We start from the raw sequence: 143,302 nt of genomic DNA, 5'->3' as shown, positions 1-143,302 counted from the left end.
ATAAGACTTAGTAAGTCAATTTGGGGGAGTTGCCTGAGACTCTGAGAAGCTGAAGGAGAGATTTGACCAGAATCACACAGCTAGTACAGGCCAAAGGTAGATTTTTGAACAGAGAGGCTGTCTTGATTCCATATACGGAACGTTCCCCAGGTCAAACTCCCTCTCCAATGATCTCATATGGTACAAAATCAGAAATCTACTCTCTTATAATAAACAAGATTGAGAATGAAATAGAGTTCCAAATAATTTAGAAATAGGATTGTGTTCTCCAATCCAATTGTCTTTGCCTGAAGAAAACTATTTCCCCAATTTTTATTGTTTTGTTGTTTATACAATGAACCCTATAAGACTTCAGTAGTATCTGTATTAAAGGACTAATAAAGAACTGAGGGATGTAATACATATAAAATGGGTATTTGGGAAAGTAATGTATACCAAACTCTTCCCAAGACAAGATAAACTATAGCTCCAGAGTCGCTGTATCCAAAATCAAAGTAAAATAAATTGCTACTTTTACTGATGTCATCTTAACAATCTCTTAGCCAAAGGTAAACCTGTCTCTAGGCCTGGCTCTCAATCCACTGAGCCACCTAGCTGCCCCTAAAAGGAGGTTTGTAAGGAGACATTTTTGCCAACTCAATTTGCCATTCAATTATCATTTTTCTCTCCAAAATGGAAGAACTAAAATTTTTTTGTCAGACTATTATGCAAAGAGCAACCTTTTTATCCACAAGATGTGTGAATGGCTTTATACTTAAGAAAAGGGGTAGGGGAAGAGGGAGAAAAACTATTAACATCAGCCAAGGCAGGGCAATATTCTCAAACGTACCTTAACATTATCAGATTTCATCTCAGAATCTGAGTAGAGTCCCTTCATGAAACCAGTCATTCTAATTACCTTCAAAACATAAAGAAAAGGTCAATTATTATCACATCAGAATATATCATCATTCTGTATCTAGTAAGAGGCTTAAATTAAATCCCCAAAAGCTTTAGGTCTTTCCTTTATCTATTTGCAATTGGATATATAACCAATACTTCAAACAGTCTCATCACTACTACAAGAATTCAGCTTGACTGAAGAAAAAGATGCTGGGTCAGATTCATGAATGCAAAATATCGATGATTTGCACGAACAGATGCAACCTGAAGTAAACTGAACCAGGAAAATAATATAAACAATGACTACACTATAAACTAAAAGAACTAAGGAAAAAAGAGATAGTAAGAGGGAAGGAAGGAGAGAAGGGGGAAAGAGGGAAGGAGAAACTAAACACTATGTAACTAAGCTTGACCCCATAGAAAGGTTAAACAAAATGCTATGTCCTTTCACTGCAGAGGTGGGAACAATGGGAACTGAATGCTACAAGATATAGTTAATATGTTAGCTTGTTAATTTGTTACCCTTTCTTTTTAGTCTTTATCACAAAGAATAAATAGCTCAATAGACAGAAAAAGGATAAAACAACAACAAAATTTGCTGTAAAAAACAAAATGGATGGGATAGAATCAAACTGGACCAGTGATGTCATTGGTATAAGAAACTCTTGATTAAGGACATGCCCCTAATCAATGCAAGTCTGTGCCTTCTCTGCAACTTAAGAGTTGCCCTGAGTACTGAGGAGCACATAGACGGCAAGGCTCCTCCTGGTTTCAGGCCAGCTCTCTATCTGTCATACCATACTGCCTCTGAGGACAAAAACAGAGAACACTGATAAAAATAAGATAAAAACACGTTAACCTTTTTTTAGCAGTCTTAAGTAACTGTCTTCTGATAATTTACATCGATTTTATCAAAAAGTTTTTTCAGTACCTAAATGGTTCTAGCATATTAAAGAAAATGATGGACAACTCACCTGGCCCCTGTCAGATGCAACAATGATCAAAATGTCTCCAGGGCCAGGGGTAAAGCCTCTCTAGAAAAGTCATGAATACAAACCACTGAGGACAAAATTCCTTAGAGATTGAAATCCAAATTAGTGGAGATTACCCACCCTGGCAGATAAGGTCCTAGATTCTGCCCATATTCAAAGATGTTTTCTTCATTTGGGATGCTAGAAGGGTTAAGATCTGAGTTTCCTGGCCACAGGGAATTTCTTTTGTGGAGACTCCCTCCACTAAGGAAGTTGATATTTTTATCTTGAATTTATATATTTATACAATCTCAAAGTTGAGATGGGGGGGGGGGTGAAACTTGCCCAGAGTCACAGAGTTCATATGTTAGAGGCAAGACTTGAACTCAGGTCTTCCCAATTCCATGGCTTGAACTGTAGTTAGCAAGTCATGGCAAATATATCATTCCACAGGTAGATACAATGACTAGGAATGAGACTGACAGAAGATGAGAATGGAAGAAAGACCAGGGTCAACAGTTCTTTCCTCTGATTCCCCCATCTTCCATCACACCACAGAGCTGTCTTGCTTCCCCATGAACACTCAAATCCTTTTGCTCATTTCCATGACTTCAACCAATGAGCCCACGAAGGTCAGACCAGAAGCAGGAGCCCTCAGAGGATCTTAGAGGTCAGCTAATCACCTCCTAAGCAAGACTGTCTCCACTATGTAATATATCCCCATACCAACACCTAACTCTTGCTTGAAGATACTCCCCCTTCTCGTCCGGAGGCAACCTGGAGAAAGCTCCAGTTGTTAGCAACTTTGTCCTCACACCCAATCCCAAATCTCCTCAGGGTCCCGCTCTTACGCGGGTCCCTGTGCTACCCTCTGGGAGAATCAGGACAAGGCTAAGCCTTTCGATAGGCCAGAGTCCTCCTCCTCCCCAGCCAGTTTTACAGAGGGGCACTCCAGGCTCAGGGAGTTCGGCTCAATAGCATAAAGACTGAATAGCCCAGGCAGAGCTCTCGATCAATAAGCGATGAAGAAGGGCTGAATGCAGGAGCCACTGACAATACACTCACAGCATTCAGAGCTGGCTGAAGGGTGGAGGACGCCAGACTATGACTGTAAGGGCCCAGAGGAAGAATCAAAGGGGACTCAAACAGGAGGGACTGGGTGGATAACGGTAGCATTAGTGGAAATTAGGAAGTCGGAAAGGGACGTTATATTCAAATACATGTGAGTGGTCTTATGAAGTAGTGAATTAGGTGGACTTTGTCGTGCATTTTTTCCGCCGAGAGTAACAATATGACCCGTCTGGATGCTTTTTCTCTTCAAAGGGGTCCACGCTGGAAAAGGTTGGGCATCCTCAGGCTATACCACAGTGCAGTGAACTGGGGTTCATTCACGGACTGAAGGAACCAAACTAGAATCAATGAATGGACAGACCCCTGCAGGCTTTCGGGAGGCCTCTAGGTGGAGCTGAAGGGCTCCGCACGTGACTCTGGGCCATTGGCCCTTCTGATGACTTCCATGAATCACAACTAACTGGAGAGAACATGAAGCCGGGCCATGCTGCCGGGCAGTGCCAGGCGCTCCTAAACCTCCATCACAGCCAAAGCTGCCATCCCGAACCGAATGCTTTTACATAACCAAACCAACCAATCCAGAGTGTGCAGCACTATTTGAATGCATCTTATCCCTCCCACTGCATGAAACAGATCCACAAAACCTGCTCCTCTTCCCAGGTTCTCTGCGGGTTGCTGATGGCCAAGGTGTGAATTCGGTTTCTTTCAGGCAAACACAAAGGCTCTCTTTACTTTCTAGACTGCCTCTTCCACAGTAGCGGAATACTTGGGACAGAAATACTATCTATAGCCAGTAACAGCTGATGGACAAAATGTCGCGTTCTCCTCTAATGTGCCCAAAGTATATAGTCAAGTGGCACTTCTACAGGATACAGGATTTTTCAGAATACGAGTCCCCCCCTTGGGTCGGTTTTTCAAAAACCTACAAAGAAAGTTCGCACTGAAGCATGAGGATATTCGTATTAGCCAAGGAATATGAGAGCAAAGAGAACAGCCTGAACTCTGGCAGTTAAGGGCACTCCTGCTTGCTGGGAAGAGCTCATCCTGCCTCCCACCAGAGGGAAGCCCGGCAGGCCTCCATGGCAACCCCCACAAACCAAAGGGCTTGAGCTGCCATTGCCTGCAGCTGGAAATCCAGAGGAATCTCAGATTCTTTGAAGCAGGAGGCTAGCAAGAGCTCCCAGGTCAGCACTCAGTAATAAAACGGGCCCCTGCTGGGCATGTGAGAAAGGAAACCTGGTGGAAGAGGCTTGGCCAGCCCTGGCCACCACCCGTCACCCAGAAGCCCTGTGTGGCTCCACTGGGGCAGCAGGAAGGCCTGAAGGGAAGTCACTGACACGAGGGGGTGTGGAGCCAGAGAAGGGCCTCCAAAGTGGCCTGCCCTGGGCTCAGCTGAGGGGAAGCTCCTCCCCCCTTCCCCACCCAGCTGTGCCCCTGAGCGCTGGCAGCTGTAGCTCATCCAGGCTGTCCCCCGTAGCCAGTGCAGATGTCAGGGCGGGTTCGGGGGGCACCGGGGACAGTTAGGGGGAGTCGGCCACAATCTGCTTCGCTCTGCAGCGGCCCTAGGCTTGTCCTTCCTTCTCCAGCGAGTCTGGGACGCTGGGCTGGTAGCTGAGCACTCACAGCAGGTGCCCCCCACCTGCCACCCTCGGCCGGGGGGACCACGCTTTCCAATTGAGGTGCCCGGCACTTAGGGGTGGGGGGGGGTCCGGAGCGCCGGAGGCCTCAAGTGTAACCCTCGCACCGACCCTCACTCCCCACCCCCCTAGCAGCATTCAGGAGGCTCCTCCTGGAGGCTCCGCGAGGGCAGCCGGTCCCCGACCCGCCCCCAGGGGCGGCCGCGGAGGCTGCGAACTGCATGGCAGAGGAAGCTCCCCGGCCCAGGAGGTCCTAGTAGCCCCGAACCCCGCCCCCGAGCCTTCTCAGCCAGGGCCCGCACCTCCGTGATGATATCGTGCAGGTAGCGGAACGGGGGCTTGCTCAGCAGCTTCTCCGTCAGTGGTGGCTTCTTGATCACCTTCCCCAGAGCGTCCTGCGTGCGCTTCACCACCGAGGCGTTCATGGCGGCTCCGGCCCCGGCCCGGCCCCCTCAGGCCGCCGCCGCCCGGCCCCGCCGCTCCCGCCGCCCCCGCCGCCGCGGCCACCGAGCTCGCCGGCCCATCCCACAATGCACTGCGCTCTGCAACGACGCCTGCGCGTACTCGCGGCGTTCCGTCGCCAGGCGCGCGCCGCCCTAGCAACGGGCAACAAGTCGCCGCCGCCTCTGGCGTCACGTCCCCGCCCCCTCGCCGTCCAATCCAGATTGTGGTCTCGGATGTCCCCGCCCCCAGAGGCTGCCTGCGGCCCCAGCCGCCCGCCTTCCCCACCCGCGCTTTAGACCCGCCCCCACCCTCTAGCCTAATCCCCGCCCCTCATGGCAACCCGCCCCGTATGGACTGGCCCCACCCACTACATTTTCCCGCCCAACCACCCGGGCTCTAGCCCCACCCCTGGACGGTGTTCCGGAGCGCTCCGGGCCTGCTTGGTTCCGCCCATCCTCAGGCTCCGCAGCTTCCTCAACCTGCGACACAGATGCCTCATCCCCGTCCGCTCCCTAGTTAGCCCAGGCCTGTCTGTCTCCAGCAGCCAGGATCCACCTCCTTCCCCACCCACTGCCCGTCTCGCCTCCACAACCAGGGCCTGGGCCCCGCCCCTAGGGCGGTGCTGTCACGGAGTTAGGCTTCTCTCTAGTCCCGCCCCCTCTTCTTTTCCCAGTCTTGTTCCTCAGCCCCTCCTCCCTCTAAACTCTCTCCTCTCCTTCCTCCCTCTTTCTCTCCCTCCTCATTTCTCCTCTCTCTCTTCCAGTGTCATTCTCGCGTCCTTCCTTTTGTCTCCCTTCTCCACCTTTCCTGCCCCTTGCCTCCCCTATCTCCCATCTTCTGGCGTAATAGAGAGGAACTACAGAGGAAGACCTGAGGCTAATGTTCCATCTCAGGCTTGCTCCCTGTGTGCCGCTGGGTATGCCACTGAGCATCCCTGGACTTCAGTGTCCTTCTTTGTAAAATAAGAGGAAAGGACAAGATGGTCCCTGAGTCCTCTTCTTTCAAGGGATCCTCTAGGATATTTTGCTCTGCTATCCTTTTCCCTTCTTCGCCCTCTTCCTGCCCTCTTCTTTGTCCATTTCCCTGAATTCTCCCACATCCTTCTGCCCTTATTCTCTCCACTCCTCCCTCCTTCATGCTTTCTTTTACTAAATCATCTCTATTTTCCTCCTCCCTTTTCCCCTCTTTCCTTCTGTTCTCCTTCCCTCTTTTTTTCAAACTGTTCATTTCTGTCTTAGAATCAATACTGTGTATTGGCTTCAAGGCAGAAGAGTGGTAAGGGTAGACAATGGGGGTCAAGTGACTCACTCAAGGTCGCACAACCAGGCAGTAACTGAGGCCAGATTCAAACCCAGAACTTCCCAACTCCAGGCCTGGCTCTCTATTCCCTGAACCCCCCAGCTGACCCTTTTTGTCCCCTCTGTGTCGTCTTTCCCTTTTCTGCTTTCTTCCTCCTTCCCTCTCTTATTCTTCTCCCTCTGTCCTGCTCTTCTCTTCTCTATTCTCTTCCCCTTCTTCTCTCTCTAATTTTTTCTCAAATTTCTCTTTATTCATCCCTTCTTCTTACTACTCTGTCCTCACTTCTCTCCTAAGACTAGGACTTTACCACTCCCTTACTTGACATATTTGAAGCAGGTGAGGGTGAGGGTCAGATTAGAAAATTGCTTCACCACCCTTTAAAGTAAATAATGAAATGTTTTGCCCTAACACACATCTCAATTTTCCCTCTGTGTGGAAAAAGGACAGGTCCAAACAAATCAAAAGAGAAATAAGGGGCAGCTACATGGCACAGTGGATGGAATGCCAGGCCTGGAGTCAAGAGGACTTGTGCTGAGATACACCCTAGCTCTGTGACCCTGGACAAGTCATTTATCCCTGATTGCCTAGCCCTTTTCATTCTTCCGTCTTAGTACTGATACCAAGACAGAAGGTAAAGGTTGAGAGAAAGACACAGAGAGAGAGGGAGATAGAGAAAAAGAGAAAGAGGGAGGGAATGAGATGGAGGGAGGGAGAGAGAGAGAAAGAGAGAGAGGGGGGGAGAGAGAGAGGAGAGAGAGAGAGAGAGAGAGAGAGAGAGAGAGAGAGAGAGAGAGAGAGAGAGAGAGAGAGAGAGAGAGAGAGAGAGAGAGAGAGAGAGAGAGAGAAGGAGGGAGAAAGAATTAAAGTTTTAAAAATTTTGTTAAAAAGCAAATGAAGGCAGCTAAGTGGCTTAGTAGATTGAGAGCCAAGCCTAGACACAGAAAGTCCTAATTTCAAATATAGCCTGAGATACTTCCTAGCTGTTGTAAGAATTGGAATAATATTTTTACCCAGATATATATTTTATGAAGTTTATTAGGAAGGGTAGACAATCCTTGCTCTAAGTAACCTGACCACATGGTCCCTAGCCTGACTGTCTTTCCTCCTTCCCTCTCACCTGCCTGCTCTGTTCCTGACTTCTTCCTTCTCTTCTCTATTCTCTCTCTCTCAAGCCCCAAAGCCTTGACTTTTCTTGATGTATAGCACGTAGAGGGACGCAAACCTGGTGCAACTGTGTTAGGTCAGGAATGCTTGATGGACAGGTCAAGCTACTCAGGAGGGGGAGGGAATGATCTTCCTTAACACAATGATTCTGATTGCTTGGCCAGAAAAAAGGCCTTCAAGTGTCCTACACCCCTAACTTCTGCACCCCTCGACATCCCTTTTTCTGGGCTACCCTGATTGGACACATGACCTCAGTCCACATCAAAGGCTAGGCTACAGGGCACCAGGAGGCACATGGGACAAGAGGGGAGCATCTTCTGGGATGCCAGGGAGATATGAGGCTTCTGTCATTCTCCCATAGTGTATATGCTCCTCTCTTATCCAGATAAGCCACAGGCCTTGTTTTTAATCCAATCAAAGGGTGGGGGCTGAATAGAACCCCATGTCACCAGAGAAACACCCAAAGACTGATCTTTGAATACTAAGAAAAGGGGTGCCAACTGGTTTTCAATTCTTATAACCCCTCCTCTCATTCTCTAGAAGACATGCTAGTCTCTCCAATGAATATCTAAATATATCAGGATTGTCTCACCACGGCACATAAGGGTCCAAAGATATTATACGTTTTGTGGAGGGTCTAACTACAATCTGTGTTTCTTAACATATTGAAAATGTTTTATAGACACATTGACAAGGAGCCTTTAGGGGAAATAGTGAATTGCCCTTTTTTGGCACAAGAGTTTTATGATTAAGATAAAATATTGGTGCATGGGAAGGGCAAGAGTGGGGTCCAACCCCACACAGTTCAGTTGATTATATCCAAAAGGCTTACTCAGAGTCTCATGAAGTGGTATCTCATTTGGGGGGGACATCCTCTATTTTTGTCATCTGTTTAGCGCAATTATAATCATGATGGTCCTCACAGCATCTTCTTCAGAAGATCTACTTTCCTGGTCCAGATTACTGACAATATCTTTCCCTGGAATTGCTTTTAAAAAAAATCTTAAACCTATGGACCATTAGGAGAACTTAAAAATCTTCCCAGAACTTCTGAGCAAAGTGTTTATCAAAAGAAATTATAGATCACCTCCAGGAGAATAAAATAAACTAAAACCTCCTATGCTGTGTGAAGACGGGATTTGGCTATATCCTGATTGTAACAATGAAGGTATTTAGCTCTTCCTTGATAGTGAAGATTAAATTGTAATCCCCTATCTATTTTTAGATCTTAATCCCCAAAGTGATAACTCAGTATTTAAAATAGATCTACCCATTTTAACTACAAAAAGGTGTTAACCAACCAAAAAAGGTGTTAACTAACTACAGAGGTATTAACTAACCACAAAAAGTATAACTAACTACAAAAGGTGTGAACACCCATTTCACACATTGAGTGGACAGTCCTGGAGAGGAACATCTGCTGTGATTGGTAGATGTAAAATTTAGGGGAGATGACACAAGAGAAAAAGATCTTTAAATAGAGGAAACAGAGGCACACAAGGATCAATCAATAGATCAAGATTCAGTCACTCAGAGGAGAGACTGGAATTAGTCACTTGGAGTTGGAGTGAAGAGAGACACTTGAGGAGAGACTGGAAGACAGACACTCAGACTTGGAGTGAAGACACTTGGCTGTGGAACTGGACCCCTGGGGGAGCTCATGCAGGACACCTCAGACTTCTTTCCTTTTAGACAGTCACTGTGGTGAGTGTAAAGGCTGACTTAGTTTCCTTGCCCTTTCTGGAGGTGTGAACCTCCGAGAAAGGGCCATCATTTGAGACTCCTTTTTCCTTAACTGGTGCCTTAGAATTTCCACCTGGCTCTGAGGAAGCCGGAGCTCTCTCTCCCTCTCTCTCTCCCCTCTTATCTCTTCCTTAATATCTTCTCTCTATTATAAAATAAACTACCATAAATTCCATTCTTCTTATTAATTCATTTTGAGATTTAGAAATTAAATCCCTGGCAATCACCAATTAAATATTCAGTCAACCAATAATAAATTTAACAGCTGGAAACTCCAGGACATACATTGATTCCAATTTAGCAATTCCACTGACAACAGATTTTCCAAACAGCAAGGGGAAAGACCTGAAAACATAAAGGCAGGGAAAGTTGAATAAAACAAGACTATCCACACTCATGAGAAACTGAAGGAGGAAAGGGAATAATGTATTCCAACAAAAAAAAAGACCCAATTATATAGTGTCTGGCCTGGATTGAAGAAGACATCTTAGTAGCTGTATGACCCTAGGCAAGTCACTTTACCTTCTTTGGCTTAGTCTCCTCATCTGTCAAATGAGTTAGCAAAGGAAACATCAAACCACTTCAATATCTGCCAAGAAAACCCCAAATGGCATCAAATAACTAGACAACGAGCAAAGAGGCAGCCCAATGTGACCTAATCTGTAAACCTGACACTGATCATTAGTGAAAAAAGATGGATGTTAAAAAAAAAAAAGCCATGCAAAATGTTCCTGGAAAGAAAACCACACCAGAGGAAATAATTGACCTTTTGGGCATTTGAAACAAAAAATACAAGAATGGTCAACAGATATAAAAAACAAGGACAACCACCAGCATAAAATGATAGAAAACAGATCATTATGAGACGTCTTTCTAAATATACATGAGTAGAAATAGGTAGAAGTTAAATAGAAATGACGGTAAAAAAACAAGTCCCAAACTTCATGGGCTAAACGTCAAAACACCTTAACTATGGATGAATCAGTGCCTATTGTTGGGTTAAATTACAAAATGAGAGGACTCATCAAGGGGATAGAGGAGGAAGAAGACAGAGGAGAATGTGTGATATATCCTAATCAAGTCAAAGTCTAGCCAGAAGACAGAATGATTCTTGTAGCTTCTCAAGAAGAAAAGAGTCTATAGGAGAGTGTGTGAGGAGTCAGAAAGAACTTCATATGCAATAGAGATACACTAGAAATCCTGGAGTAAAAAAAGGATGCCTGTTGTTTTCATTATTATTAATATAGTTCTGAAAATGCAATAGCAACTAGCAATAAGACAGAAGAAGAAAACTCAAGGTATAAATACGGGATAAAGAGAAGATAAAACTATCACTATTTGCTGATAGTATGCTGATTTACCTAAAAAATCCTAGGGAACTGGGAGAGATACTAATCAAGATAATAACTTCCATAAAGATGTGGGCCACAAAACCACACAAAAACCAACATTTCTCTAGAATAATAGCAAAAACCAAAAGGCAAAAATAGAAAGGGTAATCCCCTTCAAATAACAACAAAATACATAAGGCATTTGGAGAGCAATCTACTGAATCACACAACTGCTTGTACAAATTCAATGACAAAATACTCCTTACAGACATGAAGAAATAAATCTTAAATCTCTAAAGAAATATTCAGTGATCATGTCTCAACAATACTAATATATTTTAAGTGTCAGTATTACCAAAATTAGTTTAAGCTTTTAATGCCATACAAATGAAATTTATGAAAGGAATACTTATAGAACTCAAATAGCATTTATAGGTAAATAAATATATACTATATGAAAGACATTATTATCTAAAATTCAATATCTATTGGGGAGTGACTTTTGGTTACATATATGTATACATTCATTTACATATTATCTGCTTATAGATTACACAAACATCATCTATAACTATATAACTTATACTCTGTGTAATATGTAACACATTAATATTGGCTATATTTAATAATCCATCTGTAATAGTTAACATTATATATAAACACATATATACAATGTATAAAGCCAAAAGTAATTCCTTCATAGATTAGTGCCAAGGGAGATGAATAAGTCCTTGGAAGAACAACCATATCAGAGAATGTTTCAAATCAGTAAGAGCAAGGGAAATGCTCATAAAAAACAAGCAACTCTTGGAAGTTCCATCTCGTTATCTGAATTTGGTAAAGATGATAAAAGCTGGGAGAAAATGTTGAAGGGGTTATGGGAGGATAAGGAGCCATGCAGCATTGGTGGAGCTATGCTTTAATATAATAGTTTTAGAAAGAAATTTGAAGTTATGCAAACAACGATATCAAAGCGCTCATATTCTTGGACCCAGGATTCTATTACTAATATCTAATATCTTCTAAAGGAGGTCATTAAAAGACAATCTCCACAAACAACAAAACATTGTAGCAGAACTTTGTGTGTGTGTGATAGCAAAATGGAATTAGAAAAATAAAAACGGAAGGCTAGGCACCCATCAGTTGTGGAATAGTTAAACAAATTATGGTGCATGGAAATCTTGGAAGATTACTGTACTGCAATGAATGATAAATGGGATGAATGCAGAGAAACATGGTAAGACCTTTGGGAACTGAGGCAGAGTGAAGTCTGTGGAGCCAAGAAGACAGTGTGCACAATCACTCACAGCATCAATGGAAAGAACAACAACCGGCCAGAAAACCAAAATATTCATGCTGTGAAAGCATAACAATGGGAATGTATCTTAGGAAGCTTGAAAGAAGAAATAAGAGCAGACCACCTACCCCATCCCTTTTCAGAGGTGAATTGTGCCCATAAGTGGGTTTACCTCCGTGCCTCATCTATAAAATGAGCTGGAGAAGGAAATGGCAAACCACTCTGGTATCTGCCAAGAAAACCCCCAAATGGGGTCACAAAGAGTCTGACATGACTGAAATGACTCAACAACAAGACAACCTGAAGGAATCATGTTGGAGATTCTTTTGGCAAATGAGCCCTTTAGCTTCCCCTCTGAAGAGAAGTGACCCTGAGGTGACATAACTTTTCAAGGTCTCAGTTTCTTCTTCTGTACAATGAGGAGGTTGTATTGAGGATCTCTAAGAAACTTTCCAAGTATCTAGACTCCACCATGTTCCCTGGGAGAGTATATTAGATTGGAATTGAGGCCTCCTGAGATCAGATCTACAATAGGACTTTGGGCAAATCACTTTCCTCATTTTACTAATGAGAAAACAAATGACTTCTTATTGAAATTTCCTTTTTCATATGAACTTTATCTCATGGATCTTCACTTTGGGTTTGCTTATATCAACTGCTCTCAAAATGCAGCCCTTGGACCCCATGGGGTCTTCAGGACCTTTTCGGAGGATCTGTGAGGACAAAACGATTTTCCCATAACATTGAGATGTCATTTGCCACTTAAAGCAGTCAGGTCTTTTCCAAATACATATGTGTGAGCTACAAATGTCTTCATATACTTCATCCAGGTAAGTTGAATTCAGAAGCAGATGTGATTGTGGTGATGTAAGAGAAAACCTCAAACTTCTACTGAGTCAGGTATCAAAGAGATTTGCCCAATTTGGCAAAGGAAAGCAATCATCTCACTTGTTTTATTTGTAAAAAAGACATTTTTTCATAAAAGTGTTCTTTATATAAATAGCTAATGGGTTGACTATTATTTTAAATAGTTTAATACATATTCCAAAATGCCTCAGTTACAGCTTTAATATAGTTAAGTGTCCGGGACTATAGCCTCTGGGGTCGTTAATGCTTTTTAAGAGTAAAGGGGGGGGGGCAGCTGGGTAGCTCAGTGGATTGAGAACCATACCTAGAGACGGGAGGTCCTAGGTTCAAATCTGGCCTCAGCCACTTCCTAGCTGTGTGACCCTGGGCAAGTCACTTGACCCCCATTGCCTAGCCCTGACCACTCTTTTGCCTTGGAGCCAATACACAGTATTGACTCCAAGACGGAAGGTAAGGGTTTAAAAAAAAAAAAAAGTAAAGGGGTCCTGGGTCCCAAACAGTGGAGAAGCTCCAGCTCCCAGGAAGCAAGTTCTCAGCAGTTCACAGCCGACTGGAGTTGAGCGAACATCACAGGAAGACCACCAGAGGGCAGTGGTTCCCCAGAAAAGCCCTTTGCTTCTCCAGCTCAGAAGGGCAGCTCAATGGAGGTTCCATGGAGCCATCTCTTTGCCCATTTCCCCCTTGCTCGATCCAAGGCAGCGGTCCCTGCGGCAGGATTCCCAGATGAGCTGCAAACCGTGGGCAGCGCCCTTTCCTCCGGCTGTGCAAGAATGATGGCAGCATGATATTAGCTGTACTCTTCTGCTTCTGCATTTCCAGGCAGTCCTGGTGGGATGGCCGCTCCCCCGCAGACCTCCAAATTCAGTTAGAGCCAGAGCGTCCTGATGGCTTAGGTAGTCCTCTTACACGCTGCTTTGGCCAGACACAGCATTTAGGACCAGGGACTGTCTGGTGCCTCTTTCTGTCTCTAGCTCAGGGCTTAGCCCTGTGCCTGGTGCCTAGTAGGGGCTTAATCAGTGTTTACAGATTGATTGATTGACTGGAGAGCTGAAGCAGAAGAGAAACTTCAGAGGCCAGACACCAGCCTTGGATTACACAAATAAAGGAACTGAGGCCCAGGGAGGCTGTGAGTGTCCCCAGGTCTCACATCTCTAGAAGTGGGGTTAGAACCTTGGTTCTCTGACTACAACTACTAATGTTTCCACCAGCATTGATTAAATGCCTGCTGTGTATTAGCTAGGCACTAGGAGCACAAAGGCAAACATGAGACAAGCTGGAGGGAGCCTATATTTAGGGGGTCTGGGGTTCTGGCCAGAGCCTCACTAAGGACCTCTAGACAGGGTCTGGGAGTCTTGCCAGAAGTGAGCTGGCAAAGTATGGAATTTGCTTGGAGTGGGGCTTGGTTATTTGGGGATACTATTTTTTTAAGCAAACAAAATTAATCCATTGAATAAATAGCATTTATCCACATCCATTAGCTCTTTCGCTTATGGCCAAGTAGATTTATACATCTCCCAATCTGGGCTTTCTGGCCTAAATTCATGGGTACCAGAACCTTAGAGCTGGAAGAAGCCTTGGAGGATGTCTATCTAGTCCTGTGATACAGCATCATCTCCATTCCATGACCAGGAAATGCTCCTGCATTTGGTCAAAATCTTCTAACTGGCCCAAAATCCCCTCTTGTGTCTATATTGTGGGGAAGGCAGGGAGAAGAAATCAGTCCTGCTCGTCTGGTCTTCTCTTGGCTTATTCATTAGCAGATGTTGGGAAAAGACTCGTAGCTCCCACTTGGGGAAAAGGTTCCAAAACAGGCCTAGTTCCAATATCAAAAGCATGTCTTAGAGTAGGAGGAGGGCCCAGGGTCTCTGGACGGTCTGTATTAGAGGAGAGTGTCTGCTAGAAGTATGGATCATTGGGCATGTGAACGTAAGTAAAGCATGAATCTCATATCACTTCCATTAACTGTATTTGGGAAAGAAAGAAAAAGAAAGAAAGAAGGGGGGGGGGTAGGGAGGGAAGTGAAGGAATAGGAAATTAGTGAAAAGGGAAAGGGAAGGGAGAGAGGGTAAAAGAAAGGGGGGGGGAGTGAAGAAATAAAAGTATTATATTAAACATTTATTATAACCCAGAGGCAGCTAGATGATGTAGTGGATAGAGTGCCAGGCCAAGAGTTAGGAAGACTCATCTTCCTGAGTTAAAATCTGGCCTCAGACACTTATTAGCTGTGTGAAACTGAGCAAGTCACTAAACCTGTTGACCTGAGTTTCCTTATCTGCAAAATGAGCCAGAGAAGGAAATGGTAAAGCCCTCCAGTCTCTTTGCCAAGAAAACCCCAAATAAGGTCATGAAGACATGACTCAAACAATCCATCAACAACAAAATAAGCCATAAATACTGTTAAGTACTAGCAATACCAATGCAATTAATTTGAGGAAATTCCTGAGGAAAGAAAAGTGTGGCTAAACAGCAGTTCATTTACTTTTCTTTAAACTGTTCTTCAGATTTGGTAAGAACCAGAAGGGGGTCATGGCAGACAAGAAATGTCATGGATATATCAGGTGCATTTAGAGAGGGATAGAGTCCAGAGTGAGGGAGAAGACCATCTCTGGCCTTTCAGTAGGCATGCCTAGTCTGTACACCTCTGGGGAGACTTGACTCAGTACTTCAAACCACAGTTTGATGGAGTCACAGATAGCTGGAGAGGCCAAGAGAGGGTGGCCAGGACAGTGAATGATTCTGAGTTTAGGCCACATGTAGATTATTTGAAGAAATTGAAAATGTAAGTATTTCACAGTAGTAGATTTGTGTTCTGCCTTTTTTCAATACCCATACATGAGGATTCCCAAAACATATTTGCATTTACCTGGAAAGGTTCTATTTACACATGGTGTCATCTGAATCAAAATTATGTAGAAAGTCCAACTTTATTTTCCTAAATTTTGACACAAGATTTGGCAAATATCAAGTTTAAGGAGAGCCATTAAACATACTTTGTGGATGATTTGCTCTTGGCCGCACCAAATGCTGCAACATGCCAAGAAGATAGCAAAAATCTCCTGTTTGAATTATATAAGAGAGGACACATGATCTCAAAGTCAAAGATTCAGTGGTGTCTCCCAAAAATGTAGTATTTAGGATTTGTTTTAACTGATGGTGCCTGCTTCATTTCCCCTAAGTGTATTGAAGATATCAAAAAAAAAAAAATTGAGTGCCCCATCCACTAAGAGACAGTTGAGAGCAATTTTGGGAATAACAGGATTATGTAGGCAATGGATTCCTTATTATGGGGAAATCACTAAGCCCCTTATTAGCATTGACAAAAGATGCAGTCACTGAACCACTTAGGTTAGAGGCTAAACACCTAGCAGAACTTACTAAATTAAAACAGACTATCCTATCTGCCCTTGTTCTAGGCATCCCAGATTAAAACAAGCCATTTACTATACATGTACATGAACAGAGAGGGGTAGCTTCAGATGTTTTAACACAAGTTTTAGGACTTGTTCACTGTCCAACTGCATATTATTTGATTTAACTAGAACCAATATCTTCAGGAGCACCACCAAGTCTTAGAGGCATGACTACAGCAGCTTTGGTAGTAACAAAATCTGTGGATTTAGTATTGGGATGCCCACTAAAGATAATGTGCCCTCATGAAGTTGAAGCATTGTTGCTAAGGCATAGAACACAGGCATTCTCTGACCAACAACTTTAAAGATATGAATTAGGAAATGAAAATATCACTGTAAAATGCTGCACAACACTCAATCCTGACACCTTGCTTCCAGATTTACCAGTCACAGGAGAACCATTGCATAATTGTGAATCATTAGTATCCATGGCAGAAAAGCTTTGTGATAATCTCTTGGACGCCACTTTGGAAAATTCAGATCTAATTCTGTTTACAGATGATTCATACTTTATAAGGGATGGTATATGTTACATTGGAGCAGCTACCATCACTCTGTGGGCAGCTTCACTGCCACTCTGTGGGCAGCTTCACTGCCATCAAATATAAGTGCTCAAGGTGCAGAATTAATAACTTTTAAACATGCTTGTGTAATTGCAAGAGACAAGAAAGCAACAATCTACACTGACTCAATATTTGCTTTAGAAATATGTCACACTGTTGATATGCTTTGACTTAAAAGGAGATTTTTAACATCAGCTGTAAAAAATATCACAATTTCTAAAATCATGAATGAGGTTCTCTCTGCTCTCCAACTATCTGAAACCCTGGCTGTTGTACATTGCTCTGCCCATACAGGTGGAACTGACCCTATCTCTAGAGGAAACCACAAGACAGATGCTGCCACAAAACTCACTGCTATAGAAGGCCCTGAATTAATTTTAAATTTGGCAACTATCAATGACTTGGATTTATCCCTTTTCTATAATGAAAAAGAAATTAAAAGATGGAAACAAAACTTCAAGGCAAGAAGGATTAATGGAGTATGGGTGACATCTGAAGGAAAACCCCTATTCCCTAGAAGTTTTTATAATCAAATATGTCAATCCATCCATAAAAATGGTCATTTTGGAACCCAAGGCATTGTAGACTTAAGCTGCATTTGCAGATAGTTAGCAAAATTTAATTGCTTATTGTAAAGCTGATGCTGAAATTATGTTTAATGGAAATATATATAGATAAGATAGTCTGAAAATTATATATATATATATGTATATATATGTATATATATATATATAATAGGGAAACTGTTTTAGTTAACTTAGCAAGAGTAAATAGTATTAGCACTAAGATTCAAATTTCTTGTAGTGGTTTTGTTTAAACATTTATTGTACTGAATTTATTGTAAAACCTTAAAACTACCCTTACCCTGTGATAAAGGATGGAAAGGTTTGCAATTTGCAAAACTGTGCAAAAACTGAAAAGGGCAAACCTAGGTATGATTCACAGTGGCATGTGACCAAGGGTCACATGAGAGCCTGAGCTGGAGGATCTGGGAAGACTTTATCTTGCCCCAGTGGAATTTTCTTCTGGGCTCCTGAGGAAGTCAACAGGAAGGTCTTAAGAGGATTTTTCCTGTGTTGAACTGAGGAAGGGTTCCTGTATCTAGCTTATGGCAGAATTCAGTCTCACTTGAACATCAGGACTTGCTTGGGCATCTAACAACAACAGATCCTGACTCTAACTGTTTTTTGGACCCCTGCCGAGTAAGATTTGGGAACTTGGTTAAGTTTTAGTTTAGTAACTTAGTTAGCATAGTTAGTTAGTTTTTTAAAATAAGAATAAGCATAAGTAAATCTCTAAGCCCTTACTCCTTTCCCTTCTGAAACAATAAAATAGTTTTTTATATGTTTTTTCCTCTTGTGTTTCCCTTATCCAAAATCCTATCCTAACAACCCAAACTTTCCTGCATAGAATTCCTTAGAGTAGATTTAGTAAATTGGTAACTATAATAAAAATAAGTGACCTTGGGAAGGTCACAACAACAACCAAAAAAGGGGGGGGGGACAATTGTGGAAAAGAAACTAGAACAAATTCTGAACTTTCTGCCACTGTGTTGGAACAAGCAACAGTGGGAATATTAGAGAGAGAAGAAATTGTCAAGACTGACAGTTGGTGGGGGAAGGGGCAATTGGGAGTGGCAGTGGGTCTTGTGATTAGCACTTCCTTCCTGGCATTGGAAGGGTGAGGAGCGCTTCTTCCCAGTCTCTGGATTTAAGTGCCTCTATTTTCTCAGCCCAAAGAGACAGGACCAACCAGTACTTAAAGTCAGAACTTTTCTTGTTGTTTGCTGTCTACTGCTAAGATTTTGAAATTAAGAAAACTAGCACAGATATAGCATAGACAGGAATAAGAGAAACTCTCCACCAGCCTGTGAGGCCTGGCCTCAGCTCCAAAGCTAAGACTCCAATCTTATTTAGGAACATCCCTCTTCCCTTTTCCCTGATACCTCTCCAATCCGAACTGGTTATTAAAATTTATCTTATTTGAATATCACAGTCAGATAAGTGGACTATCTTTTCTGGGGCATTGAGGGAGATGAACCTTAGTTTAATCATTCAACTACACACAGTTCTTATTGGACCCCTGCTGGGCAACCAAAGTCTGGGGAAAGACTTGTCCCTCAGGAGGATCCATGTTTACCTGTTTTAGGGCATCTTCAACATCAATCCATAGAGAAGATATCCCCACAGGCTATCATAAGTGGCCCATTTCTTGGACACCCCCATTTTGTTCAAAAATAGCCTCTTGGAAGGGGGCATCTCTCTCCTTTTGCCTCACCGGAAGCCATATTCCCTCTCTCCCTTCAGCTCCTCCATTCCCTGCTACAAACCTTCCATATCCCCTGTTCTTTATATCCACTCATCTTTCCCTATAAATATTATACCCATAGCTCCCACTTGGAGAACAGGTTCCAAAACAGGCCTAGTTCCAAGATCAAAAGCTTGTCTCAGAGTAGGAGGAGGGCCCAGGGTCTCTGGAGGGTCTGTATTAGAGGAGAGAGTCTGCTAGAAGTATGGATCATTGGGCATGTGAACAAAAGGAAAGGGAGAGAGGAAAGAAGAAAGGGAGGGGGAGTGAAAAAATAAAAGTATGGTATTAAACATTTATTATAATACAGGGGCAGCTAGATTGTGCAGTGGATAGAGCACCAGACTGAGAGTTAGGAAGACTCATATTTCTGAGTTCAAATCTGGCCTCAGACATTTATTAGCTGTGTGAACCTGAGCAAGTCACTAAACCTGTTGACCTAAGTTTCCTTATCTGCAAAATGAGCTGGAGAAAGAAATGGCAAAGCCCTCCAGTCTCTTTTTCAAAAGAAAACCCTGAATAAGGCCATGAAGACATGACTCAAACAACCCATCAACAACAAAATAAGCCAGAAACAGTGTTAAGTGCTAGCAATACCAATGCAACTAATTTGAGGAAATTCCTGCTACCCTGAGCCAAGAAGTAGAGTGAAAAGACAAGTCCTCCTGCCTTCTTCTGGCTTCCCAATGTGTCCCTCTTCCTCTCTAAGTGGTCCATCCCCAGGCACTCAGTTGCTTCTAGGGGAGGGGAGAGAGGACCATTAATTAGCTTTCACCAGGTCCAGATGGGCTTGTCAGCTGGGCCCTCTGAGTGCCCTCAGGCTTGGGATCCTCAGAGCTCTTGGGAAACATTTTTAAATCAGCTGATTAGAATAAACACAACCTACTTGCCTTCTATGTACTGAATTAATGATATGTTTTACTTTTCTTCTTTTAAAAATTAGTTTCATTGATGTTTTTTGCTTCATAACCAGTTTCCCATGTATTCTGCCTTCCACTCTCAGACAAGATTGTCCCATAAATCAAATAATACTTTTTACAGAAATAAAAAGGCAACACAACTGATGGATACATTGAAAAAGTCTGAAAACATGTAGAATGTAGAAAACCTGGGGTCTAGGTTGGAGGTGTCTTCTCTTATCTCTTCATTCAATTCTGGCTTGATCTTCATAATTTTGTTACATTTACTTGTGATGTTTTGGTATATCATCATTCTTTCCATTTACATTGTTGTAGTTACTGAGCTTATTTTTTCCTTGCACTTCTGACTTCACTCTACATCATTTCCTATACATCTCTCCATGCTTCCCTGTTTTCATCAGAAACATCCTTTCTTTCAGCCCAGTAACATGCCTTTACATTCATGTATCACAATTTGATGAACATCTACTTTGTTTTCAAATCTTTGCTATCACAAAAATTGATGCTACAAAAGTTTTGGAGTGTATGGGGGCTTTTTTCCTTATCAATGACTTCCTTGGGTATAAGCCTAGTAATGGAATCTATGGTTCAAAGAGTATGAACATTTCCAACACTATTTGTATAATTCTAAATGCTTTCCAAAATAGCTGTACCATTTCACAACAATCCACCAACAATGTATTAGTGTACCTAACCTTAACTCTACAACCATTGCAACATTAACTATTTCCATTGTTTTTCTCATTTTTTTCAATCTGCAGTGTGTTAAATGAAACTTTAAAATTGTTTTGATTTGCAGACAGAAATAAAAACAGATTATTTAAATGTTTTCAATACCAACCCCTCATCACAGACATCTGGTGCAAAAAAATCCCATTCAATTGCTTTTCTTATCCTCTATGCATTAATGTTATCTGTGCAGAAGCTTTGTAATTTTAGGAAATCAAAATTATCCACATGACTTTTTTCAGGTGATTATAGATGCTATGGTTGACAATACCCAGAGTTTGAAAAAATTCTTGATGAGAGTCTAAAATACTGGGCTGGATCAAATAAGATGACAGCATGAACCAATAAACAAAGGGTAGAATTGCTGGTAAATATGGAACCTGGTATAGTACAACATTTAGAAAAAAATGGGGGAGAAAACTGAAATGAACCAGCAGGCAAAGGAGTTTTTCTTCTGTTTTAAGACCAAAAATGAAGAGATGAGGTATGGGGGTCTAGCTATAGGGAATCCTATAGGAAAATAGCATCTGGAGGTGTAAGGGCATATGCCAGTGAAGTGGTGCACTTCATAAGCGAGTCCAGATACCCAGAAGTTCAAATTAATGGAACCAATATTTATTACTAGCCAGGGCAAACCTTCATAACGAAAGCTGCACCGGACTGCATTTACATGGCAGTTTTTATAGGGTGAGAGATACAAAGCAAATAGTGTTCATTATGAAACGTAGCCTTGATGGAGTGAGAAGCCTTATCATCTAGAAGCTGTACTGGTCAGTGGTGTGGGGTACAGGACCTCCCATTGTATATCGTATCCTAGCCTGGAAGTTACTTTCTCACAGAGCCTGATTGTATGTTGTTTTGGTTCTGAGCTGACTAACCTTCACAGGAAAGCACAGTTCTGATTTCTACTTTCCCAGGGAAAAACAGGTTTTCTGGTCAATGACTTAGTTTGCCTCACTTCAATCCCTCCTTTTCTTGTGTGGGTGAGTGGGCCAGGGAGGGTAGTGAGACCACAAGACCAAAAGTCTGACTGCCGTTAGACACCAGTGGACATAGGACATGGGGCAATTTATTAAGCAGGGGCCATACCAGGCTTCTGGGGGATCATCAGGAGATTGTGAAAATAGGGGGAGGGGTAGAAACTCAGAGGTGGAGTGTGGGAAGCCATCAAGCTTTGGGAGCTGTCCAGCACTCTCCTTGAGGGTGAGGGCTTGCTCTGTCTAGATGTGACAATTCAGTCGAGTAATGGAGATGAGAAGCACTGTGTACTCAGGCCCATGTGCATAGGCATCACACAAAGTTCCACCATAGCACAGAGTTCGTTTATTATATAGGGTTTCAAGTACATACTGCTTTGGTACACAATCAATTTTCTACATATGTTTCCATGGAACTTAACAACAAGGCGCATAGCCTAAGGAGATAGTCAACAAAACATTGTTGCTATAGATGGATGACATAGACAGGGTGATCTAGAGGTTAGTTCTCCCTGACCTAGAGAATCATTGTTACTTTTGGTCAGCTTTCACAATCAATCACAATTACTTAGCAGATGGCAACAAAACATTTCATTGCTAGGTACAAGGTTAAATGACAATTTAATGAAGACCAAATTGGGGTCTTCTTCAATTTACAAGTTCTGTTTTTCTCGCGTTACTTTAAAGCACCTGGCCATGTTGCCTGGTTTCTGTCCATAAACAGAATTCAGTGAGTGTATCTTGAAGGTGATTGATGTTCTTGGCTTGCCTGGCTTATAAAGGGAGTGAATGTAACTTCTGTGGAGAAGAGAGGGAGGGGGGCAATAGGTAGTGATCTCTAGGTTTTAATTCTGTGAATGTAATCTTTTAGGGTAATAGTCTGGGGGGATTAAGATGCCATATATGTTTATTGCTCCTATAAGTATTTGCTCTCATATTAGTTTTCCTGTATTGGGGAGGGAATAATAATCATAACAAGTCCATTAGTTAGGAAAGTTGGAGAGAGAGGTCACAGAGGGGGATCAGTGGGACCTCATTCTCTGGGGGCTGCCTTGCAGACCCCATTTCCCCAGACTGTGACCTTGTCAGCCAGTGAGGGGTATGATGGCCTCCAGCAATCAAGCCCACAGTTTCTGACATGGTCACACATGAGTTCCAGAGTTACAAAGTGACTTTCTGGAAAAATAAGGCACCCATGGACCCGACTTCTCTCTCTAATGGAATTGTTATGATTATTGTTACTTAGAACTAAGTAAAATTCTAATTAAATATTCTATGACAAAACACCAAAATGATATTAGAATGACTGCATGACAATTTCAGCTTCAAAATAATTTTAAAAATCAAATGCAAAATCTCAACATTGAAATTAAATTTTAAAAATTCCCTCAAACTACATTGCTTCTAACTGCCCCTAATTTTAAAATCTGTCATATTCTCGCCCCCTTTGGGGAGGTCGAGATGCTAGGTATTTAAAAACCTTTTTTCATTCACTTTGAATTACTTAGTTAACATCTATAACTATGCTTAAATGGCTTAGACATTTTACTCCTAGTTACCATTACTTTTATCCCTTAACTCTTATATGAAAAAAAAAATAATGTTGCTACTGAGTCACAGCCAAAGCAAAAAGCCTGTAGATAAAAATATTGTGGAAATAATTCTTTTGTTGTGAGTTAACTCCTGAGTTAACCTAGTTCTAACCTTACTAAATTCGTTTTGGGCACAATTTCCATTTCCTGCATATCTATTCATTGTCAACAAGGACTGCATTTACCATTCCACTTGGGCCTAGTCTATAGGAGATTTCATTAGTATTCCTAGGCACAACAGTCTTCCTTCTAAGCTCATTGTTTCCTGCCTTGAAGCTCCAAAATGTGTACACTTTGCTGGTACTGAGAAGCAATTTGATGTTCCATCTGAACCTTGTTCATCAAAAATGTTGCTTAGAATTTTCTTTATATATATATATATATATATATATATATATATATATATATATATATATATATATATATATATATATATATATATATATATATATATATATATATATATATATATTGCTTCCCCCCTTTCTGGCACTGATGTTTAACACGTTTTCCTAATGACCTGAATTCTTCCTCTGTTTAAAGCCTTAGGGAAAAGGGACCTCTTTAAATCTGCTTAGTTAGTTGAAATCGCTAAAAATGTCTGTCTATCTGCCTTCACAATTCCTGTATTTTTCAGGCTTTGCCTCTCTAAGGCTTCCTACATTATAGGGAATCCAGCTGGGCATCCTCTCAGTTCTCTCATCATCTGAAACCATACCTGCAGGTATGCATATTTGTTCCTGTGACTGCATCAATAACCAATTTTTCTCCAAAACATTTCTTTTCTCAATTATCTTCCCATACAATTCAGACTACAATGGCAATTCTCTCTAGCCATGTTCAGGGTTAAGCCTAACCCTAAACCCTAACCCTTGTGTACAAGGGAATGACCAGAAGCAAAGAAAATTTGAATTTTGAAGAAATGCATCAGAAGATGAGTAGATGGAACCCCACAAGACCTGGGGGGATGGGATGGAATTGGAGACAGGCTCAAAAGCAGTTGGAAGTAAAGACCAAAGTTCTTATCTTGGTCTCTTTGGAGATGGGAGGGAGAACTACTTGGCTGTTAAAAAACCCAAATCTCTCTATCCTTTTATCTGAGTAGAAGAAAGAAGATCTTATTTCTCAAATGGTGGCAATCTTTGTAATAAGGACTCTCTTGTTCCCTTAGGGGAACCCAGAGCTTATTTCTGAAAAAGATTCCCCAATCAAACCCTCAAGAGCTATATAGGGAAGATACTTTAGAGATTTTCCTCTTCCCCTTGTCCTTTCATTACCCCTTCAGCCCTTTATATCCAAATAAATTAGACATCTTGATTTATAATAGAACTTGAATCAGAGTCCATGTGTTAGGAGGGGAACTTCAAAATCCATCATTTCAAGAAGGAGGCTGAGAGAAAATCTGATTTACCCTTCAGTTTAGTCAGACTGACTCTATTGGTAAACAGCTCAGCTTGGGGAAAGGGGAAGGAGGGAGGGAAGGAGGGAGGGAGGAAGGAAGGAAGGAAGGAAGGAAGGAAGGAAGGAAGGAAGGAAGGAAGGAAGGAAGGAAGGAAGGAAGGAAGGAAGGAAGGAAGGAAGGAAGGAAGGAAGCAGAAAGAAAGAAAGAAAGAAAGAAGGAAGGAAGGAAGGAAGGAAGCAAGGAAGCAAAGAAGCAAGGAAGCAAGGAAGGAAGGAAGCAAGGAAGGAAGGAAGGAAGTGTCATGTATTCAATTCCCAAATATCTGAATATTGGTTCCTCTCCTTTAAAGTTCCCCTTGCTAATACAATTTTGGCACCCCAGGAAAAAGCCAGAATCCATCTCAGGCAACTGAAAGGAGGGTTGTCAGTTGGAACTTCTAAACAAGGGTAGCCATTTTAAAGGGTCAAGGACAGAGGATTTTTTAAGAGAACAACACAATGATGCAAATACTTTTATATGTCATTTACAACACCATAACATCTGTAATGATGGATACATTGGAACTGATTGCAAACATCACATTGTTTATAACAATGACACCATTCTCCAACTCAGTAGTTTGGCAGGTGGTGACCCAAATATATGTAATCCTTATGGCTACCATTCAAACCCTATCTCATCTGAAATCTGTTTTGAGGATGCTGTCACCAAGAAAGTCTGCATAAATACTAGTTTTAGATAGCAAAATAGAATACCTTGTAAAGAAAATGTGTAATGACTACTTGGCAAACAAAGATAAGGACAATGTTAGAGAGATGGGGACTACTGAAACAAATACAGATAAAGTTGAGGACAAAGCTAATCCAGGAAATGACAAAGACAAAAACAATGACACCATGGTTATGGAAAATGTTTCTGGCAATACTAAGGATGGTAGCAAGCTGGACAACTCAACAACAAATGTCACAGGGGCTCACAAAATCATGGCTCTCCATGATGTGGCATGAATCACCGATGGATCTGGTGTTTTGCACACAAAGGTGCACAAGTCTTTTACCACCCAAGACTTGGAGTCACTGAAAAAATGGTTTCCAAAATTCATCTCTGAGCCTTACAAATGTTTAAAAGAGCTGAAAAGGGTGTTCAAAATTCATGAGCCCAATTTTGATGATATTGACTTAATTATAGGAGACATTTTTAGCCCCCATGACCAGCAACAATTTGTGGAAAATACCAGGCAGGATGAGAACTTGACTGACTGGCCTAGGGCACACAAATGTAAGGATTTCAATTTTGCCAGACCAGCTAATTTCACATATCTCAAAAGATGCAGGGAAGACCTCCTGCAAGCAATTAGATCATTTTGCTCTAGACCAAATGCTTGGAGCAAGTTTAACAGGATGGGCCAGGGAAAAAAAATGAACACCCCGCTAGTTACATTAATAGACTAACTGAAAATATAGAATCGATAATGGAAATTAGCCAGTACTCACAAGAATCAGTGGCCCATGTCTGTAGGCAGTTTCTGAAGGGATGTAATTTGTAATTGAGAAATTTCTTTAGGAATTTCTTTCCTAAGTATGACTCCATCTCAATCTCTGAACCTAGGGATATAGCCACATACCTCCATGAAAATCAGGAAAAGCAGGAAAGAGAGAAAAATGAACTAAAACAGAAACTGCAAGATACCAAAGACACATTGAGACAAAAAGAAATTGAAGAGGTGAAAAAATTAAACACCATTAAAACACACTCTAGACCTACTTACCAAAATTAAGGGGGTCAGAGAGAAATGGGGAAATGTTTTCTGTGCAATAAGATTGGACACATAGTTAGAGATTGTTATATGAAACAGAAATATGAACAGGGTCACAACAAAAACACAAGACATCAGGCAAATACCCAGAGCAATCCTTATTATAACAATACCAAAAGTTGTTATGAACATTGTTCACTAAAGGAATCACCCACAGCAGATTTGAAATCTATGCAAGAGACTATATAAAAAGGTGAAAAACCATAGAGATGAAAGGTCCTAGGTTCAAATCTGGCCTCAGACACTTCCTAGCAATGTGACTCTGGGCAAGTCACTTAACCCTCATTGCCTACTGTGAATTTCAAAACTACTCCACCCTATTCAGACCATTCTTTAGAAGATCAGATTTAGCTCTTTCCTGATCAATAACAATAGAGATACTTGGAATAACAGAATCAGGTCTTGGAAACTACAATCTCCACCCTACTCAGTGTAACAATATTAGGAAGGGCTGCAGCAAACTCAAGATTTAATTATTTGAGAATATGGCCTTCACCAGACATGTGCAAAAAAGGACAGACCTCTGGGCAGTCCTAGGTCAAGCTAGAGCCACCATTGGCACACGTGAGATGCAGGAAGTGAGGTAGAGAACAGCCTCTGGAGTTCTCGGGACTTCCTGTGAGGAGGGCTAGGGGTGGTTGGAGCCTGGTGCTTGGAGTTGGAGGATCCCCATGGACTGTTTTTCTCCAGATTGGTCACGTGAGTGATAAGGACTGATCTCTTTCTTTGCCTTGGCTATCCATGGCCTTAAAGCCCGCTTTGGCTCAGCCTGAGCAGAGTGGGTATTTAAACCTTTTTCCTTCTCTCCCCTTTCCTTTTCTCTCTCCCTCTCTCTCTTTCTCCCTCTAATACTTTCTTCCTCCTGTTTGTAATTAAAACATCATAAAAAAAGTTGGCAGCTGACTTGAGTGTTTCATTTAGGAATTACATAGCTGAATTCCTTGGTGACTTTAAGTTAATATATATACCAGTCTTTAAAAGTGATTTCAGTATCACACTAGCCCTTACTGCTCTTCTGTCTTAGAGCCAATACCCAATATTGACTTCAAGATGAAAGGTAAGGGTTTAACAAAAAAGGTAAAAACCTACATTACTCAGATGCTGTGGCAAAAGGGAGATATACAGCATGAAGCCAGAATCCAGAATTGTTAAAGCAAGAGATTGTGTATGGTAGAAATGATTGGACTAGTGTTAAAAAGAAGAAACAAAAGGGATTGAAATTAAAATAAGAAAAGAGTGATAGTGTCACAAGGGTGGTACCTGCAAATGAATTTATGGGTTCTGTGAGTTTTCCCTGAAGGATTAAAACAAAATATTAGTAAAAAAGCAGAGAGAGGTTATGGAGATGGAAACAGAGATCAGAAATATAATAGTAGAGTTGAAACAAGATATAGAAAGTTCAGATACAGGGAGCATAGTAACTGGACAAGAGAAAATCAGAGAACAAGTTACAACATATCTGGAAAATTTCTCTGAATGCAGATTTGGTTTGGGGATTGGTCAGAGAAGGAAATGTTATAAAAACTTGCAACAACACCACCGTAAATTTATGTCAGTAAAAAGAAAACAAAATCACAATTCTCTAAACCAATTCAACACTGTAAAAGCAGAGAAAACTGTTATTACAAAGAAATCTGTAACTGAAGAAACTGAATATAAAGTTAATACTCTTACAGAACTAAACAAATTCCCACTTGGACTAATTGAAAGGACAAATGAATATTTAGTGCCTACTCTTATAGAAAAAAAGGACTAGTTTGAACCCTGAAGCTGAAATATTTCATCCATTACTGTGTAACAAGGAAAGTTCAAATTTAAGTGATTGTACACCTGGGAAAGGGGTTGACATTACCAGTCTAATTCAAAATATTGAAAGGTTAACCTTATTACCAGAATATACAACAGAAAATTTTTAAAATATGGAAGGAATGAACTGGAAGTGGAAGGCAATCCTACCTTTCCACACAGATTCCATTTGGCACGGCCCCCGGCTCTGAGAGAACTTTACTCCTCCCAGCTCCCACTGCCGTTTTGTCCGACTGCCTTGGCCAGCAGCCCTCCTGTGCCACCCTCTGCCCAGGCTTCCTGAGGCTGCTCTCTGCTCCCCTCCCACAGCCGCTGCCTTTGTTTCTCACCCTCCTTCCCTCAGCCTAGCCAACTGCCTTCTTCCCCTCTCTCCATCCGGCCAGCCCCACTGCAATGATGTGTGACAAGGAATTCATGTGGGCTTTGAAAAATGGAGACCTGGATGAGGTGAAAGACTATGTGGCCAAGGGTGAAGGTGTCACCCGGACACTAGAAGGTGGTAGGAAGCCTCTTCATTATTTAGCAGATTGTGGGCAGCTTGAAATCCTGGAATTTCTGCTACTGAAAGGAGCTAATATTAATGCTCCAGATAAACCTCTTCTGTCTACAGTATATGAAGGTCACGTTTCCTGTGTAAAACCGCTTCTATCAAAGGGTGCTGATAAAACTGTGAAAGGCCCAGATGGACTAACTGCCTTTGAAGCCACTGACAGCCAGGCTGGACTGATCCATTTGGAAGAATGCCTCTCCCGTGACCTTACACTACTGCCTGTCTGTCTGTCACCCTCTATCTGCCAGCTTCTTCGGCTAAATACTTTAAGAGAGGGGAGGGGAGAGAGAAATTCATTATAAATCAGACTACCAGAAAAACTATTTTTAGAGAGTAAATCTGTATGATCAGGACTTTATCGGGCTTCCCGATCATGTCACTCTCGTGTTTCTAATAAAATTCAGCTCATGCCCTGTGGAGGGGCAAAACAAAATATACTGTTTAACATTCAATCTGTGCACTCCCTAACTAGTTCTATTAATTAGATTGTGTTGAAAGGTCTGATTATATAAAGGCCCACTTCTATACATTTTGTCGCCCTAACTGTGGAAGCAGTGGTGGCTCCTATGTTGTAAACTTAGGGTGCTGAGACGAGCAATTAGCTATAGCCCTCTGCCTTAAGATTGCACTGTAATGGGGATTTCCTGGCCTGGTTAAGAGCGTTGCCTATGGTTGGTGACCAAATCTTCCCTCAGTAACTTTGACTTAAACAAAGGCTCCGTTCAGATGAGGAGGGGCACACCCCTAAGTAGCTGGATGACTGGACTTTGCATTCCTCTTCCCTTTCCATGTGGGTTTCCTGTGTCCGTAAGTAAAACTGACCAGTCGTATTTATAAAATCTTTGATTTGAGGGTCTGAAGAGAAATAGCATTCCAATATATTCATTTTCTCCTCCAGTTTGAGAAATGTGTATTACGTATGAAACACTTTCAAACTCTTCTAGCAGTGAGCGGGGACTTAAAAGTAGAATCATGGCCATCCGTTTGTTAGTATTATTCAAAAAGGAAATAAGTTTCCTGGCAGCTGAAGGTTTCCTTCTACTTATTTTTACCTGGAATTTTTCTTTGAAATCAATTTTATTTGAAGAATCAAGGAACATAACTTAAACACCTTCCCCATCCCTACATTGGATGTTGATTACTTATTGTACCATGCCAGGGTGGGGCTTAAGATTTGGCTAAATTTGATTTGATCCAGTCTCCTCAAACAGAATTTGTTACCAACTATCTCTAAGTTTTTGCTGGACATGTGGCAACCCACATTGTAGTTTCCTATTTCAAAATCATATGGCACAAAGAGTACGATACACTTTAAAAATTATTCTGTACATTTAGAATAAATACTCATTTACAGTGAAGAAAATATTGTACACATTACATATTTGCTTCATGGGCATTATGGTAAAATAAAATATGAATACCTAATTTTAATATCTTGCATTTAAATAATGACAAAAATCAGAACTGCGCACTAAACAGAAACATCCAGATAAGTATAATTTACTAATAAATGTTAGATTTTTTTTCATCCAATTTACACGATTTTGAATGTACCTCATATTTTTTTAAAGGCCTTGCATTCAGATTGTGGAATGGGAACAATTTAATGAAGATTTTTATACATCGTGCAGCATCCTTCCAGACAATTAAGTTATTACCAAGAACAACCAGCCTGGCCAATACCAAATCATACTAAACAGTTGCTTGATTGACTAAGTGTAGTGGGGTTTTTTTTAATTCAAGTTTCCTTCCTCTCCTCCCTAAGTAACTCCTCCTCCTTCCTACTTCCACACCCAGTCCAACCCATTATTTCTCTTACTCTGAGAGGCCAATCACTGAATAATTGTTTTAAAATGACAAATATATTTGGATAGTTTTGCTATCTTAATACAACCTTTTTATATTTAATGAACATTTATTAATCAGGGCTGGTCTACATCACTGAACTAAAATGGTGATGCCTCTATTAAATTGTAGGGCACTCAGTCCATTTTAGTCCTGCTAAAGTAGCACAGTGTGTGGGGGTTTGGGTTCTATTAGTATAATTCTATTTAAAGGCTTAGAACTTAACCTTTACAGAGTTTCCCCCTTACCTTTCAAAGTGTTTCATTGTAGTTGACTATTGCAGTACAACGTGCATTGTACTCTTTCCCAGGCCTTCTGATTTCCTCAGTCATTGTGCTATATAAAACTATTTGATGCTCTGTACAAGTTATCCTGTTTCTTGTCATTCAGTAAAGGCAATTTTGCCTTTCCACCTTCCCCTTTACCATCTTGTAAGCAAACTCCATCGTGAAGAGCACCTTTGCTAAGACAACACAGTGTTGTAGAATAAACTCTATTGACCAACTAAAATAAAATAAAATAAAATAAAATACGGAAGAAATGCAGGAAATAGCAACTGCTAAGGTGGCTCAGTGTTCAAACAGCCAGCATGATGTCAGAATTCCAAATGCAGGGGACATGTCTGACCGGCTGAGTGAGAAACAGCAGGCAGCTGTCCATGGTTTTGATTCATTTCCACATTCAGTGAAACACCTTACAGAACACAGAGTTAACAGAGAACAGTCAGAAAATTAGTTAAACCAAGAAATTTTCATTAGTCCAACCATACAGTCAAAAGCTGATGTAGGGCAGTGCAAATTTACAACATGACAACTGGTTCACTAACAACTGATACACCTGAACCATGTGTATGGATTAAAGTGGGAAAGAAACAATACAAAGCTCTCATTGATACTGGTGCTTTCAAGTCTGTTCTAAAGACATTCCCAGGAGATACTACCATAGGGGGTATGGTTTCAGTGGCAGGAGCTACTGGGGAAATACAACAAGTCCCAGAGCCCAAAAGTACAATGGTTAAACTAGGTCCTCTCACCATTGACCATACATTCCTCCTAATTCCTGGAAGTCCAGATAACCTTTTAGGATGCAATTTTTTTATGTAAAATCAGGGTGACCTTGTAGTGTGAACAGTCTGGGAAAATATATATACTTCTCCCCAAACATTCACTCAAACATCATCCATTGTTATACTTGGAGCAGTTAGAGGAAAAACCTGAACAACCACATGCATTAACATCAATGTCTGAAATTCCTGAGGATATTCCACAAGGGGTATTTGCAAAACATAAGAATGATGTGGGTAGAATTAAATCAGCAACACTAGTAAAGATAGAAGTCAAGGATGGCATACCTCCTAAGATACCTCAATACAAGCTTAGTAAGGAAGATATTCAAGGCATAATTCCTATTATCAACAGTTTACTGGAGCAAGGCATTTTAAGACCAATAGTGTCTGAATTTTATAGTCCAATATTAGCCATTGAGAAGACCAAACCAAATGCTGATGGTATATTTTCCTGGAGATTTGTAGAGGATCTTAGGGAAGTAAATACCTTTATAAAGAAGACTCATACTATTACACCTTCATCAAATGACATTATTACACAAATTCCTCCCAATGCCTGGTGGTACACCGTGATTGATATGAGCAATGCCTACTTTACAATTCCATTGCACCCTGATTCCCAGAACATTTTTGCTTTCTCATGGGGACAACTAAAGCTCTGTTGTACTATTTTAGTGCAGGGCTGTTCTGAAAGTGCTTCTATCTTCTGTCAACTGCTTCAGAGAGACATAGCAACTATCAGGTTCAAGCACAGCAAGTTGGTGCACTATGTTGATGATTTTACTTCTAGCATCACCTGATCCAAAGACATACTTAGAAGACTCAAAAAGGCTGCTGAAAGAACTCTATAAGTGAGGGAGTAAGGTCTCTAAGAAGAAGATTCAGTGGGTACTCCCAAAAGTCAAGTACTGGGGGTTTATCCTGGAAGAGGGCACCAGGAAGATCTCTAGAAAAAGAATAGCTGATATACAGAGCTAGGAATCCCTAGAACTAAGCAACAACTTATAGCATTCCTAGGGATTGCAGGTTTCTCTTGAGAGTATATCATAGGGTATTCCCATATTTCAAGATGCTTAACAGACTTGACAAAGAATGAGGTAAAAGAACCATTGCAATTAACTAAAAAACACCTCCATGCTTTGTTAAAGTTAAAAGAGGCAATTCTAACAGTCCCAGCATTAGATGTCAGGAAGATAGACTCCTATCCCCTTATACTTGATTGGATTTTAGTGATAGTGATAGGTCAAAGATAATCAATAGTGTGATTCTGGAGTGATTAGTATAAATCCTATTATGCTACAATCAGTAGAGTTAATGATTTATAGATTTTATAAAATGAGATTAAGAATAGATTTTATAAGATTAGATTTTAGGATAAGAATAGAGTTTATAAGGATTCCTTATTCAAGCATAAAAACTGCTTCTAAGGAGATTTTCAACCCCTCCCTAAGCTTGTACTTCCCCTTGTAAAAATGGAGACTTGAATCCGGGACTCCATTTCCCAGAAGTTCTTGCTCACTTCCCAAAATGCCTTGTAACCTCACCTGGGCCGAGAGCAAGATGGGGTATTTAACCTGGCTGTAAAGGCTACTGGCTCTTTTTCCTGCTTCCGCTTCGGAGCACATGTGGCTCTCCACCTAGCAGGCCAGATGTGAGTGGTTGTGAATAGGCTCTCTGGGCCTAGCACGTGCCTTTCTTACTTGTATTTTCCTAAATTCCCTATCTTAAATAAACCTCTAAAAATATAATACTTCTAGAGAGAAACTAATTTCTACCTGCCACAGCTTGGTCCCCTAATTTTAACTGTTACAGTTATGGCAACCACAAAGGGATGAGAACTTCTCAAATTTTTTAGCCTAATTTTTTTTTTTAAGCCACGTTTCTCCAAGATGCTTTTTTAGAAAATTCTGCTTCGGACTTTCGCGAGCCCTTCCCTCCTGCCCAGGTTGGCTCAGCTGCTTCTCCCTGCCATTCACTCCTGCCTGTAGCCCCTGCTCCAGACCTGTTTGCTGTTTGCCGCTCACCTGGTTCCCAGCTGCTTCATTCTGCCTGCCTGTTTCTCTGGCGGTTTCTGCGCCTGGTCTTTTGCTCACCTGGTCCATCTGATTGAAACAAGATCTTGATCACCTGGTGACCCACCCACCAGCCCCAGCCACCAGCTGGTAAAAATGGGGTAATTTTCCCTTAGGCTAAGATTAAGCCTCCACATGGACTAGGGGTATCATAGGAGGGGAGAGAGTAGAGGGAAAGAAGAAAGTGATTTTTCCAAACAGGAACTTAAAAGCATGGCTATTTTACAAGGATATCTTAATTGCGTTGATCCTTTTATTGACTTCACCTGCATGTCAGGAAAAAAATTCAGCTCCATAAAACCCGTTAGTTAACTTTGGGGAGGCAGCTGGGTGTCTCAGTGGACTGAGAGCCAGGTCTAGAGACGGGAGGTTCTCAGTTGAAACCTGGCCTCAGATACTTCCCAGCTGTGTGACCCTGGATGGGTCCCTTAACCCCCATTGCCTAGCCCTTACCAATCTTCTGCCTTCTGACAATAGGCATCTAAATGGATAAAAACCCAAGGAACTTTAAGAGACTGGAGGTTATACTTTTAAGGCATTTCAGACTCCAATGTTTTATAAAAATCTCTGTATTCTATTGCATTTTACTGTTTGCTTTGTTTAAGGTTTAACTTTGTGATTTAAATTCATATTTTAAGTTCATATATTACTGTATTCAATATTATTCTGTTACACTGAATCATTTTAATGTACTGAGTTTTAACTACTGTTATATTCTGTGGCTTTCCCCCTATAACCATATTGAACAAATATCATTATAATTAAGCCCATATATGAAAAAGAAACATCTTTTCTATTTTTGACTTTGCAAATTGTCACATAGAGGATAGATGGACTTCAGAACTGGTTACAATTGCTATAACAACCTTTGGAAAATTTACTGTGCTAAATATGGCAATTGATTTTAAGGTGTTTTTTTTTTAAACATGATTTTTAGAATTTTTTCAACAATCTCTGGTCATTTTGCCTGCCCCTACCATGAGGTGTAAGGCCCATTCTAGTAGCTGAAGTGAAATACATTTTATAGCCCCCAACCTTCCTGCATTTCTAAATATGTGAATGGAAGTTTGGGCAGTTAATCTCAGGGCATTTGTATCCCTAAAAAGCCTCCAAAAAAGAAGCATCCCTCATTTATACTCTTCAGCTCATTACTTTACTTCCACCAGAATGATATCTAGATTTCTTGATGATGTTCTTAACCCAAAATGAGTTTTACTTTGTTTAAAAGTGTTTATTACCAAGGTTGAAAGATTTGCTACATTTGTAAATATTGTGACAAATATCCATCAATTCATAGGCTTTTTAAAATGTCATACAGCAACTTATGTGAAATTTGATAGTGTGTATGTTTGCTATTGTAATTAATTGGGCTATTGAGAATTTGGGGGATATTGATATCTACATATTTGTACTACTCCTCAATTCATTTGCTTTCACTCACAGTGGATCATGGCCAGATATGAAGAGGAAATGGATCTCATTTTTGGTGAGAAAGCCTTGAATTCTACATTTTCTTAGCTGACACAGTGTGTCCATGATTATAAGCTATATTTTTGAATTTTTAAAAGTATTTTATTATATTTTTTCTTGCATGTGTGATATACTATTTATTTTTCTCTCTTTTTTATACTTGAAGCACATGTCACCAACATTAAGATTTTCTTTAGATTTTTAATTTTGCAGTAATATAAGTTCAAGATACATTTGCTAATGCATGCCCCAAAAGCTTGAGACTATAAAAATGATGCCACTAATTATTTTTTTTTAATTATGGGACTTTACTTAATAATTCTGTCTGATTCCAGGACAAGATACACACAAAAGAGCCATTGCACAAGGCCAAGGAAAAGCCAATCCAGGATGGATTGATGCACTTCCAAGCCATCTTGAACCTAGTGTGAAGACTCAAGATTACTGTGTTTAACATTTGTTATGACATAGGCTTTCCTTGTGTCCACACTCACTCTGAAAATACTTATAGACAAGTATCCCCAAACCTTGGCTCCTACTTGGCTTCTATATCTGGTCCCTTTTTTCTGTCTTTCATAGTGTGGTACCTTTCTGTAGTCCTGGCTACTGACTGGGTAAATGCATCATTGCTTAGATCATTTTACTTGGGCCCTGATTCAAGGACCTGTTGTAGATTTATTTTTCCTTTACTTAGAATTTTTACTTAGAATAATTTACTTAGAATTTTTACACATAAGACTTTGATAGTCTATATTTTCATCCAGAAATTTTTATTTTTTATTTGGATTTTTCTGATGTCTTTTTAATTTCTCTTACCAATTGATTCATATACCTCATACATCAGCCATGCATCCCTAAGTGATCCTGTATTTTTAGTCACCCACAACACGGGGAAATGTAAAAAATATTATTTTAAATTGCAAAGTTTAAATTCCTTTTTGGAGGAATTTTAGGTAAAGAAAGATGATACCTCTCTGAATCCAGAAACTGAACTGTTGGAGAAGACACCATGAAGAAGCCTCCAGACCACAAACTGCACAAGGATGCACAAGAATGAACTTTGGGTGTGGTTGATTAAACATTTATTTGTGTGTATACTGTCATGCCAAAGTGGACTTCCCCCTGACTGACTTTTTGTCAATGCCTCCAGAAATTATTGATGTTTTTTCCCTCTTATCCTCAAATTATTGTAATCTTTAAGTTGATTATGTTTTCATGATCCTTTTGGGGAAAAAATATTTGTTTGTTTTTTTTGAAAAATGATCACATGGTGAATTGTAAAAATGGAGACTTGAATCTGGGACTCCATTTCCAGAAGTCCTTGCTCACTTCCCAAAATGCCTTGTAACCTCACCTGGGCTGAGAGCAAGATGGGGTATTTAACCTGGCTGTAAAGGCTACTGGCTCTTTTTCCTGCTTCCGCTTCGGAGCACACGCGGCTCTCCACCTAGCAGGCCAGATGTGAGTGGTTGTGAATAGGCTCTCTGGGCCTAGCACGTGCCTTTCTTACTTGTATTTTCCTAAATTCCTTATCTTAAATAAACCTCTAAAAATATAATACTTCTAGAGAGAAACTAATTTCTACCTGCCACAGCTTGGCCCCCTAATTTTAACTGTTACACCCTTAATCATAAGATGCTGACCTTCTAAGTTTCATGACCAAACTTGTGATAAACATCTTGCATCCCTCCCTATTTGGAAATAACCATCTCTCCCCTTAGAACAGATGTGTCTGAAGTAATGGTCATTGCCTACCCCAATAAGGATATTATCTTGTGACTTGACCTTTAGACTAATGTGGGCATTGCTAGACCAACTAACCAATCAGCTTTTTAGTTGGGTAACTGTTTCTATAAAGGATTTGTGTGATGTTACATCTTGTGATATAAGTCATCAACCTTATACAGAAATATTAATTTGTTATAATCTGGGTATATAAACCAGATCTCCTCCTTTGGGTGTCATCTCTTGCCAGGGTCTGACTATGTAACACATGCAAGAGAACCCTTTTATTGGAGGACTTGGCCCTCTTTCAATGAATTCTAACTTTTTGCCTCAACTTGGAAAAATTTAGCTCTTTGACTTTATTTTCCAAAATTGTCAATATTGAGGTGGTGGGCTTCTATTGCTCAACATAGGGATACCAAACTATGACAAGGAGTTCCACTTGTATGTTCATGAAGCTCAGGCCATAGCTTCAGGGATATTGGCACAATATTTTGGGTTGAATTTAAGACCTATAGCATTCTATAGTATGATCCTCAATAAGGTGGCACAGGGAATGGAACATTGCTTAAGGAGCATGGCTGCAACCACCCTCATGGTAAATAAAGCAAGTGACATTGTACTGGGAGCTAAGCTAAATGTATATTCTGCTCACCAAATCGAAAAATTCTTATGGTCACAGAATATGCATGCACTTATATCTGCCAGGCTGTCTCAGTATGATATCATTTTGCTAGGAAGTGATAATCTAACCATTCATAGGTGTCTACCTTTAAATCCAGCTACTCTGATAACTGATTTGCCTTTGGGAGGTAAACTATTACATGACTGTACCCAAATTATAGAAATGGTATATAAACCTAGGTAATATCTAAAAAATACACCTCTTAGTGACCCAGATATGGAGTTATACACAGATGGATCCTCATACATCTTTAGAGGACAAAGGGTCACAGGTGCAGCAGTAGTAACTAATGATAGGACACTATGGCATCGAGTTAAAAGCTTTTGCTTCATGCTCTTGAGTTACCAAAAGGCAAAAGAGTTCACCTGTACACAGATCTCTCAAGGCTACAAGTTTGGGAGTTTCTAGATTCCACGTTGACACAGCATATACCAGATTCTTGGTTTTCTAAAAACTACACAGGATCAAAACCCTGAGGCTTTTGGGACAGTATCTCTTGGTGGACCAACACACTAGTAGATTCTCCAAAGAACGATAGAACTTATGGATCTTATATACCTTTTGGGGATCTCAGGGCATCAAAAATACACTGAAAGGTTATAAGCAGGCTTGGGAAAGAGGCCAGAAGCTGCAGTATCAATTTATTCAGTAATTCTCCAATTGATGGATGTCTCTTCAATTTCCAATCCCTTGCCACCACAAAAAGAACAGCTAGAAAGATTTCTGTATAAGTGGGTCTTGTCCCACCCCCCTTTTTATCTCTTTGTGATGCAGACCAAGTAGTAGTAGTATTGGATCAAAGAGTGTGCACTGTTTTATAATTCTTTGGTCATAGTTCCAAATTGCCTTCCAGAATGGTTGGATCAATGCATTAGTGTTCCAATTTTGCCACACCCTCTCCACATTTATTGCTTTCTTTTATTATCATGTTGGCCACTCTGATAGGGGTAAGGTATTACCTTAGAATTATTTTAAATTACATTGCTCTAATCACAAGAAATTTAGAACACTTTTTCAGATGATTAACAATGCCTTTGATTCCTTCCTCTGAAACTTGATTATTAATATTTTTTACCATTTGTCAACTGGAGAATGAGTGGTATTCTTATACATTTGTCATTGTTTTCTACATATTTGAGAAATGAGCCATTTATCAGAGAAATTTGTTTAAAAAATATTTTCCCAGATGTCTCTCTTCTAATCTTGGTTACATTGGTATTGTTTGTATAAAACCTTCTTATTTTAATGTAGCCAAAATTTTTCATTTTACATCTTGAAATACTCTCTATCCCTTGTGTGGTCATCAATTCTTCCCTTCTCCATAAATCTGGCAGGAAAACTATTCTGTGTTCCTCTAATTTACTCAAAATATCAGCCTTTATATTTAATTCATATATCATTCTAACCTTATCTTGGTGTAGAGTGTGAGATATTATTGGTCTATACCTAATGTCTCCCATACTGTTTTCCAATTTTTCCAGCAGATTTTGTCCCATGCTCAGGTTCAGAACCCAGTGTACTAAATGGGAGGGTGGCCTATAGTCACCTATCATGATTTTTTAAATGTTTCTTTTTGCTATGATTTTGGTTAGATAACTTTCTAGACATGGTGGTGCATGATGGTGGACAGGAGTCCAGGGAATGGATTGTCTTGTAATTGTGTCTCATTCTGGTACCACTGGCCACTTCCTCTCCTAGTCAATAAGAAAGTTTGAGCAGGAAATAAGATTGCAAAGGGGAGCCTGGAAGCCACCTACAAATTGTGACAAAGATCAAAGGAGCATTATTTTAAAACTAGATTACATATTTGTTACAATTCACACCCTGGTGATGTGTGACAAATTAGGAGAAACCATCTTGGTAGTGCTGGTCAAGGTCTATGATCCTCTGATCTATAAATCCCAGATCCCATCCAGTCAGGAATCATCAGTTCCAGACCAGGATAATAGCAAAAGAGCTTCATGACTTTAAGATGATGACTGAAGTTTTACCAGTGACTTAGAGATGATTTGGATGTCAATAAAGTCATTCCAAGGTGGCACAGAGAGTAGCTGGTCTGTTCCCTTCTCCTCTCCCTCCATAAAAAGTATAAAAATGAGATCCAAACTCCTGTCCCCAGCCCTCTCTCATTTCCTTGGGGTCTAGGTTTCCTAGGAATTGCAACTCTAGTCCATGGTTGAGTGAGTGATACTCTCTGCTTGCCCCTTCCTCGTCCTCTTCTCCTTTCAGAGTCCCTTCAATATTATATTCTTCTATCTAAGAGGCATATCTCTACCTCCATATCCCTTTCCATTTTTCCCTACTAGTCTCTGGGTCTTATTAAAATGATTGCTCCACATTCTGAATACCAATCCTGATCTTTTCTACAGGGTACCCAAAGAAGAAGGCATGGCCATCCCCATTTCACAATTTAAGAAATTAGGAATTCATAATTTGGTGGCCTGTGATGGAGGCAGTATCACCAAACTTCTAACCAAGAGCTGGGAATAGGGATATAGGACACCTAAGCAGGTATAGGGGATGGGTGAAGAGAAAGGGTGCCTCAATGGTAAAATTAGGGATGGTGCCCTGTGGCATTTGGGATGTGAATATGAGTATGGATAGCCAGTAGCTATTTCTAGGAGAGAGCCATGTTCCTGATTGCCACAGAAGATGCTCACAATGAGGTAAGAAGAGGATAATGAGGCTCAAAGGAAAGGGGAGCCAGCAGAAGTCTGGTGCCTCCTAGGTTCCTGGCCCAGACTTACCTGGGACCTGTACCTGAAGAGCTGGCTTCCAAAAGGTGGAGCTATCTCCACTCCTCAGGGTCCTGTTGACAGCCAGCCCAATCTAGGTGGGTATTCTTAGACCTAAGAGGCCCACTGCCTGGGTCCTGAAGTCCCAGGATGGGCCATGTCCTACAATAGCATCCTGGGTCAGGACCACAAGATTCTGCCTGCCTCTACTTTCAAAGTCCTGCCCTTCATCATTGGGAATCCCCCAACCACCTTCCAGACTTTTTTTCTTTCACTCTGATGTAGGCTGATATGTGTAAAGGGAGCCCCTTCCCCCCAGGGCTGTGAACTTTCTACTGGTTTGAGCAAGCCCAGGAAGCATGACCTGGAATTTGGGGTTATACATCTGGGTTAGAGAGACTTTTATTGGTTCCTGAGATATGTTAGATCAGACCACTGTTAAAGGAAATGACTTCATCATTATTTATCATAAGTAGGAACATCCCTGAGAGAGAAAAGGAATGGACTGGAGTTGTCTGTGGTTACTGCATTCCAATTTGTTGTTTGGGCTGTAGCTGAATGGGGGGAGAGGGGGGTGCTGGCTGAGAGGTTCAGAGGCAGCCCAAAGGGAGGTTGAGCTGGGCATGGGCAGGAGAGGAGACTAGGTATGTTGGGTGGGGCTAGTCATGATCAGGGAAAAAGGGTGGGGAGAAAGAGTAGGGAGGGGGAGGAAGCAAGCATGGAGGCTTCAACCAGTAGGGGAAGGAGAGGAGGTGAGGCAAGGGGAGGAGTTGAGCAAGGGGTAGGAAAGGGTGGGTTTAGGCAGTGGGCAGGGAAAAGCTGGGCAAGGCAAGAGAAAGGGAGGGCAGGGTAAGGCAGAGACTATATCTAATAGTTAAAACACAGTAGATTAAAATGATTCAGTGGAGAAGAACAGTATTGAATACATTAATATATGAGCTTAAAACAACAAAATTAAATCATAAACAAAAGAATCAGGGAAATACAATAAAATACAGACTTTCATTAAAAAATGGAGTCTGAAAAAGCTTAAAAATTTAACCTTCAGACTCTTTAAAGTTCCTTCCTTTATCTTTATCAGTGCTCTTAGATCTCCCATAGTGAGGGAGAACATAGGTTTTAGGAATCTCAAACTGGGCAGGCCCAAATGGGAAAGAGTTGCAGGGAGATAAATTGTTCCCTGAATCTTGGGTAAGATAAGTGAAAGGATCAGTGCACTCATGAAAAAACATCCTAAAGCAGGATGCTGTTTGAAATAGGCAATGCTTTGCTCTTTCATAGAATACGCCATGCTTGTCATTAACTTCCTCTTTGGAAGAGTCTCTTCTTTCTCTCTGTCCCACCCACCACCACCCCCGAGGCTCCCTGCCATATGGAGGCTAATTGCTGCCTAAGGAAAGAAAACTCTAGTTTTTTACCATCTTCCCTGACTCCTAGTTTCTCAGTGGCTGCAATTAGTAACAGCAGTAGGGGTTAGGGTCCAGTCAGAGGCCAATTTTAGGAGCAGAGCCAGACATCAGGAGGAGGATTTCTGTAGACTGGAGGCTGGGGCCAGTGCCAGGTCAGATGACTGATTGGGGTCGGCGTCTGGAAAAAGCAGTATCAGCAACACCAGAGTCAGCAGGGAGGAATTGAGGAACATGGACTCAAGCGGATGGGCAAGAGTCCTCAAACTGAAAACAGCCAGGCCCATAGGGAGGGCAAGCAACCTGGCAAAAAGTAGGAAAAGAAAAAAGGCAGCAGTTCCAAAGAGAGTTCGGGTTCTCTCACATTTTGAGAGTGTGGGTAGGTGGGTGGGGCGGGCAAAAAGCCTTGGCAGGAGAAACGTGACTTAAAAATTTATCTAGGCTATCTTTAAAAAAATTGAGTTTTTTTCTCATCCCTTTTGGTCACCAACTGTAAGAATTAAATTATAATCTCTAATAATAAAAATATATTTTATGAGATTTATTAAAGATTATTAGAAATAAAGGAATAAAGAGGATATAAAATTAAAACCATGTGCCCATGGCTGGTTAGCCATTTTCAAAATTTCCCCACCTCACCACCATCACCACTGATGCTTCATCATGCCAAAAAGAGAGGAGGTGCCTCAATGCCCACTGCTTTTATCCTCTGTCTACAGGAAGTATGTAATGACAAGAAGTCAGTGGGCTCTCAGAATATGTAGTTCTTTTTTTAGGATAACAGATTTTCAATTATACAATAGAAAGAAGGTACCAAAGGTGGGTTGGGAGTTGAGAAGGGCATGGAGGAGGAAGGGGTATAAGGAGTCAAATCCTGGTGCAGATCAAGAGAAGGAGCTGGAGTCAAGCCAGAATGGCCTAGATCTAGACAATGAATAGCCTCATGGCTGGAGGACAGTGAGAGCTGTGTGTCAGGGTTTTCAGTCATCCAGACTATTATTGGGTGGTGGGTTTGGTTGAATTGTCAAGGTGGTATGCCCATAGCCTCTCCTTGTTATCAATGGCCAGTTTTAGTTCCTTTAAAATTTTAAAATCAAATGAGCCGTACCTTGACCAACTAAAAGTTTTTAGTGTCCAGGTTTTGCAGTTTTTTCAACTCCTTTTTTGACATCCAGTCCTCCTTAGGGATGCCTTGTTCATCCCAACTACATAGTACCTTTTGCAATGGAGAACACTCAGGCACTTTATTGGTTTTATTCTGTACTCCCCATAATGAAAAAAGGACTTAATTGACATTGTCTGGTCAGAAACTACTGCTTTTGTTCACTGAATGTAGAAAAATTTCTAGTCTTTCTTCCCTAATGTGTTTGAGAAAATTTCTAGGTGTTTCTACCCTATCTGTTTGGGGCCTCTACTCTAGCTGCTGTTGTTGAGGAGCTCAGCAGTGCCTGTGGTAGTAGTCTACTACTGCTGAGGAATTTAAATAATCAAAGTATCCCACAATAGCTTCAATACCCTAGTGAAGAAAAAAGTATTGTAAGATACAATATCCTTTGATTTTATTATAGAAAGCAACAAAACTATATTAGGATTAAGAAATAAATGTAAGGCAATAGTGCTCAATGGTACTAATACTGAATATACATTAATAACAGTAATAATGATTTTAAAAAATCATATTTTGAAATAATGGATCAATGAAGTGAATGTCCAATTTTTAAAACATTTCCTTTAATTTTTTAACTTAATTTAATTAGTAATTTAAAAAATATTTACTTCTATTCAATTAGACTTAATTTAATTTATGTAATAACATTTAGTTGTATTTCATATATAGAGATTGCCTGCAGTTTTTTGCTCTGTTAGTGGTGTTGCCCTGGCATGCAATGAATGCTATGAGCCTTTAGCCACACCTAGGAGCAGGGAGCCTCTATACCCTGCTCTGATCTAGAGAGGTCTGACATCAGAGTCCAGGGGATGTTGAGGGATTTCTGGTTCTGGCTGAAGTTCCAGTCCCCACCCTCAAAGCTGGGAGCATAGAATCCCCCCCCCCACCCCGAGCTAGTCAGGTGTGTTGTCTGGGCTTACTGATTGTTGCAGGACTTGGAAGCTGCCAGTGCAGGGTGGTGGATAGTGTGGGTGGGGACCAGGGACCCTTGCTGGGATTTTGCCCCTTGAGATGCTCCATAGGGAGGTACCTTAGGAAGAGGCTGAATTAGGTTCCAGACCTGTGGAGCACCCTGCTGTAAAGCTGGGAGTTGGGGCACTTGAGAGCAGTACTGCAATGGGCACACTGGCTGTGACTGCACTGAGATGCTGGTACCAGGGGGGAAATCTTGCCTGCTATTCCCTCTAACATCCCACCCCCACCTAAGCTAAAGCTGGGAACACAGAGGGGCTTCAAACTGGCTCCAAGAAGTACTATCCCCTTTAGAGAAGCAAAAGATTTTATCTGACCAAGCCTGAGATCTGGGGAAACTGTAGGCTTCTCTGGTTGAGTGGGAGGCAAATAATGGGTGGTGGCTGGTACCCTGAGCTCATCTGCCCTATTGTCTATTTTAATATCCTCTGAAAAGTTTAAAGAGGAGACGTGAGCCTCCTCTCCATAGTGGTCTCCATAATGTAAAAAACTAAAACAAGGACTATGGTCATTTTTCATGAACTTTATCAGAATTAATTAAACAGAATCATAGAATTAAACAGAAAAGCCTTTTAGACATGTGAGTGCTGTCAACATGGCTCCCTCAGTCTCCTTCTTTGCTGGTTCCTCCAGAAAGAGACCCTACTTCCTGGTCTTCAACCTTTTTTCCTCCCTCTCCCTTCATGGTTCCCTTCAATTATGTCCTGTTCAAACTCAGGATCATGGGCATGCAGATAAGACCCTGTATGATCCTGGAAGAGGGTTTCCTTCACAAAATTGGATATCTTGTTTTAGAGTAATTGACAACTTCTTGTTTCTGCTCTTAACCTTGATTGTATTGGTTTTGATTGTACAGTTTGGGATTTAAGGTAGGATGCAGCTCATGTTATCTATTTCTCACATGGTTATAAATTCTCCACTCATCAATAAATTGATCTAAAAGGCAAGCTATTATATGTTCCCTTAATTTGCTCATGGCATCATACCTTAGGTCTAAATCATATTCACATTTGCATGAAATCTTAGTATAACTTATGTGATATAAGAGTAAATTGATCTAGAGCAAGGTTAGACTGTATGAAAGTCTGAGGTTTCTCTGATGTACAGCAAGATGGAGTTCCATGTGAAAGTCTTTTCACATTGATTGCATTCAAACAGTTTCTCCCCAGTGAGGATTCTCTGATGTACAAGATAGGATCTCAGACTAAACATCTTTCCACATTGCTTGTATTCATAAGGTCTCTAAATATTATGGATTTTCTTATGCTGAACAAAATTTGGAACTGTATTCTAATGTCTTTCCACATTGCATGTACTCATAAGGTTTCTCATCAGTGTGGATTCTCTGATGATAAGCAAGACTGGAGCTCCATGTGAATGTCTTTCCACATTGCTTGCATTCATAAGGTTTCTCCCCAGTGTGGATTCTCTCATGTACAGTAAGAGTAGACCTGCAATTGAATGTCTTTCCACATTGCTTACATTCATAAGGTTTCTCCCCAGTGTGGATTCTCTCATGTACAGCAAGAAGGGAGTTCCAAATGAATGTCTTTCCACATTGCTTGCATTCATAAGGTTTCTCTCCAGTGTGGATTCTCTCATGCACAGCAAGAGAGGATCTCTCTCTGAATGTCTTTCCACATTGCTCACATTCATAAGGTTTCTCCCCAGTGTGGATTCTCTCATGTACAGTAAGAGCAGATCTGCAACTGAATGTTTTTCCACATTGCTTGCATTCATAAGGTTTCTCCCCAGTGTGGATTCTCTCATGTACAGTAAGAGCAGATCTGCAACTGAATGTCTTTCCACATTGCTTGCATTCATAAGGTTTCTCCTCAGTGTGGATTCTCTCATGTATAGCAAGAGAGGATCTCTCTCTGAATGTTTTTCCACATTGCTTGCATTCATAAGGTTTCTCCCCAGTGTGGATTCTCTCATGCACAGTAAGAGCAGATCTGCAACTGAATGTCTTTCCACATTGTTTGCATTCATAAGGTTTCTCCCTAATGTGGATTCTCTCATGTACAGTAAGAGCAGATCTGCAACTGAATGTCTTTCCACATTGCTTGCATTCATAAGGTTTCTCCCCAGTGTGGATTCTCTGATGATAAGCAAGACTGGAGCTCCATGTGAATGACTTTCCACATTGCTTGCATTCATAAGGTTTCTCCCCAGTGTGGATTCTCTCATGTACAGTAAGAGTAGACCTGCAATTGAATGTCTTTCCACATTGCTTGCATTCATAAGGTTTCTCCCCAGTGTGGATTCTCTCATGTACAGCAAGAGCAGACCTGCGACTGAATGTCTTTCCACATTCCATGCATTCATAAGGTTTCTTCTCAGTGTGGATTTCCTTATGTACAGCAAGAAGGGAGTTCCAATTGAATGTCTTTCCATATTGCTTGCATTCACAAGGTTTCTCACCAGTGTGGATTCTCTCATGTATAGCAAGTTTGTGTCTCTTTCTGAATATCTTTCCACATTCCTTCAATTTACCAGACTTTTCCTCAGAGTTCATATTTTGATGTTCAGTATGGGATGAATGCTGAGATTCAAAACAGAATTCCCTCCAAGCTAAGTTATTTGGAATATTACTCATGAGTCTTTGCTGGTCTGATTCTTCCACAGAAGGGCTCATCACTGTGGGAGTTGACTTCATTTCTGGTCTGATCTCTCCTAAAAAAATCAGTAAAACATACCTGCATAGTCATATATACACACGAATAACTATATCTCCTTTCCTCCAAGTCAGAACATAAACTGCATTAAATCCAATTTCCTCAGGTAAGAAGCAACATAAAGAGGGCCATGCAGAGAATTTCAACCAGGATATCTGTGGGTTTCCTTTTATGAACAGGGATGATAAACAGTTGGTGTTCAAAATATGTTGCTTCCAAGCTTTCCCTAAGAACTTAAAAGAATCTGTATTTTGAGGAGATATTCAGGAGAGAAGAATTTGGGAATCCAGTGTTTATTTGTATATGGTTTATCATGAGGCATTGTAAAGAAGCGAAGTTCATGATGGTGGTAGTATCTGTTGTGAGAACTTGTCTGTAGCCCTATCTCTTCCATTACTTAATAAAATGCCACTTGTGGATATCTTCAGCTTCTTTGGAATCAAAATCTTTATCCATAGAAACTGATGCCTTCTGCACTAGGGATCTGGCTTCCTTTCCCCTGCACCAGAAAGGGCTATCACTTATCTTCACATTGACACATTTTATACCTCCTTGATCAACTTCTTTATGAAGCGAAGCTTTCCAACATTTGTGGGTAGAATTGATAACTTGATGAGTAAAATCCTTGTCTTTTAACTCTCCATTCAAAGCAAAATTTTTTTTCTGACTTCCCAACTGGCACTTTGTAAAATCGAAACTAGTCAACTGTCTCATTGAGGTAATTTGATTTATCCTTCTGTACATAATCAACACTATGGACACTGGAAGTTTCTGGGTTATCCATTCTAATAGCAATTAACTTCCAATCTGACTCTTCCCCATCAATAAGGGCCAAAATTTCAAGAATATTTATCAAAATGTCACCAGGAGCATGAACCTTAGAGCCTACTTCACAAACATTGAGGGGATCATTATGGCCATGTCAGTAGGTACAGGAGTCTACATTATAAGTGTCTTCTCAAGTCTGAAGATGGGCTCCATCATTCCATATATAACCCTTGTGAGGGGAGATACTTGCCACATTACATAGCTTATCTCTATATCTTTTTTTTTTAATAAACACTTACCTTCCATCTTAGAATCAATACCGTGTATTGGTTCTAAGGCTGAAGAGTAGTAAGGGCTAGGCAATGGTGGTCAAGTAAGTTGCCCAGGGTCACACAGCTGGGAAGTGTCTGAGGCCAGATTTGAACCCAGGACCTCCCATCTCTGGGCCTGGCTCTCAATCCATTGAGCTACCCAGCTTCACCCTCTTTCTATCTTTTTTAATAGGGTTCAATGGCTCCTTAGTGTCAATTTCCATTTTAGTCTTTGTCCAACAAGGTATTTCTATCACCATATTAAATACTTCCTAATGCTCACCGGTCCAAGCTTTCTCTGTAGGAATGAGATTTTCCTCTTTAGATTCAGGCTTCAGAGGAATATCATGTAAGGGGGGATGTAGTGACTAGTTACATTCTTAAAGTAGAGGCCATATTGGTGGGAGTATGGGCTGCCCAATTGTTCTGTGTGGCAGCCCTGGCAGCAGTAACAGCCATGAACACCCAGCCCAGGCTTTGGCCCTGGAGCCCAGGAGCAGCAGCCTCAGTCTCGGCACTGGTATAGGCCTCAGCCCTGGCTGGGAGCTTCTTAAAGGCATTGATTAACAACACAGGTTAGTTATTGAGTAGTTTCACTGAGAGTGTAGCTAATTGGCCAGTAGCAGAATAAATGAAATTCCATTCTTACAAAGGATATGACTGATCACTTGTTTATATGGGTATATGATTTGGGGTTTGGGTTTAAAAGATGACTCTGTTACAAAAAATGAGTAATATTGAAATAGATATCAGGTGATAACACATATATAACCCAGTGGTATTGTTTGTCACCTCTGGGAGGGGAGAAACAAAAGGGGATGGAGAGAAAATGAATCATGAAAACATGGAAAGATGTTTAAAAAAATTTTTAAAGGTGGTTTTGCAGATAATCTTTATCTTTAAAAAAAGCAATATATGCCATTAATATCCAAGTAAATTTATCATTTAATACACTATTTATCAGGGTAGATAGCAATTCTTTTTGTTGGCTGGTTAGAGAGCTAAAACCAAAAAAGAATTTTCACCCCTCTGCAAGAAATTCTTTCTCTTTTATGCCTCATGGGGATGCTGGCATTTGTGAAGATTGGACTTGGCTCTCCCCTGATTGTAACAATGAAGGCACTTAGCTCTTCCTTTATTGTGAAGATTAAATTGTAATCCCCTGGCTATTTTGAGATTTTAATTCCCAAAGTGTTAACTCAGTATTTAAAGTAGATCTATCCATTTTAACTAGAAAAAGTAACTAACTAAAAAATGTTCGAACAACCATTTCATACATTGAGTGGGCAGTCCTGGAGAGGAGCATCTGCTGTGATTGGTAGATGTGAAATTTAACGGAGGTGACACAAGAGAAAAAGTCTTTAAATAGAGGAAACAAAGACTGAAGAGGATCAGTCAACCCAGGCTTGGAGTGAAGGATTAGTCACTTGAAGCTGGAGGGAAGACAGACACTTAATAATATAATATGAGAGCAAAATGCTTACACACCATTTCCCCAAAATATTACCAAAAGATCAGACTCTCAAATCCAAATCCAAAAAGACCATCATGTGTTAACTTTTACTTAGGAACATAATTCCCAGCAAAACCGAAATCTCCTCTACTCCCCTACACAGAAACTTATTCTCTCAAAGTCAATGTATAAATCAAAATGTACAAGTACACCAAGCTTCACCATGACTCAGTAATTCAATTTCACTAATCAGAAACTCCATAGTAATCCTGAGAAATAATCAACCTAATAATTAATCTGAATTTTGTTCTCAGTACCTCTCTGATCTCTCAACCCCAATGTTATGATTGTTGAATTGTCTTTAAGAATTTCTGATTATTTCTTTTTACTAAAAGTAATATGTAAGGGGGCAGCTGTGTAGCTCAGTGGATTGAGATCCAGGCCTAGAGATGGGAGGTCCTAGGTTCAAATCTGGCCTCTGACACTTCCCAGCTGTATGATCTTGGGCAAGTCAATTACTCCCTATTGCCTAGTCCTTACCACTCTTCTGCCTTGGAGCCAATACACAGTATTGACTCCAAGATGGAAGGTAAGGGTTTAAAAAAAAAAAGTAATAAGTAAATTTCATTGATTGTTTGTAAGCTTAGGCTCCTTACAGGTTAATGAAAAAAGTAAGCCACCTGTGATGAAATCATTCATCTTGGGTGGAGCCTGAATCTGTAATCACAATACAAGAATATGGAATGATCTCAGAATGTTAATAAAGTGATTTTTTTTTAGTTAATGTATCACTTTTCCAATTATCTTTACTCAAACATTTGTGCTGAAAATTGTATCTGTGTGCCAAGAAAATGGGTATAAAAATAAAGACCAGGCCCAGGCATGGTGGAGCAGCCACCAGATGCAAAGCTTGCCCCTGGCTGATTTACATGCACAGCTGTCTTCCATTTTTTATTTTTTCATCCTACCAATCGCCACCTGCTGAGAACCCCTGGAGCCACAAGTAGGGATGAACTGGACTCTTAACACCTCAGGGCTTGGCACAGTTCCTAGAACCAATTTTATATTTAATCCATGTTTACTGGCTGGGCCCTGGGCTTATGTCAGGCCCAAGCTCTGCCAGGATCCTTGCATTCTGGATTCTCTCCTGGAGAAAAATGCATACTCTGGCCTCAGTTCTGTTTCTGTCTCTTTCTGGCCCTTATTTTTCAGGAGTCAACAGTAACCCTGCTGGAACCTGAGCAGACCCAATACTGGAGATCCCAGAGGCTTCACTCTAGGCTCTCATCTCACTAAACTGAGGTGGTGTCCAAGGTGGTGTCCATCTCATTGTCCAAGAACAGGACAAAGATGGAGCCCCAGAAAGCAGGGCCTGGAGCTGAGGATTTCAGCAGAGCTTAGCCTTGGATTGCTTCCAAGGTAGGCAGCAGTCTTCACCCCTACTGATGAGCTGCAGATGGAGAAGGGGGGAAATCAGGAAACTAGTTGCCTGGCTCCACTCTACATTGAGGCTCTCTGATCTCAGCTGGGTCCTCACCATGGCAAGGCAATCCTGTGACATCTCCCTCATGGATTCCCTTTGCCACCTACCACAATAGCCTTCCAAAGATTTCTCTGGTCTCCAGCTCTCCCTTATGGCTTCCTCCCACCCCCTGGCCACACCTTCTGAGCTGAGAAATTGGCCTCATATTTCACTGAACAAAAACTGAACCTCTCTGCAGAGCTCTTATCCTCCTTGTTCTTTCCTTTTCAGTCTTTCCAACACTAATAGACTAATAACTGTCCATCTGGAAACCAAAAAACCATTCCTCCCCAATGCACCAAACACTTTCACTTGATATCTTTATCCCCCTGAGATACTGTCCAGTGTCTGCCCTAGGGAATCATAGCTAAACTGCTAGAGATGGCCATTTGCAGTGAGTTGCGCCAATGTCTTTCCCTTGTCTTCTCTGCTTTGGGTTTACTATCCTCAGTCTGGCTTTCCTGGAGCCCAGTCTGCAGCCCATCTTCCATAGTTTTCATCTCTTTAGAGCTTTCCTTGTCTTGATGCACTTGCACTGGATTTAGTATCAAAAGGGCTCCTACTGAATTGTCGGAATGCTGTCTACTCCAGCAGTTGGTGAGCTCTATGAGAGCGGGAGATGTCTACTGCATTCCTTTATATCCCCTATAACTTATTTCAGGACCAGGCACAGAGCAAGCACTCATACATGTTTCTGGATACTAAAGATCTCAGAGGGGATAAGCTAACCCTTTTTGACACTTTTAGAAAACTTCCAGGCTCTTCAATTCCAAAAAAAAAATTACTTCATAGAGGGCCACAGACAGATGCCCTAAAGGGAGCTGATTAGAAATGGAGTCCAATAACCTCTTCTTATAGATGGGGAAACCAAGGCTCAGGGGTGCTGTGACTTGCCCAGGGAGCCCCTTTTAACACCTCTGAAAAAGAATTCGCAGTCGGATCATCCTGCCCCCAAATCTAGCTCTGGCTTCATCGGAGCACACAAAAGCTTCCGGCCATCCAGGCTCTCACATACCTCTTTTCCCCTCCCTCACCTGGGCAGCAGCTTCTCAGGCCTTCTTGCTCCAGTATCCATAGACCTTCCCTCTGCTCCAAATAAAATAGCACATCTTCTGGGGGAGCTGGAAGCCCTGAGAATGGGGAATCAAGCAGGGAGGAGGATGTAGAGAAGGTCATCACTGAGTTCTCTTAAGGGAAAAGTGGAATATAGGGATTCCACTCAGAGTCTCTTTCCATGGGGTTCCCACAGGAATCTGCCATCCCCCCCACTCAGTGACTGTAATGTAGGAGCCCAGGGTAAGATGTGCCTATTACCCTCTTGGGGGACCTGAAATGAGCAACAGTACACACACACACACACACACACACACACACACGCACCTCTGTGTTTTCCTGTTTTGTTTTGTTTTTCCGCCCGAAACTCCTAAACTCACAAACTAGGTGTCAGGGTCATTGTTCTGGATCAGTCTAAAGCCCCAGACTCAAGGACCTCGAGAGATTGGCTTTTTTGTCCCATCATCCTCCATGCTCCTCTCTCTCTCTGACACCTCTCTGAGCCTCAGGGACTGTTCTCTTGGGGAGTCTCTGCCTCTTCTCCTGGAGAACTCAATCCTATTTGGGCTCAATGCTGTCTCTCAACCAGTCCTTGCGTCCTGACATGACTGAGGGGAGTAAGCAGGGCCTGTGGGAAGGTTATGGGGCCTCCTGGTGGAAAGTCTCCTCAGCACTTAATGTGGGGAGATGAGGAGGGACAAGGTCAGGGAACCAATCTGGAATCAGAACAATTGGTTCTGGAGCATTTTTTTGTAGAGAAGGCTGAACTCAGTAAATACTTGTTTCTGTTATCTGGTAGCTAGATGGGGAGTGGCAGGAAAGCCTCAGTTTAAATCTAGCCCCAAGCAGTTTCTATATGTTTGCCTCAGAATAAACCACATGATGGATTCTCTATTTCCTCAACTGTAAAATGGGGGTAATTGTATCACAAAATTTGGAAGATGAAGGCGAGGAAGTAGAGCCATAATATTACAGAGAGAACCCTTGGCAGAGCATTTGGCCAAGAGCAGGTCATTATTAAGGCTTCTTCCTTCCCTCCCTTTCTCACCAAGCTCTGCTGGAGGCTTAGGACAATAGGAGGGAAGACTAAGGACAACCCAACTCTGCCGGGGACACCCAGGAGGTATGAACTAGAGAACGATATCCCAAATCGTAGATCCAATCTAGAGAGGAAGAGGGTGGATAGAAAACCTTCCCTGATACTTTTCCCAGATGGGTTTTGGAGACACAATTCCAGGTCAGGGAGAGGCAAGAGCTCTGAGACTACTTCCACATCTGAGATTCTCCCATACGGATTTGATCTCTGACTTCAGAGAACCCCCAAGGTCCCATTACACAATATAAGGTCCTTTTATAGGAGAATCAGAGAGCAGGAGGGCTCTGGCTCTGGGACTCAGCATTGGAGCCCTCGTCCCTTCCTCATGACTAAAAACTGCTCCCAACCCTGCCTGCTGCTGAGGACCATATTCCCTTGGAAGGCAGACTAGGGCAGCAGGGAGAGACTCCTTACCTACAGAGAGCAGGTTCTGGGCATTCTCCAGCATCACCTCCTTGTACAGCTCCTTCTGGGGAGGCGACAAGAGGCGCCACTCCTCCCAGGTGAAGTCCACAACCACATCTGGAAACATCACCACCTCCTGGAGCACCACAAGTCAGAGCACAGAGAGCTGAAAGCTACATCATAATGAAGAGCCCACCTCTGGTCAATTACAGGAGGAAACTGACACACAAAGAAGGGAGGGGCCCAAAGGTCCCACCCTTGGTCAGTGTCAGTCAGCACTAGAAGCTGAGGCTTTAAGAGCCCAATGGAGGATTGAGAAAAGCAGCTCTAGGATGCTCTGGAACAGTGCTGAGGAGTTTCTAACTACTGTGTAAAAGGAAATGTCTAGGGGACTTTCCTTGCAACTTTGATCCCAAGGGCCCTAGCAATGGGATGAAAGTGTCACAGAGTCACATGTCTGCTGCCTGCCCTGGGGAGTCATTGTTAGTGTGAATGTCCCTAGCATCAATGTGCCACAGCCACAAAGGGAGGAGCTGGGGGTAATAGAGGTAAAGAGAGAGGGCTCTCTGGCTCTCTGGCCTGGGGGTTTCTCTGAGGTTTCCTTATCTCTTGATCTCCTGCAAGCCCAGCCTGACTGGGTGGAATGGAGAAAGAGATCTAGAAAGGCTGAGACCTCTCCCCCCCCACCCTACCCCCGCTTCTATGAAACTTGGTTTTAACTAATAAATGCTTATAAATCTGGTAATAAGCCTCCAAATCATTTTTTGATTATAACATTATGGAACTCATCTTCCTGTGAAATCATGACAAAAGTCTGAGTTCTAGCTGGGAGCTGTGTGGATCTGTGGAGGAGAAAAGAGAAGGTGAGGGGAAAGTTCTTCCTTCCCAGGACTTTAGAAGTGATGTGTCCTCAAGCAAAATCTGTGTGAAGAGTTTGTCAGAATCTGTCCAGAGCAGTGTATTCTGGAGGGAAGAGAGTTCTATGGGATGCCTTCAAAGAGAACAAAGCTAAAGAAAAGCTCTAGTTTGTTTTCTACATGATTGAAATCAAGTTAGATCTGGATGAAAACCCGAGGAGCGTTCTAAAGAGATGGTCATTACAATCTGGACTTGAAGGAGTGATCTGGGATGCTTTCCAGCCAAGTGAAGATGTGTCTGTTGTGACATTCAGGGCTTGAGGTTCCCCTTGGTAGGATGGGTCACAGCCAAAGTCTTTACTGTATGATTGCTTTCATTCATATATAGCATATAGTCCTTAATTATATTTCATTACACAAAAATAAAAAAATAACTATGATGGAGAAGGGAGAATTACATTGTTCAATAAAAAAATAATTAATTTGTGTTTTGTTTGTGCTAATTCATGAGAAAAAAAATGTTGTCGCTATGTTTATGAGGAAGAAATAATCTAAACAGACACCTAGAACTCTAGAAACTTTAACGAAAAAGAGTCAAGATAACCAATTAAAGAGGCCTACATCTGACAGTCCATATAAAGGGAAGGTTGGTCTGATCTGAAAATACCCTGATACTATGGAGGGGCCACTTATACTACCTACCTGTTCTATACATAACATGTGTTTGATCAATGATCCTGGAATTAGATGGTTTTCCATTTCACTTCCTTTATTCTAGGATTTGACTTCTGAACAATTGAGGAATTTCTGACTCTTTCTTATGCTTTTTCACATTCTCTAGAATTTATAAATCTTTTGTTTCCCTCTAGGATGTCTTTAGTTATTCTTCTTCACTATATAGTTTTCACTGTGTGGGTTCTCAGCAAAGAAAGGCAATCTTTTTAGGGACTGATAACTGATCTTTAGTTGATTCCCTGACTCACACTCAACAGATGCTTTTCCAAATATCATACCTCCCACACCCATCTATCATGACCAGGGGATAAGGTCATGAACTCCAAATTTCCTTTCCAATAGAAAGTGAATCTCAAAGATCTTGATTCTCACGTTTTTTCTACTTTTTTGGGTCTTCTCTGACCAATTTCTCCACCATTCCCCTGAATAGCACCTTCTATACACCCAAAAACCTTTTCATCCCTCTTTTGTGTATTTTCTTCCTCTGTTAGGCTCTGTTACAACCTTAGGATGAAGAGAATAGAAAACCAAGAATCAACCATGGCAAGCCTCCCCAGAGACAACAAAACACAGAACAAGAGATTTGCAATGGAGATCCACAGAAGGGAAGGACAACCTAGAAGAAAAGTCAACAAAGGTAAAACAAAGTCTTCCCACTCCCAAAGCCAAAGTCTTGATCTCAAAGATAGGAGGAATACAGACAACATAAAGGCTAGAGGCCACCTGCAAGAACACAACCTGTAAAAAACAATGAACACAATAGACAATAACAATCAAAGAGCACTGGCCAGAACTTCAGGACCTTAAAAAATGAAATTAGAATGGAAAGAATTTAAAGATGGCCTTCAGAAAGAAACCAACCCAAGGATGCCAATTCCATGACTGGAAGTGGTTACATGTTCAAGTCAGAAACAAAGAGTGCTACAAGCCTTCAAAAGAAATACCTTCAAAAGCAATGGAAAGATACTGGAATAATATAAGACTATTCCAAATCCATGAAATGAAAGATGTTCCAGAGAACATTGGAACTTGGGAGGCAGCCCAGGGTGCCCTATCCTCTGAGAAGTCTCAGCTGACCTTGTATCATTTACTTATGGATCCTATTTACCATTAACTGCTTTGGCCTGGTAACTGCCCAAGTCATGGTTCTGTCTCCTGATGTGGCTCAATATTCTGTCAACCTGTAATAGGTGAAGTGCAAAATCCAGCTCTTGAGCAATTGATCATCATTCTAGTTTCATTCCGAGGTATGAGGTGACCGTGGAAGATTCTGGCGAGCCCCAAGGAGTCGGGTCTAGTATTTCTACATGACTGACCCATCTCTCAGAGATGCCTGGTTTACTGTCCAAAGTCAGGGCCTTGACCTTGCACTTGCACTCACACAAGAATCACTTCTTCCTCTGAGGAGAGGAGGGGTGGATCATTACTGGCCCCTCATTATTGATTATTCCAATCAAACATTCATGCAATCCAGGATAAGAGAGAAATTGGGTAAATGAGAACAACTTTGGGATCCAATTTCTCTGAAATGGGTCTGATATCCAAGAGAGTTTGAAAACCCAGGACCCAGAGCCATTCTCTAATAGATAATCAAAGGATCTGAACAAAGAGTTTTCCAAAGAATGCCAAAGATTCACAGCCACATGGAAAATGGTCTAAGTCACTAATCAAGAGAAACAGGAACCAAAACAGGGTTGAGGCTTCACCTCATAGTCTGAAAAATGTCAAAAAGAAAAAAACTTGGGGAATAATCAGTGTTGGAGTGGATTGTGGGAAGATGGGCACACATAGGCAATATTAGTGGTTACAAAATGGAAGAAAATCATGGAGATCTGATTGTTAATCCCACCTCAGAGTTACATTCTACGTGACTGTGAAACGTGACTTAATCTCTGTTTGCCTCAGATTCCTCAATTGTGGAATAATGAAAATTAGAACATTTACCTCAGAGGGCTATTATACAGGTTGCTGAAAAGATTTTTGGAATATAGAGCACTCTAGTCTTTCTGAATCCCATTCTTTGCCCTGTTTGCCTATGTTCAATGTCTCCCTTAGGACTTCCCTACCCCATATTAAAAAAAAAAAAACTCCCAGGCCTTCTAAAGACTCTCCCCTTTCTCTTAAGCCTGTCCAACAAGGGAAGGACTGGACCATCATGGAGTTCTACTGAACAGAGAAGGAATGTACCCAGCTGCTGGCTCTGGTACAAACAGCTCTGCTCAAGAACACTCAAAGCTCCTCTTTCCTCTTCTTCCTCTGACCCAGGGACACTGGTCTCCTGGCTGAGCCTTGGGCAAGACCTTCCACGGTCTGATTCTGAGCCTTTCCAGGGGCCGTCTGTCTCCCTGCAGGGACGGTTCTCCCTCCTCCCTCTGGTCTCTGAGTCCTTCAAGTCCCAGCTAGATCCTCCCCTTGGGAACCAATGATTTCTGTGGTCCCCAGAACCCTCAGAGCCTTCCTTCCCAGAGGGCCTCCCTCCATCAAGAGCTTGTTTGGACACGGCTTCTGGGGGGTCTCCTCAGTCAGACTGTGGGGGGCCTGGAGGGTGGCCGATGGTTTCTCCCTTTCTTTGCACTGAGCAGTGCCTGGCATAGACTAGGCTCTTCCTCTAGACTCACTGGCTTGGTCTGAGAAGTGGGAAAGAGGAAGGAGCCAGAGAGACCTGGGAAGGCTCAGAGTTGAGGACGAAGCCAGTGAGCAGCACCAGGGGGACAATCTCTTGTGTGAGGATGGCACAGACCAGGGGACACCCTCAGGCTCTACTCCAGGCCTGGCCAGACAAGACTCGAGGGAACAGGCTGGTCCAAAGAAAGAGGAAGAGGCTGTGTGTGTGTGCCTGCATGTGCATATGTGTGTGCATACTGCTTTTGTGTATATATATAACATATATATATATATTATAGTCATTCTCGATCACCGAGAGACTACTATGTATATATATATATATATATATATATACACTGCTTTTGTGTACATGTGTGTTTGTATCTATGCGTGTGTGTTGCTAGGCTAGCAGAGAAAACAAACAATCCTCTAACACCAAAGAAGGACTCAATGGTCATCCTCAGAGCTCACCAGGGAGAAATCCAACATGGCAGGTGGCGCCTGGGGGGAGCTCTGGGGGTCTGAGCTGCCCAAAGGCCAAGGAATCACTCACAAACCCTGAGAAGAGAGTCGGGAAGAGCTGTTTCTTCTGCTTGAGATGTGGGAACAGAACTGGCCCAGCAGGAAGGAGGCAGCAGCTTCCAGGCCCCTCTTGTGGCAGAGCCAGGGAAGGGCCTCCCTGGCTGAGGGGGCTCCCATCTGGGGCTGGAATGCACTTACCTGGGCTCGGAATCTGCCTCTCTCCAAGGCCATCCCTGGGACCCCAGGCTTCCTACAGAGGCAGCAAAGTAGCCCCAGTGAGTCCATCTGCTGAAGCTCCTCCATCTTTTCCCAGCCTTGTCTCTCCACTCAGGGTTCTGCCTCCCCCCAAACCTTCCTCCCATTTTATGACCCCAGAATGGGGCTCCAGCCAAAGCTCTTCCTGACAGGCCTCCCTCAGCCCAGGGAATGTCTGACTTCTCTGCCCTTCTGAGCAGCAGGAGCTGGCCTGGAGCCCCCGGGGAACCCCCTCCCCTCCTTCCCCCAGTGTAGAAAAGCCCATCTTGCTCTCTGCCTTTGGGCTCACTCTCTGGGCCAATGGCTCTTGGTGAAACTTGAGAAGAAAGCTGCCCTGATCTCCCTCCCACCTCAGGATCTGGCTCAGCCCCATCTCTCCTTGGACCAGGCCCTGGGCCTCTGTACCCTGAGCTGAGGAAGGAGAAGGGACCCAGAGGGCAGAGGTTTTCCCTTCTCTTCCCAGGTCTGACTGAGGCTATCCCACAGGGATCTCCCCAGGGTGAGGGGCCAAAGGAGTCACCCAGGGCCAGGCCTGCCCTCAGGGGTATAAAAGAGAATTCTTAACCCCTTTCAGTAACTTAACTGAGGAAAGAGCTGGTTGGCTCAGTGGACAGAGTCAGGCCCAAAGAGAAGAGGTGCTGTTATCATGGAGACCAGCCCACAGGAAAAGGAAATAGAAACCGCTCTCAGAGAGGAAGTGATGTAAGAAGGACAGTTGGACAAGGAGAGGCCAAAGCCAGCCTGAGGTGTGAGGAGGGGGCCTTTGGCTCTCAGCTTTCTTGAGGGGAGGGGCTGCTGGCTGCTGGGGGGGGGGGGGAGCTGTCCCTTGTGGAGGGAGAGAGTTGGAATATATATAAATAGTGTAGATTCGGCCTGGTTAGTGAGGCTGAAGAGTGATTAGTGAGACACTCTCAAAGGACAGTTTTTAGGTAGTTTGTAGTTGATAGAAGAAGACTGAGGTAGGTTTCCGGTCGTTCTGGGGTGGATCGTTCAATCTGCGTGTCTTTCTCTCCCCCAGCTTTCAGACTTTACTTTTTTTCTCAATTAAAACAAAAATGTGTCAAACTGCCCTCCTGTCTTTGTCAAGCTCCTGATTTTAGGCCCTACCCTTCCGGATGCCGAATGCTCTTTGGCCTCCAAAGCCCCCACAGCCTCTCCCCCTCCTGCCCTGGCAGCCCCCTCACACCTTCCTCCCTGCTACATACTGCAGAAGCCAGCCTGTGTGTGTGTTGCCAGGCAAGCAGAGAGAACAATCCTTAGAGAGCAAAGGTGTCAGTGGTCATCCTCAGCACAACGCTCAGAGAAATCCAACATGGGAGGCGCTGCAGGGCCTGGGGGGGGGGGGGGGATGTTGGGGTCTGAGCTGCCCAAGGGCCACCGAATCACTCATAAACCATTAGAAGAGAGCCAGGAAGGGCTGTTCCTCCTGCCTTGGATGTGGGAACAGAACTGGCCCAGCAGGAAGGAGGCAGCAGCTTCCAGGCCCCTCCTGTGGCAGAGCCAGGGAAGGGCCTCCCTGGCTGAGGGGGCTCCCATCTAGGGCTCGGAATCTGTCCCTCTCCAAGGCCATCTCTGGGACCCCAGGCTTCCTGGGGCAGCAAAGTAGCCCCAGTGAGTCCATCTGCTGAAGCTCCTCCATCTTTCCCAGCCTTGTCTCTCCACTCAGGGTCCTGCCTCCCCCCAAACCTTCCTCTCATTTTATGGCCCCAGAATGGGGCTCCAGCCAAAGCTCTTCCTGACAGGCCTCCCTCGGCCCAGGGAATGTCTGACTTCTCTGCCCTTCTGAGCAGCAGGAGCTGGCCTGGAGCCCCTGGGGAACCCCCTCCCCCCTCTCTCTCCCAGTGTAGAACAGCCCATCTTCCTCTCTGCCTTTGGGCTCACTCTCTGGGCCAATGGCTCTGGGTGGAACCTGAGAAGAAAGCTGCCCTGACCTCCCTCCCAGCTCAGGATCTGGCTCAGCCCCGACCCTCCTGGGGCCAGGCCTAGGCCTCGGCACCCTGAGCTGGGGAGGGAGAAGGGACCCAGAGGGCAGAGCTCTGCCCTCCTGGAACCCCTCCACAAGGAACCCGCCTGCCCTGGCTCTGGAGCTCTTCTTCCCTCCTTCGGGGTTTTCTGGGCAGACACCGGAGCTCTTCGCCATTTCCTGGGCCATCCGGGTCAGTCCTCTGCCTGCATCTCCCAGAGGTCAAAGCAAGAACTGGGAGCACCCCGAGGTGGGCAGGGCCTGGCCGTGTCTCCTTCCCAGAACGTGGAGGCCGAGCTGGAAGGAGGACAGTCGAGGCTGAAGAAGCGGAGACCTCCTGGCAGCCAGCCCGGCTCCTCCTCCACACAGAGACTGAAAGGACTCGGCCGGGGTTGCCCTTCCTCCCCAGGAGGTGGGGGCAGCGGGAGCTCCTGGGAAAACTGGCCTTCTGTCCACCATGTGGCCCTGCAGCCCCAGGGCGGCTGGCCTGGGTTCTCCTCGTCTCTGCCGGTCTTGGGGCTCATTTCAGACAGTCGGGCTCCCCCACAGCGATCACTGGGAGGCGAGAGTCAGCGGGAGCCCCGGGGAGCTCCGCACCAGACTCACCTGAACGGGAAAATGCCCGGATGATGGAAGCAGGAGGGTGTGGCTTGTAGCTCGCGGCTCCCTGTGGAGGCGGGGAGGAAGCGGCAGAACCCGCTCCTGGGCAAAGTCCGGTAAAGGCGACCGATTGGTTTGGGCTCTACTGGGGCAACGGCGGCAGCATCCTCTCCCCGCAGAGTCCTCCTTGTGCCCAGACCAGAGCAGACGGGGATCCGCGCACATCTTCCCAATAGACTCCCCCTCAGGATAACACCCGCTGCTGGCCGGCGCTCGGCTCTGGGGCTTCAACCCTCCGACATAAATCCAATCGGCCAGTTTCGACCTCTTGGCAGTGTCGGTAGCCCTCGCCATGCCCAGTACAAAGGCGCATCGGAGGGCCTGCCAAGGCCACCAGGAGGGGGGAAGGGGCGGCGCCGGGCGCAGGGACTTTCCGGAGAGAGCACAGGGGCTGCTCCCTGGTAGGGAGGCCGGAGGCTGGGAGGCAGGATCTCGCCGAGGATCCTGAAGCCTGGCAGGGGCCCCGGAGGCTCCGAAAGAAACGGGCCGGGAGCGGGAGCGGGAGCGGGAGCTTGGGGGTCTGGGAAGCCAAACCCAGTACTGGCCGCTCTGGGCATCCCCGGCAGGCAGGACGTTTTAGAAGGGAACAAAATTCCCCAAACCGCAGCTGACCCTCGTCAGAGACTAGAGCCCTGCCCAGCCACGGAGCCCCAGATCATGGCGGAGGGGCTCCCGTAGTCTCCAGAAATTAGCCTCAAGGAGGCCCGGGCAGGAGTGGGTCTGCCCCAAAGGGCCTCTGAAATGGGAGAATTCGCTCTCAGCCCCACCCCAGAGGGCTCCAGGCTCTAACCAGTGGGCAGGGGAGTAACTGCCTCTGCCCGCCCCCCAGAGCCCTGCTGCTCCTCTTCTGGAGCCTCCGCATGGTTAGCCCCTTTTTGGTCCCCGTGGGATCATGGCCTCCTTGTTCCCTCCCTCCATCATTTCCTGCAGTAACTAACATTCATTCAGCAAGGTGGGCAGGGGGCTGTGACCTGCCAATGAGGCCAGGCAGAAAAATCTTTGAAAGTGGAGGAGGCTTGGACTGGACTGGAGCCTGACTTCCTGTTTCCCAGAGGCCTCTGCGCTGCGCTGGGTGGGGATGGGGCCTGGATTCCCCCCCCCCCCCAACCACCACCACAGGGCTGACTTCCTCATCCCACATTTCTCTTCCAAGCCTCCATTCTGACTCCGCCTTCCGCCCCACCGACTGAAGGGCCTGCCCTGCCCCCCCCACCCCCACCCCCATCTCTCACAGTTACAGCATTGTGGGGACAAAAGAAAAGGGTCGCCGGGGGTCTTTGGGGCTCTAAAACCACTTGGGGGCCGCAAAACTATTCTCTTCTCCTTCCCACTGCTCTGGCAGAGAGAGGGAAAAGGAATGGTGTGGGCGTGGCCAAGCTCCTGAGAGTCTCCAAAGCCAGCCCAGAGAAAGGTGAGCTACTGGGGGTCTGCAGGAAGAGCCCCTCCCAAGGAGGAGGAGGAAGCCACGCCCATCCCCCTGGCACTCTTGCCTGCTGTCATCAGCCTGGGTTATTCCAAACACCAAGGCCAGGGAGAGCAACTGGTTCCTCATGGGGGCTCTGGATTCTGAGGCATCCTCCACCTCTCAGTAAGCCCAACAGGAAGGTAGAAGCGAAATGTGGCAGCATCCCAGGTCATCTCTGGCCCGGTGAGCATGCACCTTTCACTTGGAAAGAACCCGGAACTGCTAGTAGTCAACGATCCGAAGAACCAAGGCCTAAATGGGCAGAAGGAGAGGCCCCACAATAGGCCACCTGCCTGTTTTCCCTGGACTAGTGAAGATCAGAGAGGCCTGGCTCTATTTTTACTATCATCATTGCAACTCCTGCCTTCTTTTACTCAGTTGATCCCAATAGATTTAGCTCCATCCACTTCCTTTTACCCTATGCTATCTACCTTATTCATGTGTGTTTCTTGTAGACAGCATATGGTAGGGTTTTGGTTTCTAATCCACTTTGCTATTCTCTTGCATTTTATGGGTGAATTCATTCCATTCACATTCAGGGTTATGATTACCTGCTGTGTATTTCCCAGCATTTTGATTTCCTCTCCTAGTCCTGCCCTTTCTTCTTTCGCTATTTCCTTCTATACCCGTGTTTTGTTTTTAATCAGTCCTCCTAATTCCCATCCTTATTTTACTTCCCTTTCTACCCCCTCCCTTCTTATTCCCCCCCTTATTTTCTTTACAGTCTTTTTAAACTACCCCCCACCCTCTCCCTCCCTTATATTGCTTCCCTCCCCACAAGTCCATTTGTTACCCTTCTAATTCCCTAAAGGACAAAAGTCAATCCTCTGCCCCAATGTATTTGATTGTTCATCCCTCTTCAAGTCAATTCCAATGCACATAAGAATTTAGTATTTTCTATCTCCAACCTCTTTACCCTTCCAGTATATTTATGTTCTCTCCCCCTCCTGCCTTACACTCCTTTGTGACATATAAATTTACCTCATTTTGTTTCTTTTCCCATTTCTCTTAGTATTAACCTCTTTTTTAAACTCTAGTTGTGTGTATACATTTATATGTGTATGTATGTATATATATATATATACATATGTAAATAGACATTTATGTGTTGGCATTTCATCCTAGACAGTTTGTCACTGTTCCCTCTAAGTATAATTCTAGCTACCCAGGTAATAACAATTTTTAAGATTTACCAATATCCTCTTTTCTTCTAGGGATACATATCATTTTAACTTATTGGGTCCCTTTAAAAAAGTTTTATTTTGTTTGGTTTTTGTTTTTTCCCCATTTCTTAATTACCTTTTGATAATTCTCTTGAGTTCTGTGTTTGGGCATCAGATTGTCTGTTCAGGGCTAGACTTTTCTTTACAAATGCTTGGAATTCTTCTATATTATTAAATAGACCATACTTCCCGCTGTAAGAATATAGTCAGTTTTGCTGGGTAGTTGATTCTTGATTGTAGATTTAGTTCCCTTGCTTTCCAGAATATCATGTTCCATGCCTTTCAGTCCTTCAGTGTAGATGCAGCCACATCCTATGTTATGCTCACTATAGTTCCATGGTATCTGAATAACTTCTTCTTAGCAGCTTATAATATTTTTTCCTTGGTCTAGTAGTTTTTGAATTTTGACTATAACATTCCTGGGTGTTGTCATTTGGGAATTAAGTGCAGGAGGTGATCTGTGGATTCTTTCCATCTCCACTTTTCCCTTTTGTTCTAGAATTTTGGGGCAGTTTTCTTGGATAATTTCTTGTAGGATGATGTCTGGGCTTTTCTCTTTTGTCATGGTCTTCCAGTAGACCAATGACTCTTAAGTTGTCTCTCCTGGAATGATTTTCTAAATCTTCTTGCCAGGGGCGGAGTCCAGCCTCACTCGTGATTCCAGGAGTTCCTGACTGGTGGCCAATGATCAGTCAAATAAATAACAAAAGGAAGACAGCTTAATCATTACAGCCATGGGACTGCTTTGCATCTGACAGCCGCTCCGTCATTCCCAGGCCTGGGATTTATTTTTATATCCATTTTCTTGGCATGTGGATTACATTACCCAACACACATGTTCAAAGGGAGATAATTGGATAATTAACTTTTAACAAATCACTTGATTAACATTCTATATTTTTATATTGTGATTACAGACAGAATACAAGATAAAAAACATAAAAATCTATTTTATTGTTTTGGAAGGGAAAGGAATTAGGGATTTACTTATGCTTATTCTTATTTAAAAAACCAACTAACTATGCTAACTAGGTTACTAAACTATAAGAAATTAACAAAATATGCAAATATCACAGCAGGGATCCAAAACCAGTTAGTGCCAGGATCTGTTGTTAGATATCCAAGCAAGTCCTGATGTCCAAGTGAGACTGAATGCTGCCAGCAGCTAGATATAGGAACCCTTCCTCAGTTCAACACAGGGAAAATCCTCTTCAGACCTTCCTGTTGACTTCCTCGGGTGCCCAGAAGAAATGTCTTCTGGGGCAAGATGGAGTCTTCCCCAATCCTCCAGCTCAGGCTCCCATGTGACCCTTGGTCACATGCCACTGTCAATCATACCTAGGTTTGCCCTTTTCAGTTCTTGCACAGTTTTGCAAATTGCAAACCTTTCCATCCTTTATCACAGTAGGTCAGAAGCTGTGTGCAAACAAGCTCTGTACAGTATAAAAGAGAGATGCTTTGAGTGGGATGTAGACTAGAAAAATCATTTTTTTCAGGTGTGAAGATTAAATTTAACTCTCTCCTGATTATAACAATGAAAATACTTAACTCTCCTCTGATTGTGTAGATTAAATTATAACCCCTGCCTATATTTAGAACACCCTACTTAAAGTTGAGTATGAAGATCTGTCCATTTTAGATTTAATCACCAATGGTGTAAACACCCCATTCACACTTGAGTGGGGGAAGGTCTGTGACCCACATGTGCGATAGTGGGTGATGAATCAGAATTGACTGACTGCCCCCTGGGCAATCCTAAAACAAAGCATCAACTGTGATTGGTAGACATACAATTAGGGGAAGACACAGGAAGTGACCCAAAAGAAAATGTCTTTAAAAGGAGCTGTTATTTCCTTTCTTTATTCTTTATTCTTTGGTCTGCTGACCGAACCTGAGCCCCTGTTCCTGACTGGACTGATATGTGGTGAGTGAAAAACTAACTTTTAACTGCTGGATTTTCTCTGAAGAGACTGGCCTCAGGAAAGAACTGTCCCTTTGAGAGAGGCTCCCTGTATCCCCTGTATCCAGGGCCTCAGCTACAAGGACCCCTCTGACTAAGAACTAACTCTCCCTGTCCAGGGGCTGGGAGCAAATTAATTAGTGTTAGGCTAGATATCTTACCTTATCCTCTCTCTGATTTCTTACTTCACTCTGTAAGGGAAAATTTTAGGGTTGTGACTTAATCTAAATTTAATTTTATTCCAGGGAAGGAATCCCAAATAAAATAACCAAGTCAGTTTGGAAATTTTATGGTGGTTTAATTAATATAGAGAGAAGAAATTAAGGAGAAGAGAGAAGGAAAGGGTATATTAGTTCTCCCACCTGGCCTGTTCCAGGGGGAGTTCAAAGACCTCCGCCACAAGGTCTTTTCAGAAGATTAGTGGCTTTCCTAAGAGGGTAGTGTGTTGGAAGATAAAGGGAAAAAGAATCAGCCTAAACTCCGAGAGAGCTCAGAGAAAACACCTCACCTGAACTAGGTTACTAAGCTTTCCCAGTAGTGTATCAAGGAAACTCACCACCAAATCCGGACAATAGCTGCCACCACACCAAGATGCCAAGATGCTCAGCACGCTGCCACCAGAGCCCCCTCTCAGCGAAAAGAGGCCAGAGAGAGGAAGTGATGTCAAATATATAGACTGTTTTTACTTCACTTTCCTGCACCTCAAATGAACCAATGGCAGTTTAAGCTTGACTTAGGGCAGCCCAGAGGTCTGTCAATTGTTTCTGATTTGTCATTTTCTAGCACATGTTTGTCATAGGCCATCCTCCTCAATACTTAGTTCTTAAGTAGGGGTGTAGACATTCCTGTTTTGTTAGACTAAGCAGGGTGGAGTAAATCTAAAGTTCACAATCCCTCCTGATGATGATTGGGAGACTAGTCTCCCCAACTGATCACTAAATATAATCATCCTGCACCTCCAAATTTTCTTTTTGTAAACTTTCTTTTATTTATTTTTTCAATTACACATAGAAATCATTTTTGACAATGATTTTCTGACATTTTTCGATCCAGATTTCTCTCCCTTCCTCTCTCACCTCCCCAAGGGGATCGTTTGATATACGTTAATACCAATGCTTTCATGTGATGCATATTTGCATATTCCCCATGCCACCAGAGAAGACATATCTCCCACATACAATAAAAAACTCATGAAGGAAATAAAGTGAAGACTGGCCTGCTTTGATCTGTAATCAGATTCCAATAGTTCCTTCTTAAGCTATAGACTGCATTTATCATAAGTCTCTTGGGGTTATCTTGGGATGTCCCATTTTTTATTTGTTTTTTTTTTTTGTTATTAATCTATTTTTTTTTAATTTCATCAATTTCGATCATTATTCCCTGGTTACAAAAATCATTTTCTATTCCTCTCTCCCCTCCCTCCTCCCTCCTCTCCCAATGCACAATTCCACTGGGTATTACATGTGTCCTTGACCAGAATCCATTTCCATATTGTTGGTATTTGCATTAGGATGTTCATTCAGAGTCTACATCCCCAATCATATCCACCTCGACCCATGTAATCAAGCCCTTGTTTTTTCTTTGGTGTTTTTAAACCCACAGTTTTTCCTCTGAATGTGGATAGTGTTCTTTCTCATACATCCCTCTGGATTGTTCAGGATCACTGCATTGTCACTAATGGAGAAGTCGATTATATTCAATTGTACCACAGTGTATTAGTCTCTGTGTACAACGTTCTCCTGGCTCTGTTCCTTTCACTCTGCATCATTTCCTGGAGGTTGTTCCACTCCCCATGGAATTCCTTCATTTTATTATTCCTTTGAGCATAATAGTATTCCATCACCAACATATACCACAATTTGTTCAGCCATTCCCCCATGGAAGGGCATCCCCTCATTTTTCAATTTTTTGCCACCACAAAGAGCACAGCTATGAATATTCTTGTACAAGTCTTTTTCCTTTTTGTCTCTTTGGGGTACAAACCCAGCAGTGCTATGGCTGGATCAAAGGGCAGACAGTCTTTTAGAGCCCTTTAGGCATAGTTCCAAATTGTCCTTCAGAATGGTTGGATCAATTCACAACTCCACCAGCAATGAATTAGTGTCCCAACTTTTCCATATCCCCTCCAGCATTCCTTACTTCCTTTGTTGTCATGTTAGCCAATCTTCTAGGTGTGAGGTGATACCTCAGAGTTGTTTTTATTTGCATCTCTCTGATTATCAGAGATTTAGAACACTTCTTCATGTGCTTATTAATAGTTTTTGATTTCTTTGAATGAAAATTACCTATTCATGTCCCTTGACCAATTATCAATTGGAAAATAGCTTGATTTTTTGTACAATTGATTTAGCTCTTTGTAAATTTGAGTAATTAGCTTTGTCAGAGGGTTTTGTTATGAAGATTCTTTCCCAGTTTGATATTTCCCTTCTGATTTTGGTTATATTTGTTTTGTTTTTAGTTTGATATAGCTTTTTAATTTGATGTAATCAAAATTATTTATTTTACATTTCGTGACCCTTTCTAAGTCTTTCTTGGTTTTAAAATTATTCCCATCCAAAAGGTCTGACATGTATACTATTCAGTGTTCACATAATTTACTTATAGCTTCCTTCTTTATATTCAGGTCATTCACCCATTCTGAGTCTATCTTGGTGTAGGGTGTGAGGTGTTGATCCAAACCTAATCTCTCCCACACTGTCTTCCAATTTTCCCAGCAGTTTTTTTATCAAATAGTGGATTTTTGTCCCAGAAGCTGGGATCTTTTGGCTTGTAATATACTGTCTTGCTAAGGTCACTTACCCCAAGTCTATTCCACTGATCCTCCTTTCTGTCTCTTAGCCAGTACTAAATTTTTTTGATGACCACTGCTTTATAGTATAATTTGAGATCTGGGACTGCAAGGCCACCTTCCTTTGTATTTTTTTTTCATTATTCCCCTGGATATCCTTGATCTTTTGTTCTTCCAAATGAACTTTGTTATGTTTTTTTTCTAATTCAGTAAAGAATTTTTTTGGAAGTTCGATGGGTATAGCACTAAATAGATAGATAAGTTTGGGTACGATAGTCATTTTCATTATATCAGCGCGTCCTACCCATGAGCAGTTAATGTTTTTCCAATTGCTCAAGTTTAGTTTTAGTTGTGTGGAGAGTGTTTTGTAGTTGTGTTCATATAGTTCCTGTGTTTGTCTCGGGAGATAGATTCCTAGGTATTTTATTTTGTCTAAGGTGATTTTGAATGGGATTTCTCTTTTTAAATCTTGCTGCTGAGCTGTGTTGGAAATATATAGAAATGCTGATGATTTATGTGGGTTTATTTTGTATCCTGCAACTTTGCTAAAGTTGTTGATTATTTCCACTAGCTTTTCGGTTGATTCTCTAGGATTCTTTAAGTAGACCATCATATCGTCCCCAAAGAGTGATAGCTTGATCTCCTCATTGCCTATTTTAATGCCTTCAATTTCTTTTTCTTCTCTAATTGCTACTGCTTATATTTCTAGTACAAGGTTAAATAATAGAGGTGATAATGGGCATCCTTGTTTCACTCCTGATCTTATTGGGAATGCATCTAGTTTATCCCCATTGCAGATGATGTTAGCTGATTGTTTTAGACAGATACTGTTCATTATTTTTAGGAAAGACCCTTTTATCCCTATAATTTCAAGTGTTTTAAATAAGAATGAGTGTTGTATTTTGTCAAAGGCTTTTTCTGCATCTATTAAAATAATCATGCAATTTTTGTTGGTTTGCTTGTTGACCCCCACCTGACACCCAGCTCTCACTTGTGGCTCCCAGTAGCTGCTAGCATGCGGCAGCGGCCACATCCCAGGCAATGGCTTCGACAGGCGGCCAAACCTTGTGAGGGTAGCCATTGGGTCATTGACCCCTGGTGAACCAGGGCTTTGCTCACCCAGCATGTGAAGACTGTTTCAGCAGAACAGAAGGAAGAAACCAACAAGAAGGTTCAACGGCTGAGAGGGCGACGCAGCAAAGCACTGTGGAGTGCTCAGGGCGTGTTGGAGCACAAAGGACAACACGGCCACCCAATGCAGCTGAGGAAGTCTCCAGGTGTAACGACTTTTCGTGCCACTGGACCCAGGCTTCCAGCGCCGAGAGAGTGGGACTGTCTCTGTGCATCGACTTCCACTTAAATCTCCTTCACGCACAGGTGTCTTTGTACACACTCATCTATCGCAGATGAAAGCACACAAAGACAATCGGCATCCTCGGTTACCGAGAGAAGGCTACTACTACCCAAGGGAGCTCTCCCACATTCTGAAGGATTCACCCAACTAGGAGGAGGTGGGACTAGCACCCCCTGGGCTCCTCCCTGCAGACGTTGATTGGTCCATTCAAAGGAGGAGATGGGTTAGGCTTCCTAGTTCTCCCAGCCCTAGTAAACTGCCAAGTTGGCCCTAGACTAAAAGCCCCGCCTACTCCAGCAGCCCCGCATTCCCAGAAGTCCCCTCCAAGCATTACTCCAAAGGAACGAATTCTCTCCCCTCCCCTCCCCTCCCCGCTGTGCCTGCACAGGGAGACCCCGAAGCAGGCCTCCTGCCTGGGCAAGGAGGGAAGGAAGGAGCGCAGTGATGCTGTGAGAAGTGCCCGTCGGGGCGGGAGCTCCGTCGTCCTGCCGGAGAGGCCATCTTGTCCACGCAGCAACAAAGGGCGGGTGAGCGAGACGACCGACCACTGCCGTGGCCGCAGCATCCATTCAGTGCTCCTGTGGGTTCAGCTGCGCGCGCGGCTCCCAAACCGCGCCTTAGTCAGCCAGACTGGCAACTTGCTATAGAAACCCGGTGCGAGTTCGGTGCCCTTCGAAGGGAGAAGCGAGTCTCTGCTCGTGAAGAGTGGAGCAATCCCCTTCCCCGCAGCCTCACCTATGTGACGCCTAAATGGGCACCTTTATTCACGCTTTCTAGTGCGGCCCCGCCGCTCCGCTCCGCGCCTGTTCCCGTGGGAAAGGCCGGAAAACGCTTCCCTCCGCGTCCTGAAGGTGTCCGCGGAGGCCGACTCGGCCTGGCTCAATTCGGCCTCCACACAGACCCATAAAAGGCTGCTTTTGCCTTATGGTGAAGGGCGTGGCCTCTTTGCTGAAAGAAAATAAAACTGTCTTGTTCCCTCCTAACTTGTGAGGGCTGGTTGGTCTCCACCCCTATGCCGCACAGTCGAGGGCTTGTCGGGGTTCCAGAAGCAGTAAGACCCCGGAGACCCCCTCCCCTGATTGGCGGGACATCCTGCCAACCATTCTGGTGGCCCTCGAGGGAGGGATAATCCAGGGAGCCTTTGCCAGGCTTCAGACCTGAAGGGAGAGTAAGCTATGAGCAGAAGGCGGAAGGCCCAGACCCAAAGAACTCACAGCTGAGCCAGGTAAGTTTGTGCACAAACCCAGGTACCAGACGACCTGGGTGGCTAACAGGCGAAGGCCAGTCTCTGGACCGGATTGGCAGGCCATTAGGAGGGGTTGTCTCCCCAGGAGTGTGTGAAGGAGACGTGGCATAGCCAGGAAATAAATGGAGCATTCTGAGTATGGGAGTCGAGCCTCCTTGTGAGGCCACCAGCCAGAAAGAGACAAAGTGAATGACTGAGCGAGTGATGGCGACAACCCTCATTTTACATTACGAAGACCCAGACCCAGATGCTGTCTCCATTCCCTGTCCGCAAACCCCTCTGGCGAAGGAGGACCCATTAGGCATCCTTGTTGAGATTTGGCAAGATTCAAAGGCCCTGGCTAGATCATAAGATCATTTGGGCTGGGAAGCCCAGGGGTGAGCAACTCGTTTTCTCTGGTTTTGCAAGATGTCTCAGACAAGACACAGGGAAAGACCTGGTGAATCTGGGAGGGCGTGAATCAGGGAGAAGTTAGCTTGCAAGCCATCTGGGGCTGGAAAGCCTTAGGACTGAGCATCTAACTCCTGCCAGCAGGCATTGAACAGCCTTCTAGACATCTTGATTTTGGAGCAGGTAAAAGACCTGAAATGTATCAGGAAGGTTCTAAAAGCCACAAGCAGGCTGAATTGGAGAAATGATCTGACTTACCTAGAGAGAGCAAACTGGAATGACCTGCCAAAGTGCAGGAATATAAATGAGAAATAAATGATTTTCCTGTTGTACCACCAAATGGCCATCGTTGCAAGAAAAACCTAAACCCCATCTCCCCCTCCTGCAAATCTGGGAGTAGTGGAGTCAGAGATAAGCAGACTCAAAATGGTGTGTGTGTGCATGTGTGTGAAAGGGACCCTGGCAGTACTTGAAACACGAAGCAAAGTTTCTTGAACTGTTTGTCTTTGCAATTCTATGCATTCATGTGCTTCATATTTTCATTGTCATTCCCTGCATTCCTGAAAACCCAGGATGTTTGGAGGACCAGAGTGGGTTAAGAGGTTAAAAAGAACTTCTGGGTAAATTTTGAGTTGTTTCCACTCTAAGATGGCTTAACAAATAAAAAAAGGAATTGTTCAATGGGTTTCCCCCTCTGTTCTGGGAAAGAGATCTGTTCAAAACCTCCATCCAACTTTGAAGAAAAACACCCTCCTTCTCAATTGTGCTTGTTGAACTAAGTGACGTTTCAGAATTTCAGTCCTGAAAATTATCTATCAGGTTCATGGGATGACAGCAAGTTTTCTCAAATCATTGTTATGGTGCACCAGTCTACCGCTGGGAAATCATTGAGATTCAAGGTGGACAAAATGGTTAAATGATCCTACACATATCATCAGTGGTTTTCATCTTTGTAAATTAAATTGATAATTGACTAGTGTCTTTCCTAATCTTGAAAATGGGTAGCCAGCCTACTTGTCAGAAAGAGCTTGCTTTAAGCAAACTCATAATAATCACTGGCTGTTTAATGATATACAATGATTCCGTAAAGTATGGGATCAAAAATTTAGTGCAAGCTTTATAAAAGAAAGAGGTTAACAAAATTCATTTGGAACAACAAAAGATCAAGGATATCCAGGGAAATAATGAAAAAAAAACACATATGATGGAGGCCTTGCAGTCCCTGACCTCAAACTATATTACAAAGCAGCAGTCATCAAAACAATTTGGTACTGGCTAAGAAACAGAAAGGAAGATCAGTGGAATAGACTGGGGGAAAGCGACCTCAGCAAGACAGTATACGATAAACCCAAAGATCCCAGCTTTTGGGACAAAAATCCACTATTCGATAAAAACTGCTGGGAAAATTGGAAGACAGTGTGGGAGAGATTAGGAATAGATCAACACCTCACACCCTACACCAAGATAAATTCAAAATGGGTGAGTGACTTAAACATAAAGAAGGAAACCATAAGTAAATTGGGTAAACACAGAATAGTATACATGTCAGACTTTTGGGAGGGGAAAGGCTTTAAAACCAAGCAAGACAGAAAGAATCACAAAATGTAAAATAAATAATTTTGACTACAGCAAATTAAAAAGCTTTTGCACAAACAAAACCAATGTAACTAAAATCAGAAGGGTAGCAACAAATTGGGAAACAATCTTCATAAAAACCTCTGACAAAGGTTTAATGACTCAAATTTATAAAGAGCTAAATCAACTGTACAAAAAATCAAGCCATTCTCCAATTGATAAATGGGCAAGGGACATGGATAGGCAGTTCTCAGAGAAAGAAATCAAAACTATTAATAAGCACATGAAGAAGTGTTCTAAATCTCTGATAATCAGAGAGATGCAAATAAAAACAACTCTGAGGTATCACCTCACACCTAGCAGATTGGCTAACATGATAGCAAAGGAAAGTAATGAATGCTGGAGGGGATGTGGCAAAGTAGGGACATTAATTCATTGCTGGTGAAGTTGTGAACTGATCCAACCATTCTGGAGGGCAATCTGGAACTATGCCCAAAGGGCGACAAAAGAATATCTACCCTTTGATGCAGCCATAGCACTGCTGGGTCTGTACCCCAAAGAGATAATGGACAAAAAGACTTGTACAAAAATATTCATAGCTGCGCTCTTTGTGGTGGCCAAAAACTGGAAAATGAGGGGATGCCCATCAATTGGGGAATGGCTGAGCAAATTGTGGTATATGTTGGTGATGGAATACTATTGTGCTAAAAGGAATAATAAAGTGGAGGAGTTCCATGGAGACTGGAACAACCTCCAGGAAGTGATGCAGAGCGAGAGGAGCAGAACCAGGAGAACATTGTACACAGAGACTAATACACTGTGGTATAATCGAACACAATGGACTTCTCCATTAGTGGCGGTGTAATATCCCTGAACAATTTGCAGGGATCTAGGAGAAAAAAAAACACCATTCATAAGCAGAGGATAAACTGTGGGAGTAGAAACACCAAGGAAAAGCAATTGCCTGAATACAGCAGTTGAGGGGACATGACAGAGGAGAGACTCTAAATGAACACTCTAATGCAAATATTATCAACATAGCAATGGGTTCAAATCAAGAAAACATGTAATGCCCAGTGGACTTACGCGTTGGCTATGGGGGTTGGGGGGGAGGAAAAGAAAATCATCTATGTCTTTAATGAATAATGCTTGGAAATGATCAAATAAAATATTTTTTAAAAAAAAAGAAAGAGGTGATGAAGCACTAAGCTTTTGTGCAATATAGGAAAGTACTTACAAGTGAAAATGCTACTGTGAGCATTGAAGTGTCAAATCTGTATATTTCAAATGGAACATACTTCAGTGGTTTGGAATAATGCTTTATGAAATCATTCTTAAAAGTAAGAAATCTGCATGTATCATAGGTGTTTGTTTAATCATAAATGACTCATGAATGTTACTAGGGACTAAATGAATGTCTCAGGTGAATTGGATGAGACAATGTGCTAAGATATATTGCTTAAGTGATGCCATCTCTAAGAAGAATAATCTGGATTGTTTTGGACTACAAATTAGCAGGTAAAAATAATACTTGGTGAAGTTTGTTTGAATAATGATAATAATAATGATGGTAAAAAAAAGGTAGAAGTAGGGAACAAGGGATGTTGAATTAGAATGTGAAAGAAAAAGGATTTTGATTATGGGATGGGGACTGTTAATTAAAGTCCATTGGGAGGGACTTAATACCTAAGTTTTAGGTGTGTAGAAATGTGAGGAGAGCAAAAAAGGAAGTTATAATTTGCCTTAAGCACAGGGTTTGAAGAGAAAGAGAGCTGATGTTTTAAAGCTGTAGTCAGTGTTTAGAACAGCTAAGAACATTTTCCCTCATTGTCCAGAGCAGCAAATCATGAATGAATCAAAGGACTCATAGAAAGACAGATTTTGAGAGAGTGCTACCAAGAAGTTAAACTATCTGCAGGTTTCTTAACATTTTCCAGGCTAAAGGAAAGGAGGTGTATGAGTTGGGAGACAAGAAAATAATACTGCAGTTTGAGTATCTACTCAAGGTATATGAGTCTCCTAAGTCCATAATTATTCTCATTGGAATTCAAGAGCTATTTTGTTTCCTCATTGCAAAAAGGAGACTTTTCAAAGAAGTAAATAAATTGTAATAGCTGGGGAGAGTCATGAATGTCTATGAGAACTAAAATACTGAGAAAAAGAATTTTAAAAATACAGACTTGGTATAGAAAAATTAAAGAGAAAATCATTTTATCTGTAAACATGTAAGGCTTTTGAAGTAGCCCCCAAAAGATCAAAGATGGAAAAATTAAAAAGAGATAAAGCAGATGGACCCCTGTCCAGGGACTGACCTGGTTTCCCTTCTCACAGGAGATCAAGCTGTTTATGCAGATAACAAACTCATTTCTGCTTAGCTTGGGTGGAAGGAGACAAAGAGGAATTTCAGGGTCAGCAAACTAACATTTGGCTAAGTGAAGATAAACACTCTTTGGATAACAGCCCCCTCATAAATCTAAGGGTTGCCTCCTCCTCGTCTGGGACCCCACATTTCTGTGTTAAAATCTGTTATCAGATAAGAACCTGTATGTGAAGAGTAATAACTTGTATCTTGTAACCCTATATAATCTGTTCCTTAATGTCAAACTGGCACAGTTTTCCATTAGGGAATTCTGTCCCAGTTGGTAGATTCTTTATTTCTCTCTTTTATTAATAAATTACAGTTCCAATAATTGAAATTCTAGGTGTTTGAACTCATTTGTCAAGTGTACCACTTCACTTTAAGTAGTCATTAGGGTGGATGAAGTAATCAGCCCTGTAAAAACCAAAGGTTGTATGGGTGATGGAATTTCCAGATAATGTGATTACACTACTGAGGACCAAGTTATAAAATGAAAGTGTGACTACATTCCATATCCCAAACAACCAAGTGAGGCAGTCATGGAAGGTAGGTCTTGTAAAACCATTGTGAAAGGAGACCTCCAGTTTTGATTGTCCACAGTTGTTGTTTGGGTCTTGGGCTACTTATGGGTTCATGAAAACCATACTAATATGTATGGAGGCCTGCCTTCCCAAGGATTTCAGCAGGACCATCTTAAGGGTCTCTCCAAGCAACTTGGAACAAAGGAAGCAAGTTTCCTGAGAAGACCCATCCACAAACTGTCTGGAGATGATTTCTATCCAAGCACAAGGAAGTCTAATGTTTAATCTATGTTGTTCATTGCTACTGTAAATTTCTTGTTTCTATCAGGGACTTTGCTAATAAGTGCTTGCTTAACTACTTTGCTTTGTAGAACTTACTCCCAGAACAGTTGAGAATATGCAGATAATGGTTAAACAAATCAAGTTCATCAGAAGAGTGGGATCTTTAGGCTCTGCAGGTCAGGACTTAGACCTCAGGGCTGAGTCAGGAGACCCTGGGCGCCTGCTCACTGTGCTGTCCCCTCCCCCTGAACTGGGAGGGCCCGGGCAACCCTCCTGAGGACAAGGCACGAAGGGCAGTTAGAATGCAGGGGCTGCCTTAGATAAAGAGCTCTGTTTGGAACTCAGGCCCTTCAAGGGTGGCCAGCCCTTTCCAAAGAGCTAAAAAGGAACCCTGGGATGGATAAGTCCTCAGGGACAGGAGTGGGCCTGCTGGGAGTCCCATCACCTTGTTCTTGGGAGGAAACGAAGAACTGCTGAAGGAATGAGGACTTGGAAGGTCTATTGCTGAAGGACCCCCAAAGCTACTGATCTCGAGGAGGAACAAGAGCTCTGAGGGGGTAGGGGGAGGAGGATGCTTCGAGCTAGCTGTGGCCAATGGGATGAGCGCAACACAGATTGGGAAGGCAGAAAGCGGGGAATTGAGGAGTGGGCTCTGTGCACTGCCCTGGGAATAGGTTCTCCACTAGCCTGGAGCCATCCCTGGTGTTATATGGCAAATCACTTTAAAAGACTGATATATATTAATTTAAGGTCGCCAAGGAATTCAGCTATGTAATTCCTAAATGAAAACTCAAGTCAGCTGTCAACCTTTTTTATGGTGTTTTAATTACAAACAGGAGGAAGAAAAGTATTAGAGGGAAAGAGAGAGAGAAAGGAAAATAGGGCTTAAAATACCCACTCTGCTAAAGCTGAGCCAAAGGCCCAAGGCCCTGGATAGCTAAGGAAAAGAAAAGAGATCAGTCCCTAAAACTCACATGACCAAATTGGAGAAACAGTCTGAGGGCTCCTCCACTCCAAGCACCAGCCTCCAACAACCACCTCCCTTCACAGAGGAAGTCCCCAGAACTCCTGAGCTGTCCTCTACCTCACTTCCTGTCTCTCACATGTGCCAATGGTGGCTCTAGCTTGACCTAGGACCACCCAGAGGTCTGTCCTTTTTGCACATGTCTGTTGAAGGCCATATTCTCAAGTTTTTGCTGCAGCCCTTCCTGATCTTGTAACCCTGAGTAGGGTGGAGATTGTAGTTTCCAAGACCTGATTCTGTTTTTCCAAGTATCTCTATTGTTATTGATCAGGAAATAGCTAAATCCCATCCTCTAAAGAATGGTCTGAATAGGGTAGTTTTGAAATTCACACCGGAAACTTCAAAGCCAACTGGAAGCACATCCCGTTCTGTCTGGCAGCACTGCTGAGCCCATGCCCACAGCCACAGCCGGGTGAGGCTGCTCTGGCCATCCTCATATATACAGTTTAAGCATTTCCCCTCATCTCCCCTCTACTGTATTACTTTTGAGGATATTTTGGGTGCCTTTTTAAAAAAATTAATTAATTTATAATCTTTTTCTATGGTTATAAGATTCATGTTCTTTTGTTCCCCCTGCTGTTGACTCAGGCAAGGTCCCAGGTCTCAAAGTTGGCTCATGCCCTGGTTTGGAACCTGGTGTAGTAGGTCCAGAGTGGGTGGTCTTTACTCCCCTGTGCAGTTTTACTTCCTTTTCCCTTCACCCCAGAAACAGACCCTCTCTTCTAATCTTTCCAGTTGTTTTCTGCAGGGGAGATACTTTACTCTGTTCCGTTTTGCTTCTGGATCTCCAGTATTATGTCTGTGAGGTGCTCTTTGAAGGCTTGTTTGAGAGCATTTTTAGAATGGTTTCAGCTTGATGTGCTGCTGTGCCAGCATCTTGGCTCTGTGTCTATTTGGGCCTTTAGAGAAGCCAGGGATTCCTGTCTGCAGCCTGATCTGGGGAGAAAGAAGCCATTCTAGTGAGGAGGGATGGCCAGAGAAAATTTCTGGGAGCCAAGAGGTGCAGGTCCCTGTTCTTGGAAAATCCAGGCTAGTATGTCTAGCTTCTGGAGTATGTATCTGGGAATAAGGTGTGAGAGGGCTGCCAGGGAAGGAGGGGGAGAGGCTGTGGGGGCTTTGGAGGCCAAAGAGCATTCGGTATCTGGAAGAGTAGGGTCTAAAATCAGGAGCTTGACAAAGACAAGAGAGCAGTTTAACACATTTTTGTTTTAATTGAGAAAAAATAGTGAAGACTGAAAAATGAGAGACAGACAGAGAGTTTGAACTATCCACCCCAGAACTACCTGAAACCTACCTCAATCTTCTTCTATCAACCTCTAACCTACCTAAAAACTGTCCTTTGAGAGTGTCTCACTAATAACTTCAGCCTCACTAACCAGGCCGAATCTACACTATTTATATATATTCCAACTCTCTCCCTCCACAAGGGACAGCTCCCCCCCCCCCCCCAGCAGCCAGCAGCCCCTCCCCTCAAGAAAGCTGAGAGCCAAAGGCCCCTCCTCACACCTCAGGCTGGCTTTGGCCTCTCCCAGTCCAACTGTCCTTCTTACATCACTTCCTCTCTGAGAGCAGTTTCTATTTCCTTTTCCTGTGGGCTGGTCTCCATGGTAACAGCACCTCTTCTCTTTGGGCCTAGCTCTCTGTCCACTGAGCCAACCAGCTCTTTCCTCAGTTAAGTTACTGAAAGGGGTTAAGAATTCCTTTTTTACACCCTGAGGGCAGGCCTGGCCCTGGGTGACTCCTTTGGCCCCTCAACCTGTGGATATCCCTGTGGGATAGCCTCAGTCAGACCTGGGACGAGAAGGGAAAACCTCTGCCCTCTGGGTCCCTTCTCCTTCCTCAGCTCAGGGTGCAGAGGCCCAGGGCCTGGTCCAAGGAGAGATGGGGCTGAGCCAGATCCTGAGGTGGGAGGGAGATCAGGGCAGCTTTCTTCTCAAGTTTTACCAAGAGCCATTGGCCCAGAGAGTGAGCCTAAAGGCAGAGAGCAAGATGAGCTTTTCTACACTGGGGTATTGAAGGAACGAAGTTCCCAGGGGGCTCCAGGCCATCTTTTGCTGCTCAGAGGGGCAGAGAATTCGGATATTCCCAGGCCCAAGGAAGACCTGAAAGGAAGAGCTTTGGCTGAAGCTCCAATCAGGGTTCATAAAGTGGGAGGAGGTTTGGGGGTAGGGTGGGAAGACAGGACCTTGAGTGGGGAGACAAGGCTGGGAAAAGATGGTGAAGGTTCACCAGATGGACTCACTGGGTCTACTTTGCTGCCTCTACAGGGAGACTGGAATCCACCAGATGGCCTTTGAGAGTTACAGACTCCAAGTCCAGGTATGTGCATTCCAGCCCCAGATGGGAGCCCCATCAGCCAGGGAGGCCCTGGCTCCGCCACAAGATGGGCCTGGAAGCTGCTGCCTCCTTCCTGCTGGGCCATTTCTGTTCCCATATCCAAGGCAGGAGGAACAGCACTTCCTGACTTTCTTCTTGGGGTTTGTGAGTGATTCCCTGGTCCTTGGGCAGCTCAGACCCCAACAGCTCCCCCCGGGTGCTGCCTGCCATGTTGGATTTTTCCCCGGGCACCAATGAGCCCCGAGGATGACTATTGACTCCTTCTTTGGTGTCTAAGGATTGTTTGTTCTCTCTGCCCAAGAACTGTGCAGCCCCCCTTCACAGGAAGTTGCAACTGTTTTTAAAGATGCTTCCTTGTGTTCCTTCCTGTGTATTCCTTCCACTATGTGTGGGCCAATTGTAGCTTTAGCTTTGCTTTAGATTGCCCTGAGGGCAGTCAGTGGTGTCCAATTTGTCACCCACTATAGTACACAGGGCTTCCCCCCAACTAAGGATCAGTGGTTGTGGGCACTTCTAGTGATTGAATCTAAAAATAGCTAAGAGAGAGTTAATCCCATCTTCATACCCATAAGACCATGCATGAGTAGAAACAGCTTCCACTTCCAGGGTAAGGCCTCTTTCCTTGCTCCATCTCTTCAGGCTTTGCCCCCTCCACCATAACTCTTGCCCTGTCTGTTCTTCTCTTTCTGAGACAACAAAGACCACCTCCTCAGACCTCCTCTCTCAGTCCTGTCTATTGTGATGATTAAAATAGTGGGAGTCATAAACTGTTACAGATAAAAGAGTGGTTGGCTTAAATTGTGACTGCAGAAAATATGGTTTCAAGACAGTGTCTTGTTTTAAATCAAATATAAGGTGGTCGCCAGGGAAATGTTCCCAAATATTAAATATACTCAAGTCAGCTGGATTTGTAGAGATTTTAATTAATACAAATAAGGAATTAATGAAAGAGAGAGAGTAAGAGGAAACAATGAGAAAAGAGATAGGCCAGCCTTAAGAGAGAGATCAGTCAGTCTTTTATCTACTCACCACAAGATTTGTCCCAAGCAAGATTCTAGTGTTCAGAGAGACACCAGTTCAGCTTCAGCTAGCTCAATCAAGTTCAGCCATCAAGCCCTTCAAGGCAGCTTTGGCCAACTGCCTCCTCCAATTCAGCATTTCCCAGATGAATCTCCCAAGAGAGTTCTTCTGAGACAGCCCCTTCTCTCAGCTTTTCATCTCCTTTTAAAGGGAACTTTCTCCTATGTCACCTCCCCTAAGTTCTCTCATCTACCAATCACAGTAGATGTTTTCCAAAGGACAGACCATTCTTAATTCACTCCTAAGTAGACTTAAACTTTTGATTAAGTTCACACCTGAAAAAATCTCTGAGTAAGTTCTCACCTCTTTACTCCTTGTAAATTCACAAGTTGCCTGACCTTTATAGGTACTTAGCACCCTTTTGTATTAGATCTAAAAATAGGGACAGCTTAAGAACTTTTGCCTTACTATAAGTATGGGTTTAAGTATTTTTCATTGTTCAGCAAGGAGTTTCTTCCCCTAAAGCATGCTTAAGTAGGGGTGGAGTAGAGGTCTCACATTCCTGATCTAAGTTCCTTCCTTGTTTAAAATAGGGAATGGTCTTATCCAAATCTTATGAAGTAGGGTCTCTGAGAATTTTTAAGATTCACACTATAGCCTTTGATGCCTCTCTCTCTCTCTCTCTCTCTCTCTCTCTCTCTCTCTCTCTCTCTCTCTCTCTCTCTCTCTCTCTCTCTCCCCCCTCTCCCTTTTCCTCTTCCTCTCCCTCTCCCTTTCCCTCTTCCTCTTCTTCTTCCTCTCCCTCTCCTTCCCCAACTGACCTGTGATTCTCTGTCTTTTCTGGCTCCTCCTCTAGATCTGGTAACAGCAGGGATACGTTTAGGGTGATGCAGCATCTCTCCTTTCCTTACAGGGATTTCACACTAGAGGACCAGCAGACATCTTGAGCTTAGTGTGTCCAAACCAGACATTGTTCTCTCTCACCTAGACAGAGCCTCCACCTTCTCTATATCTGTATCCTCCTTGTCCCTCAGGCTCAAAGCCTGGGAGCCCCCCTTGACCCCTGCCTGTCCCTTATCCACCTATCCAATCTCACCCAATAGTTAGAAACTCCTCAGCACTGTTCCAGAGCATCCTAGAGCTGCTTTTCTCAAACCTCCATTGGACTCTTAAAGCCTCAGCTTCTAGTGCTGGCTCTGACACTGACTGAGGGTGGGACCTTTGGGCCCTCCCTTCTCTGTGTGTCAGTTTCTTCCTGTAATTGACCACAGGTGGGCCCTTCATTATGATGTAGCTTTCAGCCCTCTGTGCTCTGACTTGGGCTGCTCTAGGAGATGGTGACGCTCCAGGATGTGGCTGTGGACTTCACGAGGGAGGAGTGGCGCCTCTTGTCCCCTCCCCAGAAGGAGCTGTACAGGGAGGTGATGCTGGAGAATGCCCAGAACCTGCTCTCTGTGGGTAAGGAGCCTCTTCCTGCTGCCCCAGTCTGCCATCCAAGAGAATGTCACCCTCAGCAGCAGGCAGGGTGGGGAGCAGTTTTTAGTCATGAGGAAGGGAGGAGGGCTCCTATTCTGAGTCTCAGAGCCAGAGCCCTCCTTCTGCCTGGTTATCCTGGAAAAGGACTTTGCATTGTGTAATGGGAACTTCTGGGTTCCCTTTGGTGCTCTTGAAGTCAGAGATCAAATCTGTATGGGAGAATCTCAGAGGTGGATGTAATCTCAGAGCTAATTCCTTCTCTCCTCTCCCTGACCTGGAATTGTGTCTCCCAAACTCATCTGGGAAAAGTATCAGGGAAGGTTTTCCATCCACCCTCTTCCTCTCTAGAGTGGATCTACGATTTGGGATATCGTTCTCTAGTTCATACCTCCTGGGTGTCCCCAGCAGAGCAGGATTGTCCTTAGTCTTCCCTCCTATTGTCCTAAGCTTCCAGCAGAGCTTGGTGAGAAAGGGAGGGAAGGCAAGAAGCCTTACTAACGACCTGCTCTTGTCCAGGTGCTCTGCCAAGGGTTCTCTCTGTAATATTATGATTCTTCTTCCTCACCTTCATCTTCCAAATTTGGTGACAGAATTATCCCCATTTTACAGTTGAGGAAATAGAGTCGATTAAGTGACTTGAACTGAGGCACACATGTAGAAGCTGCTTGTGGTTAGATTTAAACTGAGGCTTTTCTGCCACTCCCCTTCTAGCTGCCAGATAATAGACAAAAACTATTGATTGAGTTCAGTCTTCTCTACAAAAAATGCACCAGAACCAATTGTTCTGGTTGCAGATTTGTTCCCTAAACTTCTCCCCCCTCGTCTCCCCACACTAAATGCTGTGGAGACTCTCCTCCAGGAGGCCCCATAAACCTCCCACAGGCCCTGCTTGCATCCCTCTGTCATTGTCAGAACTCGTGGACTGGTGAGAGACAGCATTGAGCCTAGTGAGGATTGTTGAGTTCCCCAGAAGAGTCAGAGACTTCATGAGAGAACAGTCCCTGAGGCTTAGAGAGGTGTCAGGGGGTGAGAAACAGGGAGGATGATGGAACAGAAGCCAGTCTCTCAAGGTCCCTGAGTCGGGGCTTCAGACTGATCTAGAACAATGACGCTCACACCTAGTTTGGAAGATTAGGAGTTTCTGGCAAAATAAACCACAAAAAGCTGAGGCTGTGTATCTGTGGGAGCTATTGTTCATTTCAGGTCTCTCAGGAGGATAACAGGAACATCCTACCCTGGGCTCCTGCATTACAGTCACTGGGGGGGAGGGCAGACTCCTATGGAACCCCATGGAGGCAGTCTTTGGGTGGAGGCACTGAACTCCTCCATGTTTCCCTCAAGAGAACTCAATGACAAGCTTCTCTCCCTCCTCCTCCCTGACTGATTCCCCATGCCAAGGGCTTCCAGCTCCCCCAGAAGATGTGCTCTCTTATTTGGAGCCGAGGGAAGGTCCATGGATGCTGGAGCAGGAACGCTTGAGGATCTACTGCCCAGGTGAGTGAGGAGGAAAGGTATGTGAGTGCTGGGGTGAACAGAAGCTTCTGTGTGCTCTGGTAAAGCCAGAGCTAGATATGGGGGCAGGAGGGCCCGACTTGAAATTCTTTTTCAGAGGTGTTAAAAGGGGCTCCCTGGGCAAGTCACAGCACCCCTGAGCCTCAGTTTCCCCATCTATAAGAAGAGGTTATTGGACTCCTTTTCCTATAAACTACCTTCAGGGGATCGGTCAATGACCGTCTATGAAGTCATTTTTTGGGATTGAAAGGCCTGGAAGTCTCCTACAAGTGTCAAAAGGGGTTCACTTATCCTTGCTGAGTTCTTTATTATCCAGAAATATGTATGAATGTTTGCTCTGCGCTTGGTCCTGAAAGAAGTTATAGGGGATATAAAGGGCTTCAGTGGACATCCCCTGCTCTCATGGAGCTCACCAGCTGCTGGAGCAAACAGCATGCTGATGAAAGAAGCCCTTTAGATACTAAATCCAGTGCAAGTGCATCAAGAGAACGAAGGCTCTAAAGAGAAGAAAACTATGGAAGATGGGCTTCAGCTTGAGCTCCAGGACAGCAAGATTGAGGATAGTAAGCCCAAAGAAAAGCAGAGAAGACAAGGGAGGAGCATTGGCACAACTCACTGCAAATGGCCATCTCTAGCAGTTTAGCTCTGATCCAGAGGACAGATGTTGGACAGTATCTCAAGGGGATGAAGACATCAAGGGATGGTTTGGAACATGGGGGAGGAATTATTTATTGGTTTCCAGAGGAAAAGAGTCATTAGTCCATGAGTGTTGGAAAGACTGAAAAGGAAAGAACAAGGAGGATAAGAGAGCTCTGCAGAGAGGTCCAGCTTTTGTTCAGTGAAATATGAGGCCAATTTCTCAGCTCAGAAGGTGAGATGGGTGGGAGGAAGCCATAAGGGAGAGCTGGAGACCAGAGAAATATTTTGAATGCTTCAGTGCATTTGGAAGGTGGCAAAGGGAATCTATGAAGGAGATGTCACAGGATTGCCTTGCCATGGTGAGGATCCAGCTGAGATCAGGGAGCCTCAAGGTAGAGTGGAGCCAGGCAACTGCTTTCCTGATTTTTCCCCTTCTCCATCTGCAGCTCATCAGTAGGGATGAAGATGGCTACCTGCCTTGGAAGCAATCCAAGGCTAAACTCTGCTGAAATCCTCAGCTCCAGGCCCTGCTTTCTGGAACTCCATCTTTGTGCTGCTCTTGGACAATGAGGTGACCCCATCACCTCAGTTTAGGGAGATGAGAGCCTAGACAGAAGCCTCTGGGATCTCCAGGATTGGGTCTGCTCAGATTCCAGCAGAGTTACTGTTGACTGCTGAGAAATAAGGGCCAGACAGAGAGAGAAACAGGGCTCAGGCCAGAGTATGCATTTGCCTTCCAGAAGAAAGACCAGAATGCAAGGATGCTGGCAGAGCTTGGGCCTGACATAAGCCCTGGGCCCAGCCACCAAACATGGACTAAATACAAAATAGGTTCTAAGAACTATGCTAAGCCCACAAGGGAAGGACAACGCCAGGCTGGGCTCTCCTGGAGCTCACAATCTAGGATCCCAACAAAGAGATGGTTTTAAAAAAAGCAAGAGCTCCTGAATCTCCCTCTGTGATGATCCAGGGCAAAAAGAGTGTTGGGGAATAGAAATGCATTTAATTCAAATGGAGAATAAGGAAATAGAGGAAAGAAGACATTTGAGAAGAAGAGCAATCAAAGGAGGAAATAATCAAAATTATAATAAAAATAAAAGCTACCATTTGCACATGGCTCCTACTATGTGCCCCACACTTTATAAATATTTTCTCATTTGTTCCTCATAGGAATCCTGTGAGTTAATTGATATTATGATGCCCATCTTTATAGTTGGGGAGACTGAGACAGAACTCCTGTGAATTGCCCAGGAGTAAAAGTACTAGCAAGTTCATGAGGTAGAATTAGAATGCACCACCCCACCTGTGTGGTGATTTGTAAAAAGAAGATCATGAAATGCCAGTATCTCGATGAGGCAAAAAAGAGAAAAAGAGAATTTTTTGCTGAGGGGTGAAAATTCCATTTTTGGTTTAACTTTCTAAGAAGCCAACAAAAAAAATTGCTACCAACCAGGTGAACGATTTGTATTCCCATTGACTGATGAGAAATAATGTATTAAATGATTATTATATGTCACTTTTTAAAAAACAAAGTTTATCTGCAAAGCCACCCTTTTAAAATTTTAAAATATTTTTCCATATTTCATGAATCATTTTTTCTCCACCCCCCCTCTCAGAGGTGATAAGCAAATCCACTGGGCTATACATGTGTTATCTCTTGATACCTATTTCCACATTATTCATTTTTGTAATAGAGTCATCTTTTTAAAACAAAACCCCACTCATATATCCATATGAACAAGTGGTTAATCATATCTTTTGTAAGGATGGAATTTCATTTATTCTACCACTGGCAAATTAGCTACATTCTCACTGAAACTACTCAGTAGCTAACCTGTGTTGCCAACCAATGCCTTTACAAAGCTTCCTGTCAAGGCTGGGACCTGTGCCTGCATCAAGGGTGAAGCTGCTCTTCCTGGGCTCCAGGGCCAAGGCCTTGGCCAGGTGTTCATGGCTGCCATTGCCACCAGTGCTGCCTCATGGAAGAATGGGGCAGACTGCATTCCCAGCAATACTACCTCTACTTCAAGAATGTAGCTATTCACTACATCTCCCCCTTTTGTGACATTCCTCTGAAGCCTAAATCTAAACAGGAAAATCTCATTCCCAAGAAGAAAGCTTGGACCAGTGAGTATGAGAAAGTATTTAATATGGTTGTAGAAATACCTCCATTCAAGTGATTTGCCCAAGGTCACACAGCTACAGAATAATTAGATCAAGGTCCAAGTTCCAGGTTTTCAGACTCTTGGCTCATTTCTTTTCTGTTTCAATAATGTCGTCGGTTCAATAAACATGTTAAATATCAGTTGTGTGTTAAAAAATGTTGTTGCTCAGTCAAATCTTACTCTTCCTGACCTCATGGGCTACTGCTGTCTCAGAGTTTTTTTGCCAAGGATATTAGAGTGACTTGCCATTCCCTTCTCCAGCAGATTCTTTTCTCAGGCAATTAGTAGCTAAATGACTTGCCCAAGATCTAAGAGATGTCTGAGACTTGATTTGGATTCAGGTCCTGTATCATTATTTAAAACAGTAAAAAAAATGGAGAGACATATAATTTATATAAGTTAGAGCTCCTGTGAATTGATCCAACCATTGTAGAATGCAATTTAGAAGTATGGCCAAAGAATGCATGCCCTTTGATCCAGCAATACCACTAGTAGGTACTACTACTAGGTAACACCAAGGAGATAATAACAAAGAGTTGTACAAAAGTATTCATAGCCACACTCTTTGTTATGGCAAAAAAATTAGAAAATGAGAGGATGTCCCTCAACTGGGGAATAGCTGAACAAATTGTGGTATATGATGGTGATGGAATACTATGATGATGTAAGAAATGATGAGACGATGAATTTCTGTAAGAATTGGAAAGACCTCCATGAACTGATAATGAGTGAAATCAGCAGAACCAAGAAAACACTGTACACAGAGACTGAATCATTGTGGAATGATCATATGTAATAGACTGTTGTCAGTAGCAATGCAATGATCCAGGACAATTCTGAGGGACTTTTGACAAAGAATGCTACCCACATCAAGAGAAAGAACTGTGGGAGTAGCAACACAGAAGAAAAACATATGATTGATTACTTGTTTATATAGGAATATGATTGGGGGTTTTGGTTTTAAAATAGTACTCTATTTTACAAAAATGAATAATATGGAAATAGTTATCAAGGAAAAACACATGTAATGCAGTGGAGTTGCTTGTCAGCTCCAGGAGGGAGTAGGGAAGAGGGAATGGAGAGAAAATGAATCATGTAACCATGGAAAAATAGTTCAAAATAAATTTTTAAAAAGGTTTTAAAAAAAGAAGCTCCCAGCCAGAAGAACTAGGAAACAATCATAGCATTACAGTGAATTGCTAATGAAAGACTGTTTTTATAAGAAGGTTGTGGTCAATGAGGGTTTCATAACAGCCTCTACTCTGAATGTCTATTGATCAGGATTTGCAAAGACTCTTCTCTCTGCTGCAAGAATGGAAACCCAAAGAACATCTCAATCATACAGCTATAAATTTGATGAGATACAAGTCCAGGGTAACCCAGGAATGTGACAACTATTCATGTATAATGGCAGCCAAGGAGAGTCTGTGTTTGTCTGTGAGCATGAATGACCCACCTTCCTGGAAGCTTGTAAATAAGTTGATATCAAGTTGAGAAACTAAAAGAATATATTACACTTAGACAGAAGCAGTCAGAGTTTGATGTCATCATAAATGCACCTGAAAAGTATCATTCCTGGTTAGGATCATTTGGAATCACTGCAGGGGGAAAAAAACCATTATGTTTGAAATACTTGTTGTCCAAGAGGAAAAAGTTATAACAAAATTGGGCCATTATTTGCTGCTTAAGATGACAATAATGTTTAGCTCACATCCCCTATAATCTCCCATGGGCTCATGAACCACTAAATGGGAAGAGTACAAAAGGACAAATAATGGAACATGCAGCCCATTTCCTGACAAAAGGACAATGGACTCAATTTATTTTATAAGACATATTTGAAACCTGGGAGATTCTATGTCTTTGTTTCTATTGTATTTAGTAGAACTTGATAGTATTTAAAAGAGGCATTTAAAGAAAAGTGATAGCTATTCTCAAGAAGTAGGGAACAAAACAAAATCTTTTATGCCTTGGGTAAGTGCAAAAAAAGGGTAGATTTTCTTCCTCTGATCTCAGCTACTGCAACAACAAAAAAAGTAAAGTTGAAAACAGTCATGAAGGAATTTACATAATACTTACTGATAAACTAGATCATGAAATAATAGGAATATTTAGTGTACATGCACCCAGTGGTATCATTCGTATGAAGATAGGATTGAACATGTAAACAATGAAAATTGAAGCAAAAAGAAAGATTGAAAATTAATATTACTGTGGACAGAGCATGCCAAGCCACAAGATGTGGTTTCAGCTGCCAGGATTTGGGTCAAGTCACTCTACCACAATCCTTAGGTCATGGTCTGAGATAGGAATGTAATAATGACAGCCTGGCCAAAATCACAGGTCTGTTATACAAAATGAAATCATATAGGAGGCTCTTTTTAAATTAAATTGTTCTTTACCTTTAAGGTAATGGCATTTTCAAAGGATGGATTGTGTCCACATAAATTGCAAGACTTTTCTTCTTACCTCAGGAAATAGGATGTAAAGCATTTCATGTTGTGATACAGAGGAAAGGAGATAGGGTTATTTGTATGTATATGTAACTATGCAGGTATGCTTTACTATTTGTTTCTTTTAGGAGCGATCAGACCAGAAATGAAAGCAACTCCCACAGAGATGAGTTCTTTTGTAGAAGAAACAGACCATCAAAGACTCATGAGTGATGTTCCAAATAACATAGCTTGGAGAGAATTCTGTGTTGAATCTCAACATTCATCCCATACTGAACATCAGAAAATGAACTCTGAGGAAAAGTCTGGTGAATGGAAGCAATGTGGAAAGATATTCAGACAGAGACACAAACTTGCTATACATCAGAAAATCCACACTGAGGAGAAACCTTATGAATGCAAGCAGTGCAGAAAGACATTCCGTCTGAACTCCCATCTTGCTATACATCAGAGAGTCCACACTGGAGAGAAACCTTATGAATGCAAGCAATGTGGAAAGACATTCTGTCGGAGTGCTAGTCTTTCTTATCATCAGAGAATCCACACTGGGGAGAAACCTTATGAATGCAATCAATGTGGAAAGTACTTCAGTCGGAGCTTCCATCTTGCTCGACATCAGAGAATACACACTGGGGAGAAACCTTTTGAATGCAAGCAGTGTGGAAAGTCATTCAGTCGGAGCTCTCATCTTGTTAAACATGAAAGAATCCACACTGGGGAGAAACCTTATGAGTGTAAGCAATGTGGAAAGACATTCTGTCAGAGTTCTACACTTTCTTCGCATCAGAGAATTCACACTGGGGAGAAACCTTATAAATGCAATCAGTGTGGAAAGACATTCAGTTATAGCTCTGGTCTTGCTGTGCATCAGAGCATCCACACTGGGGAGCATCCTTATGAGTGCAAGCAATGTGGAAAGACATATAGTCGGAACTCATGTCTTATTATACACCAGAGAATCCATACTGGGGAGAAACCTTATGAGTGCAAGCAGTGTGGAAAGACATTCAGTCACAACTCTGGACTTGCTTATCATCAGAGAATCCATACTGGGGAGAAACCTTATGAGTGCAAGGAATGTGGAAAGAGATTCAATCACAGATCTGGACTTGCTTATCATCAGAGCACCCACACTAGGGAGAAACCGTATGAGTGCAAGCAATGTAGAAAGACATTCAGACAGAGCTCCAAACTTGTTCAGCATCTAAGAATCCACACTGAGGAGAAACCTTATGAGTGTAATCAATGTGGAAAGACATTCTGTCACAGTTCTACTCTTTCTTCTCATCAGAGAATTCACACTGGGGAGAAACCTTATGAGTGCAAGCAGTGTGGAAAGACATTCATACAGAGTTCCAAACTTGTTCAGCATCTAAGAATCCACACTGGGTAGAGACCTTATGAGTGTAAGCAATGTGTAATGACATTCAACCTGAGATCCTATCTTGTTGTACATCAGAGAATCCACACTGGGGAGAAACCTTTTGAATGCAATGTGGATGACATTCACATGGAACTCCACTTTTGCTTTACATTAGAGAAGCTCCAGACTTTCACACAGAGTTCTTATCTTGCTCTAAATCAAACAGTTTGCTCTAATATGTCATAAGCTATAGTAAGATATGGTCTGAATGGGAATGTCATGTAGACCTAAAGTATGATGCTATAAGAAAATTAGGGTAGCATAGAATAGTTTGCCTTTTATATCAATTCATTGATAAGGGAAGAATTCATGACCAAATGAGAAATAGATAACATGAGATCCATCATGAGTTTTTTTTTAAAATTATCTTAAATTCCAAACTGTTCATACAAACAAAGCCAGTGCAACCAAGGTTAAAAAGGGAAATGAAATAATTTCCTTTAAAACCAGATGTCCAATTTTGTGATGTAACTCTCCCAGGATCACACGTGGGGTCTTACCATAATCCTAGTGACATCATCTAGTGTGGGTCATGTGACTGAGTTTAGACAAGACATGATTGAAGGGGATCCTGAAGGGTGAGGGAGGAAAAAATGTTGAAGACAAGGAAGGAGGGGCTTCTTCTGGAGACACCGTGGAAGAGGAAGGTGTCTTAGGGACCCAAGGCTTTTCTATTTCATCTCCTTCTGCATATCCAAGTAAATTCTAATAAATTTCATTAAAAAAAAAAAACATAGTCCTGGTTTTCGGTTTTATGTTATGTAGACCACTATGGAGAAGAACCTCACTTCTCTTTAAGCTTTTTAGAGTTTAAAATAGATACCAGGGTAGTTCCACTCAGGGCACCACCCATCACCTATCTCTCCTACTGAACCAGAAAAGGCCACAGCTGCTATAGATATCAGGCTTGTTCAGATAAAATTCCTTTGCTTCTCTGGTGTTCTCGTGACTTCCTGTGGAGAGGGGTAGAGAGCAGTTCTATCCTGGAGCTTGAGCTTGGAGGAGCCCCTCAGACAGCTTTCCTTCAATCGGTCACATGGGTGAGTGATAAGGACTGACTCCCCTTTTCCCTTTGGCTCCCAGGCCAAACCCTTGAGCTACTTCCTGACTCCTGCTTGAGCCAGAGCAGTTGAGCTAATTTCCTTTCCTTCTCTCTTCTCTCTCTCTCTCTCTCTCTCTCTCTCTCTCTCTCTCTCTCTCTCTCTCTCTCTCTCTCTCTCTCTCTCTCTCTCTCTTTCTCTCTCTCTCTCTCTCTCTCTCTCTCTCTCTCTCTCTCTCTCTCTCTCTGTGTCTGTCTCTGTCTCTGTCTCTCTGTCTCTCTCTCTTTCTCTCTCCCTCTTTTAATTTCTTCCTCCTGTTGTAATTAAATCACCATAAAACTCCATTCTGACTTGAGTGTTTCATTTAAGGATTTTATAAGTAAAATCCTTGGCGACCAAATAATTATTTTATTCAATCTCAACAATAATTTTAACCTTTACAACTCCAAGATAAGGTTACAATGGTAGATGAATTAAATATAAAGGCTGATATTATGAGGAAATTAGAGGAACACAGACTAGTTTACCTGGCAGATCTATGGAGAAGGGGAGAACTGATGACCATACAAGATATAGAGAATACTACAAGATGTAAAATGAATAATTTTGACTCTATTAATATAAAAAGGTTTCCTACAAACAATACCAATGTAACCAAGATTAGAAGAGAGATATCTGGCAAAATATTTTTTAACAAATTTCTCTGATAAAGGGATCATTTCTCAAATATACAGAAAACAATGACACATTTAGAAGAATTCAAGTTATTCCCCAGTTGACTAATAGGAACAAGCAATTTTCAGAGGAAGGAATCAAAGCCATCAATAATCATCTAAAAAAGTGTTCTAAATTTCTTGTGGTTAGAGCAATGCAATTTAACACAACTCTAGGGTAACCCCTCACCCCTATCAGGCTGGCCAACATGAGAATAATGGGAAGTGATGAATGTGGAGGGGATGTGGCGACACTCATGCATTGTTGGGGGAGTTGTGAACTGATCCAACCATTCTGGAGGGCAATTTGGAACGATGGCCAAAGAGCTATGAAACAATGCCCACCCTTTGATCCAATGACACTACTCCTGCTTGGTCTGCAACACAGAGATAAAGAGGGAGCTGGGGCGGGACCTACGTATGCAGAGATCTTTGTAGCTGCTCTTTGTGAGGTGGCAAAGACTGGAAATGGAACGGATGTCCATCCATAGGGGAAGGACCGAACAAACTGGTAAATGATGGTGCTGGAGGGCATTGTGCTATAAGAAAGGATGAATAGGATGATTTGGGAAAGAGCTGGGAAGACCCACATGAACTGATGCAGAGTGAAACAAGCAATCTTTGGAAGTGCTACAGGAGGTGTGGACAGAGGGTGCTCCGGAGGTCCTACTTCCCAGAGGCCTCTAGGGGGCAGGACTGACCCTCCTCCTCTTCTTCCTGCACTTCTCAGCTTCATTCAGAGCCCCGCCCCCAGCCCCTCCCTACCCAGTGCTGCCCCGCCCCCCTCCTGGTTCCCACTGTCCCTGCCCCTCCCCTCCTCTCTTCCTGGCGAGCCGGGATTTGTAGGCTTGACGCTTGGACATGTCTGTGATCAGGGGGGGGGGGGGGGGGGGGAGAAGGGGGGGCGTTTTGAGGGTTTCCAGATTAAAAACAAGGCCAGGGGCCTGCCGGGGTCTTGAGTTCAAAGGGAGTTTTTCGCCCATAAAACCGTTTGGGGGATGCAAACATTCTTCCTGGCGCCCCCTCAGGGCGTGCTCAGGCTCCAGAGGGTCTGAAAAGTCGGCCCAGGTAGTGAGACCTGCAGGGAGCCACAGGCGGACAAAGAACACCCGCTGCTCTCGCCGCGATGCCTCCCTCCTGCCCGGGTCACCAGCGACCAAGGCCAGCCCAGGCACCCGCTTCGTCTGAACCGGTTCCGGCCTCGGAGGAATCCTCGGACCGGCCCCTTCGGCTCGGAACGTGGACCGAGGAAGGAGTCCCCCTGATCCGCGGCCGAGGACAGCCCGACGGCTTAGACCCCTGTTGGGGGCCAGGACGTGTGCCGGCGTCGCGTGGCCACTGCTCGTCCCAGTGCCCAGGCTGGGGGGCCGAATGTCCCCTTCGCTCTACGCTCCCTCCTTCGGGCTGGCCGAGGGGAGGAAGCCAATGTCGGAGGTCTGGGCGCCGAGGGACCCCGCAGCCCCAGCGTGCAGCTTCCCGGGTCCCTCTGGAAAGCCAGTCAGAGCAGGGGCTGACGGGGAAGAGCTCCTGCTGGGCGCCGCATCCCTGCCGAGCTAAAATGGTCACGTGGGTCGGGGAGGGGCCAGTCCCTGCCCTGTCTGCCCTCCTCTCCTTGCCTTCTTCTGTCCCTTGGACGAGCACTGAAGGTCTCCTGCGGCCGCCCCTTCCCGTTAGCCGCCCCTGTGCGGGGCGACTTCGTAAACCGGAACCAGACAGGCAGAAGTTCCCTTGAATGGAACCCGTATTTGTGTATTCATCCGCGGCTTAATGAATGAATCTACTGGCCAGTATCTGAGCTGAATTTCCAGACCGTTTTTACAGGGCTTCAGACGTGCAGAATAAGGGTTAACACACGGCCATACATCCCTTTGCACATGCGCCTTATGTCACAAAAGCAGACGTGTGGTTAGCTGTTCCTGCGCAAGTTCGCTCATTGGTTATTTATCCACCCATTATTTCACATACACGTCAGCACGTAGGCGTGCGTTAACCGCGTGTTGCTTGGCATTCCAACATGACGCGCCCGTTTACCAAGATGTTACGTGGATTCTAGCCTGACGCAGGCACTCCAACCTGCCAGAAGCACTTTTTCATGCTACCTGAGATTCTCGTGGGCCTGGGGCATTTTCCTAGCGCCCGCAGATGTACATTAATCCACTGTATTTAGTCTACTTCACCGGAATGGTGAGGTTTGATGCCCCATCTGTAGTCACTGACACGGCTTTAGAGATATCAATGCTTAGGTCACGGAATGTTAGTACAACAACCTTACATGTTCCGCTTCCTGATGTACTTGTTGGCGCTGAACTGATACTCACTTTATCAACTCTTCTCTCATTGTGAGACCATCAGAGTATCAACCAATAATGGCCAACTGAGCCTGTGATGTGACATCAGTAGTTTCATGAAGAGAAATTGAAAAATATTTACAACGAGTTATGTATCTCTGTAATTGATGTTGTACTTTGAGTTCAGTCTCATTATTTGGTCTTTTCTGATATTTCTACTTTATTCTGCATATCATGAAATAGAACTGTTGCACATCTTAGGAGAGTTTCTTTAATAAATTCTCCCTCACTGAGCTAAGGAGTGAGCAATGCTCAAACTTGCAGATGTTAAATTTGTACAGCCTTTTACAAATTTAAGGATAGAATTAGATTGGCTCTATAAAGGTGTGGCTGCCTGGAAATGTATTCCTTCCTTTCATCCTCACTTTTTTTTTCAAGAGCTGGGAATGATTAGTTTCAAAACGTCTATTTATATTCCATGTTCTGCTTATTGCTGTTTTAGTACATAGAATGCAAAATGATCTGCCATTTTTTTTCTATAATGCCATACATCTCAGTCCATGTCTCTTGAAAGGGCTAGCTACTACTACTACCACTTCCTTTACTTAACCTTGGTTTTTTATTTTTGGGTTCACCATCTGTGGGGTGGGGGATGAGGCACAGTGACAGAAGATAGAATTATAGTCTGTTACCCTGTAGGCAATTAGGGGTTAATTAGCCTAACTGACCACAAGATGGCGCATGTAACTGTCTCTTAGGAAAGGGCGGGATTAATAAGAAGAAATAGGGGTGGAGTCTACACTATGCTGCAAGATGGCACTCCTTATGTGAATTAAGATGGCTGCCGCTATTTCTAATGGTGGGAAACGGCACCCATAGCACATGCCTTGCCTCTCCCAGCCTCCCCCCTCACTTATCTCAGTAGTGATGGTCAATGAGAAATCCCCAACACCCCAGAACAGTAGATTGGATGATGGTTGCTGTAGTTATATGGTTGTTGGTAATGGCGATCACAGGGTCCCCAGAGATGCATCCCCACAGCAGGCATTCCCCTGCTCCCTGCTCCGCTGGTGGGAAGTGAGGTCAAAGATTCCCCCAATAGCCTAACCGGAAGTCCCAGAACTAGATGCTCTGTGCCGGAGTTCTGTTGTTGTAGCCTTACAGACCTCCAGCACAGAGTGTCTACACTACATTACAGCAAATGTTTTATCCTCGGCTACTGCACCTGACCATGCAGGCGCCGAGGATGAAATGTGCTACTCAGCATGCGGCCCCAGACTTTTCTGTATGAGGCCTCCTGTGGCCTCGTGTCATCGAAAATAGCTACATATGTCAGTACTGACAAGTGTGCCATAGGTTCGCCATCACAGTGATAGAACCTGGAGGTGACTGTTAACAACAGGGTTAAGGTTAGGGTTTAGGGCTAGGTTTAACTCTGAACATGGTTCAAGAGAATTGCCATGTTGGGCTAAATTGTATGGGAAGACAATTGGAAAAAGAAATGCTATGTAGAAAAATTCATTTTTGATGCAGTGATAGGAGCAAATGTGGGTAACTGCAGGTATGATTTCAGATCACAAGAGAGCTGAGAAGATGCCCAGCTGGATTTCCCTAGGAAGAAACTTCTGTATTATACCTTGCAGGTTCTATCTGTGGCTGTGTATCATTGCCAATATTATATCTATTTCAAATTAGGGGAGCATTTCTCCCTCATTTTAAGTTACTTCCCACATTTCTCCTATTATGGCAAGTTTTCTGAAATTCTATAATGTAGGAAGCCTTAGAGAGGCAAAACCTGAAAAATCCTGGCCCATTTGATTGGACTCCACTTGTGAGATTTGTTATTGGGGAAACTTATTGTTAGAATAAGATAGCTTTAGATAGATTTATAGAAATTAGAGTTTAAGATTACTTGTAATAATTCTCCTAACCCCTTTTCCTTCCTCCCCTTCCTAACCAATAAATCTGGATTTTTATATTTCCCTCTTGTTCATTCCCCAACCAAATTCTTATTATAACAGTTTATGGCAGAGCCAGCTAGGTTTATTGCATGTTTATTGTATGTATAGTATTTCTGAAGTATATTTAAGTAGCCAACATTCTAAACCATCTCTAGGCTGTTAGACGCTGAGGGGTGTGGAAGAGAGAAATTATAAGGCATGCAGCAAGACAAGAACCAGTGGCTAGAGGTTGATAAGCTGTTGATCAAAGGAAGATTCCATCTGGCATGTTACTGGGAAACAGTTGAAGGCAAGAGCCAACTGCTTACTGATTTCTGGGCTTTTGGGCTGATTATGGTGACTTTGAAGGAAGAATCTGAGTTTATCTCTGGGACTTGTGATAATCAAGTTGGAAGTGGCCTGGCTGATTTGAAGGCAGAAGAAGGACAATAGTCCATATATCTCCCTCTGACGTGCTGTTTCATGGTAGTGACTGAATTTCCATTTCTCTCAATATTCTCCAACCTAAGATTCACTGTAGATAACAAGGAAACCTCCAACCCTCTTCCCTCCATTCTCTACCCTTTCCTGTCTTCCCCAATAGACCCCTTACTTGAGATAAAAGAAGATAAAGACTGTGTCCTATGAAACATCATAGCTCACCCTGAGTGACTTAGAAGGAGACTGAAGAAGAAGGGGGAAGGGGAAGAAGAGAGAGGCTTAAGAAGAGGCTGGAAGAGAGAGGAAGGGAGATATAGAGGGAGGAGGGTAGGCAAAAGAAGATAACTACCTGATCCATTAGTTATCACTTACCCATCAAATATACCCCCTCCAATATTAGCTATTACAGGGGGAAAGCCAAATAGAATTCTGAGGGCTTGCCTTATGCAGGGTATTATTTTGACTGTATCACAGACCCCCAGCCGTCATCTTGGAGCAGCCATCTTGGGAAAATGTTTTTTTTTTTAAATTTGAAAAAAAATTGTAATATATTATTTATTGTATGTATAAAATACATTGTAAGAATATTATTTTGAATTCTACTATAACTATGGAAGCTAACATGTCATCAGGCATGTTTAGTACTATGCTAATGTTATTATGTGAATATGTAATGTGTATTCCTTATTTTGTATTTGTATCTTCCCTAATTATTGTCACTATATATTGAAAATGTACTGTATGAAGCCTGTAATGGATATGAAATTATGTGATGTAATGTCTTATGTACCCCTTATCTGTGGGTGTATTGTGTACAAGTCTCGTGCCTCTCTGTGCCTTTGTATAAGTCGTCTAAAAGCTCTAGTAGCTTGGTTTAGAAGGGATTATGACTTAAAAATTATGGTTGTGCACATGAAACAACAAATGGATACACTGGAGCAATTTATAAATAACATTAATATGAACCTGGGATGTGTAAATGATAACAACATAAACAATAAAGGAAAAAGACTAAATAGGCTGGAGCAGGAAGAAGCAGCAGGAATGGTGAATTCATGTCCCTAAGAGATATGCCAGTGGTTACACAGAACGAGGTGCATAAGATTCGAACTCACAAGATTTTCCCCAGAGGACCTCGAATCCATCAAAAGGAAAACTCTAAATTTTAGTGACAAGCAAAATAAAGTGATTAAGGAAATGCATGGGGCAATTAATTATATGATCTGGGTTTTAATGATTTTGCCCTATTAATGAAAGAGATCCTAACTAAGAGAGAGAGAAATCAGTTTATAGAGGAGACAAGATCAGATCCTGTGTTACAATCTTGGCCAGAGAACTTAAAGCTGGATACTGCAGATGATGGGGTTTACGATATACTAATTGAAGCAAGAGATGCAATCCTAGATGTTATGGGGAGATATACTAAAAGGCCCAATGCTTGGTCAAAGTTTGAGGCCACACATACACACACACAAAAGGTTTCTGAAGCTCCTGCAGTTTTCCTGGAAAGGATAACCGAGGCAGCTGAAACTCTATTAGGGATGGATGCACTTGAAGAAAGCACCATTGCCCACATCAAACAGGTCTTTGTGAAGAATGCAGTCCCAAGGGTCAGACAATTTTTTAAGTCAAATTACTCTGATTGGGAAGAACTCAATCTGGACGAATTAAGGAGAAAGGCTACTTATATGACAAATGATCCAGATGAAAGCTGGTGATAAGGATTCCATTGTTGAGGATTTGAAAAGAAAATTAAGGGAAGCTGAAACAAAGGCTAAGGAAAGTGAAATTAAGGAAATAAAGGCTGTGGCTGCTTTGAGATCTGTGCAGCCAAAGTATAATAATAACAATAAGCCTAGCAAAAGGAGATCAGGATTTAGGCACTGTTTCATTTGTGATCAGGTCGGTCATCTGTAGAAAACTGCAGATTCAGAAATCAAGTCAGAAGGCAACTAAATAGGAATAATGATTTTAATAGACAATACAATAATTGGAGTAATAATTATAATTATAATAATAACAACAGATGGAACAATAACAATAATAATCAAAGCAGATATGCTAATCAATGCCAAAATGCCTGTTGCCAGGGACAACAAGCCCCAGACCTCAATATTATGCAATCATGGGTAAATTCTGGAGCTTGGTAGTAAAAATTGATCAAAACAAGGATGCAAGTGCTTTATGAAGGTTTCTCACAAGGACATATAAAAATGAATCAAAAAATGAGTGTGGTATAAATGAAAATGAGTTGAGGATAAATGAAATTGAGAGTAATTAAAACAAGGTAGAAGGTGATATGAATGAATTAATTGAATCAAAGAAGGATATAATTAGTGTAAATAATTGTACAGAGAAAGAATATTGTACTATAAATTTAATAGAAAATCTTAATGAATATAGAATAAGAGAAATTAATGAAGAATATAAATTAAATAATAATAATGAAATTTTAAATGGGAACAATGATACTAAGATGGAGAATTTAAGGTCCAATGAGAGTAATATAAAAGCTGATGATACAAAATCCTGGGAAAGTCATTTAATTCAAGCAGATGTTGACTTCAATGGACAGGAAATGACTGAGCTGTGTACTGATGTTACTGTGCTAGCACCAATTCTTGAAACCTTCCAACCTTCAAATAGTACTGAACCCTTTGTTTCTGTAACTATAGGGGATCAGATATATGATCTTTTGGTGGATAGTCTTTTAGCGCTCTTTGGGCATAGTTCCAAATTGCCCTCCAGAATAGTTGGATCAATTCATAACTCCACCAGCAATGCATTAATGTCCCGACTTTGCCACATCCCCTCCAGCATTCATTACTTTCCATTGCTGTCATGTTAACTAATCTGCTAGTTGTGAGGTGATACCTCAGAGTTGTTTTGATCTGCATCTCTCTGATTATAAGAGATTTAGAACACTTTTTCATGTACTTATTAATAGTTTTGATTTCTGTGATTGAAAATTGCCTATTCATGTCCCTTGCCCATTTATCAATTAGAGAATGGCTTGATTTTTTTGTACAATTGATTTAGCTCTTTGTAAATTAGAATAATTAGACCTTTGTCAGAGGTTTTTGTTATGAAGATTGTTTCCCAATTTGTTACATCCCTTCTGATTTTGGTTATCTTGGTTTTGTTTGTACAAAAACTTATTAATTTGATGTAATCAAAATTATTGTACATTTTGTGACTTTTTTTTAAGTCTTGCTTGGTTTTAAAGTCTTTACTTTTGCAAAGGTCTGACATTTATACTATTCTGTGTTCACCTAATTTACTTATAGTTACCTTCTTTATGTTCAAGTCATTCACCCATTCTGAGTTTATCTTGGTGTAGGGTGTGAGGTGTTGATGCAAACCTAATCTCTCCCACACTGTCTTCTAATTTTCCCAGCAGTTTTTATCAAATAGTGGATTTTTGGCCCAAAAGCTGGGATATTTGGGTTTATCATAGACTATTTTGCTGAGGTCATTTACCTCTATTCTATTCTAGTCTATTCTCTAGTCTATTCCACTGATTCTCCTTTCTATCTCTTAGCCATACTGTGAACTTTAGATTACTCCACCCTACTTAGTCTAACAAAATCAGGAATGTATACACCCATACTTAAGGATTAAGTATCTAGGAGGATGGCCTATGATAGACATGTGCTAGCAAATGACAAATCAGAAAAAGCTGACAGACCCCTGGCCTGTCCTAAGCCAAGCTTAAGCTACCATTGGTACATGTGAGATGCAGGAAAATGACGTAAAACCAGCTATATATTTCACGTCACTTCCTCTATCCAGCCTCTTGTGTGGTGGAGAGGTGACAGGCGGCATCTTGCTGAGTGTGCTAAGCGTTCTGGCATCTAGACATGGTGGCAGCAATTGTCTGGTTTTGTGGTGAGTTTACCTTGATACTATACTGGGAGAAGCTGAGTAGCCTAGTTCAGGTGGGGCATCTTATTGAGCTCTATCAGAGTTTAGGCTGATTCTTTCTCCTTTTCCTTCCAAACACTATCCTCTTAGAAAACCACTAATCTTCAGAGACCTTGTGGTGGAGGAGTTTGAACTTTCCCTGGCATAGGCCATGCAGGAGAAATCCTACACCCTTTCCATCTCCCTTCTCCTTTATTCCTTTCCTCTATATTAATTAAAGCACCATAAATTTACTAACTGACTTGGGTATTTTATTTGGGATATTCCTTGATGACCAAAATTAATTTAGATTAGATTACAACACAAAAATTATCCTTACAGTCTGACTAATCCATGAAGATTGTGACAAGGACCCCCAAATTTCTGTGAAATCTCTTTCCTTTCTCTTTTTATTACTTCCTGAACTCAGCTTTTAATAGCTTATTTTGATCAGCTGTAGAGGTAAGTACATTTGTATTTTTCCCCTCGCTCCTTAAATTAGATAGAACACAACTGTTTTAATCTTAACCTTCTATGCAAACTCAGAGTCACAATAACTTGCTCCCCAAATGGTTCCTTATCATTGGAAGTACCTGAGGAATCTTTTTAAAGATTACTCCCTGTACTTCTCTCAGAGAGTCAAGAAGAGAAAGAGCATCCCACCTTTGTAATACCTGAAGATATACCACAGTCTCTTTGGGCCACATTTTCTTCCAATGTAGGTTTACTTAAGTTAGCTGCTCCTGTGCAGGTAAAAATTAAATCTAGTCCACCTCCTTCCATTCCTCAGTATTCCCTCTCAAAAGAGGCAATTGAGGGTATTACCCCAGTAATAAACTCATTAATTGACCAGGGAATCATAATTCCTTGTAAATTTGAATACAATTTGCCCATCCTGTCCATTAAAAAACCAAAAATAGGGCCTGATGGCAAGCATCTCTATAGATTCATACAGGATTTGAGGGCTGTGAACAATAACGTTATAAAGAGATACTCTGTAGTTTCCATCATACATATGATTATTTCTTCTATTCCTAGCACAGCTACATACTTTACAGTAGTGGACTTGTGCTCAGTCTTTTTTTCCATACCCATACATGAGAATTCCAGGCATATCTTTGCTTTCACCTGGAAGGGCTCTAAATTTACATGGATTCATTTGCCACAAGTGTATGTGGAAAGCCCGAGGTTATATTTGCACAAATTTTGAGCCAAGACACAGATAATATAACATTTAAAAGTAATAAATTAATAAAATATGTAGATGATCTACTCTTGGCTTCAACAGATGCAGAAGCATGTCAGGAAGTTAGTAAACACTTTCTTTTTGAACTACACAAAAGAGGGCATAAAATCTCAAAGAATAAAGTTCAGTGGTATCTCCCTAAAGTAGAATATTTGGGGTTCATCCTGATTGTGGGTGCCCGCTCTATTTCTCCCAAACAAATTAAAAGTATTCAAAATGTAAGAGCTCCTACCACTAAGAAACAGTTGAGAGCAATTTTAGGAACAACAGGATTTTGTAGACAATGGATTCCTTGCTATGGGGCAATTATTAAACCTCTTATAGCACTAACAAGGTATTCTGTCCCTGAACCACTTAAATTAGAGCCAGAAAACCTGTCAGCTCTATCAGATCTAAAACGGGCTATCCTGTGTGCCCCTGCTCTAGGCATCCCAGATTACAACAAGCCATTTACTTTGTATGTACGTGGGTGAAGAGGGGGTAGCTTCAGGTGTTTTAACTGAGACTTCGGGGCCTTATCAGCACCCAAGTGCTTATTATTCTGTCCAACTGGACCCAGTAGCATCAGGAGTACCACCATGTCATAGAGGAGTAGCTGCTACAGCCTTACTAGTGACAAAAACTGTTGGTCTAGTATTGGGATGCCCATTAACAATTATGTTCCCACATGAGGTAAAAGCATTGTTGCTAAGGCATAGAACACAGGTATTCTCAGATCAGCGAATTACAAGGTATAAAATAACCTTGTTAAATAGCGAAAACATTACCTTGAAATGTGGTACAACTCTTAGCCCTGCCACCTTGCTTCCAAATTTACCAGCTTCAGGAGAACCATTACACAGTTTTGAAACACTAGAATCCATGGCAGAAAAGCCTTGAGATAATCTCTTGGACATTCCTTTAGACGATCCAGATCTGGTCTTATTTACTGATGGTTTCTCATTTATGAGGGATGGCATAAACTACACTGGAGCAGCTGTAATAGACAAATTCTGTGTCACAGAATTTGCCACTGAGTGGTCAGCTTCACTGCCCTCTAATATTAGCACTCAAGGTGCAGAACTCATAGCTCTGAAACACACCGATATAAATACCAAGGGCAAAAAGACAACAATTTATATGGCTTCTAAATATGCTTTAGGCATTTGTCACTCAGTTGGGATGTTATGGCTCCAGAGAGGATTTTTAACCTCAGCTAGAAAATCTATAGCTAATGCAGCTGCCTGAAGCCTTAGCTGTAGTTCATTGCTCTACCCATACAGGTGGCACTGATCTTGTCTCTAGGGGAAATGATCGAGCAGATGTCACTGCAAAGCTAGCAGCCATAGAAGGGCCTGAATTAATTTTAACATTAACAACCATTGATGACTTAAATTTATCACTTTCCTGTAATGAAAAAGAAGTGGGAAAATGGAAGCAGAAATTCCATTGGAGTATTGGTATCATCTGAAGGAAAATCCCTGCTCCCTAGAAGTTTCTATCACCAAATTTGCCAATCTATTCACAAAAATGGTCACTTTGGTACCCAGGGCATCCTGGACTCTGTTAAGAGAGTATGGATAGCCCCATGGTATAACTACTATAGCCTCTAAAATGTGTACAGCCTGCTCTACCTGTCAAGCATATAACCAACATGCATTTTGTGGCAAAGCCTTTGGTGGGTGTCCTCTGGCTTACACACCATTTGATCATCTACAGATAGATTTCATAACAATGCTAAAGGCTGGACATTATAAATTTTGTCTAGTCATAGTAGATCAACTGACCAGATGGCCAGAAGCATTTCCTGTGACCCGAGCCACAGCAGCTTTTGTTGCTAAGGTACTTTTAAAAGAGATTATTCCTTGCTTTGGCCTGCCAGCATGTATTGATCCAGATAGAGGAAGTCATTTTACTGATTCTGTCCTAAATCAAATATATTCTTGCTTGGAGATAACTCCAAAATTTCATGTACCATATCGTCCCCAGAGCTCAGGACAAGTTGAAAGAATGAACAAAGAACTTAAAACTATGATTGGAAAATTATGCACTGAGACCCATTTAAAATGGCCTGAAATTCTCCCTCTGGCCCTCTTTCATCTTAGAAGCAGGCCTAGAGGAGACCTACACAACTCACCATTTGAGATGCTTTTTTGGACATCTACCTATAAAGGCTAAGCCTTTCTCCCCCACATATACATCGATATTAGGGGGAGATAATACTATTGCTTCCTATATACAGGAATTACAGCACAAACTGCATGAACTCCATAAATCTGGACCTGCAACACAATCTGGAGCACTAGACTTTCCTCTTCATGACCTGAACCCAGGAGACAAGGTGTATATTAAGAATTTCCAGTGTGCTGGAGAAACTCAGCCTTGCTGGGAAGGACCATTCTAAATATTGTTAAATACTCCAAGATCTATAAAGATCGGAGAGAAGGACTCTTGGATTCATTGCTCACGTGTAAAGAGAGCATCTTCTGTTGAGACTGATTGACTATCCTATCACATTCATTGGAAATAATAATCCATAGACAAGTGAATACTGTTTTCAGGAACACATTGAATTACTGATTCCCCCCACCCCCTAATTTTTATTATTGCTTTTCTTTTATTTTGATTAGAATATTTTATTTTCCCCTTTTTTCTCATTTCTTGTACTAAAATTAATTTTATTATTAATTTTTTTATTTATATATATTTTATTTATATAAAATTTATATAAAAATAATAATTAATATTATTTTTTTCTCTGCAGTAATATGAGACTAGGGAATGACACTTCCCTATCAAAACAAAATTCTAGTTCTTTTTGTTTCTTATAGTATGGCAACTTCCTGTAGTCTTGGCTGCAAATGGATAAGTGAAATATTACTGCATTCTATCCTACAGATTTGTGATTAGAAATTACTTTAATTGTACCCTAATACAAGGGCCTATTAGAAATTTATTAAACCTAAATAAGAGCCTATTTTGAATTTTTTTCTCCTTTATCCCAAACGTTTAACTTTCTTCCATTTTTTCTCTTTTTTATGTTTTTGTTTTTTGTTTTTCTCTTCTTTTGATAATTAACTCATTCACCCCCATAACTCAACCATGCATCCTGAGCTGAACTGAATGTTTCTTCACACCCAATTCAGGGAGGGGGGTTTGTATTTGAATAAAAATCCAAGATTTTGAAATTTTGTTTGAGAAAAAATCTTCAAGGAAAGAAGCTTGCTAACTCCTAAATCCAGAGAATGAACTGTTGCCAGAAAACCTACACTACACCAAGAAGAGCCAGAACAAACTTTGGGTGTGGTTGATTGAACATTTATTTATTTATTTATACCCTTATGCCAAAAGGGGACTGCCCCCTAATTGGTTTTTGTCAATGTACCCAGCAAATGTTGGTTTTGCTGTCTGTCTTTCTTCTATTTCCTTCTTCTGTCTAACTATTGTAATTTTCTCTTAGAAGGTGAAATTATGTATGCATCTGCAGTTAGAAAATTTGGAGGTACAGGATGATTATGTTTAGTGATCAATTGGGGAGACTAGTCTCCCAATAATCATCAGGGAGGATTGTGAATTTAAGATTACTCCACCCTACTTAGTCTAACAAAAACAGGAATGTCTACACCTATAATTAAGGATTAAATATTTAGGAGGATGGCCTATGACAGATGTGTGCTAGCAAATTACAAATCAGAAACAACTGACAGACCCCTGGGCTGTCATAAGCCAAGCTTAAGCTACCATTGGTACATGTGAGATGCAGGAAAGTGATGTAAAAACTGTCTATGTATTTGGTGTCACTTCCTCTTTCCAGTCTCTTTCTTCGGAGAGGTGGCTTCAGAGAGGTGGTAGCTTGTTGAGCGTTTCAGCATCTTGGTGAGGTGGCAGCAATTGTCCGGGGTTAGAAGTGAGTTTTCCTTGATACTATACTGGGAGAAGCTTATTAGCCTAGTTCAGGTGAGGCATCTTATTGAGCTCTCTCGGAGTTTAGGCTGATTTTTTTCTCCTTTACCTTCCAAACACTATCCTCTTAGAAAAGCCTCTAATCTTCTTCAAAGATCTCGTGGCAGAGGTCTTTGAGCTTCCCCTGGCACAGGCCAGGCAGGAGAAATTCTGTACCCTCCTATATTCCTTCCCTCTATATTAATTAAAATCACCATAAATTTCCAAACCGACTTGGGTATTTTATTTGGGATTTTCTCTGGCGACCAAATTAATTTAGATTAGGTCACAACCATAAAATTATTCTTACACTTTGAAATACTCACAGACAAGTACGGAAGTTTGGCTATCATCCTGGCTCTCCTATACCTGAGAGTGAAGGTAAAATCAGACCAGGGAATGATACTTTCCTATCACAAAAAAATCTAATCCTTTTCTCTCTTATGGTATGGTAACTTTCTGTAGTCCTGGCTACTGATTGGGTAAGTGTTTAATTGCTTAACTCAATTTAATTGGGCCCTGATTCAAGGACCTGCTATAGTTTTATTTTCCATTACTTAGACTTTTTACACATGACTTTAATGCTTTATATTTAATCCAGAAGTTAAATTTTTTCTTTTATTTGGATATTTTGATGTTTTTAAATTTTTCTTGCCAATTGAATCATATACCTCATAACTCAGTCAGTCATGCATTCCTAATTAATCCCTGTGTTTTTCAATACCATCTTCGGGGGAGGGGGGGATGTATTATTATTCTAAAATGCAAAGTTTAAATTCCTTTGAGAGTAATTTTAGGTTATGAAACATGCTACCTCTCCAAAAGCAGTCCTAGGCCCCAAACAATGCAACCACCAGGACTGGTTCGACGAGAACAACACTGCTATTGAAGACCTATTGAGCAAGAAGAACAAAGCCTTTATGGAGTGGCAAAATAACTCAAACTCTGCTCCTAAAAAGGACAGATTCAAGTCTCTCCAAGCCACGGCGCAGCGTGAGATCAGGAAGTTGCAAGACTGATGGTGGGGAAAAAAGGCAGAAGAAATCCAGCGCTTTGCTGATACGAAAAGCTACAAATAATTTTTCAGTGCCTTCAAGACTGTCTATGGGCCATTAAAACCCACCACCACTCCCTTGCTATCCTCTGATGGTGGCACTCTCATTAAAGATAAAAAGGCATCAGCAACAGGTGGAAAGAACACTTCAGTCAGCTTCTCAACCGACCCTCTTCAGTCGACCAAAATGCCCTTGACCAGATCCCCCAAAACTGCACTATTGAACACTATTGAACTTATGTTCCTCCTTCAATAGAGGAAGTCCAAAAAGTCATTCAACAAATGAGTGCAGGCAAGGCACCCGGTAAAGATGGGATCCCAACCGAGGTGTACAAGGCCTTAAATGGAAAGGTGCTCCAGGCATTCCACATAGTGCTGACCAGCATATGGGAAGAGGAAGACATGCCCCCAGAATTCAGAGATGCCTCCATCGTAGCCCTATACAAGAACAAAGGCTCACAAGCAGCCTGTGACAACTACAGGGGCATCTCACTACTCTCCACTGCTGGAAAGATCCTTGCCCGTGTTATACTCAAAAGACTCCTGTCATCTGTTTCAGAGCAGAACCTGCCTGAATCACAATATGGCTTCCAACCAGATCGTAGCACCATCGACATGGTCTTCATGGTGAGGCAAATGCAGGAAAAATGCCTTGAGCAGAAACTGAGTCTCTACATTGTCTTCATAGACCTGACAAAGGCGTTCGACACAGTGAACAGGGACGCATTGTGGGTGATCCTCAGCAAGCTCGGTTGCCCAGCAAAATTCATCAAACTAATCCAGCTCTTTCATGTTGACATGACAGGGGAAGTCTTATCTGGTGGAGAGACTTCTGATCGCTTCAACATCTCCAATGGTGTGAAACAAGGCTGTGTCCTCGCTCCGGTACTATTCAACCTATTTTTCACCCAAATATTACGACATGCTGTGATGGATCTAAATCTGGGCGTCTATATCAAATACCGACTGGATGGCTCACTATTCGACCTTTGCCGCCTGACTGCCAAAACAAAGACAACAGAAAGACTCATCCTGAAAGCTCTCTTCACAGATTACTGTGCTCTCATGGCCCACCAAGAAAATCATCTTCAAACAATTGTGGACAGGTTCTCCACTGCAACAAAACTGTTTGGCCTGACTATCAGCCTCAGCAAAACAGAGGTACTGTTCCAACCTGCACCAGGGAGGCCAACGAACCAGCTGTGCATTACAATCGATGGCATGCAGCTCCCTAACGTCAACACTTTCAAGTACCTGGGCAGCACCATCGCCAACAACGGGTCCCTAGACCACGAGATTAATGCCAGGATCCAAAAGGCCAGCCAGGTACTTGGGTGGCTGGGCTCCAAAGTCCTCCAACACAGTGGTGTAAGCACTGAGACGAAGCTCAAAGTGTATAATGCAGTGGTCCTCCATTTGCTCCTGTACGGTGTGAGACATGGACACTGTACCGGAAGCACATGAAATAGCTGGAGCAATTCCACCAATGCTCCCTCCGGTCAGTCATGAGGATCTGATGGCAGGACCGAATCACCAATCAGGAAGTCCTCGACAGAGCCAACTCCACCAGCATCGAAGTAATGGTCCTCAAAGCCCAGCTACGATGGTCTGGACACGTCATCCGCATGGACCCACAGCGAATACCAAGACAGGTATTCTATGGTGAACGGTCAGCTGGACTCAGGAAACAAGATTGACCAAAGAAAAGATTCAAGGATCAGCTAAAGTCAAACTTGAAGTGGGCTGGCATGACACCAAAGCAACTAAACTTGCTGCCTCTGACAGAAGCAGCTGGTGAACCCACATTAACCATGCCAGCACCACCTTTGAAGATGAACGACGTCGATGTCTTGCCGTTGAGGGTGAACGCTGACACCAGGCCACAACTGCACCTCCTGTAACAACTGGCGTTCCATGCCCCATATGCCACAAACTTTGCACCTCAGTCTTTGGACTTCATAGCCACATGAGGGTACATCAATAGATGATAATGCACAAAGACAATTATCATTCTCGGTCACCGAGAGACTACCACTACTACTACCTCTCCAAATTCAGAAGGGTTTGTAGAAGGCACCATGAAGATGCCTCCACAGACCACACTGCACCAGAAGATCCAGAGTAAACTTTGGGATGTGGTGATTTGGACTGTGTAGTGTTGAATGCATTTGTTTTGTATGTATATTCTTATGCTGAAGGGGACTGCCCCAACTGGCTTTTTTTCAATGTGTCTAGCAATCATTGGTTTTGTTCTCTTTTCTCTTTATCCTCAAATTATTGTCATTTCAAAGCCAGTTATGTTTACAAGACCCATTGGAGAGACTAGTCTTCCACAGATCTCAGGGGGATATGTATAATTGGAAATCTGTTACCCTAAAAAAGAACTACATTTCCTGGAAGCCCACCACCTTCCTGTCATTACATACTTCCTGTAGACAGGGGATATTAGGTGGGGATATAGAGGGTCCCGCCTCTTTACTTCCTGTCCTGAGTTTGGTGGTGGTAAGGTGGGCATTTGAACTGGTTGATCGTCCATGGGAATGTGGTCTTTATTGTATATCTTTTTTATCCTTGATTTCTAATGATCAATTAATAAATCCCTTAAAATATAATTTTTTAATTATTGAGATTTAATTTTAACTTTTACAAACTGCAGGCTATGTTGCATCTCCCTCTCAATGCTAAGTGAATGGTAATTAGTTTACAAATCATTGTATTGCTGAGAGGAGCAAAGTCTATCACAGTTGATCATTCCACAGTATTGCTGTCCTATGTCTGGTGTTCTCCTGTTCTTTCCAACTCTTTCCCAAATCATCCTATTCATCATTTCTTAGAACACAATAGTACTCCATAACCATAATTTACCACAATTTGTTCAGTCATTCCTCAATGGATGTACATCCCTTCAATTTCCAATCCTTTGCCACCACAAAGAGCAGCTAAAAAAATTTCTGTATATGTAGGTCCTGTTCCCATCCCCTTTTTATCTCTTTGAGATGCAGACTAAATAGTAGTATTATTGGATCAAAGGGTGTGCATTATTTCATAGCTCTTTGGGCATAGTTCTAAATTGCCCTCCAGAATGGTTGAATCAGTTCACAACTCCCCCTACAATGTATTAGTGTCCCAATTTTGCCACATTCCCTCCACATTCTTCACTTTCCTTTACTATCATGCTGGCCAGTCTGATAGGGATGAGGTGTTACCCTAGAGTTGTTTTAAATTACATTTCTCTTTTCACAGGGAATTTAGAAAACTTTTTCAGATTGATGGCTTTGATTCCTTCCTCTGAAAATTGCTTATTCATATTTTTTTTTATCATTTGTCACTGGGGAATAACTGGTATTCTTCTAAATTTGTCATTATTTTCTATATATTTGAGCCCTTTATTATCAAAATTTGTTATAAAATATTTCCCCAGATGTCTCTTCTAACTTTTGTTATATCGATTTTATTTGGACAAAACCTTTTCATTTTAATAGTCATAATTATTCATTCTACATCTTGTAATATTCTCTGTTGTGTGGTCATTAGTTTTTCCCTTCTCCATAGATCTTCCAGGTAAAGTATTCTGTGTTCCTCTAATTTATAATCATAATATCAGTCATTATATTTAATTCATATACCATTTCTGACCTTATGGTGTAAGATGTGAGATATTTGTCTATACCTAGGTTCTCCCATACTATTTTCCAGTTTCCCCAGCAGTTTTAATTCTGTGCTCAGGCTCAGAACCCAGTGCACTAGATGGGAGGGTGGCCTGCACTCCTCTATGATTTAAAATTTTTTTTTCTTTTGCTATAATTTTGGTTAGATTACTCTCTAGACATGGTGGTGCATGATAGTGGACAGAAGATCGGGGAATGCATTGTCTTAAAATTTTTATCTCATTCTGGTCCGACTGGCCACTCCCTCTCCTAGTCAATAAGTTTGAGCAGGGAAAGTTTACAAAGGGGAACCTGGAAGCCACCTACACATCAGGACAAAGATCAAAGGAGAATAATTTACAAATTGGATCACATATTTGTTATAATTCACGCCCTAGTGATGTGTGCCAAATTAGGAGAAACCATCTAGGCAGAGCTGGTCAAGGTCTATGACCCTCTGATCTATAAATCCCAGATCCCATCCAGTCAGGAACCATCAACTCAAGACCAGTAGAACACCAAAAGAGGTTCAGGACTTTGGGATGATGACTTGTTTTACCTGTAACTTGGACATGATTTAGATGTCAATGAACTCATCCTAAGGTGACAAAAAAGTAAAAAATGAGACCCAAACTCCTGCCCTGAGCCCTCTCTCATCTCCTTGGGGTCTAGGTTTCCTAGGAATTATAACTCTAGTCCATGGTTCTGAGTGATACTCGCTGCCTGCCCCTTCCTCATCCTCTTCTCCATTCAGACTCCATTCATTATCACATTCTTAGATCTCAGAGGCATACCTCTACCTCCATATCCCTTTCCACTTTTCGGTATTTGTCTCTGGGTTTTATTAAAATGATTGCTGCCACCTTCTGAATACCAATTCTGACCTTTTTTACAGAGTACCCAAAGAATGAGGTATGCCCATCCCCATTTCATAATTATATAAATTAGGAGTTCATAGGTGGCCTGTGATGGAGGCACTATCACCAAACTTCTAAAGGGGAGTCAAGGAGAGAGATATAGCACGTACAGGAGATGTATGAACAGAAAGTATGAGTCTGGTAAAACTGAGGATGGTGCCCTGTGGCATTTGGGGTATGAATGTGAATATGGATAGCTTGTAGCTAGTTCTAGGAGAGAGCCATGTTCCTGATTGCCACAGAAGATGCTCACCATAAGGCAAGAAGAGAATGAGACTCAAAGGAAAGGGGAGCCAGCAAAAGTCTGGTGCCTTCTGGGTTCCTGGTCCAGACTTACCTGAGAACTGTACCTGAAGACCTGGTTTCCAAAAGGTGGAGTGATCTCAGCTCCTCAGGGTCCTGCTGACAGCCAGCCCACTCTGGGTGGGTCTTCCTAGACCTAAGAGCCCCACTGCCCAGCCCCTGAAGCCCCAGGATGGGCCCTTTCCTCCAATGGTATACTGGGTTAGGACCTCAAGATGCCGCTTGCCTCTGCTTTCCAAGTCCTCTTCATCATAGGAAACTCCCCAACCACCTTGCCTCTGCTTTCCAAGTCCTTCTCTTCATCATAGGAAACTACCCAACCACCTTCCAGAGTTTTTTCCCTTTACTCTGATGTGGGCTGATATGTGGAAAGGGAACCCCTTCCTCCCAGAGCCATGAACATTCTACTGGTTTGAGAAGGAACTAGAAGCATGACCTGGAATATGGGGTTAGAAGTCCAGGTCAGAGACTTTCACTGGTTCCTGAAATGTGTTAGAGTAACCCACCATGAAAGGAAGTGACTTGATCATTATTGTTTATCACAAATAGGAACATCCCTGAGAGGGAAAAGAGTTATATTGGAGTTGCCTGTGGCTAATGGAGTCTGGTTTGTTTGGGCTAGAGATAAAGGGGGGGGGGGGGATGGCTGAGAGGTGTGACAAGGAAATCACTTTAAAAGACTGATATATATTAATTTAAGGTCGCCAAGGAATTCAGCTATGTAATTCCTAAATGAAAACTCAAGTCAGCAGACAACCTTTTATGGAGTTTAATTACAAATAGGATGAAGAAAGGTATTAGAGATAGAGAGAGAGAGGGAGAGAGAAAGGGGAGAGAAGAGAATAGGGCTTAAATACCCCTTCTGTTTAGGCTGGGCCAAAAGGCCCAAGCCCTTAGATAGATGAGGCAAAGAAAGGAGATCAGTCCCTATTACTCACGTGACCAAAATGGAGAAACAGTCTCAGGGGCCTCCACCTCCAGCTTCCTTCAGAGCCAACCCTCAAAGCCCCACCTCTCAGACCCCTCTATCTTTAAGGAAACCATCCAAGTTCCCTCCCCTCAGTTCTCACATCTACCAATCACTGTCCATGTCTTCCCTGTGCCAATGGTGGCTCTACCTTAACCCAGGACCACCCAGAGGTCTGTGGCTTTGCACATGTCTGTTGAAGGTCATATTCTCAAATAATTAAATCTTGATCCTTTGCTACAGCCCTTCCTAAATCCTGTTACCCTGAGTAGGGTAGAGATTGGAATAATTAAATTTTGATCTATGCTGCAGCCCTTCCTAAATCCTGTTAGGACTGAGTAGGGTGGAGATTGTAATTTCCAAGACCTGGTTCTATCATTCCAAGTATTTCTATTGTATCAATTCTAAAATCAATCATGACTCAAAGAAATTCCTGTTCTATGCTTAAGCATAGGTCAAAGCCCTTTCCATTGTTTAGCAAAAGGTTTCTGTCCTAAAGTAATCTTAAGAAGGGAGGAGGAGGAACCTCCCATGCCAATGGGGTTCACGTTCCAATAGAGTTCCCACTATCAATAGGAAATTTTTCAAGTATGAAATTTCCCAATGGTGAAATTTCCAACATTTATAAGTCTAAGAAATTTTAAGGTTTACAGAGGTGAGGAGGCAGCCCAAAGGGAGGTTGAGCTGGGAGTGGGGAGGAGAAGTAGGTATGTTGGGTGGGGCTAGTCATGTCCAGGGGAAAGAAATTAAGGAGAAAGGTAGCAGGGAGGGTGTGGGGATAAAGTGTGGAGGGGGAGGAGAGAGAAAAAGAAGGGGGAAGGACCTGAGCCAGTAGGGGAAGGAGAGGTGGGGGAAAAGAGGGGAGGAGTTGAGCAAGGGGTAGGAAAGGGTAGGTCTGGGTAGCGGGCAGGGAAAAGCTGGACAAGGCAAGAGCAATGGAGGGAAGGGCAAGAGCAAGGGAGGGTAGGGGAAGGCAGAGATTGGTAGGCATAGATAGTAAACAAAGGCAGAAAGATAGTACCAAAGGTGAGTTGGGAGGTGAAAGGGAAATAGAGGGGGGAGGGGTGTAAAGAGTCAAATCCTGGCCTGGATCAGGAAGAGCTAAAGGAGTCAAACCAGAATGGCTGGAGGACAGTGAAGGCCACTAGTGTCAGGGTTTTCAGTGAGCCAGACTATTTTTGGGTGGTGGGTTTGGTTGAATTGTCAAGGTGGTATGCCCATAGCCTCTCCTTGTTATCGATGGCCAGTTTTAATTCCTTTAAAAATCAATGAGTCATACCTTGGCCAGCTAAAGGATTTTAGTGTCCAGTCTTGGCACTTTTTTCATCTATGTTTTTAAGAGCCAACCCTCCTTAGGGAAGCCTTGTTCATCCCAACTACATAGTATCTTATGCAATGGAGAACCCTAAGGTACTTTACTAGTTTTCTTGTTTATTCCCCATAATGCAAAAAGGAGTTAGTTGACATTATCTGGCCAGAAACCACTGCTTTTGTTCACTGAATGTAGAAAAATCTCTAGTCTTTCTTCCCCACTGCTGGGAAAATTGCTGGGTCTTTCTACCCGATATATTTGGGGCTTCTGCTCTAGCTGCTGTTGTTGAGGAGCTCAATAGTGCCTGTGGTAGTAGTTTATTACTGCTGAGGAATTTAAATAATCAAAGGATCCCACACCAGTTTCAATACCCCAGTGAAGAAAAAAGTATTGTAAGACACAACATCCTTTGACTTTATTGGAGAATACAACCAAACCATATTAGGATTAAATAAATCTATGCAAGTCAATAGTACTCAATAATGCTAATACTGGATGTATAGCTATAATAGCAATAATACTTTTTTAAAAATAATTTTTTCAAATAGTGGGTATGTACAATTTTTTAGTATTTCATTTAACATTTTAATTCAATTTTATTATTAAAGATATTTGCTTCTATTCAATTGCCTAGTTTTTTTTACTCAGTTAGTGGCATTGCCTTGGCATGCACTGAATGCTGTGCACCTTTAGCCATAGCTGGAAGCAGGGAGCCACAACCTCCTGCTGGGAAGTTAAGGAGGTTTGAGATCAGGGTCCATGAGGTGGTGGGGAAAATCCCTGGTATAAGCAGGAGCTCCAGTCCCCACCCTCAAAGCTGGGAGTGCAGAAGCCCCTCTGGGCTAGTCAGGTGAGTTGGTTGGGCTTGCCGATTGTTGCAGGGCTTGGAAGCAGCCAGTGTAGGTGGAGACCTGAGACCCCTGCTGGGATTTTGTCCCTAGAGATGCTCCATAAGGAAGCTGTCATAGCAAGAGGCTGAATTAGGTTCCTGCTCCGTGGGGTCCCCTGCTGTGAAGGGGCACTTGAGAGCAGCCCTGCTCTGGGCACACTGCTGTGGCTTCATAATGATGCTGATACCAGAGGAGAAAATCTTGCCTGCTACTCCAACATCCCACCCCCACCTAAGCTAAATCTGGGGTTATCTGGGGGCTTAAAACTGGCTCCAAAAAGGATTATCCCCTTTAGAGAAGTAAAATCTCATCTGACCAAGCCTGAGATCGGTGGCAGCTGTGGCCTTTTCTGTTGAGTGGGAGTCAGGGAGGGAGTGGTGGCTGGTGCCCTGAGCTGATCTGCCCTAGTGTCCATTTTAAATTCCTCTGAAAAGCTTAAAGAGAAGAGTCCTCTCTATAGTGGTCTAAATAATATAAAAACTAAAACTAGAACTTTTTGTCCTTATTTTTTCAGGGAAGTGTATTAGAATTTACTTGGATAGGTAGAAGCAGAGAATTAAGTAGAAAAGCCTTTTAGTCATGTGGGTGCTGTCCACAAGGCTCCCTCAGCCACCTTCCTCTTCGCTGATGCCTCCAGGAGTCCCTCCCTCCTTGTCTTCAATAGTTTTTGTACCCTCTCCCTTCAGGGTACCCTTTAATCATATCCTATTTAATCTTGGTCACATGACCCACACTAGATGATGTCACTAGGATTATGGGGAGATGATTCTGGGAGAGTTACCATCACAAAATTGGACATCTTGTTTTAAAGGAAATAATAACTTGTTTCCCCTTTTAACCTTGGTTGTATTGGCTTTGTTTGTACAAACAGTTTTGAATTTAAGATAATAAAAGTTAACCATGATGTTCATGTTATCTATTTCTCATTTGATGAATTCTTCCCTTATCAATGAATTGATCTAAAAGGTAAACTATTCCATGCTCCCTTAATTTGCTTATAGCATCATACTGCAGGTCTAAATCACATTCCCATTTGAACCTTATCTTAGTATAGCTTATGACATATGAGAGCAAATTGTTTGATTTAGAGCAAGGTGAGAGCTCTGTGTGAAAGTCTGGAATTTCGCTGATGTAGAGCAAAAGTGGAGCTCCATGTGAATGCCTTTCCACATTGCATTCAAAAGGTTTCTCCCCAATGTGGATTCTCTGTCATACAAGATAGGATCTCTGGCTGAATATCTTTACACATTGCTTACACTCATAAGGTCTCTACCCAGTGTGGATTCTTTGATGCTGAACAAGTTTGGAGCTCTCTCTGAATGCCTTTCTACATTCCTTGCACTCATAAGGTTTCTCCACGGTGTGGATTCTTTGATGTACAACAAGATAGGATCTCAGGCTGAATGTCTTTCCACACTGATTGCATTCATGAGGTTTCTCCCCAGTGTGGATTCTCTGATGTACAGTTAGGCTGGAGTTCCAACTGAATGTCTTTCCACATTGCTTGCATTCATAAGGTTTCTTCCCAGTGTGGATGCTCTGATGATAAGCAAGACTGGAGCTCTGACTGAATGTCTTTCCACAAAGCTTACACTCATAAGGTTTGTCCCCAGTGTGGATTCTCTGATGTACAGCAAGTTTGGAGCTCTGTCTGAATGTCTTTCCACATTGCTTACACTCATAAGGTTTCTCCCCAGTATGGATGCTCTGATGATAAGCAAGTCCGGAGCTGTGACTGAATGTCTTTCCACATTGCTTGCACTCATAAGGTTTCTCCCCAGTATGGATTCTCTGGTGTATAGCAAGACATGAGTTCCGACTAAATGTCTTTCCACATTGCTTGCACTCAAATGGATGCTCTCCAGTGTGGATGCTCTGATGTACAGCAAAACTGGAGCTATTACTGAATGCCTCTCCACACTGCTTGCATTGATAAGGTTTCTCCCCAGTATGGATTCTCTGATGATAAGAAAGATTAGAGCTCTGACAGAATGTTTTTCCACATTGATTGCACTCATAAGGTTTCTCTCCAGTGTGGATTCTTTCATGTTTAACAAGATGGGTGCTCCGACTGAATGACTTTCCACACTGTTTGCACTCATAAGGTTTCTCCCCAGTGTGGATTCTCTGATGTACAGCAAGATGGGAGCTCCGACTAAATGACTTTCCACATTGCTTACATTCATAAGGTTTCTCCCCAGTGTGGAATCTCTGATGTACAGCAAGTTCATGTCTCTGTCTGAATATCTTTCCACATTGCTTCCATTCTCCAGACTTTTCCTCAGAGTTCATTTTTTGGTGTTCAGTATGGGATGAATGTTGAGATTCAACACAGAATTCTCTCCAAACTATGCCGTTTGGAACCTCACTCATGAGTCTTGGCTGGTCCATTTCTTCCACAGAAGAGCTCATCTGTGTTGAAGTTGCCTTCATTTCCAGTCTGATCTCTCCTAAATGAAACAGTAAAACACACCTGCAGTCACATATACACACATAAAACCATATCTCCTTTCCTACATATCAGAATATATATTGCTTTATGACCTATTTCCTCAGATAAGAAGTCTTTCAATGGAAATGGACATAATCCATTCTTTGAAAAGGCCATTACCTCAAAATTAAAGAATAATTTAATTTAAAAAGAGCCTCCTATATGATTTCAATGTGTCTTCACAATAAACCTGTGATTTTTGGCCAGGCTGTCATTATTACATTCCTATCTCAGACCATGACCTCAGGATGGTGGTGGAGTGACCTGACTCAAATCCTGGCAGCTGAAACCACATCTTCTGACTGGGCATGCTCTGTCCACAGGAATAGACAATTTATTTTCAATCTTTCTTTTTGCTTTCATTTTGTCTACACATTCAATCCTATCTTCATAGGTATGATACCACTGGGTGCATGTACACTAAATATACTTATTAATTCATGATCTAGATTATCTGTAAGCATTATGTAAATTCCTTCATGACTGCTTTCAAATTTATTTTTTTGTTGCAGTATCTGAGATCAGAGGAAGAAAATCTATCCTCTTTTTTGCACTTACCCAATGCATAAAAGATTTTTCCTTTTGCACTCTTCCCATTTAGTGGTTCATGAGCCCATGGGAGATTATAGGGGACCTGAGCTAAACAATATTGCCATCTTAAGCAACAAATAATGGCCCAATTTTGTTATAACCATTTTTCCTCTTGGACAAGTATTTCAAACTTAATAGTTTTTTCCCCCTGCAGTGATTCCAAATGATCCTAACCAGGAATGATACTTTTCAGGTGCATTTATGATGACATCAAACTCTAACTGCTTCAGACTAAGTGTAATATATTCTTTTAATTTCCCAACTTGACATCAAATTATTTACAAGCTTCCAGGAAGGTGGGCCATTCATGCTCACACAGACTCTCCTTGGCTGCCATTATATGTGAATAGCTGTCTCATTCCTGGTGTTACCGTGGAATTGTATCTCATCAAGTTTATGAACACATTATTGAGATGTTCTTTGGGTTTGCATTCTTGCAGCAGAGAGAGCAGTCTTTGCACATCCTGGTCAGTAGACATGCAGAGTAGAGGCTGTTAAGAAATCCTCATTGACCACACAACCTTTTTACAAAAACAGGCCATCACTACCAACTCACTGCAATGCTATGATTTTTTTCTTGTCCTTCTGGCTGGGAGCTTCTTCTTTTTTTTTTTTTGAAATCTTTTGAAATCTTTACGTATTTTCCATAATTACATGATTTATTTTCCCTCCATCCCCTCTTCCCTCCTGGAGATGACAAGCAATTGCACTGAGTTATACTTCTGTTATCCCTTCATAACTATTTCCATATACTTCATTTTTGTAATAATCTTATAAAACCAAAATCCCTAATCACATTCCTATATAAACAAGTGATCAATCATGTTTTTCTTCTATATTTCTACTCCCACAGTTCTTTCTCTTGATGTGGATAGTGTTATTTCTTAAAAGTCCCTCAGGATTGTCCTAGATCATTACATTGCTATTGACAGTAAATTCATATGATAATCCCCAAAAGTTTCAGTCTCTGTGTACAGTGTTCTCATGGTTCTGCTAATTTTACTTGATATTGGTTCATGGAGGTCTTTCTAATGCTTATAGAGATTCATCATTTCTTATAGCATCATAGTACTTTATCACCATCATATACCACAATTTATTCAGTCATTCCTTAGTTGAGGGACAACCTCTCATTTTCCAATTTTTGGCTACCACAAAGTGTAGTTATGAATATTTTTGTACAACCCATTGTTATTATCTCTGGAGTCAAACCTAGTAGTGTAAACAATTTCCAACATTTATAAGTCTAAGGAATTTTAAGGTTTACAGTAGTGGTATTGCTGGGTCATAGGGTATGAATTCTTTGGGCATAATTCTAAATTGTTTCCCACAATGTTTGGATCAATTCACAGGAGTTATATCTTCTTATGTAAATTTTATGTCTTGCCATTTTTTGGACTGTTTTAAATAATGAGGCAGGACCTGAGTCAAAATCAAGCCTCAGACATCTCTTAAATCTTGGACAAGTCACTCAGGATTAATTGCCTGAGAAAAGAATCTGCTGGAAAAGGAAATGGCAAATCACTCTAGTATCCTTGCCAAGAAAACTCTGAGACAGCAGTTGTCCATGAGGTCAGGAAGAATAAGACTTGACTGAGCAACAACATTTTTTAACACAACTGATATTTACCATTTGTTTGCTGAACTGAAGACATTATCGAAACAGAAAGAAATGAGCCAAGAGTCTGAAAACCTGGAACTTGCACCTTGATCTACTTATTCTCTAGGTGTGTAACTTGAATAGGGCCAGTTCCCTCACTTTTAAAATGGGGTTGATGTCCATCCCATAGACTATCTTGTAGCAGTTGCTTCAACAGCAAACATACTAGAATATCTCTTAAAGATTGTTCGGAGGATCATATGAGATGATGAGCATGTATTCTGTGTGGCACAAGTGAGAGGTTTCAGTAGACAACTTGAGACACTAACAAAGTTCTTAGATGCTACCTGATTTAGTGTGAGACAGAGACGGGGGCTAAATGAGATCCCCACCTGTTGTGGGACTGCCATTTTAATCCAGACTGGGAAAACAGAACAATGATCTTTACAAGCACCTAGCTAACATTTAGGATACTACATTCACGCAGAGAAATTGAGCCAGGACATCTGTGGGTTTTCTTCCAGGAACAGGAATGGTAACATTGTAGGAATTTGATTTTCCTCTTTAGATTCAGGCTTCAGAGGAATGACATGAAAGGAGGAGATGTAGTCACTAGTTACTTTCTCAAAGTAGAGGCAGTATTGCTGGGAGTGTAGGCTGTCCGATTCTTTGGTGAGGCAGTGTTGACAGTAAGCCATGAAACCTGGCCAAGGCCATGGCCCTGGAGCAGCAGTCTTGGACTTGACACCAGCACAAGCCATGGCCCTTGCTAGGATCGAGCTTCTTAAAGGCACTGATTGGTAATACAGATTAGTCATTGAGTAGTTTCAGTGAGAGTGTCGCTAATTTGCTAGTGGTGGAATAAATGAAATTCCATCCTTACAAAGGATATGATCACTTGTTCATATGGCTATATGATTTGGGGTTTTGTTTTTAAAGATGACTCTATTACAAAAATGAATAATATGGAAATAGGTATCAAGTGATAACACACATATAACCCAGTGGAATTGCCATCATCAGCTCTGGCAGTGGGGAGGAAAGAGGGGATGGAGATTAAAAAATGAATCATGGAATGATAGAAAAATACTTAAAAAGGTGATATATGCCATTAATATCAAAGTATAATTATCATTGAATACACTATTTGTCATAAGTCAATGGAAAAACAAAAAAAAAACAAAAAACCTGGTAAGTAGCAATTCTTGTTGGCTGATTAGAGTTAAACCAAAAAAGAATTTTCACCCCTCTGCAAGAAATTCTCTATTTTCTACCTCATAGAGATGCTGGCATTTCATGATCTTCTTACAAATAGGGTGGTGCATTCTAATTCTACCTCATAAACTTGCTAGTTTTAACCTTGGGCAATTTACAGGAGCTCTGTCTCAGTCTCCTCACCTATAAAGATGGACATCATAATATCAATTAACCTCCTATGAGGATCAAATGAGAAAATATTTATGAAGCTTCAGACACATAGTAGGGGCCATGTGCAAATGGTAGCTTTTATTTTTTATTATAATTTTGATTATTTCCTCCCTTGATTGCTTTTCTTCTCAAACATCTTCTTTCCTCTATTTCCTTATTCTCCATTTGAATTAAATGCGTTCTATTCCCCAACACTTTTTGCCCTGGATCATCTCAGAGGGAGATTCAGGATCTCATACTTCTTTTTATTTATTTTTTTAAACCCTCATCTTCCATCTTGGAATCAATACTGTGTTTTGGGTCCAAGACAGAAGAGAGGTAAGGGCTAGGTAATAGAGGTTAAGTGATTTGCCCAGAATCACACAGCTAGGAAGTGTCTGAAGGCAGATTTGAACACAGGACCTCCCATCTCTAGGCCTGGGTCTCAATTCACTGAGCTACCCACCTGCCCCCTTCTTGCTTCTTTTTAAAGCATCTCCTTGTTGGGATCCTAGATTGTGAGCTCCAGGACAGCCAAGACTGGGGTTGTCCTTCCTTTGTATGCTCAGGTCTTAGCACAGTTCCTAGAATCTATTTTGTATTTAATCTATGTTTAGTGGCTAGGCCCAGGGCTTATGTCAGGCCCAAGTTCTACCAGGATCCTTGCATTCTGGTGTCTCTCCTGGAAGGCAAATGCATGCTCTGGCCTCAGCCCTGTTTCTATCTTTTTCTGGCCCTTATTTCGCAGGAGTCAACAGTAACTGCTGGAACCTGAGAAGACCCAATCCTGGAGATCCCAGAGGCTTCTCTCTATGCTCTCATCTCATCTGTGAAGATTGGATTTGGCTCTCCCCTGATTGTAACAATGAAGGTACTTAGCTCTTCCTTGATTGTGAAGATTAAATTATAATTCCCTGTCTATTTTTAGATTTTAATACTCAATAATGTAAGCACAGTACTTAAAGTTCAGTATGGAGATCTACCCATTTTGGATTTTAACCACAAAAAGGTATGAATACCCATTTCATACACTGAGTAGGTCTGTGACCCACTTGTGAAAGAGTGGGCAATTCTGGAGTGGAGGCTTGGCTGTGATTGGTAAATGTAAAAATTTAGGGCAAGTAAAAAGAGGAAAAAGGTCTTTAAAAGTGGAAACAAAGACACTTGGAGTGAAGAGACATACTTGGAGTGGAACCTCCTGTAAGAAGCAGTTCAACTAGAGTTGAGGCTGATAAAGAATCTGCTGATTGAACTGATATGTGGTGAGTGTAAAGGTTGACTTTGGTAATTCATTTTGGGGGTTTAGTATTTAAATCCCTGGCAATCAATAAAATATATTCAGTCCAACCATAAATTTAACATCTCCTTAAATGGAGGTGATGTGGTCACCTCATTGTCCAAGAACAGGACAAAGATGGAGCCCCAGAGATCAGGGTCTGGAGCTGAGGATTTCTGCAGAGCTTAGCCTTGGACTGCTTCCAAGGTAGGCAGCGGTCTTCATCCCTACTGAAGTGCTACAGGTGAATGGAGGAGAGGAAAATCAGGAAAACAGCTGACTGGCTCCACTCTACATTGAGGCTCCCTGATCTCAGCTGGGTCCTCACCATGGCAAGGCAATCCTGTGACATCTCCCTCATGGATTCCCTTTGCCACCTACCACAGCAGCCTTCCAAAGATTTCTCTGGTCTCCAGCTCTTCCTTATGGCTTCCTCCCACCCCCTGGCCACACCTTCTGAGCTGAGAAATTGGCCTCATATTTCACTGAACAAAAGCTGGATCTCTCTGCAGAGCTCTCTTATCCTCCTTGTTCTTTCCTTTTCAGTCTTTCCAACACTCAGGGACTAATGACTCTTTTCCTCTGGAAACCAATAAATAATTCCTCCTCCATGTTCCAAACCATCCCTTGATGTCTTCATCCCCTTGAGATACTGACCAACATCTGTCCTCTGGATCAGAGCTAAACTGCTAGAGATGGCCATTTGCAGTGAGTTGTGCCAATGCTCCTCCCTTGTCTTCTCTGCTTTTCTTTGGGCTTACTATCCTCAATCTTGCTGTCCTGGAGCTCAAGCTGAAGCCCATCTTCCATAGTTTTCTTCTCTTTAGAGCCTTGCTTCTCTTGATGCACTGCACTGGATTTAGTATCTAAAGGGCTTTTACAGAGTCATCAGCATGCTGTTTGCTCCAGCAGTTGGTGAGCAGGGGATGTCCACTGAATCCCTTTATATCCCCTAAAACTTATTTTAGGACTTGGCACAGAGGAAGCACTCATACATGTTTCTGGATAATAAAGATCACAGAGGAGATAGGCTAACCCCTTATGACAATTGTAGACTTCCAGGACCTTCAATAACACAAAAAATGACTTCATAGAAGGCAACAGATGAATCTCCTGAAGGGAGCTGAAAAGAAATGGAGTCCAACAGCCTCATCTTACAGATGGGGAAACTGACGTTCAGGAGTGCAGTGACTTGCCCAGGGAGTCCCTGCTAAAACCTCTGAAAAAGAATTCCAAGTTGTGTCTTCCTGCCCCCAAATCTAGCCCTGGCTTCACCACACACAGAAGCCTCTGGTCACCCCAGCTCTCACACATCACTTTTCCCCTCCCTCACCTGGACAGCAGCTCCTCAAGTGTTTCTGCTCCAACATCCATGGACCTTTCCTCTGCTCTAAATAGGAGAGCACATCTTCTAGGGGAGCTGGAAGCCCTGGGAATGGGGAATGAGTCAGGGAGGAGGATGTAGAGAAGGTCATCATTGAGTTCTCTTGAGGGAAACATGGGGTAGTCCACTGCTTCCACTCAAAGATTCTCTCCATGGGATTCCCACAGGAGTCTCCCTCCCTCCTCAGTAACTGTAAAGCAGGAGCCCAGGGTAGGATGTGCCTGTTACCCTGCTGGAGGACCTGGAATGAGCAAAGGCTCCCCCCACCCCCATCTTTATCTGGTCTATTTTGCCAGGAACTCGTAAAGTTCCAAACAAGCTTAAAGTCATTACTCTGGATCAGTCAGAAGCCAGGGACCTCAAGGGATCGACTTTTGTTCCATCATCCTCCCTGTTCCTCACTCCCTGACACCTCTCTAAACCTCAGGGACTGTTCTCTCATGGAATCTCTGCCTCTTCTCCTCGGGAACTCAACAATCTTGATTGGGCCATACTGTCTCTCAGCCAGTCCATTTGTCCTGACAATGAAAGAGCGATGCAAGCAGGGTCTGTGGGAGGCTTATGGGGCCTCCTGGAGGAGAGTCTCAACAGCATTTATTGTGGAGAGACGAGGGGGGAGAAAGTCAGTGAACAAGTCTGGAACCAGAACAATTGGTACTGGTGCATTTTTTGTACAGAAGATTGAACTTAGTCAATATTTTTTTCTGTTATCTGGCAGCTAGAAGGGGAGTGGCAGGAAAGCCTCAGTTTAAATCTAACCACAAGCAGCTTCTATATGTGTGCCTCAGATCAAGCCACTTAATCAACTCTATTTCCTCAACTGTAAAATGGGGAGAATTGTGTTACCAAATTTGGAAGATGAAGGTGAGGAAGAAGAGCCATAATATTACAGAGAGAACCCTTGGCAGAGGACCTGGACAAGAGCAGATCGTATTAAGGCTTCTTGCTTTCCCTCCCTTTCTCAGTAAGCTCTGCTGGAGACTTAGGACAATAGGAGGGAAGGCTAAGGATAACCCTGCTCTGCTGGGGACACCCAGGAGGTATGAACTAGAGAACGATATCCCAAATCGTAGATCCAATCTAGAGAGGAAGAGGGTGGATGGAAAACCTTCCCTGATACTTTTCCCAGATAGGTTTGGAAGACACAATTCCAGTCCAGGAAGAGCCAAGATGGAATCAGTTCTGATATTGCATGCACATCTTCCATACAGATTGGATCTCTGACTTCAGGAGCACCAAAGGGAACCTAGAAGGTCCCATTATACAATGTAAAGTCCTTTTCCAGGAGAGCCAGGCAACAGGATGGCTCTGCCTCTGGGACTCAGCAAAGGAACCCTCGTCCCTTCCTCCTGACTGAAAACTACTTCCAACTCTGCCTGCAGCTGAGGATGACATTCCCTTGGATGGTAGACTCAGGCAGCAGGAAGAGGCTCCTTACCCACAGAGAGCAGGTTCTGGGCATTCTCCAGCATCACCTCCCTGTACAGCTCCTTCTGGGGAGGCGACAAGAGGCGCCACTCCTCCCAGGTGAAGTCCACAGCCACATCCTGGAGTGTCACCACCTCCTAGAGCAACCCAAGTCAGAGGACAGAGGGCTGAAAGCTACATCATAATAAAGGGCACACCTCTGGTCAGTTACAGGAGGAAATTGACACATAGAAAAGGGAGGGGCCCAAAGGTCCCACCCTTGGTCAGTGTCTGTCAGCACTAGAAGCTGAGGCTTTAAGAGCCCAATTGAGGTTTGAGAAAAGCAACTCTAGGATGCTCTGGAACAGTGCTGAGGAGTTTCTAACTACTGTGTAAAAGGAAATGTCTAGGGGACCCCCATTGCAACCTTGATGCCAAGGGCCCTAGCAATGGGCTGAAGGTGTCACAGAGTCACATGTCTGCTGCCCTGACCTGGGGAGTCAGTATGAGTGTCCCTAGCATCAATGTGCCACAGCCACAAAGGGGGAACCTAAAGGGCAAGAGAGGGAAAGAAAGGGGGCTTTTATATCTCTCCACTGGAACTAACTGGCTCTCTGAGCTGGGGGGTTTCTCTCTGAGGTTTCCTCATCTCTTGATCTCCTGCAAGCCCAGCCTGACCAAGCTGAATGGAGAAAGAGATCTAGAAAGACTGAGACACCTCTCTCTCTCTGTCTCTGTCTCTCTCTGTCTCTCTCTCTCTGTCTCTCTACTTCTATGAAACTCTCTTTACTAATAAATGCTTATAAACCTAGTAATAAGCCTCCAGATGAATTTTTAATTATAACATTATGGAACGCATCTCCCTGTGAAATCATGACAAAAGTCTGGGTTCTAGCTGGGAGCTGTGTGGATCTGTGGAGGAGAAAAGAGAAGGTGAGGGGAAGTTCTTCCTTCCCAGGACTTAGAAGTGATGTGTCCTCAAGCAAAATCTGTGAAGAGTTTGTCAGAATCTGTCCAGAGCAGTGTATTCAGGAGGGAAGAGACTTCTATGGGATGCCTTCAAAAAGAACAAAGTTAAAGAAAAGATCTAGTTTGTTTTCTACATGATTGAAATCAAGTTAGATCTGGATGAAAACCCGAGGAGCTTTCTAAAGAGATGGTCATTACAATCTGGACTCGAAGGAGTGATCTGGGATGCTTTCCAGCCAAGTGAAGGAGATGTGTCTGTTGTGACATTCAGGGCTTGAGGCTCCCCTTGGTAGGATGGGTCACAGCCAAAGTCTTTACTGTATGATTGCTTTCATTCATATATAGCATATAGTCCTTAATTATACTTCATTTCACAAAAATAACTATGATGGAGAAGGGAGAATTACATTGTTCAATAAATGATTAAACTGGGTTCAATTTAAGCTAATTCAAGAGAAAACGTTCCCACTATCCTTATGTAGAAGAAATAATCTAAACAGACACCTAGAACTCTTGAAACTTCAAACAACAAGAGTCAAGATAACCAATTAAAGAGGCCTACATCGGACAGCCCATATAAAGGGGAGGTTGGCCAGATCTGAACATACCCTGATACTCTGGAGGGACCACTTATACTTCCTACCTGTTCTATACATAACATGTGTTTGGCCAGTGATCCTGGAATTAGATGTTTTTCTATTTCACTTCTTTTATTCTAGGATTTGACTTCTGAACAAATGAGGAATTTCTGACTCTTTCTTATGCTTTTCCAGATTCCCAAAAATTTATAAATCTTTTCTTTCCATCTAGGATCTCTTGAGTTATTCTTCTTCACTGTATGGGTTCTGAGCAAAGAAAGGCAGTCCTCTTAGGGATGGATAACTGGCCTTTAGTTGACTCACACTCAACAGATGCTATTCCAAACATCTTTCCTGCTCATACCTCCCACACCCATCCATCATGACCAGGGGATAAGGTCATGACCTCCAAACTTCCTTTCCAATAGAAAGTGAATCTCAAATATTTTGATTCTCACCTTCATCTACTTTTTTGGGTCTCCTCTGACCAATTTCTCCACCATTCCCCTTATATGAGCACCTTCTCTCCTCCCAAAACCCTTTTCATTTCTGTGTGTGTGTATCTTCTTCCTCTGTTAGGTTGTTAGAACCTTGGGATGAAGAGAATAGAAACCCTAGAATCTACCATGGCAAGACTCCGCAGAGACAACAAGAGAGATAAGAGATTTGCAATGGAGATCCATGGAAGGGAAGGACAACCTAGAAGAAAAGTCAACAAAGGTAAAACAAATCTTCCCACTTCCAAAGCCAAAAATCCTGATCTCAAAGATTGGATGAACACAGACAACCTAAAGTTCAGAGACCATCCAGAAGAACAAACCGATAAAAACAATGAAGACAATAATGACAATAACAATCAAAGAGCACTGGCCAGAACTTCAGGACCATAGAAAATGAAATTGGAATGGAAAGAATTTACAGATGGCCTTCAGAAAGAAACCAACCCAAGGTTGCCAATTCCAAGATTGGAAGTGGTTCCATGGAACAATTCAAGTCAGAAACAAAAAGTGCTACAAGCCCTCAGAAGAAAGACCTTCAAAAGCAATGGAAAGGATACTGGAATAATACAAGACTATGCCAAACCCATGAAAGGAAAGAAGATGTACCAGAGAACATTGAAACTCAGGATGCAGCCCAGGGTGACCTATCCTCTGAGAAGTCTCAGCTGACCTTGTATCATTTATTTAGGGATCCTATTTACCATTAACTGCTTTTGCCTGGTAACTGCCCAAGTCATGGTTCTCTGTCTCCTGACTGGGCACAATATTCTTCTGACCTGTAAAAAGTGAAGGGCAAAATCCAGCTCTTGGGCATCACCATTCTAGCTTCATTTCAAGGTATTGGATGACCCTGGAAGAGTCTGGTGAGGCCCAGGGAGTTGGGTCTAGTATTTCTACATGACTGACCCATCTCTCAGAGATGCCTGGTTTGCTGTCCAAAGTCAGGGCCTTAACCTTGCACTTGCACTCACACAAGAATCACTTCTTTGTCTGAGGAAAGAAGGAGGGGTGGGTCATTGCTGGTCCCTCATTATTGATTATTCCAATCAATCCCAGATTATCCCACCCCATAAACAATCACGTTGCCCTCAATTCTATGATCTTGGTTACCCTGTCTGTTCCTTGCTCTGCCCATTAATAGTGGCAATCCCCTGACCCATTTTACTGACAAGCAGCACTCCCCTGCTTGTCTTCCTTGGAAAACTGCCTCAGTTTACTCTTTGGTCCAATTCCACTCCCGACACTTGCAAATGTGAGCTTCCCAACATTGGACAGAACATTAGATGTCCACTAATGAAGAGGAGTCTGAAATATTTTGAGAAAGAAAATGTGAAGGGAAGAGATCATTTGCTTCTTGAACAGGCCGAGCAGCAGAAAAGCAGGAGGAGTGAATACTTGAAGCCAGCAGTGGCAGCAGAGGAACATCAGAGAGAGCAGAAAGAGGCTTCCTTTAAAAACTAAAAGCCCTTAGCGTAGAGGTGAAGACAAAGAGAGGGGATCATGGGAAGAACCTTATGGCGTCCCATCTCCTCCAGGAGGATGCTTCTTGGAGTGGACTTCACAGGACCACAGGGGAGAAGAGCAGGTGTATACAGAGAAGACGGGGACATGCCCAGGGCATCTCAAGCACCACAAATGTTCTATTCCATTCCCTCTACATTCAGCACCTGTTCTACCCCAGGCCCTGTGCTAAGCTCTGGGGATTCCCCAAAAGGCAAAAAACAATCCTTGTCCTCAAGGAGCTTACAATCAAGTGGTGGAAGGAGACAGTATACAAAGATGGACACCCAGCAAGCTCTGTCTAGGAGTAATAGGGAAGAATGAAAAGAATGAAGGCTCTCTGACTAAGAGGGATGAGGGAAGGTTTTCCTGAAGAACCTTTGTAGTTGGGACACATAGGAAGCTCAAAGGCGTCAGTGTTCTGAACTGTGGAGGAGAAGTATTCCAGGCATGCAGTAAAGCCATCAAAAATGCCTGAAGTAAGAGCCAGTCAGGTCCCATAGTGGATAGAGTACTAGATCTGGAGGCAGGAGGCCCTGGGTTCCAATGTGACCTCAGACACTTCCTAGCTGCATGATCCTGGGCATCTTAGCTTAACTTAATCCTGATTGCCTAGCCCTTGTCCCTCTTCTGTCTTAGAACTGATTCTAAGATGGGAGATATGGATGAAAAAACCCCACAACTTTTCCATTTGGGGGCAGTTAAGTGACTGTGAATAAAGAACTATAACTGGAGACAGGAGCTCCTGGGTTTGAATCTGACCTCAGATACTTCCTACCTATGTGACCTTGGGGAAGCCATTTATCCCCAAATGCCTACCTCTAACCCATTTTCTGCCTTGCGACAGATGCTGAGCATCAATTCTAAGACAGAAGGGAAGGGATTTTTTTAAAAGTCTGCAGTTGAAGGAATGTAGGAGGGCACTGTCCCTGGATCCAAGAATACAGATTGGAGATTATCATATAGGAAGACTGGAAAGAAGGGCTTTGAACACCAAACAGAATGTTTTGTAGATGATCCTAAAGGGAATATGGAGCCATCGGGGTGTATTGGGTAGATGAGTGAAAGAATCAGAACTGGGCTGTAGTAAAATCACTCTAGTCACTGGATAGAGGAGGCCTTGGTATGGGGAGAGCCTTTTAGCAGAAAGAGCCTGCAGCAGGCTGTCTTTATAGTCCAGGAGGGAGGTGATGGCGGTCTCCAGTGGGAGGACGGCAGTGACACAGGACAGAAGGGGAGTACTGGAGAGATGATGCAAAGGTGAAAGTGAAGGTGCCATATTGGATAGGTAAGGGACAGGGAGGAGTCAAAGTGGGGCTCTTAGGCTTTTAGCTTGAGGCATGAGGAGGATATAGCTATAGAGAAGGTGGGGGTTCTATCTAGGTGAGAGAGAACAATGTCTGTGTTGGACACACTGAGATCAAGATGTCTGCTGGTCCTCTAGTGTGAAATCCCTGTAAGGAAAGGAGAGATGCAAGACTGGAGGTCAGCACAGACCATGCAGATCTGAGACTCATCAGCAGAGAGATGGCGATGGCATCTCTGGTAGCTGATGAGATCACCAAGTAAAGAAGTCCAAAAAGAGAAGAGTAGAGGGCCTAAGACAGGGCTGGGGGAGCTCCATCACCCAAACCCTATCCCTGCTGTTACCAGGTCTAAAGGAGGAGCCAGAAAAGACAGAGAATCACAGGTCAGAGAGGTAGGAGCTAAACCAGGAGAGAGAGAGAGAGCCACGTCCTAAAAACCAAGAGAGAAGAGAATATCCAGGAGGAGAGAGTGGGCCAAAAGCATCAAAGGCTGCAGACAGGCTTGGGAGGAGGAGGACTGAGGAGGTGGTCTTTGTTGTCTTAGAAAGAGAAGAGCAGACAGGGCAGGAGGTATGGTGGAGGGGGCAAAGCCTGAAGAGATGGAGCAAGGAAGGAGGCCTTACCCTGGAAGTGGAAGCTGGTTCCACTCATGCATGGTCTTATGGGTATGAAGACGGGATTAACTCTCCCTTAGCTATTTTTTGATTCATTCACTAGAAGTGCCCACAACCACCGATCCTTAGTTAGGGGGAAGACCTGTGTACTATAGTGGGTGACAAATTGGTCACCACTGACTGCCCTCAGGGCAATCTAAAGCAAAGCTAAAGCTACAATTGGCCCACACATAGTGGAAGGAATACACAGGAAGGAACACAAGGAAGCATCTTTAAAAACAGTTGCAACTTCCTGTGAAGAGGGGGCTGCACAGTTCTTGGGCAGAGAGAACAAACAATCCTTAGACACCAAAGGAGGAGTTAATAGTCATCCTTGGGGCTCATTGGTGCCCAGGGAGAAATCCAACATGGCAGGCAGCACCCGGGGGGAGCTGTTGGGATCTGAGCTGCCCAAGGGCCAAGGAATCACTCACAAACCCCAAGAAGAAAGTCAGGAAGTTCTGTTCCTCCTGCCTTGGTTGTGGGAACAGAATTGGCCCAGCAGGAAGGAGGCAGCAGCTTCCAGGCCCATCTTGTGGCAGAGCCAGGGAAGGGCCTCCCTGGCTGATGGGGCTCCCATCTGGGGCTGGAATGCACTTACCTGGGCTTGGAGTCTGTAACTCTCATAGGCCATCTGGTGGATTCCAGTCTCCCTGTAGAGACAGCAAAGTAGCCCCAGTGAATCCATCTGGTGAAGCTCCTCCATCTTTTCCCAGCCTTGTCTCCCCACTCAGGGTCCTGCCCCCCCCAAACCTTCTCCCAGTTTATGACCCCAGAATGGAGCTCCAGCCAAAGCTCTTCCCAACAGACCTCTCTTGGTCCAGGAAATGTCTGACTTCTCTCCCCTTCTGAGGAGCAGGAGCTGGCCTGGAGCCCCCAGGGTATTCCCTCCCCTATTTCCCCCAGTGTAGAAAAGCTCATCTGCCGCTCAGCCTTTGGGCTCACTCTCTGGGCCAATGGCTCTTGGTGGAACCTGAGAAGAAAGCTGCCCTGACCTCCCTCCCAGCTCAGGATCTGGCTCAGCCCCGACCCTCCTGGGGCCAGGCCTGGGCCTTGGCACCCTGAGCTGGGGAGGGAGAAGGGACCCAGAGGGCAGAGGTTTTCCCTTTTCTTCCCAGGTCTGCACTCAGGGGTATAAAAGAGAATTCTTAACCCCTTTCAGTAACTTAACTGAGGAAAGAGCTGGTTGGGTCAGTGAACAGAGTCAGGTCCAAAGAGAAGAGGTGCTGTTACCATGGAGACCAGCCCACAGGAAAGGAAATAGAAACTGCTCTCAGAGAGGAAGTGATGTAAGAAGGACAGTTGGACTGGGAGAGGCCAAAGCCAGCCTGAGGTGTGAGGAGGGGCCTTTGGCTCTCAGCTTTCTTGAGGGGAGGGGCTATTGGCTGTTGGGGAAGGGGGAGCTGTCCCTTGTGGAGGGAGGGAGTTAGAATCTATATAAATAGGGTAGATTCAGCCTGGTTAGTGAGGCTGAAGAGTTATTAGTGAGACACTCTCAAAGACAGTTTTTAGGTAGGTTAGAGGTTGATAGAAGAAGATTGAGCTAGGTTTTAGGTACTTCTAGGGTAGATCATTCACTCTCTCTGTCTCCCATCTTTCAGACTTTACTATTTTTTCTTAAATAAAATAAAAATGTGTTAAACTGCCCTCCTGTTTTTGTCAAGCTCCTGATTTTATCCCCTAACCGAATGCTCTTTGGCCTCCCAAGCCCCTCACAGCCTCTCCCCTTCCTCTCCTGACAGCCCTCTCACACCTTCCTCCCTGATACATACTCCAGAAGGCAGTGTTACTAGCCTGGATGTTCCAAGAACAGGCTGCAGACAGACCTCTCTGGCTTCTCTAAAGGCCCAACTAAAGGCAGTGTCAAGATGCTGGCACAGCAAGCTGGAACTACCTCTGAGAATTCTCTGAAATCAGCCTTCAAAGAGCACTTCACAGACGGAATACTGGAGTCTCAGAAGCAAAAGGGGACACAGAAAAGAACTGGAAAGGTTGGAAGAGAGGGTCTGTTTCATGGGGTGAGGAAGGGAAAAGGAAGTAAAACTGCACAGGGGAGTAAAGGCCACCCACCCTGGACCTACTGCACCAGGCTCCAAACCAGGGCACGAGCCAACTTTGAGACCCAGGACCCTGCCTGAGCCAACAGCAGAGCACCCCAAGCCCCCTCCTTGAAGGTCCAAGCCCTGGCACAAGCCTGCAGGGAAGCTCCTAGTCCCAGGACAAAGTGGCTCACAGGACTCTGAATCCTGCAGGCATCCGCAGCTACCGGGGGAGACTCAATCAGCAGCTTCCAGAGCTAGAAGTAGTGAAAGGTGCAGAAACTCAGAAGTAAAGCTGAGGATAGGAGCAGAGAAAAACTAAATTTTAAGAGAGTTCTTCCCCCTTACCCCCATCCCATGCTGAAAATAGAGCCACCTTTAAAGTAAAAGGGGGAAAAAAGGCAGGGAAATGAGCAAACAGCAAAGGAAACACCTAACCTGAGCAAATTATCATGGAGACAAAGATCAAGACCCAGACTGAGAAACAGATAGTGAGATGAAACAGCCACGTATAAAACTTTAAAAAAGGGGGAGCGGGGACTGGTCTCAGGGACTGGAAGAGCTCAAAAAGAAATTTTAAAAAATCAAAGAAGAGAGGTGGACAAAAAGTGGGGAAGATAATTGAAAGTAATGCAAAAAAGAAAATAGCAGCTTAAAGGGTAGAATTGGAAAATTGGAAAAAGAGGCATGAAAATCCAATGAAGAAAAGAGTTCCATGAAAATAGAATTGAATAAATGGAAAAGAAAGTTGAAAAGGTCATTGGAGAAAATCATTCGTTAAAAATTAGAATTGGTCAAATAGCAACTAATAATTTCATGAGACATAAAGAAACATCAAACAAAATTAAAAGAATGAAAAAACAGATGAAAATGTGAAGTGTCTCATGTTATAACTGACCTGCAAAGAGATGCAGAAGAGACATCTAAGAATTTATTGGACTACCTGAATGCCATGATCAAAGTAAAAGCTGAGACATCATACTACAAAAAATTATCAAAGGAAACTGCATTGATATTATTGAACAAGAAGGTAAAATAGAAATGGAAAGAATCTACAAATCATCTCCTGCAATAAATCCCCAAATGATAACTCCCAATTTATAGCCAAATTGAAGAGTTCCCAGGCCAAGGAGAAAATACTTCAAACTGCTAGAAACGATTCAAATATCATGGATCCATAGTCAAGTTTACACAAGATTGATCAGTTTCTACATTAAAGGATAGGAAGGCTTGGAATCTGATATTCCTGAAGGCAAAGGAACTAGGTTTTCAACCAAGATTCACCTACACATCACAATTATGTTCTTTCAGGGGAAGAATGGCCATTTAATAAAATAAAAGATTTCCCAGAAGTTCTGATAAAAAGACCAGACCTAAATAATAACTCTGATGTCCAAATAGATTCAAGAGAAGCATAAAAAGGCAAATGAAGGATTTAAGTCATGACAAATTATGAAGGTATTAAAGATGTATTCAAAAGCTGATGCCAATGAGCAAAGTGTTCAAGGATCAGACTTATCTGGACATGTTTCAAATATTTCACTTGAATGATTTTACCGCATCCCTCTAATTTGTTAAAAATTGCCTTTGACTAAAACTTATAATTTTTAACCAGGGTTTCCAGGAAGAAGGTTTGACTTGAGTCAAGAAGGTCTTTCAAATGAACTTCTTTCCTGGGTTACCACCTGTTCATTGTTTGACACTGGACTAAAACCTTTGCTGCTTCCTTTGTTCAACGGATACCCTGAAAACCACTAAAGTTAAAAAAGGTATAATAAATCGGTCAAGGACAAACTCTCTGACTTGTCTCCTGACAGGCTCCACATTGCAGATTTCTCTGTGTCTCATGTGTGTTATGTTCTGCATGTGTCTCCTTCCCTAGTCCTAAAATCCTTTTTCCATTGTTTTCCAGTCTTTGGCTTCCCTCTAGGGTGACTATGATCCACTCATGGACTTTTGGAGAGATTGGACCTCTTCAGCAAATAAGAAAGAGAAAACTGAAGGGGCTCAATCAGGTCAAATTATTTATACTCTTACATGGAACAATGACATTTGGAACTCTTAAAATTGTTATCATTATCAGAGTAGTTAGAAGCAGTATATATTGACAGGTTGTGGAAGTAACTGTTTAGAATGATATGAATAAAAATCAAGGAGTAAAAAAAGAGAATTGCATTGAGAGAAAAGGGAAGACAGAGGTAAAATGTGGCACATTATATCACTTAAAAAGGCACCCAAAATATCCTCAAAAGTAATGCAGTGGAGGGGAGATGAGGGTGCTGGTGGGAAATGCTTAAACTGTATTCTCCTCGGAACTGGAAATAAAAGAGAATAATAACCTGACTCATTGGGACATAGAATCCTATCTTATGCTACAATGAACTTGAAGGTGAATAAGAAGGATGGCACTGGAGAGACAATATAAATTAGGGGAAACTAGAAGGGGTGATTAAAGCAAAAGACTTGTATGGAAGGATAGAGTAAAAGGAGAAAGTGCAGGATCAAAGGGGAAACCAAGATGGATGTGTATTCAAAGATGGTAATTACAACTGTGAATGTAAATGGAACGGACTCACCCATAAAATGGAAACTGATAGTTGACTGGATTAAAAACCAGAATCCTATGACATGTTATTTACAAAAAAACACATTTGAGGCATAGAGACATACATAGAGTAAAGGTAAGGGGGAGGGAGCAGAATCTCATGGGCTTCAACTGAGAGGAAAAAAAGTGAGGACTAGCAATCCTGATCTCAGACAAAACTAAAGCAACTAAAAGAGATAAGGAAGGAAATGACATCTTGATAAAAGGTCCTATAGACAATGAAGTAATAACACACATGCACCAAATGGGATAGCCTCCAAATTTTTAAAGGAAAACTGAAGGGATCTGGGGGAGGAAATAGATAGTAAAACCAAAATAACGGGGGATCTCAACTTTCAGAACTAGATAAATCTGACCCAAAAATAAATGAGAAAGAATTAAAGGAAGTGAATGAAATCCTAAAAAAGTTAGATTTAATAGATCAATGGAAAAAACTGAATGGGGATAAAAAAGAATATACCTTTTTTCCCCATCAGCTCATGGTACATATATAAAAAGTGACCACATACTGGGGCATAAAAACTTCACAGTCAAATGTAGAAAAGCAGAAATACTGAATGCATCTTTTTTCATATCACAAATTAAAAAGAATTGGAAATGAAATAATCTAACTAAAAAAAGGAGGGGTTAAAGAACAAAGTATAGAATGAAGGATTTCATTAAAGAGAATGCCAGGGAATAGAGAACATATTTAAATTGATTGGATATATCCAAAGTACTACATGGGGTCAAATGTATATCCCTGAATGGTTATATCAATAAAATACAGAAAGAGCAGTTCAATGAATTGGGCATGCAATTTTTAAAAATAGAAAAAGAACAAAATTAAAATCCCCAATTCAAGACTGAATTGGAAATCCTAAAAATCAAAGGGGAAATTGGTAAAAATGAAAGTAAGGGAACTAGTGAACTAGTCATAAGACTAGGATTCTATTTTGTGAAACAACAAATAAAATAGAGCATTGATTAATTTAATTAAAAAAGTAGAGAATCAAATGACCAGCATCAAAAATGAAAAGGTGACTTTACCTCTAATGCCCAAGAAATTAAAGGAATTCTTGGAGGCTATTTTGCCCAATTATATGGCAATACATCTGAAAATCTAGGTGAAAGGGATGACTACTTACAAAAGTATACATTTCCCAGATGAACACAGCAGGAGACAGAACACTTCAATCTCAGAAAAAAGACATTGAAGAAGCCATCAAAGACCTTCCTGAGAAGAAATTCCCAGGGTCTGATGGATTCCCACATAGATTCTATCAGACATTTGAAGAACAATGAATCCCAGCAGTACATAAACTATTTGGCAAAACGGGCAAAGAAGGAGTCCTACCAATTGTTTTTTAGGACACATATAGGACGCTGAGAGCCAAGTCAGGGGAAACAGAGAAAGAAAATGACAGTCCAATTCCCTTGATGAACGTTGATGCAAAACTAAAATCAAAGACTACCAAAGAGACTACAGCAAAAGGTCAGAAGCATTATTCACTATGACCAGGTGAGATTCCTAGCAGGAATGCAAGGCTGGTCTAAGGGTAGGAACACCACCAGCAAAATGGAGCCCTTCAATAACCAAACTGCCAGAAACCCCACAATTCTCTCAAGAGATGCAGAAAACAGCTTTGGCCCAAGATAACAGCCGTTCTACCCTAGCAAGCAGAGGCATAAAAGGACGTTTCCACAGAAGGAGCCGCAGGACTTCCACCCAAGGGGGACAAGGTAGAAGCCTTCGCATGACATCAGGAGGGAAGCAAGGATGCCCATTATCACCTCTATGGCTCCATACTGCCCTGGAAAGGCCAGCTTTACCCATCAGAGAAGAAAAAGAAGGGAAGGAGCCAAAGTCAACACTGAGGAAACTAAACCTTCAGTCTGGGTGGATGCCGCGATGGCAAACTTAGAGAATCAACTCAAAAACTCGTTGAAAGAATGAATACCTTCAGCAAACTTGCAGGACACGAAATACAACTAGGGATGGCTGAAGGCAGACGCCCGCTTTGGGGATCAGAACTCACTCTGCCACAAGCCTGCTGGGAAAACTGGAAAGCAGGCGGCCAGAAGCTGGGCAGAAGCTGGGCAGAGCCTGCGCTCTCCGGGCCTGTTCTGGGGAAGGGCAAAGTGAGCCAGATCTAAGGCGGTCTGTGGAGAAGGTTAGACTTAGAAGGACTCCTTTGGACCACGTGACAATAAAAAGGGCGGGGACCAATGCGGAGGAAGGTCTCTTTCCTCAGAGGTAGAGAACGAAGTCAAATTTGTAATACCAGCCTGAGGCTCCCGCCAGTGGTCAGGGGACTCCGGAAGCACTGAGAGCAGGGGAGCGGGGCTCTGGGTGTCCGCGGGCAGAGAGGCAGGGCTCCCGGAGCTCCCCGAAGTGGGTGAAATTATATCTCGTTCCGGTGGGAAAGAAGGTCCCGGAGGGGAGCCTGCACTGCCGACCTCACTCTCACGGAGCCTAAAGCAGCCAACGGGATACAACGTATCACAGGATCCTACAGCCTCTTCCCGGGCTTTTCCCGGCTCTGCCCAGCTACAGAGCCGCAGGACGACCCCGGAAGCACCAGACTTTGAGGCAGGAGTGGGTCCCTCCCCCAAAAGGCGACCAAAGGAGGCCCCGCCTCTGCCGACACTGGGGTCCTCACAGCTGGATGCTCACCCTCCAACTCAGAGAATGGGGCGGCCGCTCCAGCACCTCCCTCCCTCCTCTCTGGCTCCACTCAGCTCGGGGAACCACAAGCTCTATCTCCCTCGGAGTCCCTCCCACGTCCGGCCTCCAGCCTCCGGGACTGCCGCCCCCTTTGCACCATTTCGCAAACCCATTACCCCTTGGCGGGCAGCAGGACCCTAGGCGGGGGCTGGAGACAAAAACGGCTATGAGCTGGGAGGGGTAGCAAGAGGTGTGGCCAGAGGTGCTCCTGACTTCCCATTTCCCAGAGGCCTCTGCGCCGCCTGCTGTCCCGGGGCTGGGCCGCTTCCTCCCCTCCCCATCCGGCGTGGGCTGACCGCCCCCCCTCCCGCCCTGCCCCGCCTCTTTCCCCGCGGAGCCGGGATTCCAGGGCCTGCACTCTCTACTTTCGCCTAGTTTCGGGACTCTGGGTCCTCAGGTCCAAGCTGCGTTTGGCCTTAGACACTTTGGTGAACGCAAAAAGATTCTCTTCTACCCTTGTCCCCGCCTCCACAGAAAACGAGGGGAAAGAATCCGGGCGGGGCCAGGCTCCCCGAGACCCCCAAGAGCCAGCCGGGTAGCGAGAAAAGAGCTACAGGGAGAAGACAAAAGAAGAAAGACCCCCTCCGCCCGCTGGGGTGGGTCTCAGGAGAAACCAGGATATTTCTCCCGCCCAGGATATCCGGCAGCAGAGGCCTGGAATGGATTCGGGTCTCCCAGGAGCCCTTGGCCAGGAAGGAGTCCCTGGGGAATATACCGAGGTCTTAGTGGGCGGGGTCGGGGGGAGGTGACGGCACACCCTGGGCGCTGCCTGTCCCCCCTTCCCCACCCTCACCCCGCTTCAAAGCCCCGCCCCAGCTGTGGAGGAGGGCGGAGCTCCGGCTGGGCGCGGTCCCATTTCCCTGCTCCAGTTGGTGGAGGGGAGGAGAGGATTCCCTCACTTATTCCTGCCTTGGGGCTGTCTGCTCTTGCACTTCTCCCTGGAGCCCGAGGCCTGGGAACCAGGCTGCTGTGAATGTCTTCCTTCTTGTTCCCTTCTGGCTTATTCTCTGCCCCAGCCCAGGCCCAAAGACCCCAGATGCCCCGCCCCCCATGTCCCGGGTCCCAGTCACTTCCTCCCTCTTGGCCATCAGGCTGGAGGCCAAGTTTGCTGACTGCCCTGGCCAGGGTCACTTCTGCAGGAGATGGAAAGAGGTCCCCCCGGCTCTGGCAGCCAGCCGGAGAGAGGCCAAACGGGGAGAGGATGGCTGGAAGGCCGCCCAACCACGCTGCAGGCGTCCGTGTAGCTGCTTGGAGGGGAGGCCCAGAGAAGGCTGCTCCTTGGGGGCTGCCTCAGTCCTGTTGGGCAAATGGAAGGGAAGGCCCCAAAGCCATCCGAGGCCTGAGTGGACCAGGGGCGGGGATCACGCCTCGGGGAGGTCCGCTCCTCTCCAGGAGAGTTCACAGTCGGACCTGAGGAGCAGAAAAGACAGCTTATTTCTCTTTCAGGAAAGCGGCGCCGGCCCTAACCACCAGCCCCCCTTCTCCATCTCCTCCCCCGGCTGACCCCCAGAAACTGGGGAGCCCGAACTCCCAGGCTAAAGGTTTCCCGCACCCCCGACTTTAACAGGGAGAGCTTCAGCAGAGAAGGTTGGCTCAGTTAGCGGATGGCTAGAGCAGACTCTCCCGGCTGTGGCTGCGGGCATGGGCTCAGCGGAGCCGCCAGACAGAAGCCGGGGGCTTCTGGTTCGATTTGGAGTTTTCGGGGATATTTCCGGGCTAGTGGAGAACCTATTCCCAGGGCAGCACACATAGTCCACTCCTCAATTCCCCGCTTTCTGCCTTCCCAATCTGTGTTGCACTCATCCCATTGGCCACAGCTAGCTCGAAGCATCCTCCTCCCTCCTCCCCCTCAGAGCTCTTCTACCTCCTCCGGATCAGTAGCTTTGGGGGTCCTTCAGCAATAGACCTTCCAAGTCCTCATTCCTTCAGCAGTTCTTCGTTTCCTCCCAAGAACAAGGTGATGGGATTCCCAGCAGGCCCCCTCCTGTCCCTGGGGACTTATCCATCCCAGGGTTCCTTTTTAGCTCTTTGGAAAGGGCTGGCCACCCTTGAAGGGCCTGAGTTCCAAACAGAGCTCTTTATCTAAGGCGGCCCCTGCATTCTAACTGCCCTTCGTGCCTTGTCCTCAGGAGGGTTGCCCGGGCCCTCCCAGTTCAGGGGGAGGGGATAGCACAGTGAGCAGGCACCCAGGGTCTCCTGACTCAGCCCTGAGGTCTAAGTCCTGACCTGCAGAGCCTAAAGATCCCACTCTTCTGATGAACTTGATTTGTTTAACCATTATCTGCATATTCTCAACTGTTCCTGGAGTAAGTTCTACAAAGCAAAGTAGTTAAGCAAGCACTTATTAGCAAAGTCCCTGATAGATACAAGAAATCTACAGTAGCAATGAACAACATGGATTAAACATTAGACTTCCTTGTGCTTGGATAGAAATCATCTCCAGACAGTTTGTGGATGGGTCTTCTCAGGAAACTTGCTTCCTTTGTTCCAAGTTGCTTGGAGAGACCCTTAAGATGGTCCTGCTGAAATCCTTGGGAAGGCAGGCCTCCATACATATTAGTATGGTTTTTATGAACCCATAAGTAGCCCAAGACCCAAACAACTGTGGACAATCAAAACTGGAGGTCTCCTTTCACAATGGTTTTACAAGACCTACCTTCCATGACTGCCTCACTTGGTTGTTTGGGATATGGAATGTAGTCACACTTTCATTTTATAACTTGGTCCTCAGTAGTGTAATCCCATTATCTGGAAATTCCATCACCCATACAACCTTTGGTTTTTACAGGGCTGATTACTTCATCCACCCTAATGACTACTTAAAGTGAAGTGGTACACTTGAAAAATGAGTTCAAACACCTAGAATTTCAATTATTGGAACTGTAATTTATTAATAAGAGAGAGAAATAAAGACTCTACCAGCTGGGACAGAATTCCCTAATGGAAAACTGTGCCAGTTTGACATTAAGGAACAGATTATATAGGGTTACAAGATACAGGTTATTACTCTTCACATACAGGGTCTTATCTGATAACAGATTTTAACAAAGGAATGTGGGGTCCCGGACGAGGAGGAGGCAACCCTTAGATTTATGAGGGGGCTGTTATCCAAAGAGTGTTTATCTTCACTTAGCCAAATGTTAGTTCGCTGACCCTGAAATTCGTCTTTGTCTCCTGCCACCCAAGCTAAGCAGAAACCAGTTCATTATCTCCATAAACAGCTTGATCTCCTATGAGAAGGGAAACCAGGTCTATCCCTGGACAGGGGTCCATCTGCTTTATCTCTTTTTAATTTTTCCATCTGGTCTTTTTGGGGCTACTTCAAAAGCCTTACATGTTTACAGATAAAATGATTTTCTCTTTAATTTTTCTATACCAAGTCTGTATTTTTAAAATTATTTTTCTCAGTTTTTTAGTTCTCATAGACATTCATGACTCTCCCCAGCTATTACAATTTATTTACTTCTTTGAAAAGTCTCCTTTTTGCAATGAGGAAACAAAATAGCTCTTGAATTCCAATGAGAATAATTATGGACTTAGGAGACTCATATACCTTGACTAGATACTCAATTTAAACTTCAGTATTATTTTCTTGTCTCCCAATTCATACACCTTCTCCTTTCCTTTAGCCTGGAAAAAGTTAGGAAACCTGCAGATAGTTTAACTTCTTGGTAGCACTCTCTCAAAATCTGTCTTTCTATTATTCCTTTGATTCATTCATGATTTGCTGCCCTGGGAGATGAGGGGAAATGTTCTTAGCTGCTCCAAACACTGACTACAGCTTTAAAACATCTGCTCTCTTTCTCTTCAAACCCTGTGCTTAAGGCAAATTACAACTTCCTTTTTTGCTCTCCTCACATTTCTACACACCTAAAACTTAGGTATTAAGTCCCTCCCAATGGACTTTAATTAACAGTCCCCATCCCATAATCAAAATCCTTTTTCTTTGACATTCTAATTCAACATCCCTCATTCCCTACTTCTACCTTTTTTTTACCATCATCATTATTCAAACAAACTTCACCAAGTATTATTTTTACCTGCTAATTTGTAGCCCAAAACAATCCAGATTATTCTTCTTAGAGATGGCATCACTTAAGCAATATATCTTAGCACACTGTCCCATCCAAATCACCTGAGACATTCATTTAGTCCCTAGTAACATGAGTCATTTATGATTAAACAAACACCTATGATACATTGTAAACCTCAAAATTTCTCAGACTTATGAATGTTAGGGGTTTCCCCCATTGGGGAATCTTCTACTTAAAAAAATTCCCCAGCAGATGGTGAGAACTCTACTTGAGTGTGGGGGCTCCTAGCTATGGGAGTGTCCCTGCTCCACCCTACTTAAGACTGCTTTAGGACAGAAAATGGCTTGCTAAACAATGAAAGTACTTTGATCCATGCTTATGGAAGGGACAGGAAGTTCTTTGAGTCATGACTGTTTTAGAATTGATACAATGGGATACTAAGTACCTATAAAGGTGGGGCAACTTGTAAACTACTTAAACCTAAAAGGGTGATAACTTATTCAGAGGTTTTTTCTTAATGAAATTTGTTGACACAGCAGCATTTTTTCCTGATTTACTAAAGAGATTAAAACTACTCAGCTGTGAATTCAAAATGGGCGGTCCTTTAGAAACATCTACAGTGATTGGTAGATGTAAGGACTTAGGGGAGGTGACAGAGGAGATTTTGCCCTTAAAAATAAGAGCTCAGAGAAGAGCAAAGGATCTTGATTTCTGACTCTCATTCTGAAGGACAGCTCCTTGAGGAGCTCCTCTGAGGGGCTCTGTCCCTCTGGGGTAGGAGCTCTGGAGGCTCTTGAGAGAGGCCCTTTGAAACAATCTCTGGCTGGAAGACTCTTTGAGGAAGGACGCTGGCCTGGTGTCATTAGTATCCTTGTTTAAAAAACTGACTGATTTCTCTTTTAAGACTCAGGTCTAGGCCATATTGGCTTGAGGCCCTTCATACTTATTCCTTTCTTACTCTCCCTCTCTTTCTCTGATTACTCATTGTATTGTTAATTAAAAATCTCTATAAAACCCAATTGACTTGGGTATTTGAATAATTGGGAATATTTCCCTGGCGACCACCTTATATTTGATTTTAAACCCAAGACACTGTAGTGAAACATATTTCTGCGGTCAAATTTACTCACCCTCTCTTATATCTATCACAATTTATATGTTCCACTATTTTAATCACTACAGTTTAACACCTCAACCATTTTAAACCTCACAACATGCAGATTTCTTACTTTTAAGAATGATTTCATAAAGCATTATTCCAAACCACTGAAGTATGTTCCATTTGAAATCTACAGATTTGACACTTTTCTTACCCAATGCTCACAGTAGCATTTTCACTTGTAAGTACTTTCCTATATTGCACAAAAGCTTAGTGCTTCATCACCTCTTTCTTTTATAAAGCTTGCACTAAATTTTTTACCCCATACTTTACGGAATCATTGTATTTCATTAAACAGCCAGTGATTATTATGAGTTTGCTTAAAGCAAGCTCTTTCTGACAAGTAGGCTGGCTACCCATTTTCAAGATTAGGAAAGACACTAGTCAATTATCAATTTAATTTACAAAGATGAAAACCACTGATGATATGTGTAGGATCATTTAACCATTTTGTCCACCTTGAATCTCAATGATTTCCCACCGGTAGACTGGTACAC

The 143,302-nt window shown here is 42.9% G+C and overlaps 5 protein-coding genes across 23 annotated transcripts in view; 2 read left to right on the top strand and 3 right to left on the bottom strand.

Moving 5' to 3' along the window:
* TRAF3IP1 (TRAF3 interacting protein 1) overlaps positions 1–5,088 on the bottom strand; it is an 89,508-nt gene extending 84,420 nt beyond the window's left edge. For all 11 annotated transcript variants that reach the window (XM_001362151.4, XM_007486038.3, XM_007486040.3 and 8 more), the window contains exons 1-2: positions 4,864–5,088; positions 830–898 (exon numbers count right to left, since the gene is read on the bottom strand). In XM_001362151.4, the coding sequence (XP_001362188.2) occupies positions 830–898; positions 4,864–4,986 (192 nt within the window). In that variant the 5' untranslated portion in view covers positions 4,987–5,088. The remainder of the gene's footprint in view (positions 1–829; positions 899–4,863) is intronic.
* A 23,536-nt stretch (positions 5,089–28,624) lies between these two features.
* On the top strand, positions 28,625–33,799 carry LOC103095761 (myotrophin-like). Its single transcript, XM_056814791.1, has 2 exons — positions 28,625–28,979; positions 33,678–33,799. The coding sequence occupies exons 1-2, from the start codon at positions 28,625–28,627 to the stop codon at positions 33,797–33,799; spliced, it is 477 nt and encodes a 158-aa protein (XP_056670769.1).
* A 9,831-nt stretch (positions 33,800–43,630) lies between these two features.
* Positions 43,631–59,506, bottom strand: LOC103106734 (zinc finger protein OZF-like). Of its 2 annotated transcripts, XM_056820106.1 has the most exons (5): positions 59,387–59,506; positions 58,125–58,176; positions 53,218–53,344; positions 51,689–51,784; positions 43,631–46,598 (listed from the first exon to the last, which is right to left on the bottom strand). In XM_056820106.1, exons 2-5 carry the CDS (start codon positions 58,155–58,157, stop codon positions 45,184–45,186), a joined length of 1,671 nt encoding a protein of 556 aa, XP_056676084.1. In that variant the 5' UTR covers positions 58,158–58,176; positions 59,387–59,506; the 3' UTR covers positions 43,631–45,183. The 2 variants fall into 2 exon arrangements, with proteins under 2 accessions (XP_056676084.1, XP_056676083.1); XM_056820105.1 differs by lacking the exon at positions 59,387–59,506 and having other exon boundaries at positions 58,125–58,949.
* Positions 59,507–78,464: 18,958 nt separating this feature from the next.
* Positions 78,465–90,763, top strand: LOC103106383 (zinc finger protein OZF-like). Of its 2 annotated transcripts, none has more exons than XM_056820107.1 (4): positions 78,465–79,310; positions 81,680–81,806; positions 83,223–83,318; positions 88,722–90,763. In XM_056820107.1, the coding sequence occupies exons 1-4, from the start codon at positions 79,206–79,208 to the stop codon at positions 89,984–89,986; spliced, it is 1,593 nt and encodes a 530-aa protein (XP_056676085.1). In that variant the 5' UTR covers positions 78,465–79,205; the 3' UTR covers positions 89,987–90,763. The 2 variants fall into 2 exon arrangements, with proteins under 2 accessions (XP_056676085.1, XP_016284904.2); XM_016429418.2 differs by having other exon boundaries at positions 83,166–83,318.
* A 23,335-nt stretch (positions 90,764–114,098) lies between these two features.
* LOC130457581 (zinc finger protein OZF-like) lies at positions 114,099–137,860 on the bottom strand. 7 transcript variants are annotated; one of them, XM_056820108.1, is made up of 5 exons: positions 137,729–137,860; positions 130,863–130,914; positions 124,786–124,912; positions 123,297–123,392; positions 114,099–117,048 (listed from the first exon to the last, which is right to left on the bottom strand). In XM_056820108.1, the coding sequence occupies exons 1-5, from the start codon at positions 137,830–137,832 to the stop codon at positions 115,868–115,870; spliced, it is 1,560 nt and encodes a 519-aa protein (XP_056676086.1). In that variant the 5' UTR covers positions 137,833–137,860; the 3' UTR covers positions 114,099–115,867. The 7 variants fall into 7 exon arrangements, with proteins under 7 accessions (XP_056676086.1, XP_056676088.1, XP_056676089.1 ...); XM_056820110.1 differs by having other exon boundaries at positions 137,562–137,833; XM_056820111.1 differs by lacking the exon at positions 137,729–137,860 and adding an exon at positions 137,170–137,554.
* Between the last annotated feature and the right edge of the window lie 5,442 nt (positions 137,861–143,302).

The sequence above is a fragment of the Monodelphis domestica genome, chromosome 2 (genome assembly GCF_027887165.1).
Source record: "Monodelphis domestica isolate mMonDom1 chromosome 2, mMonDom1.pri, whole genome shotgun sequence".
NCBI classification, from domain to species: domain Eukaryota; kingdom Metazoa; phylum Chordata; class Mammalia; order Didelphimorphia; family Didelphidae; genus Monodelphis; species Monodelphis domestica.
Note: the sequence above shows the minus strand (reverse complement) of the source record. Positions and strands in the feature narration are given on the sequence as shown.

What these genes read in the sequence shown, in the direction of transcription:
- LOC103095761 (XM_056814791.1), top strand. Translation starts at nt 28,625, where the DNA reads ATGTGTGACAAGGAATTCATGTGGGCTTTGAAAAATGGAGACCTGGAT. An exon ending in TTTGGAAGAATGCCTCTCCC is followed by an intron (nt 28,980 to 33,677) that starts GTGACCTTACAC and finishes TCCTGCCTGTAG; the next exon opens with CCCCTGCTCCAGACCTGTTT.
- LOC103106734 (XM_056820105.1), bottom strand. Translation starts at nt 58,229, where the DNA reads ATGGAGGAGCTTCAGCAGATGGACTCACTGGGGCTACTTTGCTGCCTC. An exon ending in CCAGAACCTGCTCTCTGTAG is followed by an intron (nt 51,785 to 53,217) that starts GTAAGGAGTCTC and finishes CCCCATTCTCAG; the next exon opens with GGCTTCCAGCTCCCCCAGAA. An exon ending in CCTGAGAAGCTGCTGCCCAG is followed by an intron (nt 46,599 to 51,688) that starts GTGAGGGAGGGG and finishes TGATTTTTTTAG; the next exon opens with GAGAGATCAGACCAGAAATG.
- LOC103106383 (XM_016429418.2), top strand. Translation starts at nt 79,206, where the DNA reads ATGGTGAAGGTTCACCAGATGGACTCACTGGGTCTACTTTGCTGCCTC. An exon ending in GTTACAGACTCCAAGTCCAG is followed by an intron (nt 79,311 to 81,679) that starts GTATGTGCATTC and finishes GGGCTGCTCTAG; the next exon opens with GAGATGGTGACGCTCCAGGA. An exon ending in CTTGAGGATCTACTGCCCAG is followed by an intron (nt 83,319 to 88,721) that starts GTGAGTGAGGAG and finishes TGTTTCTTTTAG; the next exon opens with GAGCGATCAGACCAGAAATG.
- LOC130457581 (XM_056820108.1), bottom strand. Translation starts at nt 137,832, where the DNA reads ATGGGAAGTCAGGAGCACCTCTGGCCACACCTCTTGCTACCCCTCCCA. An exon ending in GTCCTGCTGCCCGCCAAGGG is followed by an intron (nt 130,915 to 137,728) that starts GTAATGGGTTTG and finishes CTGTCTCTACAG; the next exon opens with GGAGACTGGAATCCACCAGA. An exon ending in CCAGAACCTGCTCTCTGTGG is followed by an intron (nt 123,393 to 124,785) that starts GTAAGGAGCCTC and finishes CCCCATTCCCAG; the next exon opens with GGCTTCCAGCTCCCCTAGAA.